The 144,179-nt window shown below is 43.7% G+C and overlaps 2 protein-coding genes across 2 annotated transcripts; both read right to left on the bottom strand.

The window, feature by feature from the left end:
- Positions 1–14,711: 14,711 nt before the first annotated feature.
- LOC308526074 (semaphorin-4F-like) lies at positions 14,712–53,504 on the bottom strand (the record flags this gene model as incomplete). Its single annotated transcript, XM_081101044.1, is given in 16 exon segments — positions 14,712–14,830; positions 14,833–14,867; positions 14,869–15,319; positions 15,582–15,640; positions 25,371–25,531; positions 25,639–25,748; positions 25,888–26,110; positions 26,238–26,385; positions 26,596–26,774; positions 27,354–27,505; positions 27,607–27,732; positions 41,717–41,810; positions 49,422–49,520; positions 49,751–49,810; positions 50,404–50,555; positions 53,345–53,504. Coding segments are annotated over 16 exon segments (2,313 nt in total). The 5' UTR covers positions 53,490–53,504.
- A 25,235-nt stretch (positions 53,505–78,739) lies between these two features.
- Positions 78,740–129,814, bottom strand: LOC308526430 (semaphorin-4F-like; the record flags this gene model as incomplete). The annotated part of the gene is given in 15 exon segments (XM_081101540.1): positions 78,740–78,887; positions 78,889–79,423; positions 79,686–79,744; positions 93,423–93,583; positions 93,691–93,800; positions 93,940–94,162; positions 94,289–94,436; positions 94,648–94,826; positions 95,437–95,588; positions 95,690–95,809; positions 121,270–121,363; positions 125,942–126,040; positions 126,271–126,330; positions 126,937–127,088; positions 129,670–129,814. Coding segments are annotated over 15 exon segments (2,385 nt in total).
- Between the last annotated feature and the right edge of the window lie 14,365 nt (positions 129,815–144,179).

The following is a 144,179-nucleotide window of genomic DNA, read 5'->3' on the forward strand; positions in this document are numbered from 1 at the left end:
TGTGTACTCTTTTTTATCCAAATTCTTAGTGTTTTGAAATTCATCCTAGTTGCTGCATGTATCAATACTACATTCCTTTTCATGGCTGAGTAGTGTCCCAATGTGTAAATATTCCACGACTGGTTTATCCATTCACCTGTCGATGGACATTTGGGTTGTTTCAAGTTTTTTATTATTACAAATAAGGCTTCTATAAACATTCATCTAAACTCTTTGTATAGACATATGTTTTCATTTCCTCTTGGGCAAATATCTAGAATTGAATGATTAAATCACATGGTAGGTATATTTTAAGTTTTTAAGATACTGTCAAACTGCTTTCCAAATAGCTATACCACCTTACATTCCCGCCAGTGTGTACGAAAGTTTCAAGCACTCCTTGTCAGCACTTGGTATGGTCAGTGTTTTTAATTTTAGCTTTTCCAATATGTCAGAGGCACTCTCTCATTGTGGTTTAATTTGCAGTTCTCCAATGACCAATGATGTTGAGCACCTTTGCTTGCACTTATTTGCCATCTATATATCTTCTTTGATAAAATGGCTTTTCAAAATTTGGTCCATTTGGTGAAGGATGTTATTTTTTTATTTATGGACTTTTTAATCATGGTTAAATCAAGAGTAGTGTGTTAAATCATTGTATTGTGAAAATATTCCATACATTATGTCCTTTATTAACCCAAAAGCACAAATAGATTTCTTAAAAATATGAGCAAATGAAAAACTAAGTGTTCCCTATAGAGTAGCATAAAATGTTTATAAAATCATTAAACAGCTCAAAGGTAAAATTAAATGCTTATCTAGATCCAAGAATTGCCTGGGTCTGTTTCTAAAAGCTTTGTAACTTAAAAAGAAATTAAATATAGGAAAAGAAAGAGCAATTTTAAAGCTTCCAATTTATAAAATAAAGAAAGCTCTTGAAAAAGATTCGAGGAGGAAAAAACACACACACACAGAAGCCAATGTTCTCACACTAGCCAGTTTGGTTCAGTGGATACAGTGTCCGCCTGCGGACTCAGGGTCCCAGGTTTGATTCCGTTCAAGGCCACATACCTCAGTTGCAGGCTCAATCACTGGCCCTGGTTGGGGAACACATGTGCAGGCAACCAATGGATGTGTCACTCTCACATCGATGTTCCTCTGTGTGTGTGTGTGTATCTCCCTCTCCTTTCCACTCTCTAAAAATCACTGGAAAAATATTCTTGGGTGAGGAATAACAAACACACAAAAAAGTCAGTTTTCTCAAGAGCCAAATACTGAACCAACAATTCAAAAACTACGGATTACGCAGTGTAATTAATTGTTGCAATGAAATGCTTTAAAGCAGGGGTCCTCAAACTTTTTAAACAGGGGGCCAGTTCACTGTCCCTCAGACCATTGGAGGGCCAGACAATAGTTTAAAAAAAAACTATGAACAAATTCCTATGCACATTGCACATATCTTATTTTGAAGTAAAAAAACAAAACGGAAACAAATACAAAATTTGTATTTGCATGTGGCCCGCAGGCCGTAGTTTGAGGACCCCAGCTTTAAAGTGTGCAATCTGCCCTAACCGGTTAGGCGCAATGGATAGAGCGTCAGCCTGAGGACTGAAAGGTCCCAGGTTTGATTCCGGTCAAGGGCATGTACCTTGATTGCGGGAACATCCCCAGTAGGGGGTGTGCAGGAGGACGCTGATCGATGTTTCTCTCTCATCGATGTTTCTAACTCTCTATCCCTTTCCCTTCCTCCCTGTAAAAAAAAATCAATAAAATATATATTTTAAAAAAATAAAGTGTGCAATCTATGTATGTAAAATTTGCTGAGTTTACACACTAGCATCTCCATTATTTTGTATTCAGGTTGCTTATAAAATAGCTTTTCTATCTGAAACATCAGAAAGCAAAAAATCTGGCTAAAAATGCCTGAAAATTGCATTTAGCTAAATTGTAATACTTTAATATGGTTAGACGATGATGCAATCAACAAAGAGATCACAGCAGGCCACAAAGTCCCTATTCCAGTCAGTGAGCAATGGCAATGGATCATACACACTATTTGATCCCAGTGGGACCCCAAAGAGAAGGGAAATAGGGCAAACTTGAGCTTTGGGATGCAGCAGCTGCAGCAATGCAGGGAACAATGAAACCTAAACATGGCACTCATGGACCTTTCGAAAACATTTGGCAGTTTCAGGGCTGGGCCTCTGACAGCTAAGAAGAAAGCTTGGCAGCCTGGGGGGCATCTGCTTTGACAAGTTTCCATGATGTTGTCAACTCCCAAATTTTACCCTTAGCCCTCTTGCCTAAACTTCAAATTCCCATATCCAACTGTTTTTGCAACATCTGCCCTCATTGAACAGCTCTCTCAAGCTCAAGGTGACCCAAACTCAACTCTTCACTCTGCCTGAAATGTGCCTTATTTACAGTCATCTCCATCACAGTTAATGTTTATGCTGTACCTTAAATGGCTCTTCAGCATCTAATGAAGATAACTCAGGTATCAGGAACTTTTTATTTTATTTTTTTCAGTTGATTCCACTTCCATAAACTTACTCTACTTTAGTTCTCTGAGTGGTAGCAGGCTTTCAGTCCTTCCTGGGCATTCCCAGAATCCAGTCCCTCATCCTGAGAAGGCTGAGCTGGGCTGTCCAGGATCTTAGGGAAGGAAGATCTTAGGGAAGGAAGCTCAAGGATCATCCCCACCAGCTAGAGGAGCTACCACAGCTGTGAACAGCACCCACCAGAGGAGCTGCTGCCAACTGAGGAGCAGCTGCTACCACAACCACCCGAGGAGCAACCACAGCCCAAGAAGCCACTGCCATCCAAGGAGCACCCCCTGAACGACTCAACATCTAGATATATTGGTGAGATCAAACATGGGTAAACAAAGAAACCCCCAAAGGAAAGAAAAGGAGGACTTGCCAGAAAAGCAGCTAAGTGAAACAGAGGCATTCAGCATGACAGAAAAAGAATTCAGATTAAGGGTCCTAAAATGCATAAACTGGATGAAGGAAAAAATCAACAACTTATGCAAGAATCAAGAAGAAACGGATGAAAAAATCAACAACTTATGTAAGAATCAAAAAGAAACGGATGAAAAAATCAATAAATTATGTAAGAACCAAGAAGAAATAAAGAGTGATATAGCTGCAATAAAAAACACCATTGAAAGTTTCACCAGTAGACTAGAAGAAGCGATGGACTGAATTAGCGAATTAGAAGACAGGGAAGCAAAACGCACCCAAACTGAACTAAAATTGGAGAAAAAAATTAAAAGACAGGAGGAGAGCCTAAGGGTGCTATGGGACAACATGAAATGAAACAACATACAAATAATAGGGGTGCCAGAACAACAGAAAGAGGAACAAGGGTTAGAAAACCTATTTGAAGAAATAAAATCAAAAAACTTCCCTGAGGTGGGGAAGAAAAAAGTCACACAAGCACAGAGAGTTCCAAACAAGGTGAACCTGAAAAGACCCACATGAAGACACATCATAATTACCATAGCAAATGTTCAGGACAAAGAGAGAATCTTAAGGGCTGCAAGAGAGAGACAGTAAGTTACATACAAGGGATCTCCCATTAGATTATCAAATGATTTCTCAACAGAAACACATCAGGCCAGAAAAGAATGGACGGAAATTTACAAAGAGATGCAAAGCAAAGGACTGAATCCAAGAATACTCTACCCAGCAAGGCTATCATTCAAAATTGAAGGGGAAATAAGAAGCTTCACAGACAAAAATGGCTAAGGGAGTTGATCACCACCAAGCCAGCAATGCAAGAAATGCTAAAGGGACTGGTGTAAAAAGAAGAAATAAAAAGCTCAGAAAGAAAACAGCCACAAAAAATAGAAATGGCTACAAACAAGTACCTTTCAATAAGAACTTCAAAAGTAAATGTACTAAATGCTCCAATCAAAAGACATCAAGTGGCTGAATGGATAAAAAAAACATGACCCATATATTTGCTGTCTACAAGAGACCCACCTCAGAAGAAGGGACTCACACAGACTGAAAGTGAAGGATGGAAAAATACCTTTCAGGCAAACGGAAATGAAAAAAAAGCTGGTTTAGCAATACTTATATCGGACAAAATAGACCTCAAAGTGAAGGCCATAACAAGAGATAAGGAAGGCCACTTCATAATACCAAAGGGATCAATACAACAAGAGGATATAACCCTGATAAACATATATGCACCCAATGCAAGAGCACCCAAATACATAAAAAAAAATTCCTGGAAGATATCAAGGGAGAGATCGACAACAATACAATCATAGCGGGGACTTTAATACACCACTGACATCACTGGATAAATCCTCTAGACAAAAAATTGGCAAAGAAACAGCAATCCTAAATGACTAGCTAGATCAGATGGACTTAATTGACATCTTCAGAACATTTCACCCCAAAGCCATAACATATACATTCTTCTCAAGTGCTCACGGGACATTTTCAAAAATAGACCACATATTGGGTCACAAAAAAAGTCTCCCCAAATTCAAGAATATTGAAATCATACCAAGCATCTTCTCAGACCACAAGGCCATAATATTAGAAATAAACTACAATAAAAACAACCCAAAATACTCAAACACTTGGAAGCTGAATAGCATGTTATTAAATATTGATTGGGTTACTAATGAGATCAAAGAAGAAATTAAAAACATCCTGGAAACTAATGACAATGAAAACACAACAATCCAAAACCTATGGGACACAATGAAAGCAGTCCTGAGAGGAAAGTTTATAGCTCTACAGGCCTATCTCAAAAAACAAGAAAAAATGGTAGTAAATCATCTAACTCTACATCTCAAAGAACTGGAAAGAGAGCAACAAGAAAAGCCCAGAGTGAGCAGAAGGAAGGAGATAATAAAGATTAGAGCAGTAATAAATGACATAGAGACCAAAAAAACCATACATAAAATCAATGAAACCAAGAGCTGGTTCTTTGAAAGGATAAACAAGATTGATGAACCTCTAGCCAGGCTCACCAAGAAGCAAAGAGAGAGGACCCAAATAAACAAAATCAGAAATGATAGAGGCAAAATAACAGACCCCACAGAAATACAAATGATTGTTAAAAAATACTATGGGCAACTCTACTCCAACAAACTACACAACCTGGAGGAAATGTACATATTTCTAGAAAAATACAACATTCCAAAACTCAATCAGGAAGAATCTACAAATCTCAACAGGCCAAAAACTATGGAAGAAATTGAATAAGTCATCAAAAAGCTTCCAGCAAACAAAAGCCCAGGACCGGACAGCTTCACAGGGGAGTTTTACCAAACATTCAAGGAAGAACTAAAACCTATCCTCCTCAGACTACTACAAAAAATTCAAGAGGAAGGAACACTTCCAAGATCATTCTTTGAAGCCAGCATCACCCTCATACCAAAACCAGATAAAGACAACACAATGAAAGAGAATTACAGGCCAATATCCCTCATGAACATAGATGCCATAATCCTCAACAAAATCTTAGCAAATCGGATCCAGCAGTACATCAGAAAGATCATACATCATGACCAAGTTGGATTTATCCCAGGGATGCAAGGATGGTACAATATCTGCAAATCAATAAACGTGATACATCACATAAACAAATTGAAAGAAAAAAAACACATAGTCATATCAATTAATGCAGAAAAAGCTTTTGATAAAATCCAACACCATTTTTGATAAAAACTCTCAGCAAGGTGGGAATAGAAGGATCATACCTCAACATAATAAAAGGCATATATGACAAACCCACAGCCAACATCATACTCAATGGACAAAAACTAACACCATTTCCCTTAAGAACAGGAACAAGACAGGGATGCCCACTCTCACCACTCCTCTTCGACATAGTACTGAAAGTATTAGCCATTGCAGTTAGACAAGAAGAAGAAATAAAAGGTATCCAAATTGGAAAAGAAGAAGTAAAACTGTCCTTATTTGCAGATGACATGATGCTATTTAATAATAGACAAACATGGTAATTAACCATACCTCTGACACACTTCCCATTGGCTAATCAGGGTGATATGCAAATTAACTGCCACCAAGATGGCAGCTGGCTGCCTGGCAGCTGAAGTGAATAGGAGGCTTGGTTGCCCTGTCGATGGAGGAAGCCAAGGTTCCCCGCCTGCCGCTGCCTGGCTCTGAGCTCCTGAAGCAACAGCTCCAAAAGATACAATGTTTCAATTATAGAAGCTAAAAGATGGCGGTTAATTTGTATACGCAGGCTCCAAGCAGTGGAGCGAAGCCAAACAGCCCCGAAGCTGCAGAGCAGTGAGGCCTCACCGCCCAGGGATCAGCAGAGCCACAAGGCGTCCCACCCAGGGTCAGTGGAGGGGAGAGGCCTCCTGGCACTAGGATCAGCAGAGCCGCGAAGCCTCCCGGCACCAGGATCAACAGAGCGGAGAGGCCTCCTGGCACCGGGATCAGCAGAGCCACAAAGCCTCCTGGCACCGGGATCAGCAGAGCGGAGAGGCCTCCAGGCACCAGGATCAGCAGAGCAGAGAGGTCTCCTGGCACCAGGATCAGCGGAGCCATGAAGCCTCCTGGCACCGGGATCAGCGGAGTGGAGAGGCCACCTAGCACCAGGATCAGCAGAGCAGAGAGGTCTCCTGGCACCGGGATCAGCGGAGTGGAGAGGCCACCCGGCACCAGGATCAACGGAGCAGGGAGGCCTCCCGGTACCGGGATCAGTGGAGCCGCGAGGCCTCCCGGCACCGGGATCAGCAAAGTGGAGAGGCCTCCCGGCACCGGGATCAGCGGAGCGAAGAGGCCTCCTGGCCCCTGGAGCAGTGTCATGGTGGCGGTGCCGCAACCCCCAGATAGACCCTTCTCTGTGGGTGACAGGGTCGGCACCCCAACCCCCTGATCGGCCCTGCTCTGTGGGTGACAGGGGGCAGCACACCAACCCCCTGATCGGCCCTGCTATGTGCATGTCAGGGTGGGGGCGCCACAACCTCCTAATCAGCCCTGCCCTGAGCGTGACAGGGGGCTGCGCCCCAACACCCCCCATTGGTCTTGCTCTGTTCCTGACAGGGGGCAGCACCCCAACACCCTGATCGGCTGGCTCTGTGTGTGACAGGGTGGCGCCACAACTTCCCAATCTGCCCTGCTCTGTGCGTGACAGGGGGTGGCGCCACAACCTCCCCGTTGGCCTGCCTTGAGTGTGACAGGGGGCAGTGCCCCAACCCCCCAATCGGTCCTACCCTGAGCGTGACTGGGGGTGGCATCGCAACCTCCCAATCCGCCCTGCTCTGTGCATGACAGGGGGCAGTTCCCCAACTCCCCAATAGGCCCTGCTCTAAGCCCGACCAGGGGCTGCGGGGCAGGCACCTAGGGATTGGGCCTGCCCTCTGCCACCTGGAAGCGGACCTAAACAAGCAGGTCATTATCTCCCGAGGGGTCCCAAGTGGAGCTATGAGAGGGCACAAGTGGAGCTGAGGGACACTCCCCTGTCAGTGCACAAATTTTTGTGCACTGGGCCTCTAGTATTATACAAAAATACCCTAAAGACTCCATCAAAAAACTATTAGACTTAATAAATGAATTTGGCAATATAGCAGGATACGAAACGCCAAAAAATCTATGGAATTTCTATACACCAATAGTGAACTTACAGAAAGGGAGACTAAAAGAACAATCCCATTTACCATCGCACCAAAAAAATTAAGATACCTAGGAATAAACTTAACTAAAGAGGTAAAAGACCTCTACTCAGAAAATTACAGGACGTTGAAAAAAGAGATAGAGAAAGACATAAACAGATGGAAAAACATACCATGTTCTTGGATTGGTAGAATCAACATCATTAAAATGTCCATACTACCCAAAGCAATCTATAAATTCAACACACTTCCCATTAAAATACCAACGCCATATTTCACAGACCTAGAACGAACTCTCTAAAAATTCATCTGGAATAACAAAAGACCCCAAATAGCTGCAGCGATCCTGAGAAAGAAGAACAAAGTAGGTGGGTTCTCAATACCAGATATCAAGCTGTATTACAAAGCCACTGTTCTCAAAACTGCCTGCTACTGGCACAAGAACAGACATATAGATCAATGGAATAAAATAGAGAGCCCAGAAATCGACCTGAACCAATATGCTCAATTAATATTTGACAGGAGGCAAGAACATACAATGGAGTTAAGATAGTCTCTTCAATAAATGGTGTTGGAAAAATTGGACAGATACATGCAAAAAAATGAAACTAGACCACCATACACAAAAATAAACTCAAAATGGATAAAGGACTTAAATGTGCGATGGGAAACCATAAAAATACTAGAGGAATCCAAAGGCAACAAAATCTCAGACATATACCGAAGCAATTTCTTCACTGATACAGCTCCTAGGGCAGGGATCCTCAAAGTTTTTAAACAGGGGCCAGTTCACTGTCCCTCAGACTGTTGGAGGGCCGGACTATAGTTTAAAAAAAAAAAAAAACTATGAACAAATTCCTATGCACATTGCACATATCTTCTTTTGAAGTAAAAAAACAAAACGGGAACAAATACAATATTTGTATTTGCATGTGGCACCCGGGCCGTAGTTTGAGGACCCCTGTCCTAGGGCATTGGAAACTAAAGAGAAAATAAACAAATAGGACTACATCAAAATAAAAAGCTTCTGCACAGCAAAAGAAACCATCAACAAAACAACAAGAAAGCCCACTGCATGGGAGAACATATTTGCCAATGTTATCACCGAAAAGGGTTTAATCTCCAACATTTATAGGGAACTCATACAACTTAACAAAAGGAAGATAAACAATCCAATAAAAAAATGGGCAAAGGACCTAAATAGACACCTTTCAAAAGAGGATATTCAAAAAAGCAAGAGACATATGAAAACATGCTCAAAGTCACTAATCATCTGAGAGATGCAAATCAAAACAACAATGAGGTACCATCTCACACCTGTCAGAATGGCTATCATCAACAAATCCACAAATGACAAGTGCTAGAGAGGATGTGGAGAAAAAGGAACACTCGTGCACTGCTGGTGGGAATGCAGACTGGTGCAGCCACTATGGAAGACAGTATGGAGTTTCCTCAAAAAACTGAAAATGGAACTCCCATTTGACCCTGTGATCCCACTCCTAGGAATATATCCCAAGAAGCCAGAAACACTAATCAGAAAGGATATATGCACCCCTATGTTCACAGCAGCACAATTCACCATAGCTAAGATCTGGAAACAGCCTAAGTGCCCATCAGTAGATGAATGGAAAAGAAAACTGTGGTACATCTACACGATGGAATACTATGCTGCTGTAAAAAAGAAGGAATTCTTACCATTTGCAATGGCATGGATGGAACTGGAGAGCATTATGCTAAGTGAAATAAGCCAGTCAATGAAGGAAAAATACCACATGATCTCACTCATTTATGGATAATAAAGACCATTATAAACTGATGAACAACAATAGATACAAAGGCAGAGCAGCCTCGAACAGATTGTCAAACTACAGTGGGAAGGCCGGGGAGGGTTGGGGGCGGGAGGGGAGGGTAAGAGATCAACTGAAGGACTTGTATGCATGCATATAAGCATAACCAATGGACATAAGACACTGGGGGGGGGGGGTCGTTAGGGGAGGCCAGGGGATTGTCAAAGGCGGGGGGAAAAGGAGACATATGTAATACTCTTTGTAATACTTTAAGCAATAAAACAATAAAAAAGTCATTTTCCTTTAAAAAATCATGATTTCCACACATTTAAAAATAACTTTTTCTTCATATTCAAATGTAATGCAAATTAATTGTAGAAAGTAAAGATCGTCCAATAAAGTCACTATCAACACTTAGTTTAGAGCCACTACCCCTGAAAATGTCATCATCACTCAGTTCATTCTTCTCCTTTGTTTTCTTTTCATTTCTTCTCCTCTCTCACTCTCTCTCCATGCATATTGTTTTTTTAAAAAAGGTAAAAATTGCCCAGCTGATGCAGCTCAGTTGTTTAGCGTCTACCTATGAACCAGGAGATCCCCAGTTCAATTCCCAGTCAGGGCACATGCCCAGGTTGCAGGCTCGATCCAGGTGTGGGGTCTGCAAGACGCAGCCAATCAATGATTCTCTCTCATCATCAATGTTTCTTTTTCTCTCTCCTTCTCCATTCCTCTCTGAAATGAATAGAAATATATTTTTTTAAAAGGTAAAAATTATTCATCCGGGATAACCATGGCTAACAGTTCTGTGTGTATTGCCATACATTTTATGACTATGGAAATATATATTACAAACTCATGGGGAAGTGTGGGACATTTCAGGATAGGTTATTAGAAGGAACTTAGGGCTTGCACTAGGTGTTTGCAGGAGGCTTTAAGGAAGCAGGGCTTTGCTCTGGGTGGGGTTTTGCCAGGAAGTGGGGTAATTCTATGACTGGGTGTCTTACTAAGTCTCATCAAGACAGAGGGACAACTAACATGATGCTGGAGCAGGTGAAGGATTGGTAAAGCAGCAGCAGCCACTCCTCCAGCCGGAACAGGTGGATGCCTGGTCATTCTCGTGGTTTGGACAATGTTCCTATTTTGTCTGTGTACAGACATGATTATAGAGTGATCTTGTTTTTTCTCAGTCTGTCACATCACAGCGTAGACTTAGCAGATGCTGGTGTCCTGTGAGGTGGGAGAACGCAAGGGCTACAGATACCTTGGTTTGCAACTAGGACACCTGGGAATTGCAAGGTGATCACAATCTATGATGAGTTATAGTGTTACTAGAGGCCTGGTGCACAAATTCCTGTACAGGTGAGGTCCCTCTGCCTGGCCTGCAGGATCGGGCCAAACCACCTCTCTGACATCCCCAAGGGGTCCTGGATTGCGAGAGGGTGCAGGCCAGGATGAGGGACCCCACTGGTGCACAATCGGGGAAGCGGGAGGTTGGCCAGCAAGGGAGGGACAGCAGGAGGGCTCCAGGGTATGTCCAGGCCATCTCGCTAAATCCTGACCGGCTGGACCCCAGCAACAAGCTCAACTACCGGTCAGAGAATCTTCCCCATGGTGGTCAGTGCACATGATAACGAGTGGTTGAGTGGCCTCAGCATATCATTAGCATATTACACTTTGATTGGTTGAACGGCCAATGAATGACTGAAAAATTAGCATATTAGGCTTTTATTATATAGGATGATGAAATCATGGGCAAACTGCCTAAATCCAGTAAATCTGAGAGGCTATAGGTTTTAAGTGTGATAAAAGATTAATTTGGTGGCTATGTGTTGGGAGAAGCTACCTTAGGAGAAATGGCTTCTTCACTTTAGAAGTAGCCATTCAACTCTACCCTTCTACAGCTAGTTCTGTTCCCTCAGTCTATAGGCCAGTTCATAATGCATACATCCCAACTCAGCTAATTTTAGAAATTAGTTACATTAGAAATTAGTTACATTAGACATGAATGTTTCTCTACAAACTCACAGAGGCCAAAAAAACATTGCTTTATTTCTGTGAATCAATTTGACCTGAACTCCCAGTCACTTCAGAAGGAAATATTTTATCTCAGGCATCTTGATGGTGGCCATATTTCTCCCTAGAATTGAATATGAATTCATGGGACTCATGTGGCTCCCACAAAGGACAGAAGAGTCTGGTTCCCCAGACTGCTGCTGCTGAAAAGTTCATTCCCCAACCACTCAGCCAATGGGCAGGCAGCTCCATCCTTTCACACTAAAGACTCTTCCCCCTCATCCTCAAGGCCCTGTCTCTAGCATCCACCCCTCCATCCAAAGAGCTTGTGTCACTTCTGTGTGACAGCATGGAAAGAGCATAGGTCTACATCACTCAAAGACTAAAACAGCCATCCCCACTCTCACCTCAGGCAAGGGCCACTTCCGCCTCCTCGCTTCTTATAGAGGAAGGAATAGGAGCTTACCTATCATATGCGAGTAAGAATGTCTTGAAAGGAGAATACTAAAAATGTGTGTTGACTGTTTGCATTCCTGGGCTTGCAGGGGCGAATTCTAGGAACTCCTCCTGTTGGGTTAAGCCAGTGCTGTGCTAGAGCTCCCTTGGCTCATACGAGCCAATAATGAGCATCTCTTTCTGGCTCTATTTTCAGTAAGGCAACGTGAGTAACAGCAGGCAATGATAGGAGTGACAAGCTGAAGGTAACAGTTTAGGGATCAGGGAACAGAGCCAAAAACAGAGGGGTATTTAAGAGTGAGGGCCAGGAAGTGAGGTACAAGTCCTGTCTTCAACCTCCTTTACTGTGTGAAGCCAGCCAGGTCTCTGGCTGCCAGAATCCTCACAATTGTCCCTGTAGGAATCCTGCACCCTCCTTCAGCTCTCTTCCCTTCCCTCACCCCAAAGATAATGTTATTGTTCACACGATTTCTCTAGGGGCTGGCTTCACATTCCTGAGCTCTCACTCATTCGTGGAGCTTGAACTTTCCAAATAAGAGGTGATTTTCCTCACTTCACGTCTATTCCCATCATTCCTCATTTTTCCTACATTCCTCATCCCATTTTCCTCAAACCAGAACCACTGTTCAAGAACCGAATGCTCAAATCCACCAGGATCTAATCCAAGGATGTCAAACTCATGGCCAGTGGGCTGCATCATGAGTTTGATATGTTTGAATTCCTCCCCTCCCCACCCTTGGAAAACTCTTCTCTTCACCTCATCAGAGACCCCAGACCCCTCTGATATCTCCCCATCTCCTTTCCTCCCTCAAATGGAATTAACACATAACCTTGAGAGTAAAGTGAGGAAAACCGAAGAACACACACCTTCCTTCATTCCCACCGAGAAGGACTAATAAGGTCACTAAGGTCAGACATCTGAGGATTACAATAAACCACAGGCTCTGTCTCCCATGGGCCTTATACACTGGCTGCTAAGATCTGGCCAGAGATGACGTCTGTGTGAGGCGTCTTCCACCAAATGAAACTTAAAGTGATACATGTGTCATGGTTACCATTTGGTTAAGCTATAAGATTATGGCGGAAGAGTACAATTTTTAGACAACCACCTCTACTGGTATACATAGTGCTTTATTGTTTACATGTTCTCATTTAATCCTTGTAGCAACCTTGAGGTAGGTATTATTATCCCCACTTTACAGATGAATAAGCCAATGTTCCTAGGTTAGATTACTTGCTGAAGATCATACACTTATTAGGGCATAGTCACTGATAAGTCCAAACCCAAGGGGACTCTTTTGGGTAATTCACAGGCTGCCGCCAAGGAAAGTAGAGCTGAAAACTTCAACTGGGAAGGGCTGGATCATTCACTGGAGATCTAAGGGGGTGAGGGGAGTTCTCCCACCAGGGATGAATGAGGCACATTTACAGGCCAAGACCCGAACCGAGCAGGAGAAGCCTAAAGCAAGTGCGAGCCATGAAGCTGGAAGAAGTCTTTAAGTTTAGTGAGAGTTGATAGTGTCTTCAAATATGCACAGAGCTCAGCTTCCAGGGTCTGGAGAAATGAGACAGCATCCAGGAGCTGCAAGTCCATGGGCTGGCCACAAAGCTGGTGAGCCGAGGCAGAGAGCTGCTGCTGAGTGGCACCATCTCAGCTTGGGCAACGGAGTCATGACTTGGGGGCAGTGGTCCTTTAACTGTGTTAAGGCCTTGAGAATCTGATGAAAGCCATAAAATATCCACCCCCCGCCACCCCCCTCAAAATAAAAACAGACACACATATACAGACAACATTTTGCATATGATTTCAGGGAGTCCATGGACCCCCACTGGAGAACTAACTGCTTTAGGGCAAGGGTGTCAACCTGAGTAAAGTCACTGATACAAACTTATCTTTACACTGCTTGTATTTCCTGACTGTTCCCCTTCTGTTGTTCCCTAATATTTAGAATGTTGTGAAATTTATTTTTAATGGGAGCCAAGGAAAGGGGGTCCAGCCTGCACTCCAGCCAGAGAAAGAGAGCAGCTGTGCATGGCAGTGGTAGCAGCCAGGAGGCAAAAACAAACAGAAATATGGGGTCACATGTACTGCTACCCTTCCCACCCAGAAGGCCTCTTTGGGAGTGTTTCTCAACTCAAGAGAAGGGTGGTGAGAAGTTATTGGTGGAGTGGGGCAGTTGTTTATTTCCTTTTAGAAAGCCATTCCTTCACTGGCTATAGGGTCTAAAGTTCTGCAATCAATTCCCCACCCAACCTTACCCCTCCTTACCCCAATGAATACACCTGAGCAACGGCCCCATCATTCATGCACATTTGGCAGGTGTCCTATGAACACTCATATATACACACATGCTCTTTCATGGAAGAAGGAAAAGTGAGGTGGAGGGGGTCATGCAAACACCACAGAGAATTAGACTAACTGGAAGAATCAGCAAAACCACTCCAAGGACTCAGTGCACATTAGCTTCCAAGCACCTCCATAGCTCCCCCTTCTGGCCAGTGTCAAACCAGAAGGCAAAATCACAGCTATGTTCTATGCCCCTCCCCAAATTCATGGGCCCAAAATAATGGGACAAGACTGAAGGGGTTACTGGGGTTCAGAGAGCAGGGGTGGGAAAAGCCCTGATTCACTGCAGAGAGAAGTTCTGATCTCTCATGGGAATCAGGAATCAGGACACAGACAAAGGCCTGGCCTGGAACCCATCTAGGGCCAGAGAGGGCTGACACTGAAGTCAAGTGATCACTCAAAGGCCAAAGAGAACTCAGAGGCCATGATGGTTTTCCAGGCCCAGTGACTCCAACATCTCAATGGTCACTCCATTCCAGTGGCCAGTCATGCACTAGTGGTCATTTGCCCAGCCCTAGATGGGTGTTTCATCACATGTGGCCAGAGGAGCGCCAGATAACTGAATATGGGCTGGGCTCGGGCAAGGATCAAGCAGAAAATGTGGAGGGAAGCCACCAAAGCCACTGCCCCTCTAGCTAGAGCCAGAGGCAGCCGCTCATCTTCAGGAGAGAGAGGGAGGATCCTGGCTGGGGCTTGGAGTCCCAGATGGTGGCGCCTCCGGGTCCAAGCCCACCTTGTCGCTAGCCAGAAATTCCCTCTGTCGCTGTCGCTGCTGACATAGACCAATCAGGAAGAGAGTCAGGGAAGCTGCAAGAATCCCCAGAAAAAAGACAGCCAGTCCAGTCCCCACAGTCCGGGCCCGTCTTGCGGGGCCCAATTGGCTGCCCCATACCAAGGTATAAGCCGCTACCACGCGGGCTGCCCCACCCTCCTGACATTCACAAGCATAAGCACCCATGGCCCCTGGGGTTACCACCACCTCTAGCCCATCCCTCCGGGGGGTAAAAGCAGTCACTCCACTGGGCTGGTGCCACACACAGGATGCCCAGGCTGAGCTTGGGGAACATGGCAAGACCACATGCACAGCTGTCGCCACAAGAACTTCAAACACTACTGGGTGTTCTGCAGAGAAACAGCAAAGGCATAAAAGATAGTGAGGCTATATGCTGGGAGGTGGAGGGCTGATGAAGAGAAACATTGAGGGATATCAGATTTGAGAAGGAACCAAGGGGGCAAAGCTAAAAGGAGATTCTCAAAAAGGGTAAGGCCCAGGTCACTGGCTACCATAGCTTCCAGGATCCAACTTTCAAAGTGGGTCCAAAATGGACAACTTTCTAGCCTCTTTCCACCCAACTCCACCCACATTTCTTTAAGCCAGACAGACCTCCAGGCTCTTTAGGACACAAAGAAGAGACATCCGCTGACTCTATGTCTTGGACCAGCCTAAAAAGAAGAGAATATTTGATAAATCCAGTGTCAATATTCCTTCTATACTCCTCAGTGCCACAGAAAATTCACTTACTCATTATATCTCCCATCATCTCACTAATCACTCCTGGAATTATCAGTCAACATTCTCATCATTAAAATTTCCCCCAATACGCCTCATGACGATTAACATGTCAAATTCTACATACGTTCTAGCAGACAACAGAAAATTAAATCTGCACTAGGTCTGTTGGAAGGATGTTTGGTGGTGTGCTTTAAAAAAACATTGGAACCTTCCAAGAAATATAGCTGACTGTCCAACCATAAGATTTCTCTGGAAAAAAAATATTAAAACTACAGGGTCTGGGGGGGTTTTTTTCTGTTAAAAGAAAGGGAGAACTTCTCTATAAAAGTTAATCAAAATTCTGTGAGGGTCAGTGAGATGACGTTGTTTCAGAATGCTGCTCATCTCTATATAGGAACTCTTTCTTCAACAACTGTTGGTACCTATTGGCCTCTAACAGATCTGTTACAAATCATACAATCTTGGTACTTTCAGGATTTCAATGGGCTGTGTCTGACAGAAGGACAGCAAGACAGGCTGCTCACTCTGAACTTCCTGGCACCACTACCAGAGGGAGGGAGGGAGGCCAGGGAGACCTCTAGTGGGCTGTCAGTGAAGACCAGGTGGAACACACAAAAGCTTCAACCAAAAGTAGATTCCCTTTGACTGTGAATTCCTTCAACATGAATTGGAGCCCCTGAAATAAGCTCTGAGACTAGTATGAATATGTCAAAGTCTCTGGGTAAAACCAAGTTTGCTTAGTCTAGCTGACAGTGGGGAACATGGGAAGGCCATAGGTGTGGCAATAGCCACAGGAACTTCATGGTCTATGTTTTCTCCCTTATATGAATTGAGGTATGAAAGGTAGAGTGCACAGAAGTACCAGCTTGGTCATTTCTCATATTACTAATAAGTATACTGGCATGTATACACACCCCACATCCTATGCACATATACATATATATGTGGAGGGGACCCCAAGGCTCCAGAACACAAGCTATCCAACACCAATTAAATTTTTATTTTAATGAATATTAAAACAATAAAGGAAAGAATAAAGCACTTGTTTTCATGTGAGATGTGTCAAAGTTCTCCCAAGAGAAACTAATATACCAGATCAAATTTCTTAACCAAAATCAATAAACAAAAACAAGTATATTTGTAAGATAGGGGTTTAGTAATATGCACAAATATACAGTAAATTAACTGGGCTTCAAAATAGGAATTCATGAAATCAGTCTGAAAAAATACCTTTCAAGCATTCAATTAAAAATTACTCATTTGAGATCTTGATTGGCTGTTCCTGGAAGCGTATACACCCAAAGACCCAGCATCCAGAGATCGGCTGCTAACCCAGAAACACTGGATCTGGGGCAGCCCAACTATGTGGAGCCCTGCTTCTTCTCATGAAAAGCAGAGAGAGAACTATATAACCAAACACCTGGAGAAGAGAGATCATGGGGAGACCAAGAACCAGCCCGCATATGAAAGAAAAACAGGCATCACCAGAAAAGGAAGTAAATGAAATGGAGGCAACGGAGGCAAGCAACTTGTCAGAGAAAGAATTCAGAGAAATGGTTATAAGGTGGATGAAAAGAATGGAAGACAAATTCAACAATATGTGTAAGAACCAAGAGGAAATGAAAAATGACATCACTGCTATAAAGAACACAATAGAAAGCATCAACAGTAGACTAGAAGAAGCAGAGGACCACATCAGTGAGCTAGAAGACAAGGTAGAAAAAATACCCAAGCAGAGCAGCTTCTAGAAAAAAAAATTAAAAAGCAGGAAGAGAGCCTGAGAGAACTCTGGGACAACACGAAATGAAACAACATCCACATAATAGGGGTGCCAGAAGGAGAGGAAACTGAGCAAGGAATAGAAAACCTATTTGAAAAAATGACAGAAAACTTCCCTGATATAGGGAAGAAAAAACTCACACAAATCCAAGAAGCTCACAGAGTCCCAAACAAAATGAACCCCAAAAGACCAATGCCAAGGCACATTATAATTAAATTGGCAAACACCAACGACAAAGCAAGAATATTAAAAGCAGCCAGAGAGAGACAGAAAGTCACCTACAAAGGAGCCCCCATCAGACTAGCAACTGATTTCTCAACAGAAACACATCAGGAAAGAAGGGAATGGAATGAAATATATAAAGTCATGCAAAGGAAGGGTCTGAATCCAAGAATACTGTACACATTAAGGCTATCAATCAAAATTGAGGGTGAAATCAGGTGCTTCTCCGGCCAAAAAGGTCTTCGGGAGTTTATTACCACCAAACCTGCAATGCAAGAAATGCTAAAGGGTTGGCTCTAAAAAGAAAAAATAGGAAACAAAGAAGGAACACAGGGGTAAAGAATAAAAATGGAGAAACCAAGATGGAGGCATAGGTAAACACCGGAGATTGCTGCCTCGCACAACCACTTCAAAAATACAACTAAAAGACGAAATGGACATCATCCAGAATCATAGGAAGGCTGGCTGAGTGGAAATTCTACAACTAGAAGGAAAGAGAAAAGCATACCAAGACTCAGAGGAGGTGCGGTGCGGAAGTAAAATACAAAGGTGTGGAGGTACATGCGGGGAGAGCTGGCGGCTGAGGTCACGATTGTCTTTTTCAATCAGGAGGGAGTCTCAGGCTCTGAGGTCCAGTTCCAGGCAAGTCTCTGGGGACCCAGACTCATACGGGAGAAACGGGACTGTCTGGCATCGGTCGGAACTCGAGGGCAGCTTTCTCTCAGAGGCACACGCAGCGATTGCCGGGGCCTCTGAGGACAGGACTGAGAGCAGCCATACTGCTCGCTCTACCCGCCCAGTTGATCCCCTGGGGCTCCGCCCCACCCAAGCAGTCCAGGGAGGCTTTTGCATATGAAAGGCCTGGCCCTTTGTAATCTGAAAATTACTTAACAAACTGCAGCTGCCCAAGGTCCCAGGGCAACTTGCATTGCTTTACAGCTGGCTTCTGCTGGGTAGCCTCAGGAAGAGGCTAGATTAGCACCTCCTTAGATCCAAGAGCCAGTGTACCCAGTGGTCTGAGTGGGACCGTCCAATTACAACTCCGCAGATCCATAAGGGACACACTCAAGGGGCACACTCAGTGAGTACCAAGGCCCCATGGATGCAAGTCTTGCCCCAGAAGGGTGTCTTCAGCACAGAAGTTCTCCCACCGTAGACACAGCTGATTCTCACAGCCAATTGGCCTGGAGGTCAATTCCTCTCAGTGTTACCTACTGTGCACAAAGCCCACAAGGGGGTGTACCAAGAGTGTCTACCTCAGGTAATTTGGGAGGCTGAGCCATTGGGCCCTATAGGACACTTAGCACAGAAAGCCACTCTATCGACACACTAAAGCATAAAAAATGCTGAGACAAAGAAACAGGACACAAATGACAGAAATGGAGGAAAGCAAACTACTGGATATAGAGTTCAAAACCACACTTTTAAGGTTTTTCAAGAACTTTCTAGAAACCGCCAATAAACTTAATGAGACCCTCAAGAAATCTAGTGAGACCCTTGATGTTGTGATAAAGGACCAACTAGAAATTAAGCATACACTGATTGAAATAAAGAATATTATACAGACTCCCAACAGCAGACCAGAGGATTGCAAGAATCAAGTCAAAGATTTGAAATGTGAAGAAGCAAAAACACCAACCGGAAAAACAAAATAAAAAAAAAATCCAAAAATACAAAGATAGTGTAAGGAGTCTCTGGGACAGCTTCAAGCGTACCAACATCAGAATTATAGGGGTGCCAGAAGATGAGAGAGAGCAAGATACTGAAAGCCTGTTTGAAGAAATAATGACAGAAAACTTCCCCTACCTGGTGAAAGAAATAGACTTACAGGTCCAGGAAGCGCAGAGAACCGCAAACAAAAGGAATCCAAAGAGGAACACACCAAGACACATCATAATTAAAATGCCAAGAGCAAAAGACAAAGAGAGAATCTTAAAAGCAGCAAGAGAAAGAAACTCAGTTACCTACAAGGGAATACCCTACGACTGTCAGCTGATTTATCAACAGAAACTTTGCAGGCCAGAAGAGAGTGGCAGGAAATATTCAAAGTGATGAATACCAAGAACCTACAACCAAGATTACTTTACCCAGCAAAGCTATCATTCAGAATTGAAGGTCAGATAAAGAGCTTCACAGATAAGGAAAAGCTAAAGGAGTTCATCACCACCAAACCAGTATTATATGAAATGCTGAAAAGTATCCTTTAAGAAGAGAAAGAAGAAGAAAAAGGGAAAGATAAAAATTATGAACAACAAATACACATCTATCAACAAGTGAATCTAAAAATCAAGTGAATAAATAATCTGATGAACAGAATGAACTAGTGATTATAATAGAATCAGGGACATAGAAAGGGAATGGACTATTCTTGGGGGGAAAGGGGTGTGGGGGATGCGGGAAGAGACTGGACAAAAATTGTGCACCTATGGATGAGGACAGTGGGTGGGGAGTGAGGGCGGAGGGTGGGATGGGAACTGGGAGGAGGGGAGTTTTGGGGAGGTAAAGAGGAATAAATGTAATAATCTGAACAATAAAGATTTAATTTTTTTTAAAAAAATGGCAACTAACAAGTATCTATCAATAATAACTTTAAATGTAAATGGATTAAATTCCCAAATCAAAAGACATAGGGTAACTGAGTGGATAAGAAAACATAACCCATATATCTGCTGTCTACAGGAACCCACCTCAGAAAAAAAGACGCACACTGACTGATGGTGAAGGGATGGAAAAAGGTTTTTCAGGCCAGTGGAACTGAAAAAAAAAGTCGGGGTAGCAATACTTATATCTGACAAATTAGATCTCAAATTGAAGGACATAAAAAGAGATAGAGAAGGCCATTTCATAATACTAAAGGGAGCAATCCAACAACAAGAAATAACTCTGGTAAACATATATGCACCCAATATAGGAGCACCCCAATACATAAGAAATCTTCTGGAGGAGATCAAGGGAGAGATTGACAGCAATACAATGATAGTAGGGGACTTTAACACCCCATTATCACCATTGGACAAATCCTCTAAACAAAAAATCAGCAAAGAAACATCAATCCTAAATGACTCACTAGATCAGATGGAATTAATTGACCTTTTCAGAACATTTCATCCCAAAGCCACAGAATATACATTCTTCTCAAGTGCACATGGGTCATTTTCAAAGATAAACCATATATTGGGTCACAGACAAAGTCTCTTCAAATTCAAGAAAATTGAAATCCTATCAAGCATCTTCTCAGATCACAATGGCATAAAACTGGAAATCAACTACAATAAAAACAATCCAAAAAAATCAAACACATGGAGACTAAATTGCACGCTATTAAACAATTACTGGGTTACCAAAGAGATCAAAGAAGAAATTAAAAACATCATGGCAACAAACGACAATGAAAACACAACAATCCAAAACTTATGTGACACAGCGAAAGCAGTCTTGAGAGGGAAGTTCATAGCTCTATAAGCCTACTACAAGAAACAAGAAACAATGAGAATAAATCACCTAACCCTACAACTCAAAGAGTTAGAAAGAGAGCAACAAGAAAAACCCAGTGTAAGCAGAAGGAAGGAAATAATAGAGATCAGAGCAGAGATAACCGACATAGAGACCAAAAAAACAATACAGAAGATCAAAAAACCAAGAGCTGGTTCTTTGAAAGGACAAACAAGATTGATGAACCTCTAGCCAAGCTCACCAAGAAACAAAGAGAGAGGACCCAAATAAACAAAATCAGAAATGATAGAGGCAAAATAACAGACCCCACAGAAATACAAAGGATTGTTAGAAATTACTATGAACAACTCTACTCCAACAAACGAGAAAACCTGGAGGAAATGGACATATTCCTAGAAAAATATAACCTTAATGAGTAAGAATCTGAAAATCTCAACAGGCCAAAAACTATGGAAGAAATTGAAGCAGTCATCAAAAAACTTTCAGCAAACAAAAGCCCAGGTCCAGACGGCTTCACAGGGGAGTTTTACCAAACATTCAAGGAAGAACTAAAACTTATCCTCCTCAGACTATTCCAAAAAATTCAAGAGGAAGGAACACTTCCAAGCTCGTTCTATGAAGCCAGCATCACCCTAATACCAAAACTAGACAAAGACAACACAATGAAAGAGAATTACAGGCCAATATCCCTCATGAACATAGATGCCAAAATCCTCAACAAAATCTTAGCAAATCGGATCCAGCAGTACATCAGAAAGATCATACACCATGACCAAGTAGGATTTATCCCTGGGATACCTAAGATACCTAGGAATAAACTTAACTATGGAGGTAATAGACTTATATGCGAAAAACTACAGGACACTGAAAAAAGAGACAGAGGAAGACTTAAACAGATGGAACAACATACCATGTTCATGGATTGGTAGAATCAACATCATCAAACTGTCCATACTACCCAAAGCAATCTATAGATTCAATGCAATCCCCATTAAACTACCAATGGCATATTTCACAGATCTAGAACGAACGTTCCGAAAATTCATCTGGAATAAAAAAAGACCTCGAATAGCTGCAGCAATCCTGAGAAAGAAGAACAAAGTAAGTGGGATCGCAATACCAGATATCAAACTGTATTACAAAGCCACTGTTCTTAAAATAGCTTGGTACTGGCACAAGAACAGACATATAGATCAATGGAATAGAATAGAGAACCCAGAAATCGACCCAAACCACTATGCCCAATTAATATTCAACAAAGGAGGCAAGAGCATACAATGGAGTCATGACAGTCGCTTCAATAAATGGTGTTGGGAAAATTGGACAGATACATGCAAAAGGATGAAACTAGACCACCAACTCACACCATACACAAAAATAAACTCAAAATGGATAAAAGACTTAAATGTAAGACGGGAAACCATAAAAATACTAGAGGAATCCACAGGCAGCGAAATCGCAAACATATGCCGAAGGAATTTCATCTCTGATACTGCTCCAAGGGCAATGGAAACTAAAGAGAAAATAAACAAATGGGACTACATCAAAATAAAAAGCTTTTGCACAGCAAAGGAAACCATTAACAAAACAACAAGAAGACCCACTGGATGGGAGAACATATTTGCCAATGATATCACCTATAAGGGTTTAATCTCCAACATTTACAGGGAACTCATGCATCTTAACAATAGAATGATAAACAATCCAATCAAAAAATGGGCAACGGACCTTGATAGACACCTTTCGAAAGAGGACATACAGAAGGCCGAAAGTCATATGAAAACATGCTCAAAGTCACTAATTATACAAGAGATGCAAATCAAAATGACAATGCGGTATCATCTCACACCTGTCAGAATGGCTATCATAAACAAATCAACAAACGACAAATGCTAGAGGGGATGTGGAGAAAAAGGAACCCTTCTGCACTGCTGGTGGAAATGCAGACTGGTGCAGCCACTGTGGAGAACAGTATGGAGCTTCCTCAAAAAACTAAAAATGGAACTCCCATTTGACCCAGTGATCCCACTTCTAGGAATATATCCCAAGAAGCCAGAAACACCAATCAGAAAGGATATATGCACTCGTATGTTCATAGTAGCACAATTCACCATAGCTAAGATTTGGAAACAGCCTAAGTGCCCATCAACAAATGAATGGATTAAAAAACTGTGGTACATCTACACAATGGAATTCTACCCTTCGGTAAAAAAGAAGGCACTCTTGCCTTTTGCAACAGCATGGATGGAACTGGAGAGCATTATGCTAAGTGAAATAAGCCAGTCAGAGAAAGATAAATACCTCATGATTTCACACATTTGTGGAACATAGAGAACAACATAGACTGATGAACAGGGACAGATCCAAAGACAGAGAAACAGCAATCAGACTATTAATCCCCAGAGGGAAAGTAGGGGAGGGAGGGGGCAAGGGGAAGAGATCAACCAAAGGACTTGTATGCATGCATATAAGCCAAACCAATGGACATGGACAACAGGGCGATGAGAGGATGGGGGGATGGGGGGGAAGGAGGATGGGGATTTAATGGGGGGGGGGGGAGATGAGGACACATTTGTAATACATTAACTAATAAAGAATTTTTAAAAATTACTCATTTGAAAGGAATCTCAATTAAAGATTAAAAGACTTATCATATCAACCAATTATAACTGATGGACATTACTTTGATTCTGACTTAAGCAAACTATCTGTAAGTATATGCAAATGGGAAAATCAGACATTGATTAGATCAGCCGTGGGCAAACTACGGCCCATGGGCCGGATCCGGCCCGTTTGAAATGAATAAAACTAAAAAAAAAAAAAAGACCGTACCCTTTTATGTAATGATGTTTACTTTGAATTTATATTAGTTCACACAAACACTCCATCCATGCTTTTGTTCCGGCCCTCCGGTCCAGTTTAAGAACCCATTGTGGCCCTCGAGTCAAAAAGTTTGCCCACCCCTGGATTAGATAGTTGATGACATTAAGAAAGTGAGTTTGCAGTATGATAATGATAACATGTTTACATTTTTTAAAGCCTTTCTGTGTTAGAGATACCCACAGATTTATAGATGAAGTGATGTGATGTCTAAGATTTGTTTTAAAATAATTGGGAGTAAAGTAAAGTAAGACTGGTCTGTAGATGGTTGTTGAAGCTGAGTGATAGATACATGAAAATTCATTATACAATCTAGTTTTTGAATATTTGAAATTTCCTATAATAAAATGATTTTAAGAGATTTCTTATCTGATACAGATATATAATGAAATATTGTAGATGAATATAAAGTCAGGGAAATGCTTCAATGTGGCACATGATTTTAAGTTAACTGCTGAGTGTAAAATGGATGATGGGATTCCCAAATGGACAAAACAAGACCATTTGGGAGGTTATTGGAGTAATCCAATTAAGAAATGATGATGGCTAGGACAAGAGTGATAGCAGTAGAGAAGGAAAGAAGTTGCTGTGGACAGAGGATATAACAGATGGAGCTAGAGTCAGGACCAACTGCAATATAGTGCAGGCAATTTCCGGCTTGAGCAACTGGATTCACAGAGGTCCCTTCAGAGAACCATGTGAAAGAACGAGAAAACAACAGTGCATGCTAAGACCTGCTAAATTTGCGCAGTTTATAAACCACCCAAGTAGGCAGTTGAATAAGGAATTGTGTAGCTCAACTACAGATACATCTGTAGTTGTCAACAACACTCAGTTGGTGTTGAAAGTAAAGGGAATAATATCACCTAGAGCGCATAGACATGTAAAAAGAAGGACTGAACCGTGAGAAACATCAAATTTCAGAAAATGCATGGAAAGGAATGAGTAAAGGGAGACGGCTGGTGAGACACGGAGGAAAACTGGGAGAATGCAGAGTCCTAGAAGGCAACAGGAAAGAGTATTTCAAAGCAGGAAAGAGGGAGTTGGCAGCTGTGGAAACACTTCTAGAAGCTCTTATAACATGGACACTGAGCAGTGTATGGCAACATGAAAGTCAGTCACATGGTCTTGGGCAGGTCCAGCAAAGTGACAGGAACATGGATAAGGCCGCATGATGGACAAACAGATGAGTTAGTAGGAACTGACAAACACAGTGACACTAAAAGAAACACACATGGCTGCATGAACAGATCAGAAACAGGCAGATATATGGAGAGGTCAGAGCTCTGTGACAGCAGGCAAGAGGCCAGGGCAGCCACACTCACCCTCCATGCTCGTCAGCATGGGCCACACAAGCATCTAGCTGGAAGCTCCAGGCACAGACAGGGTCCTGGGCCAGGATGCACTCTGAGCAGCTCTGGAGACGTCCACAGTTGGTTGTGTTCACTTGTGTTACCTCAGTATGGGAGCCAACCAGTAGCCAGCTCTAGAGAAAATTAGTAAAAAAGAGGACTATGCTGCATCTCCCAGACTTCTGGGTCAGAAGCTAGCTCAGATGTCTCCCCACCAGACTCCCCGAAATCTATTACTCACTTGACACAATTTCAAATTCTCAACTGGCTGTGGCTCTGGGAATAAGGCCAGATCCTCAAGGACGCTGAGCGCAGATCCAATACGCACAGCTCTGTGGAGGTGTCCATCCTCTAGGAAGCAGGCAGAGGGCATGACATAATGACACACTGTACCTGTGCCTGGGAGTCTGATACTTCTAAATATACAACCCTCTCTTTGACAAACGCATGTGTGCACAGAATGGGCAATATACTTGGCTACTAAACATACCTGTCCCCAGGTAGAGCACATCATACTCTTTCCCTGAGAGGCTGGCCACCCTGTGGGCCACAACTCTGAGATAGACTGTATCTGTAGTGACCAGCAGGGAGTGGCCATCAGCTGGAAGCACTGGCCTGTACATGAGGGGGTGATCCCGGATGAAGGTGAGCACACGGTCAGGCAGGAAGATTGATGAGTTGAACTGCTGGTATTTCGGGTTATTAGCAATGCACTAGGGAAAAAACAGTACAGGTGACAATGCTTCCCAGGGGCCCGGAAGTATCCGCAATGCTTACTTGGGCTCTTGCTCTAATGAGGCGATTCTGGCATGGGGTGAAGAGCTTCCCCAGACCTCTTACCTCTCCAGGTCTGGGCTGGGGTACCTCACTCTCCATGACAGGCTGTCCCCTGTTGCAGTCATCTCTCAGCTCTCTGAAGGGTCCATTAAGCACTGTCCGAATGTCTTGTGGTTGGAAGGCACAGACAGCTGAGATGTCAGCCCCCTCCCTGGAAGAGACACAGGTTGGAACCAGATATCTGAAGAACACTAGGTAACAACTCACGCCCTGGCAAATGAGATGACCCATAAGAAATGCATAGGAGCCATGCATCCGGTTTCTGGGAGAAGCCACCCCCTCTAGAAGAGACAGCACTGAAAGGTGCCAGCCCCATGTGTCTCCCACCCTGTAATTCTCCTCCACACCAGGACCTCCTCACCACTGAAAGAAAAAGATGCCATAAAACATGGGGGCCAATACTCCAGTCTCAGGTCGAAGAATAGCCATGTCCTGCAGGACACTAGAGGCCCGGCCATCTTCGGGCCCTGGACACCGCAGGTCAGCCTTCAGAAAGGTCGTCCACTTCTTCTGGAGGACCCTACGGCCCCCATTGTCCCCCTGGGGTGACAAACATTGTAGGGAGAATGTGGAGACCAATACAAGTTTCCCCAGACAAGGACAGATGGAGAGACAGATGCATAAAAATGCAATGTAGAGATACAGACAGAGTTAGCAGTAGGGAATGATACAGGGGTAGACAGGGTCACAATGATGGGGACTAAGTTCATTGTTGCACTTACAAAGTACTATGTTATGTGCTTTCCATACCTTATCCTAGTTAGGCCTCAAAACAATCCTTATAGCTAGGCATCATCAATATCCTCATCTATAAGGATGCTAAAGAACCTGACCCAAGTCACAGAGGCAGGAAGTAGTGGAGAAGGGTCTGGAGCCCAGGCCTGTCAACAATTCCCACCTTTAACCTCTACAGCTCCTAGGGACACTGTGTCAGAAGGGTAGTTATGGAGTTAAAGGGGCTAGAGCCCTTTCCCCATACTCTTTAAACTCCCAGAAATTAAGTCAAGACAGGGAAAATGGAGACAGAGGAGAAATGTAAAGACGGAGACCCAGAGAAGAAAAGACAGATGCCAGGCAGAGCAGGAGACAACAGACAGACAGCTGGGATCGGAGTCTCACCGCACACACACGGGCCACCCGAGGAACTTTAAGGCGCTCGTATGAGTCAAAGGCTCGAGAAGTCTCCGTAAAGAAGAAGTAGATTTCCTTGTCTCCGTCTTCATCTCCCCATTCAGCTGGCCTCAAGGCCACAGCTGCGACAAAGGCCGAAGCTGGGGAGACCTGTGGCCTCAGATACCACAGCCTCAGTGAGGGGCCACCCAGCCTCCACCCACCCTCTCTGTCCCCACAGTAACCCTCTTCCTCTCCCCACCGTCAAGCCAGTATGCCTCTGTCCGAATCCAATCCTCAGCCTGTCCCTCAGCACTGTGCATGGCCCTGGAGATAATTGGCTCCGTCCCCAGGTAGTTTCTCACAGTGGCAGCATAGAGAGCCCCCCCTGCAGGGAGACAGGGAGGAGATGAGCTGTGAGATCTGCTGAAGGAAGCAAAAGGGGTCAAAGGCAGAGCAGGGATAAAGCAGAGGTAGGAACTCTCAGGGGCTGAGGGCCCATTAAGTACAGGGAACTGCTAAGCACAGGAGAGGATTCCCTCATTTAAAATCATCCTGGATATAAAGTGCTCCAGGGCAGAGTGGGGAACCAGTGTTTAGAGGAAAGTGACAGAATGTTAATGTATATGAAGGGAGAATGACAGCTTCCCTAGTATCCTGAACAGTGTGGCTCAATGGGTGAGCATCGACCCATGAACCAGGAGGTCACAGTTCAATTCCTGAGGGCACTTGCCTGGCTTGTGGGCTTGATCCCCAATAGGGCACATGCAGGAGGCAGCCAATCAGTGTTTCTCCCTCATCATTGATGCTTCCAGCTCTCTCTCCCTCTCTCCCTTCCTCTCTCTGAAACCCATTTATAAAGAAGAAAGCTACCCTTGTGGAAATCAGGCTGTTTGGTTGGTTTGCTTGTGTTGTCTTTGTTTTAGTGATTTTTCTACCCTGTAATATACTAATTATACTGCTACTCTCCAGGAAGGAGGTTTGCTTTGCAGCAAGTCCCAGTCTTACTTAGGTTCTCCCCCTGTGGTAAATGTCTGAAGGAACTAGCATTCTTTCTGAACGTTAGTGGGTGTACACTGCTCTGGAACTAGTCACAACTTTAGGGAATACTACATCATTTGGGGAGTTGAACAAGATGCAGATTCCTGGGAGAGAAGGGAGTGGTGCAGCTCTGGGCTGAATGTGAGAGCATTATAGCCACTCGGAGTACCACTGCCAAGGGCTCAGACATGAGCCAGAGAAAATGATTTGGGGGAATAAATGCTCACAATCGCCTCCTCCTCAGAGTTTTGTGTATCACAGGGGACGGCAGTTCTGGGGAGAACAGAGTGGCATTACTTTATCACTTACTACATACAAGGCACTGTGCCAGGTGTTAAGCACATCACTGCCCCCAGGAACCCTCATCTGAGTCTGTTTAATCAGGTGGAAACCAAGAGGTGGGGATGCCCAGACGTGTGCAGGAGCACAGAGGACAGCCCAGCCACCTCTGACTGGGTAGCAGCATCTCAGAGGTGACATTGAGCCAGGTCTGAAGAATGAGCATTTGCCAGGCAGAAGGGCTTCAGGGAGGACCACAAACATGTGGGAAGGAGGATGCCATGCTTAGGTATGTGGGCTACTCCCCAGGCTGAAGTGCCGATGGGATACAGGAGCTGACAGGCAAGTGAGCAGAGGTGCAGTTGGAGGTGCAGAGATGGGCACCCAATCATGATGACTCTGCCAAAACAAGGAACATGGACTTGATCTTACAGGTAACAGCAAAACTGCAGAGATTTTCTTGAAGACAGGTGACATAATCAGTTTCGGTTTTTAAGAAGATAATGCTACTTAAGAGGCCATTCACACAGTGCAGGCAAGAGTGGAGTGCCTGAATTAAGGTAGGGGCAGAGGGAATAAAGGAACTGGACTTGGGAGATACTTCTGAGGTAGAGTCCATTAACAAGGTTTGAAAATCAATGGAGTATGAGGTGTGAAAGAATGGAATAAAGTCTATCTCTAAGGTTTTCTTCTTACAACAGTGATGGCGAACCTATGACAGACGTGTCAGAGGTGACACGTGAACTCATTATTTTGTTTGATTTTTCATTGTTAAATGGCATTTAAATATATAAAATAAATATCAAAAATATAAGTTTTTGTTTTACTATGGTTGCAAATATCAAAAAATTTCTATATGTGACACAGCACCAGAGTTAATTTGGGGTTTTTCAAAATGCTAACACGCCGAGCTCAAAAGGTTCGCCATCACTGGTTTAGAAGATGGATGATAGTACATGGTGATATTATGAACCAGGAAATGACAAAAGAAGGCCCATAAATGAGGTGGCAGGAAGAGAAGTGAGCTTAGTTGTTGGACATGCTAAGGTTGAAGAACCTTCAGAACATCTGGTCAGAGATATTGGAAGGCAATTAAAACAGGAGTCAGACAGCAGGGCCAGGTCAGGCTAACTGGGAGTCATGCTTAAGTCATGATGTAAAGGTCATAGACAGGAAAAGCAAGAAGAGAGCCCTAGGACATCACCCGTTAAGAGAAGCTACTGAAGGCAACTCAGAAGATCAAGTCATGAAAGCAAGATGGCGGCATAGGTTAACACCGGAGATTGCTGCCTCGAACAACCACTTCAAAAACAACTAAAAGACGGAACGGACATCATCCCGAACCACAGGAAGGTTGGCTGAGTGAAAATTCTACAACTAGGAGGAAAGAGAATATCATACCCAGACTCAGAGGAGGCGCAGTGCTGAAGTGAAATATTCAGGTGCGGAGTGCGCGCGGAGCAGGCTGGCGGCGGAGGGCGTGGTTGTTGTTTTTAATCGGGAGGGAATTTCAGACTCTGAGCTCCAGATCCAGGCGAGTCCCTAGGGACCCAGACTCAAACGGGAGAAGCAGGACTGTCTGGCTTCGGTCGGAACTCGAAGGCAGCTTTCTCTCCGAGGTTTGCAGCGGTTGCTGGGACTCTGTGAGGCAGAGCCCCTAGGGACGGAACTGAGAGCAGCCATAACTGCTCGCTCCAGCCAGCCCTGTAGATCCCCGGGGACCCGCCCCACCCAAGCCCTGGGCAGAGCCATTTGCCAGATAGCCTCAGGCAAACGCTAGATTAGCACCGCCCTAGAGATCCAGCACAGAAGCTCTCCCACTGCAGACACAGCGGACTCTCATAGCCAGTTAGCCTGGAGGTCAAATCACCCCTGGTATTGCCTACAACAATCAAGGCTTAACAACAAAAAGACTGCGCACAAAGACCACTAGGGGGTGCACCAAGAAATCATAAAAAATGCGGAGACAAAGAAACAGGACAAAACTATCAATGGAGGATACTGAGTTCAGAACCACACTTTTAAGGTCTCTTAAGAACAGTCTAGAAGCCGCCGATAAATGTAGTGAGATCCTCAAGAAATCTAATGAGACCCTCGATGTTATGATAAAGAACCAACTAGAAATTAAGCATACACGGACTGAAATAATGAATACTATACAGACTCCCAACAGCAGACCAGAGGAGCGCAAGAATCAAGGCAAAGATTTGAAATGCGAAGAAGCAAAAAACACCCAACCAGAAAAGCAAAATGGGGCCTAGGAAGAGCAGGAGGGAGCCACCCCACCGGAGTCTGGAGAGGTGCCCAAGACCGAAGGACAGAGAAGCTCAGGGTTAAAAAACAAAATAAAATTAGAGCCAATTGGCCTGGAGGTCAAATCCCCCCAGTATCAACGACAACAATCAAGGCCTAACTACAACAAGACTGCGCACAAAGACCACTAGGGGGTGCACCAAGAAAGCATAAAAAATGCGGAGACAAAGAAACAGGACAAAATTGTCCATGGAGGATATAGAGTTCAGAACCACACTTTTAAGGGCTCTCAAGAACTGTCTAGAAGCCGCCGATAAACTTAATGAGATCTACAAGAAATCTAATGAGACCCTCAATGCTATGATAAAGAACCAACTAGAAACTAAGCATACACCGACTGAAATAAAGAATATTATACAGACACCCAACAGCAGACCAGAGGAGCACAAGAATCAAGTCAAAGATTTGAAATGCGAAGAAGCAAAAAACACCCAACCGGAAAAGCAAAATGAAAAAAGAATCCAAAAATACGAAGATAGAGTAAGGAGCCTCTGGGACAGCTTCAAGCATACCAACATCTGAATTATAGGGGTGCCAGAAGAAGAGAGAGAGCAAGATATTGAAAACCTATTTGAAGAAATAATGACAGAAAACTTCCCCTACCTGGTGAAAGAAATAGACTTACAGGTCCAGGAAGCGCAGAGAACTGCAAACAAAAGGAATCCAAAGAGGAACACACCAAGACACATCATAATTAAAATGCCAAGAGCAAAAGACAAAGAGAGAATCTTAAAAGCAGCAAGAGAAAGAAACTCAGTTACCTACAAGGGAATACCCATACGACTGTCAGCTGATTTATCAACAGAAACTTTGCAGGCCAGAAGGGAATGGCAAGAAATATTCAAAGTGATGAATACCAAGAACCTACAACCAAGATTACTTTATCCAGCAAAGCTATCATTCAGAATTGAAGGTCAGATAAAGAGCTTCACAGATAAGGAAAAGCTAAAGGAGTTCATCACCACCAAACCAGTTTTATATGAAATGCTGAAAGGTATCCTTTAAGAAGAGGAAGAAGAAGAAAAAGGTAAAGATACAAATTATGAACAACAAACATGCATCTATCAACAATAGAATCTAAGACTCAAGTGAATAAATAATCTGGTGATCATAATAGAATCAGGGACATAGAAAGGGATTTGACTGACTATTCTTGGGGGGGAAACGGGTGTGGGAGATGCGGGAAGAGACTGGACAAAAATCGCGCACCTATGGATGAAGACAGTGGGTGGGGAGTGAGGGCGGAGGGTGGGGTGGGAACTGGGAGGAGGGGAGTTATGGGGGGGGAAAGAGGAACAAATGTAATAATCTGAACAATAAAGATTTAATTAATAAAAAAAATAAAAATTAAAAAAAAAGAAGATCAAGTCAGAGAGGATGAAGAAGCAAGAGAGGCTGGTGTGCCAGAGTCGCTGCACAGAAACCCCAGCAGGAGCATAGGTCTCACCAACTTAGAGTAGCTGTAGAGTACGGTCACTACAGGGAAAACAGTCATGGTGGAGCAAAGCTGCATTCCTCCGGCACCAGAAAGATAACCACTATTTTAAAAACGTTATGCAGAGCAAAATAGAGTAAGGAGTCCTCAGAGGGCAACAGTCGAGGGTTAGAAACAGTGGAGGAAAAGTAGGAGAGACTATACTCTCGCTTGTGATTTGTGTTTGTGATAAGAATCCAAGCATGTTGGAGCCAGGGAGTTTTAGGTTTGAACCCCGAATAATTACTGGTAGTATGATCTTGGGAAAATTAACCTTCCTAAACCTCAGGTTCCTCAGAGCAGTGCTAAGACTTAAATTAGATAAATACAGAGCCCAGATAGGGCCTGACCCAAGGCTGGCATTCAATACATGTTGGGGATAGCTCCTTATGAACTCTCAAGGGGCCATGTGCTTCAATTGTTGCTTGAGGTGGAAGGATTATGAAATGGATTTATTTCCTTGCAGTGGTTTCAGGAGAGAGAAACCAGGTTTGGGGCACAAGTCCTGGCACCAAATGGAGCACAAATAAGCCAGTCCTCTGTATTTCCAAGGGGAAATAAGAGTTGATTTATACAAAAAAAAGATTGAAAGAAGTCAAAGTTGGAATGAAAATTTCCCTAGGAGTGTTGTAAATAAAACACTCTAAAACCAAAAGTCTGGTAGAAGTTGTGTCATGGATAACCTGAGAATGGAGGGAGATGTTGTGGAGACAGTTATAAATATGTTGGCAGCATGGTTTGGGGTACGTGTGTGTGTAGACAATCATGAGTATTCTGCAAACAGTAAAGGACCTCTGTTAACCATGCAAGGACCCAATGATAGATAAAGGTAAAGGGTCCAAAACTTTCTAACAGATCATCAAGGGTACTCAGCAACTCTGGAGCCTAGATTGCTGAGGAGCACACTGAGGATGGAGTAGCAGAGGATCGCTGACACTAAGGGACTACAAAAGGGATCAGACACTTTGGGAGGAAATAGCAGGGTTTCAAGTGTACCAAGGAACTTGCAACAGTCTTACAAACACAGAGAAAGAACAGCGACCATCAGTTAATGAGGGCAAGAATCTTATCCTAGATTCTCCGGGACAGTCTCACTTCCAAGTATTTTGTGGTACTGTCCATATAATACAATATTCCTGAATGTGCAGTTTTTGGTGGATTAGTACTGAATAAATCAAGTCAGTAGGCATTAAAATATACATTTGCTACTGGCAAAAGATGATGTGAAAAAGAGAAAGATGCCCACAGTGTTCAGTTTAGGGAACAAACTGGTTAGAACAAAACACTGGGTACAATTCAACCCGACGTTTAAAGATATGTATACATGTCTGCTGATGTAGAAAAGATTGTTGAAGGAGCTATAGCTCTACAGTGTTAATGAAGTTTGGTTCTTTTTTAAAAAATATATATTTTATTGATTTCTACAGAGAGGAAGGGAGAGGGACAGAGAGTCAGAAACATCCACGAGAGAGAAACATCGACCAGCTGCCTCCTGCACACCCCCCCACTGGGGATGTGCCCGCCACCAAGGTACATGCTTTTGCCCGGAATCGAACCTGGGACCCTTCAGTCTGCAGGCCGACGCTCCATCCACTGAGCCAAACTGGTTTGGCGAAGTTTGTTTCTGACTAATGAAATTATAAGTGATTTTCATTTTCTCTTGTATACTTCTTGTGTTCATTGAATGGTTTTTATAGTTAGCATCATTTAATTTTATAATCCAAAAAATGGAGATATTTTCATTATGGTAATACAAAAAAAAGATTGAAAGTTGCAAAAGATGAAGAATCATGCCCTGGCCGGTTTGGCTCAGTGGATAAGAGCCTCGGCCTGCAGACTGAAGGGTTCCAGGTTCGATTCCGGTCAAGGGCATGTACCTTGGTTATGGGCACATCCCCAGTAGGGGGCGTGCAGGAGGCAGCTGATCAATGTTTCTCCCTCATTGATGTTTCTAACTCTCTATCCCTCTCCCTTTCTCTCTGTGAAAAATCAATAAAATATATTTAAAAAAAAAAAAGATGAAGAATCACAATTATTTGTGGAAGTCAATCCACATCTCTACCTGCCCAGATGTAAGCCTGTGAGCACAGGCTTCCCAGATGTGTTAGAACATAACACTGATACACTAGGGTAAGTGTCATGGCAATGAATATTTCACTCCCCTGGGGTTTCAAGTTTTCCCTTTCTTATCAAAATGCTCACCTTTAGAGATTTACAATAGGAATTATCATTCATTAGCTCTAAAACAATTTTAAACAGCCCTAGTTGGCTCAGCTCAGTGGATAGAACATCGGCTTGCGAACTGAAGAGTACCAGGTTTGATCACAGTCAAGGGCACATGCCCTGGTTGCAGGCTTGAAACCCAGTGGGGGACTTGCAGGAAGCAGCCAGTCGATGATTCTCTCTCATCGTTGATGTTTCTATCCCCCTCTCCCTCTCCCTTCCTCTCTGAAATCAACAAAGATATATTTTTTAAAAAACAAAAGGATTTTAAACATAACCTGGCTTTCCTTCTTCCACTTCCTTCACTTCTCATGATCAGAGCTTTGCAGGTTTAACAGCTGCTACCGTAATAATCTACATTTCCTTATCTAAGGACTGGGGCAGCTAGATAATTTTTTTAAAAAACACAGTCTATTATCAGGCCATAATTAGGTAGTTGGAGATGTGGCATTTACCTTTTCCTCTGTTGACCTGACCCTATAGCTGTCCTGTTTCAGTGTGTGAATGCTAGTCTTGGGGCAGATACACCTGGATTTAAGAAGGGGGCTGGCAGCACCCAGTGCATCTGGAACATTGGCAGTATTCCTTGGCAGATACAATAACACAAGACGCAATGAGACCAAAATAAAATGATACAAACCAGGACAGGTTCCTAAAGATTAAGAGCAAAGCTCCCTCCCTCTGCTCTTCTTGATAAAACCCCCTCTTTTTTTTTTTTAATAGGATGTGATAGGAAGACCAGAGATGATTGCTATCTCTAGCTTAGGTACCTGAGTGGGTAAACACTCAGCAGAGGGGAAACCGATGAAGGAGCTGGTTTGGGGAGGTTGAGTGAAGATGATGAGCTTTGGGACATGCTGAGTTTGAGACTCCTATGGGACATTCAAATGGAGATGTTTGGAAGGCATTTGGATGTGTGGTCTGTAGCTCCAGATAAGGTCTGGGAGGCATCAGGAGGCAGTGAAAACAGAATCCACAGGGCTGGTTGAGATCATAACCACACAGAATGAAAAAAGAAGAGGATCCTGCATGGAAATCTAATGAGCCCCAACATTGATGAGCGGAAGACAAAGACCCTACAAAGGAGATTGGGAAGGAACTGCTGATGTTTTAGGACAGGGGTGGGCAACCTTTTTGTGAGTGCGTGTCAAAACCAGCAAAATCTCTGACTCAGAATTCTTCCGCGTGCCAACCTAATTTTTTGAGAACATGTTACGCCTACTTGAAATCTCTTAAGGTGTACGTATGTGAAGAACCTTGAAGAAATAAAAATTAATTCGAGTGACAAAAACACAGTATATGATGATGAAAAATACATTTACTTTTTAATGTATACATGTACACTGATCATCTGACAGAAAACTTTATGACTCCATTTGATATTATCAGTGGGACTTTTGCTGCTGCATCACTGATGACAGAGATTTTACATCAGGTTTATATTTCATGAGCTTCAGAGATATGCACGAGCTACTACTTTCATCCGTCAGGCTACTCCTATTATGACAAATAACAAAATTCATCACTGAGAACAAAGATTCACAAGCGTATGTGGATGAAAACATGGGGAGTAACACTGATGCAAAGTTTTGTAAACAGAAAAAGTTTTCTGGAATGGCATTCCAAGTCCTCAATAGTTCGTTTTCGACACTTCTCTCTGGTACTCCTGTCTAATCACTTTTTTTCAATGCTTTCCAAGACAACTCTTAGGTCAACAAATTTCTGCTTCCAAATTGAGCTACTCTGAAATTCAATCAACTGCATTTCAAAGTCAGCCATATCTATCCATGAAAACATTTGTAAGTTTAGTTCCTCCAGTTTCATGCTGTCTGGAAACCTCATGAATTTTGCTGTCTCTTCCAGTTCTCTGAATTTCACAAATCTGGAGAAGAACTGCTCAACAGTTGACTCGATGATGTTTAAAAAAAGATTTTGAAGGCTTTGACAGTCTGTTCTGACATCTTTTGGGAGGTCTTTGATGTGCCTCTTGAGGTTTGGGAAATATCTGAATCTCTCACCATCCACATCACTCTTGAAGACTTCCAGTTTCTTTTCAAAAGCCTTTATGTAACCAAACATCACATCAAGTGTTTTGCCAGTTCCTTGTAATTTAACTATTAAGTCATTCAACTGTTCACAAAAATTGTAAATGGAAGGTTATAAGAGAGGGTTTCGCATGCCAGCAAAAGTTACTGGTGTGCCATCATTAGCACACGTGCCAGGGGTTGCCCACCCCTGTTTTAGGCTAATGTGAATGTTACTGTCAAAATATTTTACAATATTTCCCAATCTGAACAGTGCAAATAGAGACACTGAGATCATTTTGTTAATTTTATCTAACTGCAGTATACATAAATGTCATATTTGAAGAAATGATTTTAAAGGCTTTTCCCAAAATAAATACAAGTACTAATAAACAAATGAAAAGTTGTTCAGTCTCACTAACAGAGATGTAAGTAAAAAATACATCAAATTAGCCTTTGGAGGAAGTCACTGTTTGTATGGTTTATTACGTATATCACGTGGGACTGAAAAGGATGCAGTGAGACAGGCCCTCTCACCACAGTTGGTTGAACTAAATAGAAAGGAATTTAGATAAACCTATTGAACACCATAAAAATCTTTACACCCTTTGGCCCTGCAAGTTTACTTTTTGGATTTACTCAAATGCAATTAATGACATTTATGTGAAGAATTTATGTAAAAAGATGTATTCTACAGTATTATTCATAAATACAATAGTTTTTAAATCTGAATGTATAATTTTATAGGAATAATTAAATTGTGCTATGCAATATTTATATGATGGAATAAATGTTATGTAGTCTCTAGAAATCATGTTTTGAATAATTAATTTCTAGAACAAGAAAATGTTTAGTATAGAATACTAAGTGAAATATCCATAATAATTCCAATTTATTATAAATACACACACAGACAGACACTAAAAAAGTAGTCTTAAGATAATAGTAGTTACCTGGTTATCACTGAATTGCAAATAAACCTTCCACTTTCTTCTTTAATATTTTTACATTTTCTGAACTTTTTACAATGCACATTGTAAGTTTTATAATTTAAAATGTTATTTTATTATATTCTATTAATAAATATGATAGTCTAATAATATTTTAATTACTAAAACTTTTTATTTAAAAATACCTCTATTATCTTTAAGGACATTTTTATATCTCATAACTAGGAATTTTGGTACTAGTTCCTACCTAAGGTTGGCACTATTTCTATTTCACTGTTTTCAAAACAGAGGATAGCAGGGCATAATGGATCAACATTGAAAGTTACGACTAAATACTGGCACCTATTCAGATCAAGAAAAATTTTAAATTGTAACCCTATAAAGTTTAGAACTTGACAGAAAAATTTATATTGGTATTGACTATGACATGGAAATGAGGCATAAAGAGACATGGAGGTTGTATGTTACCTGTCTAAAGCTAGTCATTCTAAACTCTTAGAAAGTGATTTCTAATCACTTCCATCAATTATCAGATGAAAGCCAACATCATTATCTGGAAAAAAAGACAACTTCATTATTTGGAAAAAAACTTGAAACCTTTTTGAAAATGTTACTCCTTTTTTGAAATTTTTCTTTATCATGCGATGATCTCCTTTAAGAAATCTGTGCCCTTGAACCACATGCTAATGCAAATTCACTTGCTCACTGTAACACTGAGAAACTACAAGCAGAAGGTTGAATGTACTTGAAAAGAAGAAAGTATGTAAAATGATTATCTTAGATTGTTGCAACAGAGACATCATGTTGTTGATAAGCAATTATGTAGAATCAAGACACATTCACAGGCCTGGCTGGTGTAGCTCAGTTGATTGAGCACCATCCCATGTACCAAATGGACTCTGGTTTGATTCCCAGTCAGGGCACATGCCTGGGGTTGCAGGCTTAATCTCCAGCAGGTGATTGTTTTGCTCTCACATTGATGTTTCTCTCCCTCTCCCTTTCTTTCTCCCAAAATATCAATCTAAAATATTTTAAGAAATTTACAAATGGGAAATATCTGTAATTCTCTCAACAATAAAATAAATTGTTTTTCAAAAAAGAGACATTCACAACCACTATCTTTCTTAATGTTCCCAATGACTGGCTCAGAATTTTGCCACACATGCTTGATAAAAAGTCAAGAAAAATAAACCATTGGTTAAATATTTCATTCAAATATGTTTGAGTATAAAAAAAGGTCTCATCAATATCAACTATAGATGAATGATAGAAATGGCAACCCAAATATTGTATTTAATATATATATATATATATATATATATATATATATATATATATTTATGTTAACTTTCAAAACATTTGTTATTTCTTTTCAGAAAAATAAGTCCTTAATTATCTCACTAAAATTTGTTTAATTTGTATCATTTTTATGACTTTTCCTATGAAGTCCTAAATAAGAAAAAATTTATTGTTAGATATTACTTTAAAATTTTTTCATAAAATATTATGCAAAAGTATAGATAAAAATTAACTTTAGCCATAACCAGTTTGGCTCAGTGGATAGAGTGTCAGCCTGCGGAATAAAGGGTCCCAGGATAGATTCCGGTCAAGGGCATGTAACGTGATTGCGGGCACATCCCCAGTAGGGGGTGTGCAGGAAGCAGCTGACCAATGTCTCTCTCTCATCAAAGTTTCTGGCTCTCTAACCCTCTCCCTTCCTTTCTGTAAAAAAATAAATAAAATATATTTTTTTAAAAAAGAATTAACTTTATAACAAAGTTCACAGCTAAAGTCAGTGGAGAAAGAATATGATGAATGAGTCAACTGACTAGCTAGTTGGGAAAAATTAATTTAGGTCTCCATCTCATGTCATTCATTAAAATAAGTTTTAAAAAAATCAAAATGTTAAGTGCTTGGGGAAAAATTTTAAGAAAAAAGTTTTTATCTTCTATTTAACTGAAGAAGGACTTTGTTAAAAAATGTAATAAGAAAGGAAAATATGTAGATTGAAACCTTAATATCCTACCTGGTAATTGACCCAAGAAAGTAAGCAGAGGATTTCTAAGAGAAGAAATAAAAATGGTACTAAAACATGAAAAAAGTTCAACTTCACTAATATTCAAAAAAATACAAATTAAAACAAGGTACTATTTTTAGTCTCAACAATCTCTTTTTCCTTTTTTAGACTAGTTTATTGGTTTTGAGAGAGAGAGACAGAGAGAGAGAGAGAGAGAGAGAGAGAGAGAGAGAGAGAGAGAGAAACATCAGTGTGAGAGCACATTGATTGCCTCCAGCACAACCCCACCTGGTATCCAGCCTGCAACCGAGGCATGTGCCCTTCACCACGAATCCAATCCATAACCTCCTGATGCACAGGATAACACCCAACCAACTGAGCCACATCAGTCAGGACTCTAAGATCTTTTATTTTTTTTCAATATATTTTATTGATTTTTTACAGAGAGGAGGGGAGAGCGATAGAGAGTTAGGAACAACGATGAGAGAGAAACATCAATTCAGTTGCCTCCTGCACACCCCCCATTGGGTATGTGTCCGCAACCAAGGTACATGCCCTTGACCGGAATCAAACCTGGGACCCTTGAGTCTGCAGGCCAACGCTCTATCCACTGAGCCAAACTGGTTAGGGCTCAAAGATCTTTTAAAGTGACAATATATTTTGGTGAAATTTATGTGAGAAAAAAAGCACTCTCATTTACTGCTGATTTAGGGTGTAAATTGGTACACTCTTTCTAAAAACCCAATTAGCAACAGATACTGAGCCATAAAATGCTCACACCCTTTGATATAGTAATTTCTTCCCAGAAATCTTAACAAGACAATCTAAAATAAGGACAAATATTTGTACACAAAAATGTTCATTACAGAATTAATGGATAATAGCAAAAACTTAAACTAAATAAAAGTAATTTAAGGAAATTATTTGGAGTTGCTTCATTAAATTACTGTATGCTTACAGGATGAGTAATAGCATGATGTCATTAAAAATTCTCTTTACAAAGAATTTTTAAATTATACAAAAATGCCTATGATATAAAGTTACATAATAGAATTCAAAAATTATACCCCGATAGCATGACATTTAAAATTTTATAATATACACACATAAAATTTCTACTAACCCGCTTGTTTCACACTATCATGAGAAAATGGCTGGATCCTCACTGAATTTGGAGGGTGCATGTGGAGTCCTCTAATCTAAAATACATGCTGTGTGGGCACAAACAATTCACTTTGTGGCTACCGAAGAATTAAGCAGTCACTCTCCAGCAAAGATTTATATATAAACTGTGAAAGAACCACTCAACACTGGAGCAACTTATATGGCTTGTTCAAAGGAAGTTAACAGCAGGAACTTACTGAATAGTCATTACTGACTCCTCTGAGATACAAAGGACTGTCCAGTAAAATATGCGCTTGCATACACATTACAACAGGATAAAAGGAAATATCTTAAAATATTACCAGTGGTTTTCTGAGTAGATACCCTAGACCTTTGCTAATATAGTAGCCACTATACACATGTGACTACTTACATTTAAACTGAAATTAAACACAACCAAAAACCCTTTCCTTTAGTGGTACCAGTCATATCTCAAGAGCTCACTAGCCACATGTAGCTAGTGACTACTTTAGGACAGCAAAGATACAGAGCATTCCTATCCTCACAAAACTTCGTTTGAACAGTTCTGTTCTAGAAGACTTCATATGTTCTTTATACTTTTTCCAAGTGTATTACAATATGCATTGTAGCAGAGTCCTCTTATGAACAGAAATAAAATGGTGGGGGGCGGGGAGGAGGAATGAGGTTAGCAGAGGAAACACATTAGAGGTGCAGAGAACACATTCTTTAGGGAGAACCCAGGGAAATAGTACTCTGGAGGAAAGCAGGACACAGGCACACTGGGGAGAATAGGAAAGGCTAGAAAGAGACATGGGAATAATAGACATTCCTAGGAAACGAAAGAAACACACAGAAATTCCAACAGCAGGGGTGGAGAAGGCAGCAATTCTAGCAAGAAGTCACAGGTTCTTATCTCTCCCACTCACCAGCCATTACAGCTGCTGACTGCTGAGCTGGTCCAAAAGGACATTTCCCCCGGCCACTCTCAATTCTTTCAACCTGCTGGAAACTGGACACGGCCTACAGACCAGAGGGGGCAATTGGTTTAGGGTCATAGAGTTCCTGATGAAAATCACAAAGATGTTCAGATGAAGGAAAAGCCCAATTCCCATTCCTCTGCTACCATCCCCATATTCCCAGTCTGTTACTCCTGTTCCCCTGCCCAATCCTGCATTTCCTATCTCTGCATTCCCTTTTTCATCAGTTTATCCTTCTTCCTTCAATCCCCTAATACCCAACCACCACATGCTCTAATGAAGGAGCAGCTATAATGGCCCTAGATGACATGGAGAGGCTGAACAGGAGATCTTTCCTCAGAAATGCTGAATGGTAGGGTTTGCAACTGCCTGGAGAATGTGCTACAGAACAAGGAGGATGAGAGCAGGTCTGCTGAAGTCTGAAGCCCTTCAGAAGATTAAAGAAGAGACTGATATAGGACCATCTGAAGCCCACGAATCTAAAGAGAAGGGCCATCCTTTACCCACACCCACCCCAAGGATAAAAGATAGCACCAGAGCCAAGGATACAGAGAAGGGGGAAGAGAATCTCCTTCAGCTCAGGTCAGAATTTGAGGATTTGCTAATTTAATGCCTTCCTCATCCAGAGACTCCAAGAGGAATGACCTGGGTGTGGGCGAAGGTTGTAAGAGCCAGCCAGAAGTTACCTTAGCTAGGCATCATATACTAGGAGAGGCTTCAAGATAACTAAAAATAGAAATCAAGGATGATTTCAACCTAGGACTAATAGAAAATGTTAACTGTGGCTGGTTGGGAATCAAAGTTATGGCATGGAAGTGTCAGGATATCTCTGGCTCACAAACAACTATGGACAGATGATGTTGCTGGAGCCTAATAACCTGGACGGTAATTGGAGCTGCAATGCAGATATATGTCCCCCGAGTATAAGTACACTACTGGCCCATTCTGACTGCTTGTGAATTTGTTGAAATTGGCAAACACTATTTTATTTTATGGAGAGAGTCTTGGACAAGGCCTGTTAAAATCAGATGTCATGTGAGATTCCCAAAAGTGTATACTTGGTCAAAGAGTTTTCTGGAATGGAGGACTAAGCACCTTACCTGTGTGGCAGTGGGAGGTTCCTAGCCCGAGGAGAAAGATGACAGTTCAGTAAGAGATTACCAAGTTGTGTGAGCACTTTAGGGACATAGTTAAAACCTGCTATGTCCCTTCTAACCCTAACTATGGCAGTAACCCCTTTTCTGCCACAGTGCCTACCATCATCCTCAATTTACTCTACATATCCACCCCAGAATAATATTCCTACTCTATCAGTCACTGATTTGACTAATTTTTGAGCAAGAGAATGACAAAATGGCTCACCATTCCCTGGAGTACAAACTCTTTAGCCCAAATTACTTATTCTCTAATACTTCTTAAAAGGAACTCTTTCTGCTAACCAAACCTGGATCACCTGTTATTCCTAGAAAACAAATTATTTTTTCCCGTCTCTATGCCTGAAACTACTCCCTTACATTTCACCAAAGACAGAAAAGATGAGCCTTTTCTCAATTCTCATTCTCTTTAATATATAGTTACTTTGTGCTACTTTTGACTCACTCCCCTCCTTGAAATATTTTATTTCTTGACTTTCTTCAAATTATACCTTCCTAGAGTCCCTCCTCCTATATAATTGTTGTTTCTCTATCTCCTCTGGTTGTTTCTCTTCTTCTTTCTAGCCCAGTGATGGCAAACCTATGACACGCGTGTCAGAGGTGACACGCGAACTGATTATTTTCGTTGATTTTTCTTTGTTAAATGGCATTTAAATATATAAAATAAATATCAAAAATATAAATCTTTGTTTACTATGATTGCAAATATCAAAAAATTTCTATATGTGACACAGCACCAGAGTTAAGTTAGGGCTTTTCAAAATGCTGACATGCCAAGCTCAAAAGGTTCGCCATCACTGTTCTAGCCCCTAACTATGAATCCTAAAAAACATATCCTTAGTCCTTTTCACATATACTTTAATTATGATGTCAGCCAGACCTATGCAAATCATTCCCCAAACTCTCCAAGTCTCAGGTCTTCCAACTCTAGTCCATGTTTGCACTTGACTGCTGGACTTCCTCACAGAGATGGCTCATCAGGCTCTTCACACTCATCAAAACTAGTCCTCTTCCAGTTTCCCCAAATAGAATCATTACGTTATCTAGGTTTATAGCCCTTGAGCAAGTGAGCCTCCTATTAATTAAACAGGTTATGATTACTGTATGGTCAAAATTGCATTTAGTAGGGTCTGAAAGGGGCCAGACCACTCTATTACATTCTATCTCTGAATGCTGACCTTCTTCATTGTATCATCATTGTGTGAATGAGCATATCAGTTGTGGTGAAGGCAAGTCCCTTGGCTGAAAGCCAGAACTAGGTAGGAAGGCTATCACTGAGCTGTGGGGCTGGAATCCATCCTTCTGTCTTGGCAAGGGACCTTTCCTAGGTGGTTGGGGTGGGAGTTGGGGTGGGGAGAGATGGTCCCTGTTACATGAAACAGGTCAAATATCAAACGAAATTTAAGCCAGGTCAGGTCTTCTGTACTGCAGGTTGGATTAAAGTGTGGGAGTAGTGAAGCAAAGCCAGACAAACCTAGGTTTGAATCTTGGCTCTGCCTCTGCTAGATATATAATATTAGACATGGTACCTAACTTTTCTGAACTTATGTTTCACTGACTGTAAAATGGAAGGAAATAACACCGTAATATTATAATGGGGTGATGAGATTTAAACTCAATCATGAATGTCAAATACCCAGTACCGAGACACCAAGAAGGCGGCATAGGTAAACACCTGAAATTGCTGCCTCCCACAACAACTTCAAAAATACAAAGAAAAGACAAAACGGACATCATTCAGAGCTACAGTAAGGCTGGCTGGGTAGAAATTCTACAACTAGAAGGAAAGAGAAAAGCACACTGAGACTCAGAGGAGGTGCAGAAGTTAAGTGCAGAGATATGGAGGCTCGAGTGCACGCGGAAAGGGGCTGGCACCTGAGGACTCGGCTGTCTTTTTGAATTGGGAGGGAGTCACAAGCTCCGAACTGCTCTGAACTCCAGTTCCCGGAAGTCTCTGGGGACCCAGGACTCATATGGAGAGAAACTGGACTGTCTGGCAGTGGGCAGAACTCAGAACTTGAGGGCGGCTTTCCCTCAGAGGTGCTTGCAGCAATTACCGGGACACTGAGACTCCAGCCCCTTAGGACAGGGCTGAGGATCAGCCATAGCTGATTGCTCCGCCCTGTTGATTCCCTGAGAACCCGCTCCACCCAGGCTGCCGCAGAGGCTTTTGCATATGAATGCCCTGGCACTTTGCAATCTGAAAATTACCTAACAAACTGCAGCTGGGCCAGACAGACCCAGAACTTCCAAGAGAAGGCCTAAGGACACACAGCAGCTTGCATTGCTTCACAGCTGGGCCTCATCTGGGCATCTCCAAACCCGAAAAAAGGAAGGGGAATCTGCAGAACTCTTCGTAGCTCCTGCTGGGCAGCCTCAGGAAGAGGCTAAATTAGCAACTCCTTACATCCAAGAGCCAGTGTACCCAGTGGTCAGAGTGGGACCATCCAGATTACAACTTCTCAGATCCATAAGGGACACACTCAGGAGGCAGACTCAGTGAGCACCAAAGCCCCACTGAAGCAAGTCTTGCCTCAGAAAGGTGTCCTTAGCACAGAAGTTCTTCCACTGCAGACAAAGCTGATTCTCACAGCCAATTGGCCTGGAGGTCAATTCCTCCCAGTGATAACTACAACAATCAAGGCTTAAATACAACAAGACTACAACAAGACTGTGCACAGAGCCCACAAAGGAGTGCGCCAAGAGTGTCCACCTCAGGTAATTGGGGAGGCTGAGCCACTGGGCATAATAGGACACCTAGCACACAAAGCCACTCTACCAACACAGGGAAGCATAAAAAATGCGGAGACAAAGGAACAGGAAAACAAATGACAGAAATGGAGGAAAGCAAACAACTCGATATAGAGTTCAAAACCACGGTTATAAGGTTTTTCAAGAATTTTCTGGAAACCGCCGATAAATTCAGTGAGACCCTGGAGGATATGAAAAAAGACCAACTAGAAATTAAGCATACACTGACTGAAATAAAGAATAATATACAGAGATCCAACAGCAGACAAGAAAATCACAAGAATCAAGTCAAAGATCTGAAATACAAAGATACAAAAAATAGCCAACCTGAAAAGAAAAAAGAATCCAAAAATATGAAGATAGTGTAAGGAGCCTCTGGGACAACTTCAAGCATACCAACATCTGAATTATAGGGGTGCCAGAAGAAAAGAGAGGGCAAGATATTGAAAACCTATTTGAAGAAATAATGACAGAAAACGTCCCCTACCTGGTGAAAGACATAGACTTACAAGTCCAGAAAGCGCAGAGAACCCCAAACAAAAGGAATCCAAAGAGGACCACACCAAGACACATCATAATTAAAATGCCAAGAGCAAAAGACAAAGAGAAAATCCTAAAAGCAGCAAGAGAAAGAAACTCAGTTACCTACAAGGGAATACCCATACGACTGTCAGCTGATTTCTCAAAAGAAACTTGGCAGGCCAGAAGGGAATGGCAAGAAATATTCAAAGTGATGAATACCAAGAACCTACAACCAAGATTACTTTATCCAGCAAAGCTATCATTCAGAATTGAAGGTCAGATAAAGAGCTTCACAGATAAGAAAAAACTAAGGAGTTCATCACCACCAAACCAGCATTATATGAAATGCTGAAAGGTATTCTTTAAGAAGAGGAAGAAGAAAAAGGTAAAGATAAAAATTATGAACAGCAAATACGTATCTATCAACAAGTGAATCTAAAAATCAAGTGAATAAAAAATCTGATGAACAGAGTAAACTGGTGAATATAATAGAACCAGAGGCATGGAAAGGGAGTGGACTGACAATTCCTGGGTGGAAAGGGGTGTAGGGGTTCAGGAAGAGACTGGACAAAAATCATACACCTATGGATGAGGACAGTGGGAAGGGTAAGGGAAGAGGGTGGGGTGGGAACTGGGTGGAGGAGAGCTATAGGGGAAAAAAAAGAGGAACAACTGGAATAATCTGAACAATAAAGATTTAATTTAAAAAAACACATACACCAAAAAAACAAATACCCAGTACCAAGTCTGGGATAAAGAAGATACTCAATTCAATGTGAAGTCTTGTTGTAATGTAAGTCTAACATTTTTCTCTGTTAAATGCTGGAGTTCCCTCAACAAAACAAATTAAAACATTGACCTCCAAAAGCTAATGAGCTATCACTGAAGGACAGCACTGCACGTTGCTGGAGCTGATCGGTCCAGTGCTTGAACTTCCTTTGGTAAGAACCTTCATTTCTCTGAGCAAGCTGTTGTGTCTGGAGCAGCTAGCTAGTCAAAGCTCTCAGAAAATAGTTATGAATAGTCTCAAAGTCATCAGTCTGGATCATGGGAGCCTCAGAATTAAGAATAAGGCAAGAACTTGCTCAAGCAGATGGGCATGGGCAGATAGGCTAAGACAGGCAGGTAAAAGCAGAAGAGAGCAACCAGAAAGTCTAGAGGGCAATCTTTTTATGTGGCTTGAAGGGTTAACACAGCTGATCTTTCTGTGCCCTATATTCTCCTAAAACAAGCCTTGACAAAACGACAGTCCTTCATTTCATGAGCCTGCTAGATAGAAGGTACAGAAGAAGAGCTGAAAGTCATGGGGCTGCAGAACACAGACCCCTGATATTACTCTGGGTGCTGATGTTCCTTGAGAGTGGCCAGGGTTCCAAGACACGCCAATCCTGACAGGTATGTCCAGAGCATTTTCTGCCTGGATACCTAACAGCCATTGGGGTCCCACCTCAGAGAGCCAAGGAAGAATAGAAGACCCTGGGAGATTAGCTGGGAGTAAGTCTATTTTCTGTAAGCCATGGTTGATATTCATACCTATGGGCTCCCTGAGCCTGCACAGACTCAAAAAGGACAAATATGGCAATGACAATTCTACTGCTACTTTGTGAGTTTTGTGAGGACTATAGGAAAACTAGGGACTCAATATTACCTGATAAAATATAGAGATTTTCAATACCACTTGCTCTAGGAAACTTTCCCAGGATGACAAGATGAGGGAGCTATCCACACCCAACAGGGAGTCTATCATTTGCTTATGAAAAGGACAGGGTGTATGTCCAAGGACAGCCCACAGGGACTGGCTATATATCAAGTATATAAAATTATAATGGTGTCTCAAAATTCACGCAAAAAGTAATTTTGATAGGAAACACAGGTTTGTAATTAAAAATTGTAAATGTTTTATTGATTCATAAGGTATACACTGTAGGTTTATGTATGGAATAGGACATCGGGTAAATGGCCTCCACGGCTTTGCCGGCACATACGCAAAGCCATGGTCTTCTTTGGTCTTCATTGTCCCTGCTCCTGGGCCATATTTGGTACTTAGTCATGCTTATCAAATTGAAAGGATTTAAATCAATGGGCAACAGATATTAGAATCTAACTCAATAAACCAGGTAAAATAAGGCTTTTATTTTTTGTTGTTATTGTTGTTAATGCTCACCCAAAATTCAAATCATGCGTGAATTTGGGGACACCAGTTAGCATTCTAAGCCAGAGATATGAGGATGGCCTTTAACAAAGAGAGGTCTGGAGATACACACTGACTAGATCGAGGTGGCAAGGATTACTGAAGATTGCAGAAGGTGAAGTCAAGATTGAAGTTAAAGATCAAGGTCAGGAAAAGGAGTCATTGCACTCCCGCCTATTGCTTCATGGAGTAGGAAGGGAAGTCACCGGATGCAAAGGATGTGTGAGGCTTTCAACTCATCCTCGGGCCTTGTCACAAAGGTGAGCTACCAAAGGACCAATGACTGACTACTGGATAACTGATGGGAAAAGATGATTCAAAAACATCAAAACCCTTCCTGAGATATCACAGTCCCAGGGACTTTTGTAGCCAGGACCAGCCTAGAGGTGATTAAGGTAAATATGTCCCAAGTCTGCCAGGGTGTGAGGGTGAAAATGCCAGGGCTTCAGCAGCAATGAACAGGACCTGGAAGAAAACATGGCTGACAGAGCAGCCACCTTGAAGGCAAGATCGATCCAGAGTATGGTGCCAGCAGATGCTACTTAGTGGGCAGTGACCTCAGAAGCTCATGAGAGGAGAGGGTCAGCCCACATACAGTGAAGTTAGCAGTGGATATGGGAGAAGGTGGTGAGAGTTACATGCGATGGACATAGGCATGGACAGTGCTGATTAACAATGGACTCAGGAAAAAGAATAAAGAAATGGACCCAGGCTCCTGGACAAAGCATACAAAGGACAAGGGAAACATGAGTTACTAGCTCTGAAGTTTCTCTTGGATTTTTCCTCTCCCCAGCTCAGCTAGAATCCATAACTTCCTTCACTGTCCCTCTACATCTCCCTTTAGACTTTATATAACTTACCTTCTACAGACAACCTCGCTCCCCAACCTTTCATACCTCTCCACTGGCGAAGGCTCCACCAGTGAGGACATCCCTCACCCCCAGTGCTTATCATGCACATTGGTTGCCTTAAGCATTCCCCCCCATCACGGTCACTCACAGATGACCCTTCCCATCCTCCCACCCCTGTCACTCACAATAACCCCGCACTTCGGATCAAAGGCGAAGGTGCCACAAGTAAGGAGGTGAGAGTCATTGGCAATGGCGAGAATCTGGACAAAATTGTGACATTCGTCCTGGGGGTCAAAGATGGTTAGAGAGAATCAGAAGCAGCAGGTACAAGGAAAGGTAGGGTAGTGTCATGCCAGTTAGATGCAGCTCTGGGGTCAGTAATTATGGGTAATGGTATGGTGTTAGAGTTCCTGCCAGGGGCCATAGGGATGGCAGCACTGCAGGGGACTGACAGAGTCAGGGCTGGGCCAACGTTTCAATTGACACTCAGGACAGGACCCAGATTTACACCTACCTCCTCCTTGCCTTTTGCCATACAGTTCTGTCTGTGGGCCTCAGGCACCATCCAGTCAATCTGAGAAAGGAGGAATGACCATTTCCTCCTGATTATTCCCGAACTCATCCAGAGTAGGGTAGATAACACAGTTCCACAACCTCCATCAATTTGGGAACTGTAGAGACACCCCTCACCCCCAGAGCACTGTTTTTAAAACTGGAGGTCCCCAACTATTAAAGAGTAATGAAATCAATTGTGAAATCACAGTCAACATTACTTTTATCAAAATATATCTGAATGTATCTCATATAGGAGAGTAGATATTGGTTCAAGTACACACTTTGTGTACGGAGTCAATATATACCATATATTTCTTATTAAGGGCTGATCAAAAAAGATTGAAAGCTACTGTCCTAGATTAATGTGATTCTAATGATTCTCCTGCCCACTATCACCTAAAACCTGGTCCTCCCCTCATCGTGAATCTCTTTCACACCCTACCCAATCAACATGACCCCCGAAACACCCTCAGCTGAGATAATGTACTTGATGGCCTCCCCTATTCATTTTCACTAACATTTCACCTCCTACCACAACACCCCTTCCTGACCTCCCATAAAACCATAGATCTAGTCACATGCTCTGGGGTCTTCCCCATTCTCATCTCTCACCCTTCGAGGTCTCTCCCCTGAGAAGGGCAGAGATAAAGCGAAGATGGCGTCCCGGGCGCCGACATAAAGTGTATGGGAAGCAGGATCCACAAGGAGAACAGAGTAATTGTATATCTGGGGGACGGTGAACCGGGTAACATAAGTGTCAGCCTCTGGCAGAAAGAGAGGGAAGAGTGATATCAGCCATCGCTTCAGAGGGTTAGGTCCACACGGCCAGAAGGGCCAATTTTTGTGTTCTTCCATTTATTTATCAACCATCAGGGGAAAAAGACAGAGCCTGACAGGCCATGTAACTTTCCCGGAGATAGATAACCGATGAAGCCAGAATATTTAGCACATAATGCAGTCAAGTATGTTTTCTCTATAAAAATAGAACACTTTATTAAAATAACAACATAAATATTAAGTCTATAAAATCTATTCATAGCAACACGACACACAATTTGAAAATATAAAAGCTTCAAGTACTCTCTAAATTTCCCTTTAAAAAAAAAACACTATTTAATAATAACTTCCTTTTATTAGAAGGGAAATGCTACACTCTTTTCACTAACACATTAGGAGACTACCTCCTCTCTCTCACACAACCCATGATCTCTCCCACCTCCATTCTACCCAAAAAGTAAAAAGGTATAAGCAGCGGTTCTCAATCTGTGAGTCGCGACCCCTTTGGCAGTCAAATGACCCTTTCACAGGGGTCGCCTAAGACCATCCTGCATATCAGATATTTACATAGCGATTCATAACAGTAGCAACATTACAGTTATGAAGTAAAACGAAAATAATTTTATGGTTCGGTCACAACATGAGGAACTGTATTAAAGGGCCACAAGGTTGAGAACCAATGGTATAGAGACTAGTGGGCAAGAGTATATGCTTTAGAAATGAACCAGCCCAAGGTTAAATCTAGCTCTTTCATTTACCAGCTGTATCATCTTAAGTTACTAGCCCTCTCTGAGTATTACTTTCCTCTGTAAATACCACCATCCAGGGTCATGGAGAGAATTAAATGAAATAACATGTGGGAGCATCTGATACATAGTACAAATCGTTCCTTTCTTCCTTCCTTAAGTATGAGCTCTGTTTTGACCAAATCTAAATCTCACATCAGCATTCAAAATTCTTATCTATTTACCTCACTCTCACATCAATGTTTCCCTCGCTTCTGTCTTGCTATCTCCCTCTCCCTCCTTTCCACTTTCTCTGAAAAAAAAGAAAAAGAAAGAAAGCAAGGAGGAGGGGATATACTCTTATCTATTTAAAGATTATAACAAATAAGTTAGCATACCTTCTTAGCTCAATGTCTGGCTCCGGGGTTCCTATGCTCCCACTAATACAACTCTATTCTACCTGTTTCATCTGCTCAGCTACCCTCAAGACTGATAGAATGCCCAGCAGCCATTCATTCCTAGATATGCTGATATACGGAGCCCCACCCATCTCCCTACATTCATATTCATGACTGTGCTGTCTCTCTCATGCTTAGAATAAGCCCTGGTTCCCTCAACCTCCTTTTGTATCCCCAGCTCTGCTCCACCTTGCCATCTGGACCTCTCTGGGTCCCTGGACATCAACCCAGCCTGGTAATCACAACTCTACGTAGTGGCTATTGCTCCAGCACAACCTGAAAGCCCACACTCCAATCATTTGTCCTTTCAACTCAAAACATCCTGTATGTCACTGATCTGTAGTTAAGACTAAATCAAAATCAATTAGTTGAGAGTTTTTGCCAACAGGTTGTACTCTCAGCTTCACTGGTTCTGTCTGCCCAAAGTGCTAACACTCAATGCCCACTGAGAAGAAAACAAGACCCACAGCCACACTCATGCCCACCTCAGCTGAAAGCCTCTAAAGCAGTGGTTCTCAACCTTCCCAATACCTCGACCCTTTAATATAGTTCCTCATGTTGTGGTGACCCCCCAACCATAAAATTATTTTTCTTGCTACTTCATAACTGTAATTTTGCTACTGTTATGAATCGTAATGTAAATAACTGATGTGCAGGATGTATTTAGGCGACCCCTGAGAAAGGGTCGTTCAACGTCCAAAGGGGTCGCGACCCACAGGTTGAGAACCGCTGAAAGTGTGAATCACTCCAATGACCACTTTTAACCTTGTGGCATCCCCTGGCTTCTTGCCCAGCTTTTGAAAGGACCATATCTCCCTCTTCTTTTTTTCTTTCTGGAGACTTTAAAAATCATTTAAACAGAATTTTAAGTCAACTCACTGAGTGGGTCCCCACATTCAGTGGAGGGAATGGGTAGGGAGAGCAGGCAACGTTAGGAAATTAGGGTTGTGATAGATCAGATTGTGGGGGGATGGGAGCTGGTGTCAGAGATGGAAGGGAACTGGGAAGTGGGTAGGGGAATATTAGGGCTGTGGGCAGGACAGACGGGGGTGGGGGTAGAACTAATGAATGATGTGCGAATGAATTTGAGAAGTGGGCAGTTGGAAATGCTGAGCTGGTCACCAAAAGAATGGGTGGGTGGAATAGAATGGAATGGAAGATCTCCGGGTTTGGAAGCCAGGATGGGTACCAAACTGGCGTGACCGACACAGGTGCATGTCTGGTAGGAGGATAATAAGGGAGAGAGAACTGCGAACAGATAGATGGCCTCCCGCAACTCCCAAACCCGCCCTGGGCCTCAGTGCCCAAGTCTGCACCGCGACGGACTTAACCCTCCCGCGGTTCTGCGAATAAGGGGCCGCGGGAGCCGCCTGGGCGTGTCGCGGGGGCCGAGGCGCGAGGCCCGGCCCGGGATGCGATGGAGCAGCACCGCGTGGGAGTCCCGCCTGGTCTCGGGCGCGGATGGCCGTTATGGCCGGCGCGGAGGGGCCCAGGATGCGGCTGCCTGGGTCCGGGGAGCAGGAGGTGTAGGCACCCGCGGGCGGCGCCTGGGTGCGGCGCAAAGGGCTGAGGGCGAGGGCGCCCGCGCCTTACCGGAGACGGGAAGCGAGGTCCTGGGCACCCAGCGGGGAACCAGACCGCACACCGGGCCGCTCAGCACCGCCAACAGCAGCAGCGGGAAATGCGAGCCCGGAGGCGGCCAGGGACCCGGGCGGGGCGGCGCGGCCGAGGCCGGCATCTGTGGCTCCGCCTGGCCGCCGGGTGGGCGCGCCCTACCGTTTCTGCTCAGGGCCGCGGCGCCGCGGGCCTGAGTCCCACTGGTTTCTCCTCAGCCAGGTTTGGCCTCCGGCAGGCGGACCGCATGCCACCCGGCCCCGCCCCTCCAGGAGGAGACCAATGGCGGTACTGGTTTTCTCCGCCAGCCAATCGGGGTTGAGTGCAGCGCGGGCGGAGCGGAGGTGCCCCACCCTGTAGGGGCGGAGCCAGGCCCAGGTGTGGGCGGGCGTTCTTTCCCCACCTCTGGCTGGAGGTGTCCTCTCCTGCGTGAGCGCCAGCGCTGAGCAGAGGAAAATTCCCTGCCAACCAGGGAGAGTAGGAGACCCAGGTGTCCCGCTGATTGGACCGGGCATTCCTGTCCCAACTGGGTTTTGTCAAGGGGACTATCGGAATCTACAGCAAGTGAATGAAAATGGGAATGAGGAGCTAGGGGCAGAGCCGCCTGCAATGGTGGAGGTTTGAAAAGACTTCCCAGAGCTTCCCAAGGGAAGGCTAAACTCTGACTTCCATGAGGGCAGGCGCCATTGTGTGTGTGTCCACTGTACCCCAGTCCTAGCACAGCGCCTGGCACAGAGTACGCCCTCAGCAAATACTTATTGAATAAAAGAGTGACTGACTCAGTGAATGGATGAGTGAGTGAGTGAGTGAGTGAGTGAGTGGATGATGGAGAAGAGAAAGGTTAAAGCCAAGAGCACAATGCAAGTACCACTGGAATGTTCCATGGGGGTAGCTGACAGGAAGTGTCAGGGGTAACACTATTCTCCACAGACATCCAAACCTCTACCCACACACCTCACCCACCACCCTGCGGCCTTGGAGACCGAGCTCCTGGGGTGCAGCCTGAGCTGGACCCGGAGGCGACTCCCGCCTCCAGCCGCCGGCCTGAGGGGGGCGCCTTCCACTGCGCAGGTGCGTGCGGGGAGCCCAAGGGTGGCTGATGGGTCTTGGCCCTTCCCCAAAAGTAGGGACCCCAGCGCTTCTCCACTCCTCAGGGCAGGAGAAGGGCTAAGGAGACCCGAGGGAGGAAACGAGGGAAACAAGAAGCCACCTGGGCTTTGGCAGGCTCACGCCCCAGGAGGTGTTTGAAAGGGCGAGGACTTCGCCCTCCACCTTGCCCCAGGGTAAGGGCTATGCCCTTCATCGTAACTTGGCCATGTGCTCAGCATGCTTCTTCCCGGAAGATAGTCAAGGGAAGTGCACGCCATCACTATGACCACATCCTGTGTACTCGCGCCTGGCCAATCGGCAGGGCCCACAGTCCTTTCTCCTCCCCTTACCCCAAACCCCTATAAAACCTCTCTCCACACAGAGTTCTCTCTCTCTCGGCCACTGGAGCTTACCGTTGCATCGGTGAGGGTGGCAGGGGAGCCAAACCTAGGTTTGAAATGAATGACTCTTTGCTTTTGCATCGGACTCGCTGGCTCCCTGTGGGTTCTTGGGAATCATGAAATCTGGGCACAACAGTGTTAGCATCTCGGGATGGGGCAAGAGGGTGCCCAGGGGCCCAAACCCAATGGGTGCGGGCCAGGCTCAGCCTGGCAGGCTCAGCCCTGGCAGGGGGTTCTGACCAGAAGACGGCAGACACCTTGTCTACCGACGGCTCTCTCAAGCCTGGGCCCTGGGCCACCCATGTGTCAGGCAGCTGAGGGCAGCTCCACCTGTGACCCACGACTCTTTGAGGGGCCCAGGGAAATGTTCTGACTTCTTGTAAAGTCAGGGGGGGGGGGGTGGGGAATGAAAGAATCAAAGAAAATGTTTTGATTTTTTTTCTTACATCAGAAAGCAAAATGAAATTTTTAGGGCCCGCAAAAAAATCTATTCATTTTTATTATTTTTTTTAATGAGGAGAGTGTCTGGGGAGACAAAAGTGTTCATGATCGCCCCTCCCTCATGGCTCTATGGTTGAGTTCCTTTGTTTTTTCCTTTTTTTAAAATATATTTTTATTTCACAGAGGAAGGGAGGAGAGAAACATCAATGATGAGAGAGAATTATTGATAAGCTGCCTCTTGCACGCTCCCTACTAGGGATTAAGCCCGCAACCTGGGCAGGAATCGAACCTGGGACCCTTCAGTCCACAGGCCAATGCTCTATCCACTGGGCAAAACCATGAACCAGGAGGTCACAGTTCAAATCCCACTCAGGTCACATTCCCAGCTTGTGGGCTTGATCCCCAGTATGGGCCATGCAGGCAACAGCCAATCAATGATTCTCTCTCACTCCCTCTTCCTTCCTCTCTGAAACCAATTAAAAAAAAGAGAGAGAGTAGCCCGAGCCAGTTTGGCTCAGTGGATAGAGTGTCAGCCTGCAGACAGAAGGGTCCCAGGTTAGATTTTGGCCAAGGCACATGCCCGGGGATCTGGGCTTAATCCCCAGTAGGGGGCATGCAGAAGGCAGCTGATCAATGATTCTCTCTCATCATTGATTTTTCTATCTCTCTCTCGCTCTCCCAAATCAATATATATATATATATTTAAGAGTAAATTAGACAGGAGATCGCTGTTTTTCCTTTTGAGCCTTTTGGCATTGTTTAACTTTTAAGCAATGCAAAAGTTACATAAGTAAAAATTAATAGATAAAAGTAAATACCTTAAATGTGCTTCTTGGATAAAAGTAAAACTTAATTTTGAGAAATTATTATGGCTGTGGTAGAAGTGGTCTGGGAACTTTCTCGAGAGCAGGACCATCTGCATTCTGACCCAAAATTAAAATAAATCATTGAGCTATACTCTTTGTCTTGTGACAGGCAAAATAGACCAGCCCCTTTGAAAAGGGAAACCAGTGACTCCTCTGGCTGGAAGGGACCACAGAGAAGGCCGGGGAAGGACCCTGCTGTGCACGCCTACTATGGTCTCTCTCTCTCTCTCTCTCTCTCTCTCTCTCTCTCTCTCTCTCTCTCTCCCTCTCTCATTCAGCGTGTTTGTCAAGTCCAGGGACAGGAGGCTACTTTCTCTATTACACGGAGCAACAAAGGGGGAATGAGTGGTTCGATAAAGAGGCCTGATATCTGTCTCACACAGAGAAAGCCTGGGCCTCCCAAAGGTTTTGGTTACAACCTAGATAGCACTTATCAGGGTTCCTAAAGTTGCAACTGGGACATGAAGAAGCCACAGAAGATGCAGAGTGAGTATTCTTTTATGGATTTCAGAGAGGAAGGGAGAGGGAGAGAGAGATAAAAATATCAATGATGACAGAGAATAATTGATCAGCTGCCTCCTGCACGCCCCCCATTGGGGATGGAGCCCACAACCCAGGCATGTGCCCTTCACCAGAATGGAACTCAGGACCCTTCAGTCCACAAGCCAACTCTCCATCCACTGGTCCAAACTGGCTAGGGCGAGATGTGTGTCTCTTTAAATATTGCTCTAAATTTCAGGTTGCCTTATATGTAGAGTGAAGATTAAAAATTGTTTAATTGCTGTTGGGCTTTAATGAAGAGTTTTATTTTAGTGGGGTTGGGGGGGAATATGGGCTGGGTGGGGTGCTATAGTTTGTGACTGCTATGCATACTTAGGAAATGCCTGTCTGCTTGGATCACAAGCCCGCAATTCACATGGGTGGCAGCTTTACCCAGGTTGGCAACTTTACTTGCACTACAGACCTAGTGCCCAGGAAGAGAAACCCCTTTGGCCTCGCCAGCCTCAACCTGGGAATTGATGAAAACAGCATGTCCCTTTTGAGCCTGTATTTTCAAGTGAGGTCATCTCGAGCCAGATCTGATTATCTGCATGTTAGTTCGTCACAAATTCTGATGGAGACATTGACATTTACTTGTCTCTAGAACAGAGTACATTACATCTTGGATATGTTTTGATAACTATCACATTAAGAACCTTTGAATAATTAGTAGGAATAGTTGAAGATCTACAACTAGAGATTAAGGTAGTCCTTTCTGAAGAGGTTTTCCAGACTTTGGTCGGTTTGTCATTACACATTTTATTAACCAGACCCTAAATCCTCTCTCCCCCCACCCTCAAAGAAAGAATTTGATTTGATCCAAAAGACAAAAATATAGATACAGGACATAAACACAATGTTTGAGTGAACGCATGCTATAAGGAGCACCCCTAAACTTTCAGATGTGTCCCACATAATTTTCTGGGTTCCAGCAGGTCTAAAACCCCCACCTCAAACGACAGAGCTCTCAGCTCCCCAGATAATCTGTGGCAAAACCTCTCTTTATGAGTTCACCCAGTCTCTGGCTACAGGCCTGGCCTGTTAGTCAAGAAATAGTCAGGGCTGCCCAGACAGTGTAGCTCAGTGGTTGAGCATCGACCTATGGACCAGGAGGTCACTGTTCGATTCCTGGACAGGGCATATGCCCAGGTTTCCGGCTTTATCCTCAGTAAAGGGCATGTAGGAGGCAGCTGATCAATGATTCTCTCTCATCATTGATGTTTCTATCTCTCTCTCCCTTTCCCTCTGAAATCAATAAAAACATATTAATAAAAAATAAAAATAAAAAGAAATAGGGCACTGTGGGTGCTTCCTGGGCAGCTCACGGTGAAGGAGGAGGTCAGCAACATGGCCGTCCACACCAGCAATCCTTGCTGCGTGTGAGAATAAAAGCTCCTGCCTCACTCCCCCTTGTTTCCTGCCTTCCAACTTCCTCTAGTAACAACATGCTAGCAACACAACTGTCCCACTCCTAAGGAGACAAATACTACTCAATTCCAGCTGATTCCAACTACCATCTATGGAGGGGTTACCACGCACCAGGCACATTACTTATGTCTTTCAATCTCTGTGATAACCTCAAGAGAAGATGGTACCATTTTCCAATGAGGAAACAGAGGCTTTAAGAGGTATTCCCACATTGAGCTGGTATTAAACTTACACGATGTGAGCAAATATCTTGTTTCTATTCATTTTTGAATATGTGAGTTGGGTTTCTACCTAATACAAAGACCAGTCAGACCGTGATGATCATCCAGGGAAAACGGAAACCACCAAGCTGCAAGAGCAGTCTGTGCGTCTCAGGGGCTCCGGGAGGGGAGGTGCACAGGCTCCAGTGCTTCCTCGGTGCTGTGTTGCTGTCTCACATCGAGCGGTCAGTGGTGTGTTGGATTACCAGCGATTTTCAGCCGGTGTGTGCCACAAGAGAGTTAAAACATGCAATGCCTGACTGTTTAGACAGGGGCATCGACCTCTTTTACCTTAGATCAGCGGTTCTCAACCTGTGGGTCGCCAACCTGTGGGTTGCGACCCCTTTGGGGCTGGAACGACCCTTTCACAGGGGTCTCCTAAGACCACCAGAAAACTCACATATAATTACATATTGTTTTTGTGATTAATCACTATGCTTTAATTATGTTCAATTTGTAACAATGAAATTGGGGTTCACCACAACGTGAGGAACTGTATTTGAGGGTTGCGGCATTAGGAAGGTTGAGAGCCACTGCTCTAGAAGGTCAGAGAAGTCGGAGAGCAGGGGAGGGCTGTGGCCCAAGGATTCATTGGCAGAAGCGATTTGGAAAAGTCTCACAAAGGAAGTGGCATTTAGCTGGAAATAGTGAAGCAGGATTCCCCCCTGCTCTCCCTCCCTCCCATTAGCTGCCAGGAAGCAGTTTGTGTTGCAATGGGCTGAAATGAAACATTAATCACGGACTTTCCCAGGAAGATGCTGTGATAAGAAGACACTAACAGGAACAGAAAACCATCACAGTGGCTTTAGAGGGCCCAGACATGGCCAGTCAGACGGGGCTGGAGGGAGAACACAGCTTTCACAAGGCCAGGCTTTGAGGTCAGTAGAAACCAAACCGCTGGAGACTCAGTAACCTCTGTATCCAGACTTCTGTAGCATGAAAGTGTGAGTGGGCCACAGGGGGCCCTGTCAACCAGCAGGAGCTGCCAGCAGGAGGTCCTCCTGTGTCTCTTTCCTAGGTCTTTGAGTTTGCACCTTTTCTCTATAGATGTGGCCAGTTCCCACGATGGGTCTGTGTTAGAGGAGCCCCAATGAACACACACAAGATGGTAGCCAGGTGCAAATGGGGCCTGAAAAGTGTGAGTTCCTGGTACCCCTCTGAGGTTGGATTGCAAGGAGAGAAAGAGGTCAGGATGTGTGAATCGGTAAACAGATTGGTTCTTTGGACCTAAATGAGTGTCAAATCTCCGAGGAGTCAAGCACATTAAATTCACTCCTGCTAAACGAGGCAGGCATGGAATTGCTCTAATAAACTAGATGGGAGCAAAAACAAGTGACATGTTTAGATAACTGGGGCCTAAGGTGAGCCACCAGAGTGGACTGAAGATGGAGGAAGAAAGAATTCTTGATTTTTCTCTCCATTCTCCATGGGGAATTGCTATTGGAGTCTTACCTTTCTTTTCTCATGTGCTGGGTAAAGATGGTGGCTCTTGTAAATGTTGTGGTTAAAACCTTAGGTGTGAAGAAAGATGGGCCTGGGTTCTCATCCTGGCTCCCTTGATTAGCAGCTCTGTGGCCTTGAGCCAGTTGCTTTGCCTCTCTGAGCCTGTATCCTCCTCTAAAAAATGGACATAATAATGTGATAGGGGCATGATGTCTGCAACCTAGTCTTAAATGATCCAGCAAAAACTATAATGACCTGTGCATCACGTATATCTGTATCTACCTATCTACAGAGAAATAAAACAAATTAGGCAAAACATTAGCCGTTGCTGAATCTAGGTAAAGGGTATATAACCAACCATTCATTATACTATTCTCACAATTTCTTTGGAAGTTTGAATTTTTTATAAAGAAAAGTTAAAAACTTCTCTAGGAGACTTCTGATCAGGCCCAAATGGAACAACGTCTGGACTTATCCTTCTGCCTGAAACAACGATTGAAAAACACACACAAAGAAATAGCCACATAAATACATAAAACAATGGTTTTCAGGACATGGACATTGGACAGGGAAGCAGTGTCTCCTAAGAGGCGAGAAACAAACGAGGCGAGTCCTACAATTGCTCCAGCGTTTGCGCTAGGACACAGCACGGGGGGTGGAGGGAGAGAGTGGGATGGGTGGCGGGGAGAGCGTGGCAAACCCTCTGAGTTGAGAACACGGAGAAGGATGTCCGTGGAGACCAAAGCAGCTGGAGTTTGCAGGACAGCTTTTGAAGGACAGCATGCTGGGGAGGGGACAGCTGTGCAGAGGAACCCTGGAGATGTGCAGAGGGTTCTTGTCAAGAACTCAGCTGAGGACTGAACAGCCCGAGTGTGAGGAACCTGCCTGGGAGGATTAGAAGTAACAATACAAGGCTGGGAACAGTGCCCATTCACGGAGCCCTGGGTCATGCGCACAGAAGGGCCTGGCTTCAGTAGTGAGGAGTAAGGAGCCATAGACGGAGCACTGCTCAGGACCCTCCCAGAATATCATAAAAGCAGCACCTAAAAGGATCAAACTGTTTCCAAATAGTTTAATGGTGCCCCAGAACTCAGCTTAAAAAATACAAAAATATCTAATATCCAACAAGGTGAAGACTACAATGTCTAACGTCCATGAAACATTTACCAGTGTCCAAAGAAGCAGAAAATATGACCCATGTAAAACACCGTGGCCTCATTCCTGCCAGCAAAGGCCACGTGAGGAGACTCAACCTGGTGTCTGGGGTAGACGCCAGCCATCCAGTGATCCTTAGAGCAGTGACCTGATCATCAAATCCTTAGAAATCAAGTTTCACAATTGTGCTTCAGCAAAGGAAATGAAAGCTGCAAGAATGCACCTCACTCTTTCCCTGCAAGGGTGGTGTTCCCTGGAACACTGGTGCGATGATGTCAGTGAAGACCATATGGGAAGCTGGAGCTCTCACCCACACCCAGCAATAAAGATACCTCTCCTGTACTCGAGTGTCTATTGGAGGCCAAATGGGGAACATGGACTCCCCTCCTCCACCCCCCCCCAACCCCCACCCGCCGCAGTAATGAGTCAGCAACAACCTTTTTCTTTCTTCTTTTTCTTTTATTATTTTGATTTTCTCCCCCTAGTATATGTTTTCCTTTGACTTTTTTAGAGAAAGTGGAAGGGAGGGAGGAGAGAGAGAGAGAGAGAGAGAGAGAAAGAGAGAGAGAGAGAGAGAGAAATATTGATGTGAGAGAGACACATTGATTGTTTGCCTTTCCAACAAGCCCTGACCAGGAGTGCTTGAACCTCAAACCCAGGTATGTGCCCTTAACTGGGAATTGAACTCTTGATCCTTAGGTGTGTGGGCCAATGCTCCACCACTGAGCTACACTGGCCAGGGCACAACAACCTTTTTTTAATGACATGGGTCAGAAGTAGCTTGTGGGGAATGCAGGAGGCAGCCAATCAATGATTCTTTTTCATTATTAATGTTTCTCTTCTCCCCCCCCCTTACTGAAATCAATAAAAATATTTTAAAAAATAAATAAAAAGACCAGTACCCATGCTCAAAGGTAATGAGTTCAGGCAGAAATCCAACTGAGTTCTCCATGTCAATCCACTCATCCAGGATTTAATATAAACCATTTTTATGATGCTGAAGTCAACTTTTTGCAGGTACATGTCTTAATCATCATGAATGCCATTTTTATTGCTACTTTTGGTAAACAGAATGAATATTTTTACATGATATGAAAATGCTAGATTGTCAATAGCTTCCCATTATCTGGGCTTTCATGGCTGACCAAGGTACTTATAAAAAGGATGCATTCTTCTCAGGTATGTTAAAACCATAATCGAGGCCTGGGATCAAATTGCCTCTTTTCAGTGACTTTGCATATCTCAGATCTGAAGCCAATTTCATACTGTGATATGAGATCCCTCTTATTGTCTCTTTTCATATTCTGGGCATAGCATGCACCACCTTCATTAATCACTCAACCAATGTGCAGCCCATCCCTGCCCCTCGCTGTGAAGGTGACCATTGTGGAACATGAGGGGGGAGGGGGTTCAAGGAGCTGGCTAGAGTTTGGAGCTCTTAGCACAGGGTGCCTGAAAAGTATGGACTGAGAGAGGGGGGACAAGGATTTTTTTTAGCAGCATTGAGAAGCAGCATTGAGGTTTTGGAAATCATAAATTCATTCCAGAACCAGTCACCTGGCTGTGGAATTTTCTCTAGCTGAACTCCAGCAGAGAAAACAAATAGGAGGGCCACTTCACGGTTGGGAAATGGCCTGGCAAGAGCATGGGGAGAGCTAGGGGTGGGTCCTTGATGAGAATGTGGCTGAAACAATTGCTAGTAGGCCCCAGGCTGGAGAAGGGAGAGAGGTAAACCAGAAGGAACTGATACTCAGAGTGTCCCACCTCAGGCAGGCAGTGGGTGAACCCACAAGGACTCAGGGGAAGGAGCATGGGGGGAGGCCCAGAAAAGCAAGTTCAAAAGAGACTACTGCAGCTGGTAGCCCATGCTCTGTCTGCCTCAGGAACCTCACAGCCACAGCCCCTCTCACAAGCAAGGCAGCAGGAATCCTACACAATCCCCTTGGCCAGGCCATACCCTACCCATCAGAGGTCCCAAGACATCAGGGCTCAGTGAAGCCTCAGTTTCCCAGGAACAACTCAGCCCCTCCAGCTGGATCTCTCCAGTTTCACTTTCTATTGGAATGACCCTGGGGTACCCCACAGCATTAAAGGCAGAGCTGAAGCATTAAGTCTCAAGAATGCAGGCACCAGGAAAGCTCAGACGTCAAGGACGAGAACAGTGATGGTGAACGTATGACATGCGTGTCAGAGATGACACGGGAACTCATTATTTTGGTTGAGTTTTTGTTAAATGGCATTTAAATATATAAAATAAATATCAAAAGTATAAGTCTTTGTTTTACTATGGTTGCAAATATCAAAAAATTTCTCTATGTGACACGGCACCAGAGTTAAGTTAGGGTTTTTCAAAATGCTGACACGCCGAGCTCAAAAGGTTCGCCATGACTGGAATAGAACCAGGGACTCAAACACTATTAGGACTCTCTTTAGCTTCCTTCTTTCCTTTGCTCTGCACGTTCTCTTCATTCTCTCTTACTGAAGAAACTTACGAGCTTGGACTCTGGAAACTGCTGCTTGAGATTCTAATCCCAACTCTGCTCTTTCATTTACCAGCTGAAAACCTTGAGCAAGTGACTGACCTTCTCGGTGCCGCAGTTTTCTCATAAATATAATAATAGTGCCTCCCTCCTAGGGTTTCTTGAGGAAGGAATAATTGAGTGCTTTTAAAGCACTTGGAAGAGTCCCTGGCCCCCACCCACGCTCTCTCTCATCTAAGAAAAGAGTTTGGACACCAAAGATGTTAATCAGCAATTTGCCCTGAAGGTTAAGGGTAATAAACTGGGGTGGCAGAAGGCTGGCATTTTAATTTGTACTCTTGCTCTAGGCCCTGCAAATTTCTAGAAATACCAGGTATGAAAATGAAAAAGGGCCAGTCCATGGCCTCAGGAAACATAAAAGACACAGCAAACCAGGTTTTAAGGTGAACTTGAACTAAAGATTGTTTCTGTCTTCTTGCTTAAACCCAGACCCTAGAGCCAGCCTTTAATATACTATTCTCACTACATGACCTGCATCTCCCCAGCTCAAAATTCTCCCCTCTTAAAATGTTCTCAGTGGAATGTAAAATCCATTCTTAAAAGTTTTGTTCTGAATAAATATTTATCTTTTGTATTGCTAAGAAATAAATAGAAATGCTCTCCAGTTCATCAAGACATCAATCTTACATCTGAGTTACACTCCAGAACAGGAGAGGGCAGTAAGAGAGTGCTGTCTCACCCCTCTGTGCCTCGGTTTCTTCATCTGTCAAGTGGAAATCATGGTAACTACTTCTCATCCCAAAGAATCACTTTGAGGATAAAATTAGAACTGACCACCTGATAACCCACATCCAAGGCCATTTCAAGCATCGGTGTCTCAAGAAGGGCAGGGAAGAGCTAATTCGGGGTGAGAGACACTGATACTCTAGACTGTATATCATGCACTAGCTATGCCAAGGTTTTAAGTCCCCATGTTACCCAGCATGTTAGCCTCAGGACTAATGGCCCTCAGTTGATGCCTTCTGGTATTTACTCAAATGATGAAAGAAAATTTAAGATCAATCCAAGCAGAACCTAGTCTGGGAACAGCTCTGCAACAAAGACTAACTCTTCTACTCTGTTTATGTGGAAGGCAATTTGCAATATCTAACAACTCATGTGATGACCACACAAACCCATTTCTGGCTATTTATCCCACACGGAGGGAACACGTACATTCCTATGAGATGACCTATATACCAGATTATAGGGTAAACACAAGGATTAGAGATAACCCAAGCATTTATAAATAGGGACTAGTGAAATATACTTTGGTACATCCTTACAACTCAGTATCTTAAAATGGAACAAGGAAATTTTCTATGCATTGATGTGGGAAGATCTCCTTGACACACCTTGTTAGAGTGGGAAATAAGAATGCACTTTTTAATATTTTTTTATTTGCTTGTATTTTCACAAAGAATCACTAGAAAGATACATAAGAAATTTCATAAGAGAGGTGGGAGGGGGGCTTTTCAATTGCACCTTTTTATATTTTTACTTTTAAGTCATGTGAATGTTTTAACTTAGCAAAAAATAAATTAATAAAGGGGGGAAACCCCTCTAGAATGCATTCCAGAGGGGCAAAGAGTGCTCACTGGGTGACTATGATCCTGACTGGGCCTCTGACCGCCCTGAATTTCCTCAACTGAAAGACAGGAGACAGTAGCCCTGTCTGCTCTCAGTTCCTTCCAGCCCCACTCTTCTATAAATAAGATTCTTTCCTGGATCACTCCCTGTTTTATATCATCGCTACCTTCTGTGCCCTTTTGCTTATACAAATGATTGCAAGTTGACTGAGCACCATTGTCCAGAGAATTCCCAGAATCTTACAACCCATATTTGGTTACTCCTCATTCTTGGATTACATTTGGCAATTGTCCATGACCCTGTGCTTCTCTCTTAGGCTTTGTTCAGAAGCTTTTAAATTTGTACTTTAACTTGGATTACTCACTTTAGAAAGCAATTTGGTCATATAAAGAGTAAATGCAGCATCCTGTTTCTTGGGTAATCACTTTCTATACGACAAAGTCTGGTACTGCTCGATTGATTCATCTGGCAGTACTTCTGTTAAGGGCAATGGGAATGCAATAAAAACCCATGAGTACGGCATATGGAAACTGCATGAGCTGGGTTGCCCTGCTTTGTCATGAGAGACAAGGGCAAGTCTGGGGATTGAAGAGGAGCCAAGAGGGCAGTGCACTGTGCCTGTGGCTTTTTGGTGCTGCTGTCCCCTAAAGGGTGCATATTGTAGGAGAGAGTGGAGAGAAGGCTAGGCTAAAGGCTAAAGGAAGAGGGAGGAGTTTTATGAATGTAAGACACCAGCTCCAAGATTGGGTCTGTGCCCAGCTATAAGAGGAGATGGCTCTGCTGTCCCATCTGGCCAGTGCCTGATGCTGGTGTGGACAGTGTTGGCATAACCCACTGAGACACCCAGATATCCCAAGAACTCAATTTTCTTTAAAAATTATTTTTGTCCAAAAACTTCACATTTTTAAATTTTAAAAAAATTCTAATTACTCTCCTCCAAACACAACTAATTTCATTTATCCATGTTTATTTCCAGGCCCTGAAGATAAGAACTTTCTTTTCCAGAAGTGGAATACTTGTGTGTGTCAATTTCTGCTATTGTTATGTAACATGGCTTTCTAAGCCTGTGGCCTTAAAGTCTTTTAATGATTATTTTGATGACTGAATACTATTTCATTGCATGTATCCCCTATGGGTTAGTTGACCACTTCCCTATTATGTTGGAGCTCCTCAGACACTTAGCTTCTCTAGCCTTAAGAAGATTTTCTTTCAAATAAATTCTTAGGAGGGAGATAACTAGGCTGAAGGATATGAACATGATAGACATTTTCATTACTTTCCTACTTTTTTTTCTTTCTTCACCTTCTCCTATCTCCAGACATGGAGTTTACTATACCATCAGGCAGATTAGCGGTTTATATTGGTGACCAGTATTTAGACTCAAGGTATTGTTTTCTTATTATTTAAATAAGATTTTTTTAACTTGAGTTTATATTACTGTAACCATTATTTTTTATCATAAAAGTAATGCTTGCTCATAGTAAAACTTTAAATGTTTTTATAATGTTTTATATAATCAATTACATCTACACATATAATTTTATTGTATTCTTATTGAAGTTCATTCTATTTGAAATTTTCCAATATTATCTACCAATCTTTTTCTTTATCGTTTTTGCTATAGCTTCAATTCTTACAGTTATTTCTCCACAATAGAAACAAATACTCTCATGTTGCTAGTGTTCCCATGACTTGATTTAGATGTTTAATGAGCTATAGACTTGACATTTACTTTAGTGTGTGGTGTAGGAGTGGCAGGAAGGAGTAGAACCCAGACTTGATTGATTGTATTGATGTTGTAAGGTATTTAGTCCCACTCTTGGGACGCCAGTTTGGCAAAATTATCAGGTTGCAGTACTTATTTTTAAGGTTTACCAGTCAACTAACACATTGTTTTGCAAGCAGAGACTTCAATTTGCCCAGATATGAGCCTTGCTTTACACTTCTATATTTCCTACATGAGGCTAGCAAGCAACTAGCCTCATGCCTTCCACATGGCAGATGTTCCAGAAGCATTTGTTAAAATGGAACTAGCAGCACAGAGCTGTTATTTAAAACAATAGTCCAGAAGCTGAGGGTACTGTCGTTAACCATCAGGACATATCCCCACGGGTCAGCCTTTCCCAAGTCATTGTTCGCTGCAGAATGGGAATACAGATTTATCATTATATCCAGATGATGTGATGTCAAGCAATAGAGGATTCATTAAAATAAGAAATATCAGTCCGACTGGTGTGGCTCAGTGATTGAGTGTCGACCTAGCAACCAGGGGATCATGGTTCGATTCCCAGTCAGGTTACATGCCCCAATTACAGACTTTATCCCTGGTAGGGGTCAAGCAGGAGGCAGCTGATCAATGATTCTCTCTCATCATTGATGTTTCTATCTCTCTCTCTCCCTCTCCCTTTCTCTCTGAAATCAATAAAAACATATTTTTTAAAAAAAGAAAATAAGATCAACAAACGACAAGTGCTGGAGAGGATGTGGAGAAAAAGGAACACTCGTGCACTGCTGGTGGGAATGCAGACTGGTGCAGCCACTATGGAAGACAGTATGGAGTTTCCTCAAAAAACTGAAAATGGAACTCCCATTTGAAGCCATGATCCCACTTCTAGGAATATATCCCAAGAAACCAGAAACACCAATCAGAAAGGATATATGCACCCCTATGTTCATAGCAGCACAATTCACCATAGCTAAGATCTGGAAGCAGCCTAAGTGCCCATCAGTAGATGAATGGATTAGAAAACTGTGGTACATCTACACGATGGAATACTATGCTGCTCTAAAAAGGAAGGAACTCTTACCATTTGCAACGGCATGGATGGAACTAGAGAGCATTATGCTAAGTGAAATAAGCCAGTCAATGAAGGAAAAATACCATATGATCTCACTCATTCATGGATAATAGAGACCATTATAAACTTTTGAACAATAATAGATACAGAGGCAGAGCAGCCTCAGATTGTCAAACTGCAGCGGGAAGGCCAGGGAGGATTGGGGGGCAGGAGGGAGGGGGGTAAGAGATCAACCTAAGGACTTGTATGCATGCATATAAGCATAACCAATGGACATAAGACACTGGGGGATAGGGGAGGCTAGGGGATTGTCAAGGGCGGGGGGAAGAAAAGGACACATATGTAATACCCTTTGTAACACTTTAAGCAATAAAGAAAAAAAAAGAAAAAAAAGAATGTAAAAAAAAAAAGAAAATAAGAAATATCAGGCAATAGGATTCTGTACAGCTACCAAAGATGATGGTGTAGAACCACATGAATTGTTGTGGGAAAGTGTCCAAGATAGAGTACCAAAGGGAAGAAGCAGGTTACAGCCAGTTTTATACCATGATTTAATTTGAAATATACATGTGTATACTATGTTGAATATATACATAGAGAGAAATCAGGAAGGAAATTACCAAAATATTTTTAGAGATTATATCTCTGGCATATGGAGTTCCAGGTGGTTCTTATTTTTCTATACTTTTCAGGATTTTCTGAATGCTTCATAATAAGCATATTTATATAATTGAAAAAGCAATAAATCTGTTTTACTCACAAACAAAACCACATGGATGTGCATGCAAAACTCATTTCAAGATCATTAGGAACTGTGTTTCTCCCAAAGTGGTTAGTGTTTGTGACATAAGGCCACTTCCCAACTCATCCCCACCTCCCTGAAAAACCAGACTGGTCTGTTCTACCTAGTTCCTTCCTCTAGAAGGGGAGCCCTAGATCTGTGGATTCCAGAAAGGCCTAGTCTGGGCCTGATTCCCCAGGGCCCTGGCATCAGCACCCACACCTAGTCCTAGCTTCATCCTCTAAGGCTGCCCCCTTCTCCAAAGTTAACAGGGCTCTTCCTTGTGGTCACACAGAAGAAGCTTTTGCCCCCCCTGTGGGTGGATTTGGAAATCACTCTGGCAGCCTCAAGCCTCCATATGCCAGGCTGCTCTGCCCCACTACTGGGCTGAAGGTCATGAGCACAGCATGCCAGGTCCAGTAACCTGATCCCAGGTCTCTTGGCGGTCTTAAATATCCTTCATCTGTGCCCATCCTGAGGGTCTCACACTGTACCTCAAATGGCTGGTTGAGCTCATTCTGCTACCTCATTCCTGTTGGCCACAATTTTGTGTCTGAACCTACATCTGCCGTTGCCCATCTCATTGTAGAAACATTGCCTGGCTATATGTGGTGCATTCAGTCCTCTTAATAATTGTCCATTCTGCACCCGAGAGGTTGTAAGAAGGTCCTTATTTGGTCTCAATGTCTGCTGGAAAGAGGACTGGATTTGCCATCTCCCTCTTTCAACTTGAGTCATAATCTAGCAGCCGCTCCCTGGAGCCTCTTCTTCTTATCTCTCCTGGGCCAGAGACCACCACTCTGTGAGAGGATGGTCAGGTCAGCTCCATAAGGCTGGACTCCCTCGTTCCAGCCTGGAGCATTCTCTCCAAATTGCCACAGCATTGGAGTGAGCAACCAAGTCTCAGAGTAACTCAGTAAGTAGACTGAGATCAAGGCTGGCCTTGATTATCTTGAGACTTTCAAAATATTGGTATAGTCATTCCTCATCTCTCCAAAACCAGCTCCCTGTCAGGCTCATCTTGGTCATTTGCTTTCTAACTCCATCACATTTGAGGAAGAGCAAACAAGAAAAAAGGAAAGCAGCATCTACAAGGCAAGCATCAGGAAGTGAGATTCTGAGAATGACCACATGTAGGAACTGGAAAAGTGTGAGACCTCAGAGGGGAGAAGCAAACAGCCCTGTGTGTCTGATATACCTCAGAGTACAATAACTGATGCTTTTAATGTAAACCCACCTCACATATAAACATGGGTCCCTTTCAGCATGCTCCCCAAGAGTGCCAGGTGTTTTCAAAGAAGTCCCAGACATCTGAAGACTGCCTACCCTGTCCCGGTGAGGAGGGCTCCTTTTTGCCATGCATCCATCAGAAGCTTTCGCACAACCACACTGCACAAGCAGCACGGGTCAGCTCTCATCATTTGAATGGCATTTCTCAGAAAATAGTCCAAATGTATTTTTACTGTTGATACATTTATATACCAATATATTTAAAGCACAAGTAGTATTCTTTTACTGCATAGAACTAACCAATGAAGGGAAAAGAAAACTGGACCAAGAAACTATTAATAACTTAAGTGTTCTGTTTAAATTCATTTTTCTCCTCTGTAAAATGAAGTACATATACCTGCCTGAAGTACTTCAAAAGACTACTTACTTTGAAGATAGGGTGGCTATGTGAAAGCTCTGCCTATAAAAGGAATGTGTGTTTTACTGTAGTGATAATTCTTCTTATCTAAATTGGGTTAAAATTACAAGAGGAAGGAAAGTTACAAGTACATAGTACTTATAATTACAAGTACTATGTAAAATTACAAGTACAAGTGCATAACTCGAAGATTAGACATTAGGTATATCTTGCAGACAGGTAATTGATCTAGAATTGGGCATAGCTCAGAGAGGGCTTCCAGCCAGCAGTAGCAATATGCCATTCTCAGGGAATGAGTGACACCTATTACACTGGACTGCAACTGACCTGGAAAATCAGAAGTCTTCAAACCAGCCATGACTTATATACAATTTTAGTCAGGCACAAGATGCCATTGCAAAAGTTAAAATTAAAAACAGAGTATTTTCCTTGGAAAAATCATGATTTTCACACATTTAAAAATAACTTTTTCTTCATGTTCAATTGTAATGAAAATTAATTGTAGCCCTGACCAGTTTGGCTCAGTGGATAGAGCGTCGGCCTGCGGAAACAAGGGTCCTGGGTTCTATTCCGATCAGGAACATGTACGTTGGTTGCGGGCACATCCCCAGTGGAGGGCGTGCAGGAGGCAGCTGATCAATGTTTCTCTCTCATCGGTGTTTCTAACTCTCTCTCCCTCTCCATTCCTCTCTGTAAAAAATCAATAAAATATATCTAAAAAATTAATTGTAGAAAATAAAGATCGTCCAATAAAATCACTATCAACACTTAGTTTAGAGCCACTACCCCAGAGAATGTCATCATCACTCACAGTTCATTCTTCTCCTTTGTTTTCTTTTCATTTCTTCTCCTCTCTCTCTCTCCATGCATATTTTTTTTTTTTAAAAAAAAAAAAGGTAAAAATTGCCCAGCTGATGCAGCTCAGTGGTTGAGCGTCTACCTATGAACCAGGAGGTCCCCAGTTCAATTCCCAGTCAGGGCACATGCCCAGGTTGCAGGCTTGATGCAGGTGTGAGGTTGCAAGAGGCAGCCAATCAATGATTCTCTCTCATCATCAATGTTTCTATTTTTCTCCTTCTCCCTTCCTCTCTGAAATGAATAAAAATATATTTTTTTAAAAGGTGAAAATTTGCCCTAACTGGTTTGGCTCAGTGGATAGAGTGTCGGCCTGAGGACTCAAGGGTCCAAGGTTCGATTCTGGTCAAGGACTTGTACCCTGGTTGCGGGCACATACCCAGTAGGGAGTATGCAGGAGGCAGCTGATCAATGTTTCTCTCTCATTGATGTTTCTAACTCTCTATACCTCTCCCTTCTTCTCTGTAAAAAATCAATAAAATATTTTTTTAAAATGTGAAAATTTTTCATCTTGGATAACCATTGCTAACAATTCTGTGTGTATTATTCCATACATTTTATGACTATGGAAATATATATTACAAACTCATGGGGAAGTGTGGGATGTTTCAGGAAGAGGCTATTCAAGAAGGAACTTAGGGCTTGCACTAGGGTTTGCAGGAGGCTTTAAGGAAGCAGAGATTTGCTCTGGGTGGGGTTTTGCCAGGAAGTGGGGTAATTCTCTGACTGGGTGTCTTACTAAGTCTCATTCAGACAGAGGGACGACTGGAGCAGGTGAAGGATTGGTAAAGCAGCAGCAGCCACTCCTCCAGCCAGAACAGGTAGATGCCTGGTCATTTTCATGGTTTTGTCTGTGTGCAGACATGATTATGGAGTGATCTTGTTTTTCTCAGTCCATCACATCCCAGCATGGCCTGAGCAGATGCTGGTGTCTTGTGAGGTGGGAGAATGCCAGGGATGCAGACACTTTGGTTTGTTATCTAGGACACCTGGGAATTGCAAGGTGATCACAATCTATGATGAGTTATAGTATTACTAGAGGCCTGGTGCACAAATTCATGCACCAGTGGGGTCCCTGAGCCTGGCCTGCGGGATCGGGATAAAAACAGCTCTTCAACATCTCCCAAGGTATCCCAGATTGCCACAGGGTGCAGGCCAGGCCGAGGGACCCCACCGGTGCACAATCGGGGAAGAGGGAGGTGGGCCAGCCAGGGAGGGACCGCAGGAGGGCTCCAGGGCATGTCTGGCCCATCTCACTCAGTCCTGACTGGCTGGACCCCAGAAGCAAGCTCACCTACCAGTCAGAGCATCTTCCACCTGGTGGTAAATGCACATCATAGCAAGTGGTTGAGTGGCCTTAGCATATCTTTAGCATATTATGCCTTGATTAGTTGAACAGCCAACCGGATGACCAGACACTTAGCATATTAGGCTGTTATTATATAGGATGATGAAATCATAGGCAAATTGCCTAAATCCAGTAAATCTGAGAGGCTATAGGTTTTAAGTGTTGATAAAAGGTTAATTTCATGGCTATGTGTTGGGAGAAGCTACCTTAGGAGAAATGGCTTCTTCACTTTAGAAGTAGCCATTCAACTCTACCCTTCTATAGCTAGTTCTGTTCCCTCAGTCTATAGGCCAGTTCATAATCCAGACTCAGCTAATTTTAGAAATGCTGATGTTACAGTAGACATGAATGTTTCTCTACAAACTCACAGGGGACAAATAAACATTATTTCTGTGAATCAATTTAACCTGAACTCCTAGTCACTTCTGAAGAAAAATATTTTATCTCAGGCATCTTGAGGGTGGCCATCTTTCTCCCTAGAATTGAATATGAATTCATGGGACTTGTGTGGCTCCCAGCAAAGGACAGAAGAGTCTGGTTCCCCTGACTGCTGCTGCTGAGAAGCTCATTCTCCGAACCACTCAGCCAATGGGCAGGCAGCTCCATCCTTTCACACTAAAGTATGGCATTCTTCGCCCTCATCCTCAAGGCCCTGACTGTCTCCAGCATCCACCCCTCCATTCCACAGAGCTTGTGCCACTTCTGGAGAAACAGCGTGAAAACAGAGCACAGGTCTATGTCACTCAAAGACTAAAACAGCCATCCCCACTCTCACCTCAGGCAAGGGCCACTTCCGCCTCCTCGTTTCTTAAGAGGAAGGAATAGGAGCTTACCTATCATACGTGAGTAAGCATGTCTTGAAAGGAGACTACTAAAAGTGTGTGTTGACTGTTTGCATTCCTGAGATTGCAGGCGAGAATTCTAGGAACTCCATCTGAGGCTAATTGGAGCCCCTCACTTGACAGATAGAACGTATGCCTATGCAGCCCAGGAAGCTCTCTGCCTCAGCCTCTCACCAGAGAGATCTAACCAGCTTCCTCAACACTTACCCCTCAGAGAGTGCCAGTGTGATCCTCAGTCCTGGAAGAACTTTATTGCCAGCCTCAACTCAAAGGACTTGCTTGAACCTGAGGGTGAGATGTTGGTCTTTGGATCCAGCATCAGTTGCTGACCCTTCCTGCCCCAATCATGGTTCCAGCTGCAGGTGGTGAAAACCTTTAGCTTCTGGTCCAGCACTGCCAAGTCTCGGAGTGCGAACTCTGTCATAAATGAGGAGTGCCACACCCACCAGTGGGCAGGGCCAAGATGCATCTGTAGCCCTAAACACCAGTCCCATGGGCTGGGAACCAAGGGGAAAGAAAAGAGAGGAAAAGTTCTTGGCTTGCACTTATTTCTCCACAGGGCCTGAAGCAGCCCTCTTAACCTGACCCCTGGCCCCATCTAACATCCTCAGGAAACTAGACCCTTCCCTATTGCTTGCCGTTCCTCACCTCAACCAGGACCTGGTTTTTCACATCAGTCGAGATGGACCTGTCTGGAACCACACCTGTTGTCTACTGGTCACACAAGTTGCCATGTCACAGAGAGGCCTGTCCTGGGGCCTACCAGAGAAAATTTAAAAACTGCAGAAAGATTTCTTATACTATTACTAGAGGCCCGGTGCACAAAAATTTGTGCACTCTGGGGGAAGGGGGGGTCCCTCAGCCCGGCCTGTGCCCTCTCATAGTCTGGGACCCCTCAGGAGATAACGCCCTGCTGGCTTAGGCCTGCTCCCGGGTGGCAGAGGGCAGGCCCAATCCCTAGGTGCAGCGCCTGGTCTGGCTCAGAGCAGGGCCGATTGGGGGCTTGGGGCACCGCCCCCTGTCACGCTCAAGGCAGGGTCAATGGGGAGGTTGCGGCACCACCCCGTCACCCACAGAGCAGGGCCAATCAGGGGGTTGGGGTGCTGCTCCCTGTCACGCACAGAGCAGGGCCCATCAGGGGGGTTGGGGCTCCTTACCCTGTCACGCACAGAGCAGGGCCGATCAGGGGGTTGGGAGCTCCCCCCTGTCACGCACAGAGCAGGGCCCATCAGGGGGTTGAGGAGCTCCCCCCTGTCACACACAGAGCAGGGCAGATCAGGGGGTTGGGGTGCCGCCACTGTCACACTCAGGGCAGGGCTGATGGAGAGGTTATGGCTCTACCCCATCACACACAGAGCAGGGCCCGTGGGGGGAGGTGGGGGGGAGTTGGGCACCACTCCCTGTCACGCACAGAGCAGGGCCTATCAGGGGGTTGGGGCGCCGCACTCTGTCACACACAGAGCTGCAGGGCGATCAGCGGGTTGGGGAGTTCCCCCGTATCAGGCACAGAGCAGGGCTGATCAGGAGGTTGGGGCGCCTTCCCCTGTCACGAACAGGGCAGGGTGGATAGGGAGGTTGTGGCCCCGCCCCCTGTCACACACAGAGCCGCAGGGCAACCAGGGGGTTTGGGCGCTGCCCCCTGTCACGCTGATCCCGGTGCCAGGAGGCCTCACGGCTCCGCTGATCCCAGTGCTGGGAGGCATATTACCCTTTTACTATATAGGATAGAGGCCTGGTGCATGGGTGGGGCTGGCTGGTTTGCCCTGAAGGGTGTCCTGGATCAGGGTGGGGGTCCCCACTGGGGTGCCTGGCCAGCCTGGGTGAGGGGATGATGGCTGTTTGCAGCTGGTCACACACCTTCAGGGTGGGGGTCCCCACTGGGGTGCCTGGCCAGCCTGGGTGAGGGGATGATGGCTGTTTGCAGCTGGTCACAAACCCTTCAGGGTGGGGGTCCCCACTGGGGTGCCTGGCCAGTCTGGGTGAGGGGCTGAGGGCTGAAGCTCCCAACTGCTCCTTTTTTTCTTTTTCTTTTTTATTCATGGCCAGCTTTAGCTCTGGCTCCAGCTCTGAGGCCTCTGCTGCTGCTGAAAGCAGGTATCTGGTTTGTTTAGGGTCTATAATTGAAACAATGTATAACTCCAGCTCTGAGATCCCTGCTCACTGAAAGCAGGTTTCTGGGGTTTTGTTTAGCTTCTATATTTGTTACTATGTTTCAAATGGCAGGCTCAGAGGCCGGCAAGGCAGGCTGGGGAACGTTGGTTTCCTCCATCACTGAAGCAAGCAAGCCTCATGTTAGTTTCAAGCTGCCTGGCTGCCGGCCGCCATCTTGGGTGGCAGTTAATTTGCATATTGCCCTGATTAGCCTATGGGAAGGGTAGCAGTAGTACACTAATTACCATGTTTCTCTTTTATTAGATAAGATTGCTAGTTTTTCCTCTAGTTGGTAAAAATAATCTTTCAAAATTCCAACTTTGCCTCTGCTACAACCAAAAAAGGCAAGTCTTATCACTACACCCTTGAGACAGGCAGGACCTGTGTATGGTTTGTTGCGGCCATGACTGCCCCGCTCTGACAGAAGCTGAGTAGCCAGGACTGACAGGACCCAGCAAATACCAAAAGGACATTTCCCGCCATCACTGAGGCCACCAGTGAAGTTTGGGCTGCTGGGGAAAGGGAGGGACTGGAGGTCTCCAGGGAAAAGATGTGAGTTCGCCTCCTGTTGGGTTAGCCCAGTGCTGTGCTAGAGCTCCCTTGGCTCATACGAGCCAATAATGAGCATCTCTTTCTGGCTTTATTTTCAGTGGGTAGCAGCAGACAATGATAGGAGTGACACGCTGAGGGTAACGGTTTAGGGATCAGGGACCAGAGCCAAAAACAGAGGGGTATTTAAGAGTGAAGGCCAGGAAGTGAGGCACAAGTCCCGTCTTCACCTTTCTTTACCGTGTGAAGCCAGCCAGGTCTCTGGTTGCCAGAATCCTCACAGTTGTCCCTGTAGGAATCCTGCACCCTCCTTCAGCTCTCTTCCCTTCCCACACCACAAGGATAATGCTATTGTTCACACTATTTCTCTAGGGGCTGGCTTCACATTCCTGAGCTCTCACTCACTCTTGGGGCTTGAACTTTCCAACTAAGAGGTGATTTTCCTCACTTCACGTCTATTCCCATCATTCCTCATTTTTCCTACATTCCTCATCCCGTTTTCCTCAAACCAGAACCACTGTTCAAGAAGCGAATGCTCAAATCCACCATGATTTAATCCAAGCTGTCAAACTCGTGGCCAGCGGGGATGCATAATAAGTTTGATATGCTTGAATTCCTCCCCTCCCCACACCCCTCACTTGGAAAACTCTCCTCCTCCCCTCCTCAGAGGCCGCAGGCCCCTTTGACATCTCCCCATCTCCTTTCCTCCCTCAAATGGAAGTAACAAATAACCTTGAGAGTAAAGTGAGGACAAACCCAAGAACACACACCTTCCTCCATTCCCACAGAGAAGGACTAATAAGGTCATTAAGGTCAGACATCTGAGGATTACAATAAACCACAGGACCTGCCTCCCACAGGCTTTATATACTGGCTGCTATCTGGCCAGAGATGACATCTGTGTGAGGCTCCTTCCACCAAATGAAGCTTAAAGTGATACATGTGTCATGGTTACCATTTGGTTAAGCTATATGATTATGACGGAATAGTACAATTTTTATACAACCACCTCTACTGGTATAGATAGTGCTTTATAGTTTACATGTTCTCATTTAATCCTTGTAGCAACCTTGAGGTAGGTATTATTATCCCCACTTTACAGATGAGTAAACCAATGTTCCAAGGTTAGATTACTTGCTGAAGATCATACACTTATTAGGGCATAGCCACTGATAAGTCCAAACCCAAGGGGACACTTTTGGGTAATTCACAGGTGACCACCAAGGAAAGTAGAGCTGAAAACTTCAACTGGAGCTCAAGGGGGTTAGGGGAGGGTTCCCTCATCAGGGATTAATGAGGCACATTTATAGGCCAAGACCAGAACCGAGCAGGAGAAGCCTAAAGCAAGTGCGCGCCGTGAAGCTGGAAGAAGTCTTTAAGTATAGTGAGAGTTGATAGTGTCTTCAAATATGCACAGAGCTCAGCTTCCAAAGTCTGAAGAAATGAGACAGCATCCAGGAGCTGCAAGTCCAGGGGCTGGCCACAGAGCTGGTGAGCCGAGGCAGAGAGCTGCTGCTGAGTGGCACCATCTCAGCTTGGCCAACGGTGTCATGACTTGGGGGCAGTGGTCCTTTAACTGTGTTAAGGCCTTGAGGATCTGATGAAAGCCATAAAACATCCCCCCCCAGAAAAACACAGACACACATATACAGACAACATTTTGCATATGATTTCAGGGAGTCCATGGACCCCCACTGGAGAACTAACTGCTTTAGGGCAAGGGTGTCAACCTGAGTAAAGTCACTGATACAAACTTATCTTTACACTGCTTGTATTTCCTGACTGTTCCCCTTCTGTTGTTCCCTAATATTTAGAATGTTGTGAAATTTATTTTTAATGGGAGCCAAAAAGAAAGGGGGTCCAGCCTGCACTCCAGCCAGAGAAAGAGAGCAGCTGTGCATGGCAGTGGTAGCAGCCAGGAGGCAAAAACAAACAGAAATATGGGGTCACCGGTCCTGCTACACAAGTGATTGGGGGAGTGGGGGCAGTTGTTCATTTCCTTTTAGAAAGCCATTCCTTCACTGGCTATAGGGTCTAAAGTTCTGCAATCCATCCCCCACCCAACCTTACCCCTCCTTACCCTGATGAATACACCTGAGCAATGGCCCCGTCATTCGTGCACATTTGGCAGGTGTCCTATAAACACTCATATGTACACATGCTCTTTCATGGAAGAAGGAAAAGTGGGGTGGAGAGGGGTCATGCACTCTCCACAGAGAATTAGACTAACTGGAAGAATCAGCAAAACCACTCAAAGGACTCAGTTCACAGTAGCTTCCAAGCACCTCCATAGCTCCTCCTTCTGGCCAGGTTCCAACCAGAAGCAAAGTCAGAGCTATGTCCTATGCCCCTCCCCAAATTTATGGGCCCAAAATAATGGGCCAGGACTGAAGGGGTCACCAGGGTTCAGAGAGCAGGGTTGGGAAAAGCCCTGATTCATTGCAGAGAGAAGTTCTGATCTCTCATGGGAATCAGGAATCAGGACACAGACAAAGGGCTGGCCTGGAACCCACCTAAGGCCAGAGAGGGCTGACACTGAAGTCAAGTGATCACTCAAAGGACAAAGAAAACTCAGAGGCCATGATGGTTTTCCAGGCCCAGTGACCCCAACATCTCAATGGTCACTCCATTCCAGTGGCCACTCATGCAGTAGTGGTCACTTGCCCAGCCCTAGATGGGTGTTTCATCACATGTGGCCAGAGGAGCTCCAGTTAACCAAATATGGGCTGGGCTCAGGCAAGGATCAAGCAGAAAAGGTGGAGAGAAGCCACCAAAGCCACTGCCCCTCTTGCCTAGAGCCAGGGGCAGCCGCTCATCTTAAGGAGAGAGAGGGAGGATCCTGGCTGTAGCTTTTGGTGCCAGATGGCGGCGCCCCCGGGTCAAAGCCCACCTTGTCTCTAGCCAGAATTTCCCTCTGTCGCCTTCGCTGCTGACTTTGACGAATCAGGAAAAGAATCAGGGATGCTGCAAGAACCCCCAGAAAGAAGCCAGCCAGTCCAGAACCCACAGCATGAGCCTGGCTTGAGGAGGGGCTTGAGGAGGGGGGCGAGAGAGGGTCTGTGGGGGTGTGCGGGGGGAGGATTGTGGGGAAGGGGTAGGGAGGAACCTGATGGCTGCCCCATACCAAGGTATAAGCCGCTACCACGCGGGCTGCCCCACCCTCCTGACATTCACAAGCATAAGCACCCATGGCCCCTGGGGTTACCACCACCTCTAGCCCATCCCTCCGGGGGGTAAAAGCAGTCGCTCCACTGGGCTGGTGCCACACACAGGATGCCCAGGCTGAGCTTGGGGAACATGGCAAGACCACATGCACAGCTGTCGCCACAAGAACTTCAAACACTACTGGGTGTTCTGCAGAGAAACAGCAAAGGCATAAAAGATAGTGAGGCTATAGGCTGGGAGGTGGAGGGCTGATGAAGAGAAACATCGAGGGATATCAGATTTGAGAAGGAACCATGGGGGCAAAGCTAAAAGGAGATTCCCAAAAAGGGTAAGGCCCAGGTCACTGGCTACCATAGCTTCCAGGATCCAACTTTCAAAGTGGGTCCAAAATGGACAACTTTCTAGCCTCTTTCCACCCAACTCCACCCACATTTCCCTAAGCCAGACAGACCTCCAGGCTCTTTAGGACACAAAGAAGAGACATCCGCTGACTCTATGTCTTGGACCAGCCTACAAAGAAGAGAATATTTGATAAATCCAGTGTCAATATTCCCTTCTATATTCCTCAGTACCACAGAATATTCACTCACTTGTTATATCTTCCATCATCTCATTAATCACTTCTGGAATTATCAGTCAACATTCTCATCATTAAAATTTTCCCCAATACTCCTCATGACAATTAATATGTCAAATTCTACATACGTTCTAGCAGACCATAGAAAATTAAATCTGCACTAGGTCTGTTGGTAGGATGTTTGGTGGTGTGCTTTAAAAAAAAAATTGGAAACTTCCAAGAAATACAGCTGACTCTCCACACCATAAGATTTCTCTGAAAAAAGTATTAAAACTACAGGGTGGTCTGGGTTTGGTTTTTTCTTCTTCTTCTTTTTTCTGTTAAAAGAAAGTGAGGACTTCTCTATAAAAGTTAATCAAAATTCTGTGAGGGTCAGTCAGTGAGATGACTTTGTTTCAGAATGCTACTCATCTCTATATAGGAACTCTTTCTTCAACAACTCTTGGTACCTACTGGCCTCTAACAGATCTGTTTCAAATCATATAATCTTGGTATTTTCAGGATTTCAATGGACTGTGTCTGACAGAAGGACAGCAAGACAGGCTGCTCACTCTGAACTTCCTGGCACCACTACCAGAGGGAGGGAGGGAGGCCAGGGAGACCTCTAGTGGGCTGTCAGTGAAGACCAGGTGGAACAGACAAAAGCTTCAACCAAAAGTAGATTCCGCTTGAGTGTGAATTCCTTCAACATGAATTGGAGCCCCTGAAATAAGCTCTGAGACTAGTATGAATATGTCAAAGTCTCTGGGTAAAACCAAGTTTGCTTAGTCTAGCTGACAGTGGGGAACATGGGAAGGCCATAGGTGTGGCTATAGCCACAGGAACTTCATGGTCTATGTTTTCTCCCTTATATGAATTGAGGTATGAAGGGTAGAGTGCACAGAAGTACCAGCTTGGTCATTTCTCATATTACTAATAAGTATACTGGCATGTATGCACACCCCATATACTATGCACACATACATATATATGTGGAGGGGACCCCAAGGCTCAAGTACGCAGGCTATCCAACACCAATTAAATTCTTATTTTAATGAATATTAAAACAATAAAGGAAAGAATAAAGCACTTGTTTTCATGTGCGATGTGTCAAAGTTCTCCCAAAAGAAACTAAAATACCAGATCAAAGTTCTTAACCAAAATCAATTCCCAAAAACAAGTACTTTTACTTCTAAAATATTTGTAAGGAGACAAGATGGCGGCAGAATAGGCAGACCTGTCCCAAGGCTTGTCCTGGAGCCAATAGAATGAGCAGCTGAAACAAATAACATCTTCCCCAAATTGGTCAAGGAGACTCAGCTAGTGAGACAGTTTGCAGCTGGGAAGGGGAGAGTTCCCCTGGAAAGGTAAAAACCAGGGGTCTGGGCAGGAAAGTTTTCCAGATCTCTGAGCCCAGAGGGTCAGAGAGAAACCATGCGGCGGCAACCAGCCACGTCCCTTGGGACAGGCACAGTCTCTGACGGGGAAAAGGAAAGCCTCAGGACTGTTGGCGCCAGGGGATTTGAGATCTGGGTTCCATAATTATGGAGGACTGAGCCCAAAGGGGGCAGCCTGAAGACCTGACCAGACCACGCAGTGCCGGTAAGAGAGGAGCTCACAGAGACTCCGTCTTCCCCGTTTCTGCAGCCGGCATTTGTTTGTTTGTTTTCACTGACCCCTGTTCCTAGGACATTTCGGATACAGACACTCACCGGTGCTGAGGAGGAGGAGGTGTGGACGAGTGGAATCTGGGAGAGGCTGGGGAGAGAAGGGGGTCCAGGAGAGGTAGCAGCAAGTTGAGTGCTGAGTCACGCCTGACACCAGGACCTGGGCAGCCATTTTCTCCTGAAGCTATAACCCCTCCCTCCAGGCCCCAGGCAAGGAATACAGCCACACCCAGATTCTACCCTTATTGGGATGAAGGATTAAACAAATCTGATTAGTCACTGGGAGTTAACAGGGTCTGGCCTATAGAGAGGTATTCAGTCACAGCAACAACAAAAAACAAACAAACAAAAAAATCATAGGCATTCCAGAAAACTGGGGTCTTAAGCCAGCCAAAGGAATGACATTTTAATTTCTCATTTTTATTTTTTTACTATTATTTTTTTAGCTCTTTATTTCTTTTTCTTTTTCTTTATTTTTTTTGCTTTTTTCTTTGTTTTCCTTTATTTGTTTAGTGCTTTATTTTCTTCTACTTTTCACATTATTTTTTCATCATTCAATTTGATTTGATTTTTACTTGTTATTTTCTATTTTTATACCATTTTTAAATCAATTTCTTTGTATACATATATATTATTTTGTTCCCCTTCTTTCTCTTCTTATTCACTCATCCCTTTTCTACTTCCTCTATACTGAATTGAGGTCCTCCCCATATTTATCCAATTCTTAACCTTATTTCCTATATATCAGCTCAGTCTCTACAGATTCAGCCCCCACCCTTTACTGGGTGTTTGGTGTTTGTATTTGTTTGGTTTATCTATTGGTTCTGTGGTGTTTTCTATATATATAGAAAAGGAACAGACTCTCCCTATTCCTTCCTCTTTCCTCAAGTAAATCCCCACATGAATAGAGTCCAAAACAAAGTCCTCCTCCCCACCGGAGCCAGGACCTCCGCCGCAGCAGAATTAAACTTTTTTCTGTGTCTGAGGGCGCTCTAATGACCTCTGTGTGTGCCCCTGTGTTTTGTGTGTGTGTGTGTGTCCTAGATTACAGCATAAGGGTTAAGTGAGACTGAAGGAAAGATGGCTAACTGGGACCAGGGAGACTTGCAGACAATTTCCTATCCTCTGAGAGATTTAAAGGTGGGAAATAATAATAAAATGATAATAGCTTAAAAAAATGGGTAGATGAAAAAATGGGTAGACAAAGAATAAACCTAAGAAAGAAAAGGATAAATCGCCAGAAAAGTGGCTAAGGGAAACAGAGGCATGCAATATGTCAGAAAAAGAATTCAGAATAAGGGTCCTAAGGTGCATAAACCAGATGGAGGAAAAAATCAACAACTTAAGCAAGAATCAAGAAGAAATGAAGAGTGATATAGCTGTGGTAAAAAAATAAAAAAATAAAAAATAAAAAAAACACCATGGAAAGTTTCAAAAGTAGACTAGGAGAGGTGGAGGACCGAATTAGTGAATTAGAAGACAAGGAAGCAAAACACACCCAAACTAAACTATAATTGGAGAAAAAAATTAAAAGACAGGAGGAGAGTCTAAGGGAGCTATGGGACAACATGAAACGAAGCAACATACGAATAATAGGGGTGCCAGAACAACAGGAAGAGGAACAAGGTTTAGAAAACCTATTCGAAGAAATATTGTCCGAAAACTTCCCTGATGTGGGGAAGAAAAAAGTCACACAAGCACAGAGAGTCCCAAACAAGATGAACCCAAAAAGACCCACAAGAAGACACATCATAATTACGATGGCAAATATTCAGGACAAAGAGAGATCTTAAAGGCTGCAAGAGAGAGACCGAATGTTACATACAAGGCATTTCCCATTAGATTATCAAATGATTTCTCAACAGAAACACATCAGGCCAGAAAAAAAATGAAAGGAAATTTACAAAGTGATGCAAAGCAAGGGACTGAATCCAAAAATACTCTATCCAGCAAGACTATCATTCAAAATTGAAGGGGAAATAAGGAGCTTCACAGACAAAAAAGGCTAAGGGAGTTTATCACTACCAAACTAGTAATGCAAGAAATGCTAAAGGGACTGGTGTAAAAAGAAGAAATAAAAAGGTAAGAGAGAACGCAGGCACAAAAAATAAAGATGGCTACAAGCAAGTACTTTTAAATAATAACTTTAAACATAAATGAACTAAATGCCCCAATCAAAAGACATTGAGTGCCTGAATGGATAAAAAACGTGACCCAGCCTGACCGGTTTGGCTCAGTGCATGGAGCGTCGGCCTGCGGACAGAAGGGTCCCGGGTTCGATTCTGGTAAGGGGCATGTGCCTAGGTTGCAGGCACATTCCCAGTGGGGAGTGTGCGGGAGGCGGCTGATCAATGTTTCTCTCTCATCGATGTTTCTGGCTCTCTGTTCCTCTCCCTTCCTCTCTGTGAAAAATCAATGAAATATACTTAAAAACAAAAACAAAACAAAAAAGAACATGACCCATACATTTGCAGTCTACAAGAGACCCACCTCAGAAGAAGGGAATCACACAGACTGAAAGTGAAGGATGGAAAAATACCTTTCAGGCAAATGGAAATGAAAAAAAGGCTGGGGTAGAAGTACTTATATCGGACAAAATAGACCTCAAAGTGAAGGCCATAACAAGAGATAAGGAAGGCCACTTCATAACACTAAAGGGATCGATACAACAAGAGGATATAACCCTGATAAACATATATGCACCCAATGTAGGAGCATCCAAATACATAAAAAAAACACTCCTGGAAGATATCAAGGGAGAGATCGACAATAATACAGTCATAGGAGGGGACTTTACTACACCACTGACATCACTGGATAAATCCTCTAAACAAAAAATCAGCAAATAAAACAGCAATCCTAAATGATTCACTAGATCAGATGGACTTAATTGACATCTTTAGAACATTTCACCCCAAAGCCGCAGAATACACATTCTTCTCAAGTGCACCTGGGATATTTTCAAAAATAGACCACATATTGGGTCACAAGCAAAGTTTCCCCAAATTCAAGAAGATTGAAATCTTACCAAGCATCTTCTCAGACCACAATGGCATAATATTAGAAATAAACTACAATAAAAACAATCTAAAACACTCAAACACTTGGAAGCTGAATAGCATGTTATTAAATATTTATTGGGTTACCACAGAGATCAAAGAAGAAATTAAAAACATCCTGGAAACTAATGACAATGAAAATACAACAATCCAAAACCTATGGGACACAATGAAAGCAGTCCTGAGAGGGAAGTTTATAGCTCTACAGGCCAACCTCAAAAAACAAGAAAAAATGGTAGTAAATCATCTAACTCTACAACTCAAAGAATTAGAGAACAACAAGAAAAGCCCAGAGTGAGCAGAAGGAAGGAGATAATAAAGCTCAAAGCAGAAATAAATGACATAGAGACCAAAAAAACAATACAGAAAATCAATGAAACCAAGAGCTGGTTCCTTGAAGGGATTAACAAGATTGATGAACTCCTAGCCAGGCTCACCAAGAAGCAAAGAGAGAGGACCCAAATAAACAAAATCAGAAATGATAGAGGCGAAATAACAGACCCCACAGAAATACAAAGGATTGTTAAAAAATACTATGAGCAACTCTACTCCAACAAACTAGACAACCTGGAGGAAATGTACATATTCCTAGAAAAATTCAACCTTCCAAAACTCAATCAGGAAGAATCTACAAATCTCAATAGGCCAATAACCATGGAAGAAATTGAAGCAGTCATCAAAAAACTTCCAGCCGAAACCGGTTTGGCTCAGTGGATAGAGTGTCGGCCTGCAGACTGAAAGGTCCCAGGTTTGATTCCGGTCAAGGGCATGTACCTGGGTTTCGGGCACATCCCCAGTAGGAGGTGTGCAGGAGGCAGCTGATCGATGTTTCTAACTCTCTATCTCTCTCCCTTCCTCTCTGTAAAAAATCAATAAAATATATATATATATAAAAAAAATTATTGATAAAAACAAAACAAAACAAAAAACTTCCAGCAAACAAAAGCCCAGGTCCAGACGGCTTCACAGGGGAGTTTTACCAAACATTCAAGGAAGAACTAAAACCTATCCTCCTCAGACTATTCCAAAAAATTCAAGAGAAAGGAACACTTCCAAGCTCATTCTATGAAGCCAGCATCACCTTCAAACCAAAACCAGATAAAGACAACACAATGAAAGAGAATTACAGGCCAATATCCCTCATGAACATAGATGCCAAAATCCTCAACAAAATCTTAGCAAATCGGATCCAGCAGTAAATCAGAAAGATCATACACCATGACCAAGTAGGATTTATCCCAGGGATGCCAGGATAGTACAATATCCAAATCAATAAAAGTGATACATCACATAAACAAATTGAGAGAAAAAAACCACATAGTCATATCAATTGATGCAGAAAAAGCATTTGACAAAATCCAACACCCATTTTTGATAAAAACTATCAGCAAGGTGGGAATAGAAGGATCATACCTCAACATAATAAAAGCCATATATGACAAACCCACAGCCAACATTATACTCAATGGGCAAAAACTAAAACCATTTCCCTTAAGAACAGGAACAAGACAGGGATGCTCACTCTCACCACTCCTGTTCAACATAGTACTGGAAGTATTAGCCATTGCGATTAGAAAAGAGGAAATAAAAGGCATCCAAGGAACCAAGATGGTGGCGTAGGGAGTAGACCTGTGCATGCTGCCTCCCACAACATCATTGAAACTACCAAGTATAAGACAAACAACCACCATTCAGAACCATGGGGAAGTTGGCCCAGTGGAAGCTCTACAACTGGAAGGAAAGAAAGAAGCGCAGTGAGACTGAGTAGGAGCTACAGAGGTGCCAAAAACAGAGGTACACACTCACGCACCAGGTGTGCTGCAACTGGATGCGCGGTTTTTTTTTCATTCGGAAGTGGTTACGAACCCTCGAATCCTCTGGGCATGCTCGGGGCAGGTCCCTAAGGCCCCAGGCCCCATGGGGAGAGGCGGCACAGCTCTGCAGTGGTCGTAGAGCGGGGGAGGCTCTGGCACGAGGCTCCTCACCAACACTGGGGGACGCGAAGTCCCGGTGTCCCAGAGAGGTGAGGAGCCACCTCGGAAATGCCGCCATTGCTGTTTGACCGTCTCTGGCGGCTTCCTGAGACCCCGCCCTACTCAATTTACATCCCCATCCAGGCTGTGCCAGAGGTACAAGAGAAAACGCCTCTGCTTTTACAAACTCTAGAATCCACTGAACTGGTTCGAGTGGGATCATGAGCCACCAGACCCTACGGGGAGAGGCGGCACAGCCTTGCAGCGGTCAGAAAGCGAGGGAGGCTCTGTCGCGCAGCTGCTTGCCGGCACTGGGGGACGTGAAGCCCTGGTGTCCCGGAGAGGCGAGGGGCCGCAGAGACGCCGCCACTGCTATTTGCTCTGCCCTGGCAACTCCCTGAGGCCCAGCCCTAAACAATTTACATCCCCATCCAAGCTGTGCCAGGTGCACAAGAAGACCCACCTGCATTTTTGCAGCCTAACCCAACAAATTGCAGACTTCAACTCCTCACACCCATGGGAGACACGCTCAAGAAGCAGACCCAGGAGAACCAGGATGGCGGCATAAGGAAGAGACCTGTGCGTGCTGCTTCCCACAACAACATTGAGACTACCAACTGTGGGACAAACAGCTATCATACGGAACCATGGGAAAGCTGGCCCAGTGGAGGCTCTACAACTGGAAGGAAAGAAAGAAGAGCATTGAGACTGAGTAGGATGTGCAAAGGCACCAAGTACAGAGCCCAACCCAGCAGGCTGCAGGTTTTGGCTCCTCGCATCTGGGAGGGATGCACTCGGGGGGCAGAGTCGGGTTCGGAGCAGGCCTGGGCCAGGCCCGGCCGGGCTGGCGATGTGGAACTGCTGTACCAGCAGGCATACAAGCACACCCACCAGTTTCAGCCTCGTGTGGGACGCTGGAGGACGGCAGATGGGCAGTCTGTGCACTTGGTGGAGGGCGAAGTCCGAGCAGGCGTACTGAATGTTCAGCCACCAGGAAAGCCTGGAGATTTTGTCTGATGGGGAGCCGCCCGGCAGGGGACAGAGTGCCAAACTTCGTGTTTCCCTGGAGAGGCTGGGACGGCCCCAGTGAGGCCAATACAGCCCCGGTGAGGTTGGGACGGCCCTAGTGAGGTTGAAACAGCCCCAGTGAGGTTTGGATGGCCCTGGTGAGGTTGGGATGGCCCCGGTGAGGTTGAAACGGCCCCAGTGAGGTTGGGACAGCCCCGGTGAGGTTGAAACGGCCCCGGTGAGGTCGGGACAGCCCCAGTGAGGCTGGGACGGCCCTAGTGAGGCCGAAATGGCCCCGCTGAAGTTGGAATGGCCCCGGGGAGGTGGAGACAGCCCCGGTGAGGTCAAGACAGCCCCGGTGAGGTCAGGGCAGCTCTGGTGAGGTTGAAACGACCCTGGTAAGGCCGAAACGGCCCTGGTGAAGTCGGGACAGCCCCGGTGAGGTTGGGACGGCCCCAGTGAGGCCGAAACGACCCTGGCGATGTACGACACCGGTAGGGTCAAGACGGCCCCAGTGAGGTTGAGATGGCCCCAGTGGGGTAGGGATAGCCCCGGTGAGGTAGGGATGGCCCCAGTGAGGTTGGGACGGCCCTGATGAGGTCAGGACGGCCCCAGTGAGGTCAAGATGGCCCTGGTGAGGAAGAAACGGCCCCGGTGAGGCTGGGACAGCTCCAGTGAGGTTGGGACAGATAATGGGGACCAGTATAGACTGATGAACAGGGGTAAATGTAGAGGCAGAGCAGCATTTAACAGAATGTCAAACTACAGTGGGAAGCCTGGTGAGGGTTTGGGGGCGGGGGCGTTAAGAGATCAACCGAAGGACTTATATGCATGCATATAAGAATAACCAATGGATACAAGACACTAGGGGGTAGGAGCCGGGGGAATGCCGGGGGGGGGGGGGGGGAGAGACATATGCAATACTCTTTGTAATACTTCAAGCAATACAAATTATTTTTTTAAAAAAGGGCATCCAAATTGGAAAAGAAGAAGTAAAACTGTCCTTATTCACAGATGACATGATAGTGTTCATAGAAAACACTAAAGACTCCATCAAAAAAATATTAGACTTAATAAATGATTTTGGCAATGTAGCAGAATACAAAACCAATGCCAAGAAATCTATGGCATTTCTATACACCAATAGTGAACTTACAAAAACAGATACTAAAAAGGCAATCCCACCAAAACCGGTTTGGCTCAGTGGATAGAGCATCGGCCTCTGGACTGAAGGGTCCCGGGTTCGATTCCGGTCAAGGGCATGTACCTGGGTTGCGGGCACATCCCCAGTGGGAGATGTGCAGGAGGCAGCTGATCGATGTTTCTCTCTCATCGATGTTTCTAACTTTCTATCTCTCTCCCTTCCTCTCTGTGAAAAATCAATAAAATATATTTAAAAAAAAAAAAAGAAATGCCATAGATTTCTTGTCATTAATTTTAAAAAAAATAAAAAAATAAAAATAAAAAGGCAATCCCATCTACCATTACACCAAAAAAATTAAGATACCTAGGAATAAATTTAACTAAAGAGGTAAAAGACCTCTACTCAGAAAACTACAGGATGTTGAAAAAAGAGATAGAAGACATAAACAGATGGAAGAACATACCATGTTCTTGGATTGGTAGAATCAACATCATTAAAATGTCCATACTACCCAAAGCAATCTATAAATTCAACACACTTCCCATTAAAATACCAACAGCATATTTCACAGACCTAGAATGAACTTTCCAAAAATTCATCTGGAATAAAAAAAAGACCCCGAATAGCTGCAGCAATCCTGAGAAAGAAGAACAAAGTAGGTGGGATCTCAATACCAGATATCAAGCTGTATTACAAAGCCACAGTTCTCAAAACTGCCTGGTACTGGCACAAAAACAGACATATAGATCAATGGGATAGAATAGAGAGCACAGAAATTGACCTGAACCAATATGCTCAATTAATATTTGACAAAGAAGGCAAGAACATACAATGGATTCAAGACAGTCTCTTCAATAAATGGTGTTGGGAAAATTGAACAGATACATGCAAAAAAATGAAACTAGACCACCAACTTACACCATACACAAAAATAAACTCAAAATGGATAAAGGACTTAAATGTACGGTGGGAAACTATAAAAATACTAGAAGAATCCAAAGGCAACAAAATCTCAGACATATGCCGAAGCAATTTCTTCACTGATACAGCTCCTAGGGCATTGGAAATTAAAGAGAAAATAAACAAATGGGACTACATCAAAATAAAAAGCTTCTGCACAGCAAAAGAAACCATCAACAAAACAACAAGAAAGCCCACTGCATGGGAGAACATATTCACCAATGTTATCACCAATAAGGGTTTAATCTCCAACATTTATAGGGAACTCTTACAACTTAACAAAAGGAAGATAAACAATCCAATCAAAAAATGGGCAAAGGACCTAAATAGACACTTTTCAAAAGAGGACATTCAGAAAGCCAAGAGACATATGAAAACATGCTCAAAGTCACTAATCACCCGAGCGATGCAAATCAAAACAACAATGATGTATCATCTCACACCTGTCAGAATAGCTATCATAAACAAATCAACAAACGACAAGTGCTGGAGGGGATGTGGAGAAAAGGGAACACTCGTGCGCTGCTGGTGGAAATGCAGACTGGTGCAGCCACTATGGTAGACAGTTTGGAGTTTCCTCAAAAAGTTAAAAATGGAACTCCCATTTGACCCAGTGATCCCACTTCTAGGAATATATCCCAAGAAATGAGAAACACCAATCAGAAAGGATATATGCATCCCTATGTTCATAGTGGCACAATTTACCATAGCTAAGATCTGGAAACAGCCTAAGTGCCCATCAGCAGATGAATGGATTAGAAAACTGTGATACATCTACACAATGGAATACTATGCTGCTGTAAAAAAAATGAAGAATAAAAGAAGGAGGAGGAGGAGGAGGAGGAGGAGGAATTCTTACCATTTGCAACAGCATGGATGGAACTGGAGAGCATTATGCTAAGTGAAATAAGCCAGTCAATGCAGGAAAAATACTACATGATCTCACTCATTTATGGATAATAAAGACCATTATACACTGATGAACAAAAATAGATACAGAGGCAGAGCAGCATCGAACAGACTGTCAAACTATAGTGGGTGGGCTGGGGAGGGTTGGGAAGCGGGAGGGGAGGATAAGAGATCAACTGAAGGACTTATATGCATACATATAAGCATAACCAATAAACATAAGACACTGGGGGGTAGGGGAGGCCAAGGAAATGTCAATGGGGGTGGGGGGAGAGGGAGACATATGTAATACTCCTTGTAATCCTTTAAGCAATAAAACAAAATTAAAAATAAAATATTTGTAAGATTGGGATTTAGTAATATGCACAAATAAACAGTAAATTAACTGGGCTTCAAAATAGAAAGTCATGAAGTCAGTCTGAAAAAATACCTTCCAAGCAATCAATGAAAAATTACTCATTTGAAAGGAATCTCAATTAAAGATTAAAAGACTTAAGAAACATATCAACCGTCGGGATGGCCCCAGCAAGGTTGGGACAGCCCCGGTGAGGTTGGGACACCCCCGGAGATACGAGACCACCCCAGTGAGGTCAACACTTCCCCAGTGAGGTCGGGACGGCCCCAGTGAGGTCGAGATGGCCCCGGTGAGATCAAGATGGCCCCGGTGAGGCCGAAACAGCCCCGGTGAGGTCGGGATGGCCCCGGTGAGTTTGAAACAGCCCCGGTGAAGTTGAGACGGCTCTGGTGAGGCCAAAATGGCCCCGGTAAGGTCGGGACGGCCCCGGTGAGGGTGAAACGTCCCCGGTGAGGCCGCGACAGCCCCAGTGAGGTCAGGACGGCCCTGGTGAGGTTGGGACAGCCCAGGTGATGCCAAAACAGCCCTGGTGAGGTCAGAATGGCCCCAGTGAGGTCAAGACAGCACCAGTGAGGTCGAGACGGCCCCCGGTGAGGTCAGGACGGCCCCGGTGAGGTTGAAACAACCCCTGTGAGGTAGGGACAGCCCCAGTGAGGTCGGGACGGCCCCGGTGAGGTCGAAATGGCCCCGGTGAGATAGGGACAGCCCCAATGAGGTTGAAACGGCCCCGGTGAGGCCAAAATACCCCGTTGAGGTCGGGATGGCCCCGGTGAGGTTGAAACGGCCCCGATGAGGTCTAAACGGCCCTGGTGAGGTCAGGACAGCTCCAGTGAGGTCGGAACGGCCCGGTGAGGCTGAAACAGCTCCAGTGAGGTCAAAATGGCCCCGGTGAGGTGGGGAAGGCCCCGGTGAGGTTGAAACGGATGATAAAGACCAATATAAATTGATGAACAAAAATAGATGCAGAGGCAGAGCAGCATTGACCAGACTGTCAAACTACAGTGGGAAGCTTGGGGAGGGTTTGGGGGGGCGTTAAGAGATCAACCGAAGGACTTATATGCATGCATATAAGAATAACAAATGGACACAAAAAACTGGGGGGTAGGGGAGGCCGGGGGAAAGTCAAGGGAGGGGGGGGAGGAGACATATGTAATACTGTTTGTAATACATTAAGAAATAAAAATTGTTTTATAAATAAATAAAATAAAAAAGAAACATATCAACCAATTACAACTGATGGACATTATTTTGATCTTGACTTAAGCAAACTATCTTTAAGTATATGCAATTGGGAAAATCAAACATTGATTAGATAATTGATGACATTAAGAAAGTGAGTTTGCACTATGATAATAATATGGTTACATTTTTTAAAGCCTTTCTATGTTAGAGATACACATGGAAAGATTTAAGAGTGAACTGATATGATGTCTAATATTTGCTTTAAAACAATTGGGAGTGAGTGAAGATAGTGATCAAGTAAGACTGGTCAGTTGATGGTTATTGAAGCTGAATGATAGATACATGGAAATTCATTATATTATTTAATTTTTGAATGTTTGAAATTACTTATAATAAAATGTTTTTAAGAGAGTTCTTATCTGATACAGATATATAATGAAATATTGTAGATGAATATAATGTCAGGGATATGCTTCAATGTGGCACATGATTTTAAGTTAACTGCTGAGTGGAAAATGGATGATGGGATCCCCAAATGGACAAAACAAGACCAATTTGGAGGTTATTGGAGTAATCCAATTAAGAAATGATGATATCAGGATAAGAGTGATATCAGTAGAGAAAAAGAGAAGTTGCTGTGGACAGAGGATATAAGAGATGGAGCTAGAGTCAGGACCAACTGCAATATAGTATAGGCAATTTCCGGCTTGAGCAACTGGACTCACAGAGGTCCCTTCAGAGAATCATGTGAAAGAACGAGAAAACAACAGTGCATGCTAAGACCTGCTAAATTTGAGCAGTTAATAAAGCATCCAAGTAGGCCGTTGGATAAGGAATTGTGTAGCTCAACTACAGATACATCTGTAGTTGTCAACAACACTCAGTTGGTGTTGAAAATAATGGGAATACTATCACCTAGAGGGTGCATAGACATGCAAAAGGAAGGACTCAACCGTGAGAAACATCAAATTTCAGAAAATGCATGGAAAGGAATGAGTAAAGGGAGACGGCTGGTGAGACACGGAGGGAAACTGGGAGAATGCAGAGTCCTAGAAGGCAACAGGAAAGAGTATTTCAAGGCAGGAAGGAGGGAGTGGGCAGCTGTGGAAACCATTCTAGGAGCTCTTATAACATGGACACTGAGCAGTGTATGGCAACATGAAAGTCAGTCACATGGTCTGGGGCAGGGCCAGCAAAGTGGCAGGAACATGGATAAGGCCGCATGATGGACAAACAGATGAGTTAGTAGGGACTGACAACACAGTGACAGTAAAAGAAACACACATGGCAGCATGAACAGATCAAAAATAGGCAGATATGTGGAGAGGTCAGAGCTCTGTGACAGCAGGCAAGAGGCCAGGGCAGCCACACTCACCCTCCATGCTTGCCAGCATGGGCCACACACGCATCTAGCTGGGAGCTCCAGGCACAGACAGGGTCTTGGGCCAGGATGCACTCTGAGCAGCTCTGGAGGCGTCCACAGTTGGTTGTGTTCACTTGTGTTACCTCAGTACGGGAGCCAACCAGGAGCCAGCTCTAGAGAAAATTAGTAAAAAAGAGGACTATGCTGCATCTCCCAGACTTCTGGGTCACAAGCTAGCTCAGATGTCTCCCCACCAGACTCCCCGAAATCTATGACTCACTTGACACAATTTCATATTCTCAACTGGCTGTGGCTCTTGGAATAAGGCCAGATCCTCAAGGACGCTGAGATTGGCTCCAATCCGCACAGCTCTGTGGAGGTGTCCATCCTCTAGGAAGCAGGCAGAGGGCACGACATAATGACACACTGTACCTGTGCCTGGGACTCTCATACTTGTAAGTATACAACCCTCTCTTTGAAAAGAACATGTGTGAACAGGATGGGCAATGTACTTCGCTCCTAAACATACCTGTCCCCAGGTAGAGCACATCATACTCTTTCCCTGACAGGCTGGCCACCCTGTGGGCCACAACTCTGAGATAGACTGTATCTGTAGTGATCAGCAGGGAGTGGCCATCAGCTGGAAGCACTGGCCTGTACATGAGGGGGTGATCCCGGATGAAGGTGAGCACACGGTCTGGCAGGGAGAGTGATGAGTTAAACTGCTGGTATTTCGGGTTATTAGCGATGCACTAGGGAAAAAAAGGATAGGTGACAGTGTTTCCCAGGGGCCCGGAAGTATCCGCGATGCTTACTTGGGCTCTTGCTCTAATGAGGCGATTCTGGCATGGGGTGAAGAGCTGCCCCAGACCTCTTACCTCTCCAGGTCTGGGCTGGGGTACATCACTGTCTATGACAGCCTGTCCCCTTTTGCAGTCATTTTTCAGCTCTCTGAAGGGACCATTCAGCACTGTCCGAATGTCTTGTGGTCGGAAGGAACAGACAGCCGACATGGCAGCCCCCTCCCTGGAAGAGACACAGGTTGGAACCAGATATCTGAAGAGCACTATTTGAAAACTCACCCCCTGTCAAATGAGATGACCCATAAGAAATGCATAGGAGCCATGCATCCGGCTCCTGGGAGAAGCCACCCCCTCTGGAAGAGACAGCACTGAAAGGTGCCAGCCCCATGTTATCGCCCACCCTGTAATTCTCCTCCACACCAGTACGCCCTCACCACTGGGAGAAAAAGATGCCATAAAAGATGGGGGTCCCCACTCCAGTCTCAGGTCGAAGAATAGACATGTCCTGCAGGACACTAGAGGCCCGACCATCTACAGGCCCTGGACACCGCAGGTCAGCCTTCAGAAAGGTCGTCCACCTCTTCTGGAGCGTCCTCCGGCCCCCAAGGTCCCCCTGGGGTGACAAGAGCATGGGCATTTCTCTTTAGAAGACAAACATTGTAGTGAGAATATGGAGACCAATACAAGTTTCCCCCAAACAAGGACAGATGAAAAGACAAGACGCATAAAAATGCAATGTAGAAATACAGACAGAGTTAGCAGTAGGGAATGATACGGGTGTAGACATGGTCACAATGATGGGGACTAAGTTCATTGTTGCAATTACAAAGTACCATACTATGTGCTTTCCATACCTTATCTCAGTTAGGCCTCAAAACAACCCTTATAGCTAGGCCTCATCAATATCATCATCTATAAGGATGCTAAAGAACCTGACCCAAGTCACAGAGGCAGGAAGTAGTGGAGCAGGGTCTGGAGCCCAGGTCTGTCAACAATTCCCACCTTTAACCTCTACAGCTCCTAGGGACACTGTGTCACAAGGGTAGTTATGGAGTTAAAGGGGCTAGAGCCCTTTCCCCATACTCTTTAAGCTCCCAGAAATTAAGTCAAGACAGGGAAAATGGAGACAGAGGAGAAATGTAAAGACGGAGACCCAGAGAAGAAAAGACAGATGCCAGGCAGAGCAGGAAACAACAGACAGACAGCTGGGATCGGAGTCTCACCGCACACACACGGGCCACCCGAGGAACTTTAAGGTGCTCGTCTGAGTCAAAGGCTTGAGATGTCTCCATAAAGAAGAAGTAGATTTCCTTGTCTCCATCTTTATCCCCCCACTCAGCTGGCCTCAAGTCCACGGCTGCGACAAAGGCTGGAGCTGGGGAGACCTGTGGCCTCAGATCCCACAGAGTCAGTGAGGGGCCACCCAGCTTCCACCCACCCTCTCTGTCCCCACAGTACCCCTCTTCCTCTCCCCACCGTTAAGCCAGAATGGCAAGGTCTCTGTCCGAATCCAATCCTCAGCACGGCCCTCAGCCCGGGAGATAATCGGCTCCGTCCCCAGGAAGTTTCTCACAGTGGCAGCATAGAGAGCCCCCCCTGCAGGGAGACAGGGAGGAGATGAGCTGTGAGACCTGCTGAAGGATGCAAAAGGGGCCACAGGCAGAGCAGGGATAAAGCAGAGGCAGAAACTCTCAGGGGCTTTGTGCCCATTAAGTACAGGGAACTGTTAAGCACAGGAGAGGATTCCGTCATTTAAAATCATCCTGGATATAAAGTGCTCCAGAGCAGAGTGGGCGACCAGAGTTTAGAGGAAAGTGCCAGAATGTTAATGTATATGAAGGGAGAATGAAAGCTGCCCTTCTATCCTGAACAGTGTGGCTCAATGGGTGAGCATCGACCCATGAACCCGGAGGTCATAGTTCAATTCCTGATGAGGGCACTTGCCTGGCTTGTGGGCCTGATCCCCAATAGGGCACATGCAGGAGGCAGCCAATCAGTGTTTCTCTCTCATCACTGATGCTTCTAGCTTTCTCTCCCTGTCTCCCTTCCTCTCTCTGAAACCAATATATAAAGAAGAAAGCTACCCTTGTGGAAATCAGGCTTTTGGTTGGTTTGCTTGTGTTGTCTTTGTTTTAGGGATTTCTCTACCCTGTAATATACTAATTATACTGCTACTCTCCAGGAAGGAGGTTTGCTTTGCAGCAAGTCCCAGTCTTACTTAAGTTCTCCCCCTGTGGTAAATGTCTGAAGGAACTAGCATTCTTTCTGAACATTAATGGATGTACACTGCTCTGGAACTAGTCACAACTTTAGGGAATACTACATCATTTGGGGAGTTGATCAAGATGCAGATTCCTGGGAGAGAAGGGAGTGGTGCAGCTCTGGGCTGAATGTGAGAGCATTATAGCCACTCGGAGTACCACTGCCAAGGGCTCAGACATGAGCCAGAGAAAATGATTTGGGGGCGTAAAAGGTCACAACCCCCTCCTCAGAGTTTTGTGTGTCACGGGGGACAGCAGTTCTGGAGAGAACAGAGTTCCATTACTTTATCACTTACTACATACAAGGCACTGTGCCAGGTGTTAAGCACATCACTGCCCCCAGGAACCCTCATCTGAGTGTTTAATCAGGTGGATGCCAAGAGGTGGGGATGCCCAGACGTGTGCAGGAGCACAGAGGACAGCCCAGCCACCTCTGACTGGGTAGCAGCATCTCAGAGGTGACATTGAGCCAGGTCTGAAGAATGAGCATTTGCCAGGCAGAAGGGCTTCAGGGAGGACCACAAACATGTGGGAAGGAGGATGCCATGCTTAGGGATGTGGGCTACTCCCCAGGCTGAAGTGCCGATGGGATACAGGAGCTGACAGGCAAGCGAGCAGAGGTGCAGTTGGAGGTGCAGAGATGGGCACCCAATTATGGTGACTCTGCCAAAACCAGGAACATGGACTTGATCTTACAGGTAACAGCAAAACTGCAGAGATTTTCCTGAAGACAGGTGACATAATCAGTTTCGGTTTTTAAGAAGATAATGCTACTTAAGAGGCCATTCACACAGTGCAGGCAAGAGTAGAGTGCCTGAGTTAAGGCAGGGGCAGAGAAAATAAAGGGACTGGATTTGGGAGATACTTCTGAGGTAGAGTCCATTAACAAGGTTTGAAAATCAATGGAATATGAGGTGTGAAAGAATGGAATAAAGTGTATCGCTAAGGTTTCCTGTTTAGAAGATGGCTGGTAGTAGATGGTGATATTATCAATCAGGAAATGATAGGAGAAGGCCCATAAAGGAGGTGACTGAAGAAGAAGTGAGCTGTCATGACTTAAGCATGACTCCCAGTTAGCCTGATGTGGCCCTGCTGTCTGACTCCTTCTATTTAATTGCCTTCCAATATCTCTGACCAGATGTCCTGAAGGTTCTTCAACCTTAGCATGTCCACAAAATACCATGTGCAAGCACACACGGACAGTGAAATTGAAACTTCATGGCCCATGCCCAGATGTCGGTATTTTGTGGAAGAGCCACACTCAAGGGGACAAAGAGCCGCATGTGGCTTGGGAGCTGCAGTTTGCCATCCACTGCTAAAGGGAGAAGCTACTGAAGGCAACTCAGAAGATCAAGTCAGAGAGGATGGAGAAGCAAGAGAGGCTGGTGTGCCAGAAGCTGGTGCACAGAAACTCCAGCAGGAACCATGGGGCTCACCCACTTAGAGTAGCTGTAGAGTAGAGCCACTACAGGGAAAACAGTCATGGTGGAGCAAAGCTGCATTCCTCCAGCACCAGAAAGATAACCACTATTTTAAAAACGTTATATAGAGCAAAACAGAGTAAGGAGTCCTAAGAGGGCAACAGTGGAGGGTTAGAAACAGTGGAGGAAAAGGAGAGGAAACTATACTCTCTCTTGTGATTTGTGTTTAGGATAAGAATCCAAGAATGTTGGAGCCAGGGAGTTTGGGGTTTGAACCCTGAATACACACTGGTAGTATGATCTTGAGCAAATTAACCTTCCTAAGCCTCAGGTTCCTCAGAGCAGCGCTGAGGCTTAAATGAGATAAACACAGAGCCCAGGTAGGGCCTGGCCCAAGGCTGGCATTCAATACTTGTTGGGGATAGCTCCTTATGAACTCTCAAGGAGCCATGTGCTTCAATTGTTGCCCGAGGTGAAGGGATTTAAAAAATGGCATTTATTTCCTTGCAGTGGTTTCAGGAGAGAGAAACCAGGTTTGGGGCACAAGTCCTGGTACCAAATGGAGCAGCAAATTAGCCAGTCCTCTGTATTTCCAAGGGGAAATAAAAGTTGATAAAGAAGCCAAAGTTGGAATGAAAATTTCCCTAAGAGTGTTGTAAATAAAACACTCTAAAACCAAAAGTCTGGTAGAAGTTGTGTCATGGATAACCTGAGAATGGAGGGAGATGTTGTGGAGACAGTTATAAATACGTTGGCAGCATGGTTTGGGGTACATGTGTGTAGACAATCATAAGTATTCTGCAAACAGTAAAGGACCTCTGTTAACCATGCAAGGACCCAACGATAGATAGAGGTAACGGGTCCCAAACTTTCTAAGAGATCATCAAGGGTACTCAGCAACTCTGGAGCCTAGATTGCTGAGGAGCACACTCAGGATGGAATAGCAGAGGATCACTGACACTAAGGGACTACAAAAGGGATCAGACACTTTAGGAGGAAATAGCAGGGTTTCAGGTGAACCAAGGAACTTGCAGCAGTCTTACAAACACAGAGAAAAAACAGCGACCATCAGTTGATGAGGGCAAGAATCTACAAAGGACACAGGATCACCCCACGTCCTAAATTCTCCGGGACAGTCTCACTTCCAAGTATTTTGTTGTACTGTCCATATAATACAATATTCCTGAATGTGCATTTGGTGGATTATTACTGAAAGGATCAATTCAGTAGACATTAAAATATACATCTGATACTGGCAAAAGATGATGTGCAAAACAGAAAGATGCCCACAGTGTTGAGTTTAGGGAACAAGCTGGTTAGAACAAAACACTGGGTACAATTCAACCTGACATTTAAAGATATGTATAGATGTCTGCAGATGTAGAAAAGATTGTTGAAGGAGTTATAGCGCTACAGTGTTAATGAAGTTTGTTTCTGACTAATGAAATTATAAGTGATTTTCATTTTCTCCTGTGTACGTCTTGTGTTCATTGAATGGTTTTTATAGTTAGCATCATTTAATTTTCTAATGAAAAAAATGGAGATATGTTCATTTTGGTAATACAAAAAAAAAAGATTGAATGTTGTAAAAGATGAAGAATCACAATTATTGTGGAGGTCAATCCACATCTCTACCTGCCCAGATGTAAGCCTGTGAGTACAGGCTTCCCAGATGTGTTAGAACATAACACTGATACACTAGGGTGTCATGGCAATGAATATTTCACTCCCCTGGGGTTCCAAGTTTTCCCTTTCTTATCAAAATGCTCACCTTTAGAGATTTACAATAGGAATTATCATTCATTAGCTTTAAAACAATTTTAAACAGCCCTATCTGGCTTAGCTCAGTGGATAGAACATCGGCTTGCGAACTGAAGAGTACCGGGTTAGATTCTGGTCAAGGGCACATGCCCTGGTTGCGGGCTTGATCCCCAGTGGGGGACATGCTGGAAGCAACCAGTCCATGATTCTCTCTCATGATTGATGTTTCTATACCTCTCTCACTCTCCCTTCCTCTCTGAAATCAATAAAAATATATTTAAAAAAACAAAACGATTTTAAACATATCCTGGCTTTCCTTCCTCCACTTCTTTTTCTTCTCATGATCAGAGCTTTGCAGGTTAAACAGCTGCTACACTAATAATCTACATTTCCTTATCTAAGGATTGGGGCACTTAGATAATTTTCTTTAAAAACACAGTCTATTATCAGGCCATAATTAGGTAGTTGGAGATGTGGCATTTACCTTTTCCTCTGTTGACCTGACCCTATAGCTGTCTTGTTTCAGTGTGTGAATGCTAGTCTTGGGGCAGATACACCTGGATTTAAGAGGTGGGCTGGCAGCACCCAGTGCATCTGGAACGTTTGCAGTATTCCTTGGAAGATGCAGTAACACAAGATGCAATGAGACCAAAAGGAAATGATATAAACTCAGGACAGGTTTCTAAAGAGAAAGAGCAAAGCTCTCTCCCACTACTCGTCTTGATAAAACCCCCTCTTCTTTTTTTTAATAGGATGTGATAGGAAGACCAGCGATGACTGCTATCTCTAGCTTAGGGACCTGGGTGGGTAAGCACTCAGCAGAGGGGACACTGATTAAGGAGCAGGTTTGGGGAGGTGAGTGAAGATGATGAGCTTTGGGACATGCTGAGTTTGAGACTCCTATGGGACATTCAAATGGAGATGTCTGGAAGGCTGTTGCATGTGTGGTCTGTAGCTCCAGATAAGTTCTGGGAGGCATCAGAAGGCAGTGAAAGCAGAATCCACAGGGCTGGTTGAGATCATAACCACACAGAATGAGAACAGAAGAGGATCCTGCATGGAAATCTAATGAGCCCCAACACTGATGAGCAGAAGACAAAGACCCTACAAAGGAGATTGGGAAGGAACTGCTGATGTTTTAGGCCAGGGGTGGGCAACCTTTTTGTGAGTGCGTGTCAAAACCAGCAAAATCTCTGACTCAGAATTCTTCTGCATGCCAACCCTAATTTTTTGAGAACATGTTAAGCCTACTTGATATCTCTTAAGGTGTACGTATGTGAAGAACCTCGAAGAAATAATAAAATTCATTCGAGCGACAAAAACACAGTATATGATGATGAAAAATACATTTCTTTTTAATGTATACATGAACACTGATAGTCCAACAGAAAACTTTATGACTCCGTTTGATATTATCAGTGGGACTTTTGCTGCTGCATCACTGATGACAGAGATTTTACATCAAGTTTATATTTTGTGACCTTCAGAGATATGCACGAGCTACTGCTTTCATCCGTCAGGCAACTCCTATTAAGAGACTTAACAAAATTCATCACTGAGAACAAAGATTCACAAGTGTATGTGGATGAAAACATGGAGAGTAATGCTGTTGCAAAGGTTTTTAAACAGAAAACATTTTCTGGACTGGCATTCCAAGTCCCCAACAGTTTGTTTTCGACACTTCTCTCTGATACTCCTAATTGCTTTTTTCAATGTTTTCCAAGTCAACTCTTAGGTCAATAAATTTCTGCTTCCAAATTGAACTACTCTGAAATTCAATCAACTGGATTTCAAAGTCAGCCATGTCTATCCATGAAAACATTTGTAAGTTTAGTTCCTCCAGTTTCATGCTGTCTGGAAACCTCATGAATTTTGCTGTCTCTTCCAGTTCTCTGAATTTCACAAATCTTGAGAAGAACTGCTCAATAGTTGACTTTATGATGTTTAAAAACAGCTTTTGAAGGCTTTCACAGTCTGTTCTGTCATCTTGTGGGATGTCTTTGATGTGCCTCTTGAGGTGGGAAATATCTAAATCTCTCACCATCCACATCCCTCTTAAAGACTTCCAGTTTTTTTAAAAAACCTTTATGTAACCAAGTATCACATCAAGTGTCTTGCCAGTTCCTTGTAACTTAACATTTATGTCATTCAAATGTTCACAAAAATTGTAAATGGAAGGTTATAAGAGAGTGTTTCGGGTGACAGCAAAAGTTACTGGCGTGCCATCTTTGGAACGTGTGCCAGGGGTTGCCCACCCCTGATTTAGGCTAATGTGAATGTTACTGTCAAAATATCTTACAATATTTCCAAATCTGAACAGTGCAAATAGAGACACTGAGATCATTTTGTTAATTTTATCTAACTGCAGTATACATAAATGTCATATTTGAAGAAATGATTTTTGGAGGCTTTTCACAAAAGAAATAGAAGTACTAATAAACAAATGAAAAGTTATTCAGTCTCACTAACAGACATGAAAGTAAAAAATACATCAAATTAGCCTTTGGAGGAAGTCACTGTTTGTATGGTTTATTACGTATATCACTTGGGACTGACAAGGATGCAGTGAGACAGGCCCTCTCACCACAGCTGGTTGAACTAAATAGAAAGGAATTTAGATAAACCTATTGAGCACCATAAAAATCTTTACACCCTTTGGCCGTGCAAGTCTACTTTTTGGATTTACTCATATGCAATTAATGACATTTATGTGAAGAACTTATGTAAAAAGATTTCTTCTACAGTAGCATTCATAAAAACAAGAGTTTTTAAATCTGAATGTATAGTTTTATAGAAATAATTAAATTGTGCTATGCAATATTTATATGGTGGAATAAATGTTATGCAGTCTCTAGAAATCATGTTTTGAATAATTAATTTCTAGAACAAGAAAATGTTTAGTATACAATACTACGTAAAATATGCATAATAATTCCAATTTATTATAAATACACACACAGACACTGAAAAAGTAGTCTAAGGTAATAGTAGTTACCTGGTAATCATTAAATTGCAAATAAACCTATACTTTCTTCTTTAACATTTCTACATTTTCTCAACTTTCTACAATGCACATTGTAATTTTTATAATTTAAAATGTTATTTTATTATATTCTATTAATAAATATTATAGTCTAATAATATTTTCATTACTAAAACTTTTTATTTCAAAATACCTCTATTATCTTTAAGGACATTTTTATATATCATAACTAGGAATTTTGGTTCTAGTTCCTACCTAATGTTGGCACTATTTCTATTTCACTGTTTTCAAAACAGAGGATAGCAGGGCAAAATGGATCAACATTGAAAGTTCCGACTAAATACTGGCGCCTATTCAGATCAAGGAAAATTTTAAATTATAACCCTATAAAGTTTACAGCTTGACAGAAAAATTTATATTGGTTTTGACTATGACATGAAAATCAGGCATAAAGAGACATGGAGGTTGTATGTTAACCGTCTAAAGCTAGTCATTCTAAACTGTTAGAAAGTGATTTCTGATCACTTCCATCAATTATCAGATGAAAGCCACATCATTATCTGGGAAAAAAGACAACTTCATTATTTGGGAAAAAAACTTGAAACCTTTTTGAAAATGTTACTCTTTTTTGTTTGTTTGTTTTATTGCTTAAAGTATTACAAAGGGTATTACATATGTGTCCTTTTTGTCCCCGCCCTTAACAATCCCCTGGCCTCCCTTACCCCCCAGTGTCTTATGTCCATTGGTTATGCTTATATGCATGCATACAAGTCCTTCGGTTGATCTCTTACCCCCTCCCTCCTGCCCCCAACCCTCCCTGGCCTTCCTGCTGCAGTTTGACAATCAGGTTGAGGCAGCTCTGCCTCTGTATCTATTATTGTTCATAAGTTTATAATGGTCTTTATTATCCCTGAATGAGTGAAATCATGTGGTATTTTTCCTTCATTGACTGGCTTATTTAACTTAGCATAATGCTCTCCAGTTCCATCCATGCCGTTGCAAATGGTAACAGTTCCTTATTTTTTACAGCAGCATAGTATTCCATCGTGTAGATGTACCACAGTTTTCTTATCCATTCATCTACTGATGGGCACTTAGGCTGTTTCCAGATCTTAGCTATGGTGAATTGTGCTGCTATGAACATATGGGTGCACATATCCGTTCTGAACTCTCATTTTTGAAATTTTTCTTTATCATGCAATGATCTCCTTTAAGAAATCTGTGCCCTTGAACCTCATGCTAATGCAAATTCACTGGCTGATTGGAACACTGAGAAATTACAAGCAGAAGATTGAATGTACTTAAAGTTTACTGCTTGAAAAAAAAGAAAGTATGTTAAATGATTATCTTAGATTGCTGCAATTGAGAAATCATGTTTTTGATAAGCAATTATGTAGAATCAAGACACATTCACAGCCCTGGCTGGTGTAGCTCAGTTGATTGAGCACCATTCCATGTACCAAATGGTCTCGGTTTGATTCCCAGTCAGGGCACATGCCTGAGGTTGCAGGCTTAATCCCAAGCAGCTGATTGTTTTGCTCTCACATTGATGTTTCTCTCTCTCTAAAAATCAATTTAAAATCTTATTTTTAAAAAAGAGATTCACAAATGGGAAATATCGGTAATACTCGCTACAACAAAATGAATTTTTTTAAAAAAGAGAGAAATTCACAACCACTGTCTTTCTTAATGTTCCCAATGACTGGCTCAGAATTTTACCACACATGCTTGATAAAAAGTCAAGAAAAATAAACCATTGGTTAAATATTTCATTCAAATATATTTGAGTATCAAAAAGGTCTCATCAGAGACTCAGAACTAAGAAGACAGAACCAGGAGGCACAGAACCTACACAGAACGTTCTCTAGAGACAGAAGAACTTCGCTGGAGAAAACATGGCAAAAGATCCTGGACAGAAACTGGCCTCAGAACCTAGAGACAGAACCTAGCGAGAGAACATGGCAAAAGATCCTGGACTGAACCTGACTACAGAAATTGGCAAGAGAACCTGACTAGAACCTGGTGACTGAACCTGGCTTGAGAACCTGGACAGAACCTGGCTGGAGAACCTAGCGAGGGAACTTGGCTACAGAACCTGGCTGGAGAACCTGGAGAACGTAGCAAGAGAACATGGACACAGAACCTGGCTGGAGATCCTAAGCAGAACCTCTCTGGAGATCCAGACCAGAACTTGGCTGGAGATCCTGGCTAGGCTGCTGATCAACTGAACACTGTCTCCGTGACATTCCTTCTTTGCCGACTCCGTCCACACCTTTGGGGACCCCTGGACCTGCTGGGGTTGGATCCCAGCATATGGCGCCCGAACAGGGACCCCTAGTAAATAAAATAAAATAGGGAGAAACCAAGATGGCCGCATAGGTTAACGCCGGAGATTGCTGCCTCGAACAACCACTTCAAAAAACAACTAAAAGATGGAACAGACATCAACCAGAACCACAGGAAGGCTAGCTGAGTGAAAATTCTACAACTAGGAGGAAAGAGAATATCATACCCAGACTCAGAGGAGGCACAGTGCTGAAGTGAAATACTAAGGTGCGGAGTGCACGCGGAGCGGGCTGGAGGCGGAGGGCGCGGTTGTTGTTTTCAATCGGGAGGGAGTTTCAGACTCTGAGCTCCAGATCCGGGCGAGTCTCTAAGGACCCAGACTCAAATGGGAGAAGCGGGACTGTCTGCCTTCAGTTGGAACTCGAAGGGAGCTTTCTCTCCAAGGTTTGCAGCGGTTGCTGGGACTCTGTGGGGCAGAGCCCCTAGGGACAGGACTGAGAGCAGCCATAACTGCTCGCTCGGGCCCGCCCTGTAGATCCTCGGGGACCTGCCCCACCCAAGCCCTGCACAGAGCCATTTTACGGATAGCCTCAGGAAAACGCTAGATTAGCACCACCCTAGAGATCCAGCACAGAAGCTCTCCCACTGCAGACACAGCGGACTCTCATAGCCAGTTAGCCTGGAGGTCAAATCACCCCGGTTTTGCCGACAACAATCAAGGCTTAACTACAACAAGACTGCGCACAAAGACCACTAGGGGGTGCACCAAGAAAGCATAAAAAATGCGGAGACAAAGAAACAGGACAAAACTGTCAATGGAGGATATTGAGTTCAGAACCACACTTTTAAGGTCTCTTAAGAACTGTCTAGAAGCCGCCGATAAATGTAGTGAGAGCCTCAAGAAATCTAATGAGACCCTCGATGTTATGATAAAGAACCAACTAGAAATTAAGCATACACGGACTGAAATAACGAATACTATACAGACTCCCAACAGCAGACCAGAGGAGCGCAAGAATCAAGGCAAAGATTTGAAATGCGAAGAAGCAAAAAACACCCAACCAGAAAAGCAAAATGAAAAAAGAATCCGAAAATACGAAGATAGTGTAAGGAGCCTCTGGGACAGCTACAAGCGTACCAACATCAGAATTATAGGGGTGCCAGAAGATGAGAGAGACCAAGATATTGAAAACCTATTTGAAGAAATAATGACAGAAAACTTCCCCTACCTGGTGAAAGAAATAGACTTACAGGTCCAGGAAGCACAGAGAACCCCAAACAAAAGGAATCCAAAGAGGACCACACCAAGACACATCATAATTAAAATGCCAAGAGCAAAAGACAAAGAGAAAATCCTAAAAGCAGCAAGAGAAAGAAACTCAGTTACCTACAAGGGAATACCCATACGACTGTCAGCTGATTTCTCAAAAGAAACTTTGCAGGCCAGAAGGGAATGGCAAGAAATATTCAAAGTGATGAATACCAAGAACCTACAACCAAGATTACTTTATCCAGCAAAGCTATCATTCAGAACTGAAGGTCAGATAAAGAGCTTCACAGATAAGGAAAAGCTAAAGGAGTTCATCACCACCAAACCAGGATTATATGAAATGCTGAAAGGTATCCTTTAAGAAGAGGAAGAAGAAGAAAAAGGTAAAGATACAAATTATGAACAACAAACATGCATCTATCAACAATAGAATCTAAGAATCAAGTGAATAAATAATCTGGTGATCATAATAGAATCAGGGACATAGAAAGGGAATGGACTGACTATTCTTGGGGGGGAAAGGGGTGTGGGAGATGCGGGAAGAGACTGAACAAAAATCGTGCACCTATGGATGAGGACAGTGGGTGGGGAGTGAGGGCAGAGGGTGGGTCAGGAACTGGGAAGAGGGGAGTTATGGGGGGAAAAAAGAGGAACAAATGTAATAATCTGAACAATAAAGATTTAATTAAAATAAATAAATAAAAAAAGGTCTCATCAATATCAACTATACATGAATGATAGAAATGGCAACTCAAATATTGTATTTATTATATATATATATATATATATATATATATATATATATATACTTATGTTCACTTTCAAAACATTTCTTATTTCTTTTCAGAAAATGTAAGTCCTTAAATATCTCACTAAAATTTATTTAATTTATATAGCTTTTATGACTTTTCCTATGAAGTCCTAAATAAGAAAAATTTTATTGTTAGATCCTACATTCCAATTTTTTTCATAAAATATTACACAAAAGTATAGATAAAAATTAACTTTATAACAAAGTTCACAGCTAAAGTCAGTGAAGAACGAAAAAACAGTATGATGAATGAGTCAACTGATTAGCTAGTTGGGAAAAATTAATTTAGGTCTCCATCTCATGTCATTCAGCAAAATAAGTATTAAAAAGCCGATAAGGGTGAGCAGCTGAAACGGGTAACATACAGCCTGAATAGGCAGAGGATTTTCAGCTGAGAGACTGTCTGCAGCTGGGAATGACCGAAAACCCCCAGAAAAAAAAAGGACGGTTGGAGACTGCGGCTGAAACCTCTCTCGGTGTGACAGCTAAGCAGTGGAGACTACACCATCTTGGGTGGCTGTTGCCGGCATCCAGAGACCAGCCACTAACCTGGAAACAAGGGATCTCAAGCAGCGTGACTGCATGAACTCAGACGAGCACTGCTTCTTCTCACTTCCCCTAAAGGTGCGGTTTGCAATTCAGGTTGAAGAGAGGACCGCGTGCGTGGGGCGAAATCTGCACCCCACAGAGTCCACAGCCGTTGGGACCAGCGTGACCCGCGAGTGGGGAAGGGGCCCCACAGGGCTGCTGGCAGAAGGGAACGCTAAAAATAAGCCCATAGCTGGACTGTATGTAAAAAAAAGTAGCCTTGGACTTTGCCAGTGTTCCAGCTGCTTGGTGCCAGGGGTGAGTGGGCGCGCACGGAGACTGTGCGCAGACCTGGAAGGTGGAGGCTTGCAAATTCGCACAACGTATCAGGCTCTTGTTACAGTTCCCCTTAGATCCGTGCGTTTGATTATTAAACCCAGTGCATGGGATTCCCCAGTTGGGGTCATTCGCAGAGCCTGTAGGAGAAGGTTCTTTTTGGGGAGTCTGGGAAACAGAGCGGGCAGTAATGATTGAAGAACCAGCTCTGGGCAGTGGACTTTCCCAAATCAGTTTCAAGTACCATAGAGGAAAAAAAAAACCTACTGATAGAGAGGACGTATAGCCTCGGAGGTCAGTCCAGACACACTGCCACCCAGAGGCAGAGCCACGAACTGTCTCTTCTGTGATCAAAAATAAAGGCAGTCTGGTAAACAAATACAACCTGCCTTAAAATCAGGACTGTGGTTCACAGCACGGAGGGACAGTGTATCGCAGGGAAGTTCAACACTCCCCTGAATGCCTGGCAGGACTAAGGCATGCCAAAAAGAAGAGTAGAAGATCTGAAGCACCTTCACTACTGCATATTTTTATATTTTTTTAAATTCTTTTTTCACCATTTTATTAAGAACCTATTTTATTATTATTTTATTTTTTTATCACTTGATTTTACCTTTTTATTTACTACATTTTTTAACCAGTATTATTGCTATCATTTTACCATTTTTTCAAGTGTCATTTTATTTATTTATTTTTTATTTTTCTTTATTTTATTTTGGGATTAGTGTTCTACACTCCATTTTCATCATTCCTTTAGCATCATTTCTCTCTATCTCACCTTTACCCTTAAGCCAAAACTCTCTTTCTCACTTTTTCCCTTTTGTTGTCCTGTTTCTCTTACCCTATTCCTGCTTAAGATTTTCCCTATTCCTTCTTTTACCCACTGTCTAAATTTCACCCTACTCATATATCTAATTTCCAATCCCTTGCTCTAAATCCATATACACCTCTCTCTTATCTTTCTTCACTATCCAATTTTTTTTCTCTCTCTCTCTCTGTCGTTTTGCTAGTGTTTGCTTGATTTTGAGTATATTGGGTTTTTTTATGCTTGTTTGGGAGATTGTTTTGTTTTTCATTTTCATTTTTCTGTTTTGCTTATTTTTTCTTTCTCTGGTTATTTTTGTGCTTCTGTTTTCCCTTGCCTTGCTTGATATTAGTGGGGGTTTGTAGTTTGCATTAATCTCCAGGGATCTGCTGCTGGAATTCATTGAGATTAGTTGCGATTCTCTTAGAGTTTTCTCCCCATACAAATAGCCTCTTCCCCACCTCTATTTCATTCTTTCTCTTACTTTTTTGTTTTTGATTTGTCCGTTTGTTTTTTTCTTCTCTCCCTTTTCCCAATCTCATTTCAGCACTCCTTTTTGTTTTTTCTTTTTCTCTTTTTTCTTCTTTATCCCCTAAGAATCTTCGCTCGGGTGGTCACCTTTATTTGGGGTTATTAATATCGTGAATACATTTTGTTCAGTACCTTGTACGTTGTGCCTTGTTGTGTTGTATTTTGTGCCTTTAAATCAACGCAGCAGAGAGAGAACTACATAACCAAACACCTGGAGAAGAGAGATCATGGTGAAACAAAGAACCAACCCACATATGAAAGAAAAACAGGCATCATCAGAAAAGGAAATAAACGAAATGGAGGCAATGGAGGCAAGCAACCTGTCAGAGAAAGAATTCAGAGAAATGGTCATAAGGTGGATGAAAAGAATGGAAGACAAATTCAACAATATGTGTAGGAACCAAGAGGAAATGAAGAAAAACCAGGAAGAAATGAAAAATGACATCACTGCTATAAAGAACTCAATAGAAAGCATCAACAGTAGACTAGAAGAAGCAGAGGACCGCATTAGCGAGCTAGAAGACAAGGTAGGAAAAAATACCCAAACAGAACATCTTCTAGAAAAAAATAAAATAAAAAGCAAGAGAGACTAAGAGAACTCTGGGACAACGCTAAACGAAACAACATCCGAATAATGGGGGTGTCAGAAGGAGAGGAAACTGAGCAAGGAATAGAAAACCTATTTGAAAAAATAGTAACAGAAAATTTCCCTGATATAGGGAAGAAAAAACTCACACAAATCCAAGAAGCTCACAGAGTCCCAAACAAAATGAACCCGAAAAGACCGACCCCAAGGCACATAATAATAAAATTGGCAAACACCAACGACAAAGCAAGACTATTAAAAGCAGCCAGAGAGAGACAGAAAGTTACCTACAAAGGATCCCCCATCAGACTAGCGACCGATTTCTCAACAGAAACACATCAGGCAAGAAGGGAATGGAATGAAATATACAAAGTCATGCAAAGGAAGGGTCTGAATCCAAGAATACTGTACCCAGCGAGGCTATCAATCAAAATTGAGGGTCAAATCAGGAGCTTCACAGACAAAAAAGGTCTACGGGAGTTTATTACAACCAAGCCAGCAATGCAAGAAATGCTAAAGGGTCTGCTGTAAATAGAAAAAATAGGAAACAAAGAAGGAATGCAGCGGTAAAGAACAAAAAAGCGCCTAACAAGTTTCTATCAATAATAACTTTAAATGTAAATGGATTAAATTCCCCAGTCAAAAGGCATAGGGTAAATGAGTGGATAAGAAAACATGACCCATATATCTGCTGTCTAAAGGAAACCCACCTCAGAAAAAAAGACGCACACAGACTGATGGTGAAGGGATGGAAAAAGGTTTTTCAGGCCAATGGAAGTGAAAAAAAAGCCAGGGTAGCAATACTTATATCTGACAAATTAGATCTCAAAGTGAAGGACATAAAAAGAGATCAAGAAGGCCACTTCATAATACTAAAGGGAGCAATCCAACAAGAAGAAATAACTCTGTAAATATATATGCACCCAATATGGGAGCACCCAAATATGTAAGAAATCTTCTGGAGGAGATCAAGGGAGAGATTGACAGCAATACAATCATAGTAGGGGACCTTAACACCCCATTATCACCACTGGACAAATCCTCTAAACAGAAACTCAGCAAAGAAACATCAATCCTAAATGACTCACTAGATCAGATGGAATTAATTGACATCTTCAGAACATTTCACCCCAAAGCCACAGAATATACATGCTCCTCAAGTGCACATTTGTCATCTTCAAAGACAGACCATATATTGGGTCACAGACAAAGTCTCTTCAAATTCAAGAAAATTGAAATCATATCAAGCATCTTCTCAGACCACAAAGGCATAAAACTGGAAATCAACTACAACAAAAACAATCCAGAAAAATCAAACACATGGAGACTAAATAGCATGCTATTAAACAACAACTGGGTTACCAGTGAGATCAAAGAAGAAATAAAAGACATCATGGCAACAAATGACAATGAAAACACAACAATCCAAAACCTATGGGACACAGCAAAAGCAGTCTTGAGAGGGAAGTTCATAGCTCTACACGCCTACTGCAAGAAACAAGAAACAATGAGAATAAATGACCTAACTCTACAACTCGAAGAGTTAGAAAGAGAGCAACAAAAAAGCCCACTGTAAGCAGAAGGAAGGAAATAACGAAGATCAGAGCGGAGATAAACTACATAGAGACCTAAATAAACAATACAAAAGATCAACAAAACCAAGAGCGGGTTCTTTGAAAGGATAAACAAGATTGATACACCTCTAGCCAGACTCAACAAGAAACAAAGAGAGAGGACCCAAATAAACAAAATCAGAAATGAAAGAGGAGAAATAACAACAGACCCCATAGAAATATAAAGGATTGTTAGAAAATACTATGAACAACTCTACTCCAACACACTAGACAACCTGGAGGAAATGGACATATTCCTAGAAAAATACAACCTTCCAAAACTTAACCAGGAAGAATCTAAAAATCTCAATAGGCCAATAACTATGGAGGAAATCGAAGCAGTAATCAAAAAGCTTCCAGCAAACAAAAGCCCGGGGCCAGATGGCTTCACAGGGGAGTTTTACCAAACATTCAAGGAAGACCTAAAACCTATTCTCCTCAGACTATGTCAAAAGATCCAAGAGGAAGGAACACTTCCCAGCTCATTCTATGAAGCCAACATCACCCTAATCCCAAAACCAGATAAAGACAATACAATGAAAGAGAATTATAGGCCAATATCCCTCATGAACATAGATGCCAAAATCCTCAACAAAATCCTAGCAAGTCGGATCCAGCAGTACATCAAAAAGATCATACACCATGACCAAGTAGGATTTATCCCAGGGATGCAAGGATGGTACAATATCCGCAAATCAATAAATGTGATACATCACATAAACAAATTGAGAGAGAAAAACCACATAGTCATATCAATTGATGCGGAAAAAGCATTTGACAAAATCCAACACCCTTTCTTGATAAAAACTCTCAGCAAGATAGGAATTGAGGGATCATACCTCAACATAATAAAAGCCATATATGACAAACCCACAGCCAACATCATAATCAATGGGCAAAAACTAAAACCATTCCCCCTAAAAACAGGAACAAGACAGGGATGCCCCCTCTCACCACTCCTGTTCAACATAGTACTGGAAGTACTAGCCATTGTGATCAGACACGAAGAAGAAATAAAAGGCATCCAGATTGGAAAAGAAGAAGTAAAACTGTCCTTATTTGCAGATGACATGATACTGTACATACAGAACCCTAAAGACTCCATCAAAAAATTATTAGACGGAGAACCAAGATGGCGGCATAGGTTAACGCCGGAGTTTGCTGCTTTGAACAACTACTTCAAAAGTGAAACTAAAAGACGGAACGGACATCACCCAAAACCACTGGAACGCTGGCTGAATGGAAGTCCAACAACTAGGAGGAAAGAGAAACGCATACGGACACTCAGAGGAGGCGCAGTGCTGAAGTCAAATTCTGAGGTGTGGAGTGCGCGGAGCGGGCTGGCGGCGGAGGGCGCGGTTGGCGTTTTCAATCGGGAGGGAGTCGCAGACTCTGAGCTCCAGATCCGGCCGAGTCTTTAGGGACCCAGACTCAAACGGGAGAAGCGGGTCTGTCTGGCTTCGGTCAGAGCGAGTGCAGCTTTCTCTCCGAGCTTTGCAGCGGGTGCTGGGACTCAGAGAGGCAGAGCCCCTGGGGACAGGACTGAGAGCCGCCATAACTGCTCTCTCAGGCCCACCCTGTTGATCCTGTGCGACCCGCCCCGCCCAAGCCCTGCACAGAGGCATTTGCCGGATAGCCTCAGGCAAACGCCAGATTAGCACCTCCCTAGAGGACAGAAGTTCTCTCACTGCTGACACAGCTGATTCTCATAGCCACTTGGCCTGGAGGTCAAACCCTCCCTGGAATTAGCTACAACAATCAAGATTTAACTATAAAACCACAAACAAAGACCACTAGGGGGTGCACCAAGGAAGCATAACAAAATGCGGAGACAAAGAAACAGGACAAAATTGTCAATGGAAGATCTAGAGTTCAGAACCACAATTTTAAGGTCTCTCAAGAACTGTTTAGAAGCCGCCGATAAACTTAATGAGATCTACAAGAAAACTAATGAGACCCTCGATGTTATATTGGGGAACCAACTAGAAATTAAGCATACACTGACTGAAATAAAGAATATTATACAGACTCCCAACAGCAGACTAGATGATCGCAAGAATCAAGTCAATGATTTGAAATGCGAGGAAGCAAAAAACACCCAACCGGAAAAGCAAAATGAAAAAAGAATCCAAAAATGCGAGGATAGTGTAAGGAGCCTCTGGGACAGCTTCAGGCGTACCAACATCAGAATTATAGGGGTGCCAGAAGATGAGAGAGAGCAAGATATTGAAAACCTATTTGAAGAAATAATGACAGAAAACTTCCCTCACCTGGTGAAAGAAATGGACTTACAGGTCCAAGAAGCGCGGAGAACCCCAAACAAAAGGAATCCAAAGAGGACCACACCAAGACACATCATAATTAAAATGCCAAGAGCAAAAGATAAAGAGAGAATCTTAAAAGCAGCAAGAGAAAGAAACTCAGTTACCTACAAGGGAATACCCATACGACTGTCAGCTGATTTCTCAACAGAAACTTTGCAGGCCAGAAGGGAGTGGCAAGAAATATTCAAAGTGATGAATACCAAGAACCTACAACCAAGATTACTTTATCCAGCAAAGCTATCATTCAGAATTGAAGGTCAGATAAAGAGCTTCACAGATAAGGAAAAGCTAAAGGAGTTCATCACCACCAAACCAGGATTATATGAAATGCTGAAAGGTATCCTTTAAGAAGAGGAAGAGGAAGAAAAAGGTAAAGATACAAATTATGAACAACAAATATGCATCTATCAACAAGTGAATCTAAGAATCAAGTGAATAAATAATCCGATGAACAGAATGAACTGGTGATTATAATAGAATCAGGGACATAGAAAGGGAATGGACTGACTATTCTTGGGGGGGAAAGGGGTGTGGGAGATGCGGGAAGAGACTGGACAAAAATCGTGCACCTATGGATGAGGACAGTGGGTGGGGAGTGAGGGCGGATGGTGGGGCGGGAACTGGGAGGAGGGGAGTTATGGGGGGAAAAAAGAGGAACAAATGTAATAATCTGAACAATAAAGATTTAATTAAAAAAATTAAAAAAAAAAATTATTAGACTTAATAAATGAATTCGGCAATGTAGCAGGATACAAAATTAATGCTAAGAAATCCATGGCATTTCTTTACACCAATAGTGAACTTACAGAAAGTGAAACTACAGAAGCAATCCCATTTACCATTGCACCAAAAAAATTAAAATACCTAGGAATAAACTTAACTAAGTAGGTAAAAGACTTATATGCCAAAAACTACAGGACACTGAAAAAAGAGATAGAGGAAGACATAAACAGATGGAAGAACATACCGTGTTCATGGACTGGTAGAATCAACATCATCAAAATGTTCATTCTACCCAAAGCAATTTATAGATTCAATGCAATCCCCATTAAATTACCAACAGCATATTTCACAAATCTAGAACGAACGTTCCAAAAATTCATCTAGAATAAAAAACGACCCCGAGCCGAAACCAGTTTGGCTCAGTGGATAGAGCGTCGGCCTGCAGACTGAAAGGTCCCAGGTTCGATTCCAGTCAAGGGCATGTACCTGGGTTGAGGGCACATCCCCAGTGGGAGATGTGCAGGAGGCAGCTGATCGATGTTTCTCGCTCATCGATGTTTCTAACTCTCTATCTCTCTCCCGTCCTCTCTGTAAAAAATCAATAAAATGTATTAAAAAAAAAAAAGTGGGACCTAAATATTAAAAAAAAAAGACCCCGAATAGCTGCAGCAATCCTGAGAAAGAACAAAGTAGGTGGGATCTCAATACCAGATATCAAACTGTATTACAAAGCCACTGTTCTTAAAACAGCTTGGTACTGGCACAAGAACAGACATATAGATCAATGGAATAGAATAGAGACACCAGAAATCAAGCCAAACCACTATGCCCAATTAATATTCGACAAAGGAGGCAAGAGCATACAATGGAGTCAAGACAGTCTCTTCAATAAATGGTGTTGGGAAAATTGGACAGATACATGCAGAAAGATGAAACTAGACCACTAACTCACACCATACACAAAAATAAACTCAAAATGGATAAAAGACTTAAACGTAAGACGGGAAACCATAAAAATACTAGAGGAATCCACAGGCAGCGAAATCGCAAACATATGCCGAAGGAATTTCTTCTCTGATAATGCTCCTAGGGCAATGGAAACTAAAGAGAAAATAAACAAATGGGACTATATCAAAATAAAAAGCTTTTGCACAGCAAAGGAAACCATCAACAAAACAACAAGAAACCCACTACATGGGAGAACATATTTGCCAATGATACCACCGATAAGGGTTTAATTTCCAACATTTACAGGGATCTCATGAAACTTAACAAAAGGAAGATAAACAATCCAATCAAAAAATGGGCAATGGACCTAGATAGACACTTTTCGAAAGAGGACATACAGAAGGCCGAAAGACATATGAAAACATGCTCAAAGCCACTAATTATATGAGAGATGCAAATCAAAACGACAATGTGTTATCATCTCACACCTGTCAGAATGGCTATCATCAACAAATCAACAAACAACAAGTGTTGGAGAGGATGTGGAGAAAAAGGAACCCTTCTGCACTGCTGGTGGGAATGCAGACTGGTGCAGCCACTGTGGAGAACAGTATGGAGCTACCTCAAAAAACTAAAAATGGAACTCCCATTTGACCCAGTGATCCCACTTCTAGGAATATATCCCAAGAAACCAGAAACGCCAGTCAGAAAGGATATATGCACCCCTATGTTCATAGCAGCACAATTCACCATAGCTAAGATTTGGAAACAGCCTAAGTGTCCAACAGCAGATGAGTGGATTAGAAAACTGTGGTACATATACACAATGGAATACTATGCTGCTGTAAAAAAGAAGGAACTCTTGCCTTTTGCAACAGCATGGATGGAACTGGAGAGCATTATGCTAAGTGAAATAAGCCTGTCAGAGAAAGATAAATACCACATGATCTCACTCATTTGTGGATTATAGAGAACAACATAGACTGATGAAAAGGGACAGATCCAAAGACTGAGAAACAGCCATCAGGCTATCAATCCCCAGAAGGAAAGTAGGGGAGGGCGGGAATAAGGGGAAGAGATCAACCGAAGGACTTGTATACATGTATATAAGCCAAACCAATGGACATGGACAACAGGGGGATGGGAGCATGAGTGTGCTGGGCGGGGGGGGGGGGGGTTGGGGGTTAATGGGGGGTATGAGTACACATTTGTAATACCTTAACTAATAATAAAAAAAAAATAAGTATTAAAAAATTCAAAATGTTGGGGACAAGAAACCAAGATGGCAGCATAGGTAAACACCAAAATTGCTGCCTCCTACAACAACTTCAAAAATACAACAAGAAGACAAACAGACATCATCCAGAACTACAGGAAGGCTGGCTGAGTGGAAATTCTACAACTAGAAGGAAAGAGAAAAGCACACTGAGAGTGAGGAGCTGCGGAAGTAAAGTTCAAAGGTACAGAGGCTCGAGCGCGTGAGGAAAGGGACTGGTACCTGAGGACGTGGCTGTCTTTTTGAATCGCGAGGGAGTCACAAGCTCCCGACTGCTCTGAACTCCAGTTCCCAGGTGTCTCTGGGGACCCAGGACTCATACGGGGAGAAACTGGACTATCTGGCAGCGGGCAGAAAACGGAACTCGAGGGCGGCTTTCCCTCAGAGTTGCTTGCAGCAATTAAATTACCAGGACACTGAGACGCGGGGCCCCTTAGGACAAGGCTGAGGATCTGCCATAGCTGCTTGCTCCAACCTGTTGATTCCTTGAGACCCCGCCTCACCCAGGCTGCGGCAGAGGCTTTTTCATATGAATGCCCTGGCCCTTTGCAACCTGAAAATTACCTAACAAATTACAGCTGGGCCAGACAGACCCAGAACTTCCAAGAGAAGGCCCAAGGATACACAGCAGCTTGCATTGCTTCAAAGCTGGGCCTCATCTGGGCACCTCTAAACTCCAAAAAAGGAAGGGGAATCTGCAGATCTTTTCGTAGCTCCTGCTGGGTAACCTCAGTCAGAGACTAAATTAGCACCTCCTTAGATCCAAGAGCCAGTGTACCCAGTGGTCAGAGTGGGACCATCAAATTACAACTCCTCAGATACATAAGGGATACACTCAGGAGGCAGACTCAGTGAGCACCAAAGCCCCACTGAAGCAAGTCTTGCTCCAGAAGGGTGTCTTCAGCACAGAAGTTCTCCCACTGCAGACACAGCTGATTCTCACTGCCAATTGGCCTGAAGGTCAATTCCTCCCAGTGATACCTACAACAATCAAGGCTTAACTACAACAAGACTGTGCACAAAGCCCACAAGGGGGTGCACCAAGAGTGTCCACCTCAGGTAACTGGGGAGGCTGAGCCACTGGGCCCTATAGGACACCTAGCACACAAAACCACTCTACCAACACAGGGAAGCATAAAAAATGCGGAGACAAAGAAACAGGTGACAAATGACAGAAATGGAGGAAAGCAAACGTGTGGATATAGAGTTCAAGGCCACGTTTATAAGGTTTTTCAAGAATTTTCTGGAAACCACTGATAAATTTAGTGAGACCCTGGAGGATATGCAAAAAGACCAACTAGAAATTAAGCATACACTGACTGAAATAAAGAATAATATACAGAGATCCAACAACAGACAAGAGGATCCCAAGAATCATGTCAATGATTTGAAATACAAAGAAACAAAAAATACCCAACCGAAGAAGCAGAAAGAAAAAAGAATCCAAAAATATGAAGATAGTGTAAGGAGCCTCTGGGACAACTTCAAGCATACCAACATCAGAATTATAGGGGTGCCAGAAGAAAAGAGAGGGCAAGATATTGAAAACCTATTTGAAGAAAGAATGACAGAAAACTTCCCCTCCCTGGTGAAAGAAATAGACTTACAACTCCAGGAAGTGCAGAGAACCCCAAACAAAAGGAATCCAAAGAGGACCACACCAAGACACATCATAATTAAAATGCCAAGAGCAAAAGACAAAGAGAGAATCTTAAAAGCAGCAAGAGAAAAAAAGTCAGTTACGCACAAGGGAGTACCCATATGACTGTCAGCTGATTTCTCAACAGAAACCATGCAGGCCAGAAGAGAGTGGCAAGAAATATTCAAAGTAATGAATAGCAAGAACGTACAACCAAGATTACTTTATCCAGCAAAGCTATCATTCAGAATGGAAGGTCAGATAAAGAGCTTCACAGATAAGAAAAAGCTAAAGGAGTTCATCACCACCAAACCAGCATTATATGAAATGCTGAAAGGTATTCTTTAAGAAGAGGAAGAAGAAAAAGGAACTCTTACCATTTGCCACAACATGGATGGAACTGGAGAGCATTATGCTAAGTGAAATAAGCCAATCAGAGAAGGATAAATACCACATGATCTAACTCATTTGTGGAATATAATGAACAACATAAACTGATGAACAAGGACTGATCCAGAGACAGAGAGGCATTGATTGGACTGTCGGGCCTTGGAGGGAGGGGAAGTGAGGGTGGAGGTAGGGGGGAAAGATCAACCAAAGGACTTGTATGCAAGCATATAGGCCTTACCAATGGACACGGACAACGGGGGGGGGGGGGGTGAGGGCATGAGCGGGGGGGTGGGGGGGTGGGGATAAGGACACATGTAATATATATTTTTTAATTAATTAATTTATTTATTTTTTTATTATTGCTTAGAGTATTACATATGTCTCCTTTTTTTCCCCCCTGCCCTTGACAATCCCCTGGCCTCCCATACCCCCCAGTGTCTTATGTCCATTGGTTATGCTTATATGCATGCATACAAGTCCTTTGGTTGATCTCTTACCCACCCCCCTCCTGCCCTCCCACCCTCCCCGGCCTTCCTGCTGTAGTTTGACAGTCTGTTCGAGGCAGCTCTGCCTCTGTATCTATTTTTGTTCATAAGTTTATAATGGTCTTTATTAACCAGAAATGAGTGAGATCATGTGGTATTTTTCCTTCATTGACTGGCTTATTTCACTTAGCATACTGACACATGTAATATCTTAATAAAAAATATATTAAAGAAAATTCAAAATGTTAAGTGCTCAGGGGAAAAAATTTAAGAAAAAAGTTTTTATCTGCTCTTTAACTTCGCTTAAAAAATGTAATTAGAAGGAAAATATGTAGATTGAAACCTTAATATCCTACCTGGTAATTGACCTAAGAAAGTAATCAGAGGACTTATGAGAGAAGAAAAAAAAATAGTACTAAAACATGAAAAATGTTCAACTTCACTAATATTCAAAGAAATACAAATTAAAACAAGGTACTATTTTAGTCTCAACAATCTTTTTTACCTTTTTTTAGACTAGTTTATTGGTCTTGAGGGAGAGAGAGAGACAGGGAGAGAGAGAGAAAAAAAAACATCGAAGTGAGAGCACATTCATTGCCTCCGGAAAACTCCACCGGGTATCCAGCCTGCAACCAAGGCCTGTGCCCTTCACCAGGAATCCAATCCATATGATCTTCGTGCACTGGATGACACCCAACCAACTGAGCCACATCAGTCAGGACCCAAAGATCTTTTAAAGTGACAAAAATATATTTTGGTGAAATTTATGTGAAAAAAAGCACCCTCATTTACTGCTGATTTAGGCTGTAAATTGGTACACTCATTCTAAAAACCCAATTAGCAACAGAAAATGAGCCATAAAATGCTCACGCCCTTTGGTATAGTAATCTCTTTCCAGAAATCTTAAGGAGACAATCTAAAATAAGGACAAATATTTATACACAAAAATGTTCAATACAGTATTAATGGATAATAGCAAAAACTTAAAATGAAATTAATTTATAGAAATTATTTGGAGTTGCTTCATTAAATTACTGTATGTTCACAGGATGAGTAATAGCATGATGTCATTAAAAATTCTCTTTACAAAGAATTTTTAAATTATACAAAAATGCTTATGATATAAAGTTACATAACAAAATTCAAAATTATACCCCTGTAGCATGACATTTAAAAGTTTTATAATATGCAAAAACATAAAATTTCTACTAACCCGCTTGTTTTACACTATCATGAGAAAATGGCTAGATACTCACTGAATTTGGAGGGTGCATGTGGAGTCCTCTAATCTAAAATACACGCTGTGTGGGGTGCAAAGAATTAAGCAGTCACTCTCCAGAAAGAACCACTCAACACTTGAGCAACTGTATATGGCTTGTTCAAAGGAAGTAACAGCAGGAACTTACTGAATAGTCATTACTGACTCCTCTGAGATACAAAGGACTGTCCAGTAAAATATGCACTTGCATACACATTACAACAGACTAAAAGGAAATATCTTAAAATATTAACAATGGTTTTCTGAGTAGATACTCTAGGCCTTTGCTAATATATTAGCCACTATACACATGTGACTACTTACATTTAAACTGAAATTAAGCACAACCAAAAACCCTTTCCTTTAGTCGCACTAGAAGCTCAATAGCCACATGTAGCTAGTGGCTACTTTGGACAGCAAAGATACAGAGCATTCCTATCATCACAAAAGTTCTTTTGAACAGTTCTATTCTAGAAGACTTCATATGTTCTTTATACTTTTTCCAAGTGTATTACAATATGCATTGTAGCAGAGTCCTCTTATGAACAGAAATAAAATGTGGGGGAGTGGGGGAATGAGGTTAGCAGAGGAAACACATTAGAGGTGCAGAGAACATATTCTCTAGGGAGAACCCAGGGATATAGTACTCTGGAGAAAAGCAGGACACAGGCATGCTGGGGAAGCATAGGAAAGGCTAGAAAGAGACATGGGAATAATAGACATTCCGAGGAAACGAAAAAAGGACACAAAAATTCCAACAGCAGGGGTGGGGAAGGCAGCAATTATAGCAAGAAGTCACAGGTTTTTATCTCTCCACTCACCAGCCATTATAGTTGCTGACCGCTGAGCTGGTCCAAAAGGACATTTTCCCCGGCCACTCTCAATTCCTTCAACCTGCTGGAAATTGAACACGGCCTAGAGACCAGAAGAGGGCAATTGGTTTAGGGGTCATAGGGTTCCTGATGAAAATCACACAGATTTTCAGATGAAGGAAAAGCCCAGTTCCCATTCCTGTGCTACCATCCCCATATTCCCAGTCTGTTACTCCTGTTCCCCTGCACATTCCTGCATTTCCCATCTCTGCCATCCCTTCTTCATCAGTTTATTCTTCTTCCTTCAATCCCCTAATACCCAACCACCACATGCTCTAATGAAGGAGCACCTAAGATGGCCCTAGATGACACGGAGAGGTTGAACGGGAGGTCTTTCCTCTGAAATGCTGACTTGTAGGTTTTGCAACTGGATGGAGAATGTGCTACAGAGCAGGCCTGCTGAAGTCTGAAGCCCTTCAGAAGATTAAAGAAGAGACTGATACAGGTCCATCTGAAGCCCAGGAATCTAAAAGAAGGGCCATCCTTTACCCACACCCACCCCAAGGATAAAAGATAGCACCAGAGCCAAGGATACAGAGAATGGGGAAGAGAATCTGCTTCAGCTCAAGTCAGAATTTGAGGATTTGCGAATTTGATGCCTTCCTCATCGAGAGACTCCAAGAGGAATGACCTGGGTGTGGGCAAAGGGTGTAAGAGTCAGCCAGAGTTACCTTAGCTAGGCATCATACACTAAGAGAGGCTTCAAGATAACTAAAAATAGAAATCAAGGATGATTTCAACCTAGGACTAATAGGAAATGTTAACCGTGATGGGTTAGGAATCAAAGTTATGGCATGGAAGTGTCAGGATATCTCTGGCTCACAAACTAGTGTGGACAGATGATGTTGCTGGAGCCTAATAACCTGGATGGTATTTGGAGCTGCAATGCAGATATATGTCCCCTGAGTATAAGTACACTACTGGTATATTCTGACTGCTTGTGTATTTGCTATAATTGGCAAACGCTATTTTATTTTATGGAGAGAGTCTTGGACAAGGCCTGTTAAAATCAGATGTCATATGAGATTCCCAAAAGTGAATACTGGATCAAAGAGTTTTCTGGAATGGAGGACTAAGCACCTTACCTGTGTGGCAGTGGGAGCATCCTACCCTGAGGAGAAAGATGACAGTTCAGTAAGAGACTACCAAGTTGTGTGGGCACTTCAGGGACATCGTTAAAACCTGCTATGTCCCCTCTTACCTCAAGTATGGCAATAACCCCCTTTCTTCCACACTGTCTACCATCATCCTCAATTTACTCTACATATCCACCCCAGAATAATATTCCTAATCTATCAGTCACTGATTTGACTAATTTTTGAGCAAGAGAATGACAAAATGGCTCACCATTCCCTGGAGTACAAACTCTTTAGCCCAAATTACTTATTCTCTAATACTTCTTAAAAGGAACTCTTTCTTCTAACCAAACCTGGATCACCTGTTATTCCTAGAAAACAAATTATGTTTTCCCATCTCTATGCCTGAAACTACTCCCTTACATTTCACCAAGGACAGAAAAGATGAGCCTTTTTTCAATTCTCATTCTCTTTAATCTTTAGTAATTTTGCTACTTTTGACTCCCTCCCCCCTTGAAATATTTTATTTCTTGACTTTCTTCAAATTATACCTTCCTAGAGTCCCTCCTCCTATATAATAGTTGTCTCTCTATCTCCTCTAGTTGTTTCTCTTCTTCTTTCTAGCCCCTAACTATGAACCCTAAAAAACATATCTTTAGTCCTTTTCACATATACTTTAATTATGTTGTCAGCCAGACCTATGCAAATCATTCCCAAACTCTCCAAGTCTCAGGTCTTCCAACTCTAGTCCACGTTTGCACTTGACTGCTGGACTTCCTCATAGAGATGGCTTATCAGGCCCTTCAAACTCATCAAAACTAGTCCTCTTCCAGTTTCCCCAAATAGAATCATTACGTTATCTAGGTTTATAGCCTTTGAGCAAATGAGCCTCCTATTAACTAAACAGGTTATGATTACTGTATGGTCAAAATTGCATTTAATAGGGTCTCAAAGGGGCCAGACCACTCTATTACATTCTATCTCTGAATGCTGAGCTTCTTCATTGTATCATCATTGTAAAAATGAGCATATCAGTTGCGGTGTAGGCAAGTCCCTTGGCTGAAAGCCAGAGCTAGGTAGGAAGGCTCTCACTGAACTGTGGGGCTGGAATCCATCCTTCTGTCTTGGCAAAAGGCCTTTCGCAGGTGGTTGGGATGGGAATGGGGGTGGAGAGAGGTGGTCCCTGTTACATGAAACAGGTCAAAGGTCACAAGAAATTGAAGCCAGGTCAGGACTTCTGTACTGCAGGTTGGACTAAAGGGTGGGAGTAGTGGAGCAGAGCCAAACCTGGGTTTGAATCTTGGCTCTGCCTCTGCTAGATATATATTAGACATGGTACCTAAATTTTCAAAACTTATGTTTCATTGACTATTAATGGAAGGAAATAATACCTAAATATTATAATGGGGTAATGAGAATTAAACTCAATCATGAATGTCAATACCCAATACCAAGTCTGGGATAAAGCAGTACTCAATTGAATGGGAAGTCTTGTTGTAATGTAAGTCTAACATTTTTCTCTGTTAAATGCTGGAGTTCCCTCAACAAAACAAATTAAAACATTGACCTCCAAAAGCTAATGAGCTATCTCTGAAAAGCAGCACTCCACATTGCTGGAACTGATAGGTCCAGTCCTTGAACTCCTTTTGTAAGAACCTTCATTTCTCTGAGCAAGCTGTTGTGTCTGGAGCAGCTAGCTAGTCAAAGCTCTCAGAAAATAGTTATGAATACTCTCAAAGACATCAGTCTGGAACATGAGAGTCTCAGAATTAAGAATAAGGCAAGAACTTGCTCAAGCAGCTGGGCATGGGCAGATAGGATAAGACAGGCAGGTAAAAGCAGAAGAAAGAATCCAGAAAGTCTAGAGGGCAATCTTGGTATGTGGCATGAAGGGTTAACACAGCTGATCTTTCTGTGCCCTATATTCTCCTAAAACAAGCCTCAACAAAACGACAGTCCTTCATTTCATGAGCCTGCTAGATAGAAGGTACAGAAAAAGAGCTGAAAGTCATGGGGCTGCAGATCACAGACCCCTGGTATTACTCTGGGTGCTGATGTTCCTTGAGAGTGGCCAGGGGTCCAAGTCACACGAATCCTGACAGGTATGTCCAGAGCATTTTCTGTCTGGATACCTAACAGCCATTAGGGTCCCACCTCCGAGAGCCAAGGAAGAATAGAAAAACCTGGGAGATTAGCTGGAAGTAAGTCTATTTTCTGTAAGCCATGGTTGATATTCATACCCATTGGCTCCCTAAGCCTGCACAGACTCAAAAAGTACAAAAATGGCAATGACAATTCTACAGCAACTTTGTGAGCTTTGTGATAACTATTGGAAAACTAGAGACTCAATATTACCTGATAAAATATAGAGATTTTCAATACCACCTGCCCTAGGAAACCTTCCCAGGATGACAAGATGAGGGAGCTATCCACACCCACCAGGGAGCCTATCATTTGCATTATGAGAAGTACTTGGCATAAGCCCAAGGACAGCCCACAGGGACTGGCTATATATTGAGTATATACAATTATAGCATTCTAAGCCAGAGATATGAGGATGGCCTTTAACAGAGAGAGGTTTGGAGATAAGCACTGACTAGACCCAGGTGGCAAGGATTACTGAAGATTTCACAAGGGTGAAGTCAAGATTGAAGTTAAAGATCAGGGTGAGGAAAAGGAGTCATTGCACTCCCCCCTATTGCTTCATGGAGTAGGAAGGGAAGCCGCCGGATGCAAAGGATGTGTGAGGCTTTCAACTCATCCTACGGCCTTGTCACAAAGGTGTGCTACCAGAGGACCAATGACTGACTACTGGATAACTGATGGGAAAAGATGAGGATTCAAAAACATCAAGACCCTTCCTGAGATATCACAGTCCCAGGGACTTTTGGCGCCAAGACCAGACTAGAGGTGATTAAGGGTAAATATGTCCCAAGCCTGCCAGGGTGTAAGGGTGGAAATACCAGGGCTTCAGTAGCAATGAACAGGACCTGGAAGAAAACATGGCTGACAGAGCAGCCACCTTGAAGGCAAGATCGATCCAGAGTATGGTGCCAGCAGATGCTACTTAGTGGGCAGTGACCTCAGAAGCTCATGAGAGGAGAGGGTCACAGCCCATGTACAGTGAAGTTGGCAGTGGATATGGGAGAAGGTGGTGAGAGTTACATGCCATGGGAGGAAGAAACAGGCACAGACAGTGCTGATTAAGAAATGGACCCAGGCTCCTGGACAAAGCATACATAGGACAAGGGAAACGTGAGTTACTAGCTCTGAAGTTTCTCCTGGATTTCTCCTCTCCCCAGCTCAGCTAGCATCCCTATCTTCCTTCACTGTCCCACTACAACTCCCTTTACACTTTGGATAACTTACCTTCTACAGACAACCTCCCTCCCCACCCTTTCTAACTCCCCCAGTGGCAAAGGCTCCACCCAGTAAGGACTTCCCTCACCCCCAATGCTTATCATGCACATCAGTTGTCTTAAGCATGACCCCCATCATGGTCACTCACAGATGACCCTTCCCATCCTCCCACCCCTGTCACTCACAATAACCCCGCACTTCGGATCAAAAGCGAAGGTGCCACAAGTGAGGAGGTGAGAGGCATTGGCAATGGCGAGAATCTGGACAAAATTGTGACATTCATCCTGGGGGTCAAAGATGGTTAGAGAGAATCAGAAGCAGCAGGTACAAGGAAAGGTAGGGTAGTGGCAGGCCAGTTAGATGCAGCTCTGAGGTCAGTAATGATGGGTAATGGTATGGTGTTAGAGTTCCTGCCTGGGCCCATTGGGATGGCAGCACTGCAGGGGACTGACAGAGTCAGGGCTGGGCCAACGTTTCAATTGACACTCAGGACAGGGCCCAGATTTACACCTACCTCCTTCTTCCCTTTCTTCTTACAATTCTCTCTGACGGCCTCAGGCACCATCCAGTCAATCTGAGAAAGGAGGAATGAACATTTCCCCCTGATTCTCCATGAATTCCTCCCAAATCAGGGAAGATGACACAGTTCCACAACCTCCATCAATTTGGGAACTGCAGAGACACCCCTCACCCCCAGAGCACTGTTTTTAAAACTGGAGGTCCCCAGCTATTCATGAGTAATAAAATCAATTGTGAAATCACCGCCAACATTACTTTTATCAAAATATATCTGAATGTATCTCATATAGGAGAGTAGATATTGGTTCAAGTACACACTTTGTGTACGGAGTCAATATATACCATATATATCTTATGAAGGGCTGATCAAAAAAGTTTGAAAGTTATTGTCCTAGATGAATGTGATTCTAATGATTCCTCTGCCCACTATCACCTAAAACCTGGTCACTATGGCCTCCTCCCCTCATCATGAACCTCCTTCACACACTCCCCCCATCACCATGACCCCCCAAATACCCTCAGCTGAGATAATGTACTTGATGGCCTGCCCTATTCATTTTCACTAACATTTCACTTCCTACCACAACATCCCTCCCTGACCCCCCATAAAACCATGGATCTAATCACATGCTCTGGGGTCTTCCCCACTCTCATCTCTCACCCTTCGAGGTCTCTCCCCTGAGAAGGGCAGAGATAAAGCGAAGATGGTGTCCCGGGCGCCGACATAAAGTGTATGGGAAGCAGGATCCACAAGGAGAATAGAGTAATTGTATGTCTGAGGGAAGGTGAACCGGGTAAGATAAGTGTCAGCCTCTGGCAAAAAGAGAGGGAAGAGTGGTATCAGCCATGGCTTCTGAAGGGTTAATTCCACACAGTCAGAAAAGCCAATATTTGTTTTCTTCCATTTATTTATCAGCCATCAGGGGAAAAATACAGAGCCTGACAGGCCATGTAACTTTCCCGGAGATAAATAACTGACGAGGCCAGAATATTTAGCACGCAATGCAGTCAAATATGCTTTCTCTATAAAAATAGAACACTTTATTAAAATAACAACATAAATATTAAGTCTGTTAAATCTATTCATAGCACCATGACACACGATGTGAAAATATCTATTAAAGCTTCAAGTACTCTCCTCTTTAAATTTCCCTTTAAAAAAAAAAACACTATTTAATAATAACTTCCTTTTATTTAGAAGAGAAATGCTACACTTTTTTCACTAACACATTAGGAGACTACCTCCTCTCTCTCCCACAACCCTTGATCCCTCCCACCTCCATTACCCAAAATGCAAAAAGGTATAGAGCAGCAGTTCTCAATCTGTAAGTCGCGACCTCTTTGGTGGTTGAACGACTCTTTCACAGGGGTCGCCTAAGACCATCCTGCATATCAGATATTTACATTACGATTCATAGCAGTAGCAACATTACAGTTATGAAGTAGCAACAGAAATAATTTTATGGTTGCGTCACAACATTAATAATTGTATTTAAAGGGCCAGAAGTTTGAGAACCAATGGTATAGAGACTAGTGGGCAAGAGTATACGATTTAGAAATGGATCAGCCCAAGGTTAAATCTAGCTCTTTCACTTACCAGCTGTATGATCTTATGTTACTTGCCCTTTCTGAGTATGACTTTCCTCTGTAAATACCACCATCCAGGGTCATTGAGAGAATTAAATGAAATAACATGTGGGAGCATCTGATACATAGTACAAATCGTTCCTTTCTTCCTTCCTTAAGTATGAGCTCTTTTTTGACCAAATCTAAATCTCACATCAGCATTCAAAATTCTTATCTATTTATGTCACTCCCACATAGATGTTTCCCTCGCTTCCTTCTTGCTCTCTCCCCCTTCGTCCCTTCCACTCTCTCTGAAAAAAAAAAGAAAGAAAGAAGGAAAAAAAGCAATGGGAGGAAAAATATACTCTAATCTATTTAAAGCTTATAACAAATAAGTTAGCATACCTTCTTAGCTCAATATCTGGCTCCGGGGTTCCTATGCCCCCACTAATACAACTCTATTCTACCTGTTTCATCTGCTCAGCGACCCTCAAGACTGACAGAATGCCCAGCAGCCATTCATTCCTAGATATGCTGATATACGGAGCCCCACCCATCTCCCTACAATCATATTCATGACTGTGCTGTCTCTCATGCTTAGAATAAGCCCTGGTTCCCTCAACCTCCTTTGTATCCACAGCTCTGCTCCACCTTGCCATCTGGACCTCTCTGGGTCCCTGGACATCAACCCAGCCTGGTAATCACAACTCTACGTAGTGGCTATTGCTCCAGCACAACCTGAAAGCCCACACTCCAATCATTTGTCCTCTCAACTCAAAACATCCTAAATGTCACTGGTCTGAAGTTAAGGCTAAATTAATATCAACTAGTTGAGAGCTTTTGCCAACAGGTTGTACTCTCAGCTTAACTGGTTCTGTCTGCCCAAAGTGCTAACACTCAATGCCCACTGAGAAGAAAACAAGACCCACAGCCACACTCATGCCCACCTCAGCAGAAAGCCTCTAAAGTGTGAATCACTCCAATGACCACTTTTATTTAACCTTGTGGCATCCCCTGGCTTCTTGACCAGCTTTTAAAAGGTCCATATCTCCCTCCTCCTTTTTTCTTTCTGGAGACTTTAAAAATCATTTAAACAGAATTTTAAGTCAACTCACTGAGCAGGTTTCCCAACATTCAATGGAGGGAACAGGTAGGGAGAGCAGGCAACGTTAGGAAATTGGGGTTGTGATAGATCGGATCCTGGGGGGATGGGAGCTGGTGTCAGAGATGGAAGGGAACTGGGAAGTGGGTAGGGGAATATTAGGGCTGTGGGCAGGACAAACTGGGGTAGGGATAGAACTAATGAATGATGTGCGAATGAATTTGAGAAGTGGGCAGTTGGAAATGCTGAGCTGGTCACCAAAAGAATGGGTGGGTGGAATAGAATGGAATGGAAGATCTCCGGGTTTGGAAGCCAGGATGGGTACCAAACTGGCGTGACCGACACAGGGTGCATGTCTGGTAGGAGGATAATAAGGGAGAGAGAACTGCGAACAGATGGCCTCCTGCAACTCCCAAACCCGCCCTGGGCCTCAGTGCCCATGTCTGCACCGCGACGGACTTAACCCTCCCGCGGTTCTGCGAATAAGGGGCCGCGGGAGCCGCCTGGGCGTGTCGCGGGGGCCGAGGCGCGAGGCCCGGCCCGGGATGCGATGGAGCAGCACCGCGAGGGAGTCCCGCCTGGTCTCGGGAGCGGTTGGCCGTTATGGCCGGCGCGGAGGGGCCCAGGATGCGGCTGCCTGGGTCCGGGGAGCAGGAGGTGTAGACACCCGCGGGCGGCGCCTGGGTGCGGCGCAAAGGGCTGAGGACGAGGGCGCCCGCGCCTAACCTGAGAAGGGAAGCGAGGTCCTGGGCACCCAGCGGGGAAACAGACCGCACACCGGGCCGCTCAGCACCACCAACAGCAGCAGCGGGAAATGCGAGCCCGGAGGCGGCCAGGGACCCGGGCGGGGCGGCGCGGCCAAGGCCGGCATCTGTGGGTCCGCCTGGCCGCCGGGTGGGCGCGCCCTACCGTTTCTGCTCAGGGCCGCGGCGCCGCGGGCCTGGCTCCCACTGGTTTCTCCTCAGCCAGGTTCGGCCTCCGGCGGGCGGACCGCACGACACCCGGCCCCGCCCCTCCAGGAGTAGACCAATGGCGGTGCTGGTTTTCTCCTCCAGCCAATCGGGGTTGAGTGCATCGCGGGAGGAGCGTAGGTGCCCCGCCCTGTGGGGGCGGAGCCAGGCCCAGGTGTGGGCGGGCATTCTTTCCCCACCTCGGGCTGGAGGCTTCCTCTCCTGTGTGAGCGCCAGCGCTGAGCAGAGGAAAATTCCAGACCAACCAGGTAGAGTTGGAGACCCAGGAGTCCCGCTGATTGGACCGGGCATTCCTGTCCCAACTGGGTTTTGTCAAGGGGACTATCGGAATCTACAGCAAGTGAATGAAAATGGGAATGAGGAGCTAGGGGCAGAGCCGCCTGCAATGGTGGAGGTTTGAAAAGACTTCCGAGAGCTTCCCAAGGGAAGGCTAAACTCTGACTTCCATGAGGGCAGGCGCCATTGTGTGTGTGTCCACAGTACTCCAGTCCTAGCACAGCGCCTGGCACAGAGTACGCCCTCAGCAAATATTTATTGAATAAAAGAGTGACTGACTCAGTGAATGGATGAGTGAGTGAGTGAGTGAGTGAGTGAGTGAGTGAGTGGATGATGGAGAAGAGAAAGGTTAAAGCCAAGAGCACAATGCAAGTACCACTGGAATGTTCCATGGGGGTAGCTGACAGGAAGTGTCAGGGGTAACACTATTCTCCACGGAGATCCAAACCTCTACCCACACACCTCACCCGCCACCCTGCGGCCTTGGAGACCGAGCTCCTGGGGTGCAGCCTGAGCTGGACCCGGAGGCGACTCCCGCCTCCAGCCGCCGGCCTGAGGGGGGCGCCTTCCACTGCGCAGGTGCGTGCAGGGAGCCCAAGGGCAGGGTGATGGGTCTTGGCCTTCCCCCAGCAAGTGGGGACCCCAGCACTTCTCCACTCCTCAGGGCAGGAAAAGGGCTAAGGAGACCCAAGAGAGGAAACGAGGGAAACAAGAAGGCACCTGGTCTTTGGCCGGCTTGAGCCCCAGGCGGTGTTATCAGCTCGGGCTGGGGCAAGAGGGCGCCCAGGGGCCCAAACCCACCAGGTGCGTGTCCGGCTCAGCCTGGCAGGCTCAGCCCTGCAAGGGTTCCGACCAGAGGACGGCAGACGCCTTGTGACCCACGACTCTTTGAGGGGCCCACGGAAATGTTCTGGCTTCTTTTAAAGTCAGGAAAAAAATGAAAAAATCAAAGAAAATGTTTTGATTTTTTTTCTTACATAGAAAACAAAGTGAAATTTTTAGGGCCCGCAAAAAAATCTATTCATTAATTTTTTTTTTTTAATGATGTGAGAGTCTAGGGAGAAAAAAGTGCTCAGGATTGCCCCTACTGCATGGCTCTGTGGTTGAGTTCCTTTTTTTTTTCTTTTTTTAAATTTTTTTTTTTTTTCAGAGAGGAAGAGAGAGAAAGAAACATCAATAATGAGAATCATTCATAAGCTGCCTCTTGCACGCCCCCTACTGGCGATCAAGCCCGCAACCCGGGCAGGAATGGAACCTGGGACCCTTCAGTCCATAGGCCGATGCTCTATCCAGTGAGCCAAGCCATGAACCAGGAGTTCACGATTCAATTCCCACTAAGGGCACATTCCCAGGTTGCAGGCTTGATCCCCAGTATGGGCCATGCAGGCAACAGCCAACCAATGATTCTCCCCCCCCCCCCCCCCCCCACTTCTCTCTTCCTCTCTGAGATCAATTTAAAAAAAAAAAAAAAGATTAAATTAGACAGGAGATCGCTGTTTTTCCTTATGAGCCTTTTGGCATTGTTTAACTTTTAAACAATGTAAAAGTTCCATAAGTAAAAATTAATAGATAAAAGTAAATATCTTAAATGTGCTTCTTGGATAAAAGTAAAACTTAATTTTGAGAAATTATTGTGGCTGTGGTAGAAGTGGTCTGGGAACTTTCTCGAGAGCAGGAACATCTGCATTCTGACCCTAAATTAAAATAAATCATTGAGCTATACTCTTTGTCTTGTGACAGGCAAAATAGACCAGCCCCTTTGAAAAGGGAAACCAATGACTCCTCTGGCGGGAAAGCACCACAGAGAAGGCCGGAGAAGGACCCTGCTGTGCACGCCTACTATGGTCTCTCTTTCTCTCTCTCTCTCTCTCTCTCTCTCTCTCTCTCTCTCTCTCTCTCCCTCTCTCATTCAGCGTGTTGGTCAAGTCCAGGGACAGGAGGCTACTTTCTCTATTACACGGAGCAACAAAGGGGGAATGAGTGGTTCGAAAATGAGGCCTGATCATCTGTCTCACACAGAGAAAGCCTCGGCCTCCCAAAGGTTTTGGTTACAACCTAGATAGCACTTATCAGGGTTCCTAAAATTGCAACTGGGACATGAAGAAGCCACAGAAGATGCGAGGTGAGTATTCTTTTATGGATTTCAGAGAGGAAGGGAGAGGGAGAGAGAGATAGAAACATCAGTGATGAGAGAGAATAATTGATCAGCTGCCTCCTGGACGCCCCCCACTGGGGATGGAGCCCACAACCCAGGCATGTGCCCTTGACCAGAATGGAACCCAGGACCCTTAAGTCCACAAGCCAATGCTCCACCCACTGATCCAAACTGGCTAGAGCGAGATGTGTCTCTCTTTAAATCTTGCTCTAAATTTCAGGTTGCCTTGTATGTAGAGTGAAGATTAAAAATTGTTTAATTGCTGTTGGGCTTTAATGAGGAGTTTTATTTTAGTGAGGTGGAGGGGGGGTGGGATATGGGCTGGGTGGGGTGCTATAGTTTGTGACTGCTATGCATACTTAGGAAATGCCTGTCTGCTTGGATCACAAGCCCGCAATTCACATGGGCGGCAGCTTTACCCAGGTTGGCAACTTTACTTGCGCTACAGACCTAGTGCCCAGGAAGAGAAATCCCCTTTGGCCTCGCCAGCCTCAACCTGGGAATTGATGAAAACAGCATGTCCCTTTTGAGCCTGTATTTTCAAGTGAGGTCATCTCGAGCCAGATCTGATTATCTGTATGTTAGTTCGTCACAAATTCTGATGGAGACATTGACATTTACTTGACTCTAGAACAGAGTGCATTACATCTCGGGTGTGTTTTGATAACTCTCTCATTAAGAACCTTTGAATATTTAGTAGGAATAGTTGAAGATCTACAACTAGAGATTAAGGTAGTCCTTTCTGAAGAGGTTTTCCAGACTTTGGTCGGTTTGTCATTACACATTTTATTAACCAGACCCTAAATCCTCTCTCCCCCCACCCTCAAAGAAAAAATTTGATTTGAGGAGCACAAAGGGGCTGGACTAGAGACTTTCAGTCATAGTAATTGGATCCTGAGAAGCACTACAGTACAGAAGACTAGGATCTTAAGTCAGCCAAAGGAACACTTCACTTTTTCATTTTTATTTTATTTTATTTCTTTTTTATTACTTTGTTATCTCTTTTTTCTTTTTTTCTTTGTTTTCTTGTTTTTGTTTGTTGCTTTATTTTCTATTTCTTTTCACATTATTTTTCATCACTCTATTTTATTTTATTTTTATTTGCTATTTTTATACCATTTTTGAAATCAATTTTTTTGTAAAATTATTATTATTATTATTTTCTCATTCTCTTTCCTCTTATCCACCCATCCCCTTTCTACTTCCTCTATACTAAACTGAAATCCTCCCCATATTCATTCAACTCTTAACCTTATCTTCTATATATAAGCTCAGCATCTACAGATTCTGCTCCCACCCTCTTTGCTGGGGGTTTGGTGTTTGTATATTTTTTAATTTTATTATTTTTTTCTTTGTTTGTTTGTTTGTTTGTTTATGTATTGGTTCTGTGGTGTTTTCCCCATATATATATAATTTCCTCTTCTCCCTTCTTCTTTTCTCTCTTATCTTTTTTGCTCTCTTAGATAGATATCATTTATGCTCTCTTTTCTCACCCCTAATTCTCTTTTCTCAGGTGGTCATTTATAGTAGTGTTATTGTTGTTGTGAGTACATTCGTGCTTTGGTCCCTTTGTGTTGTCTCTTGTCAAGCTGAATTATATCCTGTCTGGCCAGGTGCTAGAGAGTGAGCCTCATAACCGGACACCTGGAGAGGAAACTCCATCCACAAATGGGTCAATAACACCCTAGACCCAAATACAGGGGCAGGAAGAAGGCAGCAGTGAGGGAGAGAGCATGAGTCAGTGAGGGACCAAAAGAGGAGTGTGTGGTCATGTGGGATGTGTGTGTGTGTGTGTATGTGAGTGAGGCACAGATAGATTCCTCACGGCTTTCGGGGTCAGGCTAAATGGGCATGCCTAACTAGGCAGCCTCTGCTACCGTGTAAGCAGTTCCAGGAGGCCGGCTTGTCCCCAGAAGCCTAGCATTTATAAGGGAAGAGCTGCTGTAACTGGGAGCCAGGCCTCACCCCCACCCAGGGTGCCCTCAGATAACACCTAGGACTCTACAGACACCCCTGCTAGGGACCTGCTACTTTGGCTGTGGTCCAATGGTCAACAAGTCTTCAGCCACCCTGAGTGCAGGCTTCTGTGAGTTCGGAAGCCTGCTCCCCTCTGACCAGCCCAATGCCTTAGCCCAGGGCACTGCAACCACACAAGCAGCAGACACGTGAGCAGCCCACTCCTGTCCAAGGAGCAGCAGCCCCACGAGCAGCCTGCCCCAGGCCTAAGAGCAGAAACCTGATATGGCCTGCCCCTGCCCAAGGAGTAGCATCTGTCAGTTGTGTGAGTGGCCCGCTCCCTCATCCGAGGAGCAGCAGCCACATGAGCAGCCTGCCCATGATTGAGGAGCAGCAGCCCCACGCAGCCGACCTTCATCCGAGGAGCAGCAGCTGTGCAGCCCACACCCTCCTCCTGTCTGAGGAGCAGTAGGTGTGTGAGAAACCTGCCCCCATCCAAGGAGCACCAGCTGCACGAGCAGCCTGCCCCCATACGAGGAGCAGCAGCGGTGTGAGCAGCCCATACCCATACAAGGAACAGCATCGCTGCAATCAGCCTGTTCCCATTCAAGGAGCAGTAGCCGCCCCAGAAGCCTCCCCCAGTCCAAGGAGCAGCAGCCACACGAGCAGACCACCCACGTCTGAAGAGCAGTACCCTGCACACTCCACACTGGTCCAAGGAGCAGCAGACACATGCAGCCTGCACCTGTCCGACGAGCAGCAGCTGGGTGAGCGGCCTGCCCTCATCCGAGGAGCAGCAGACACACGTGCAGCTCACTCCGGCCCAAGGCACTGCAGCCACCCGAGCAGCTCACCCCTGTCTGAGGAGTAGCAGCCACACGAACAGATAGACCGACCACATCTGAGGAGCGGCAGCCCTGTGCAGCCCACACTGGTCCAAGGAGCAGAAGCCACACGCAGTCTGCACCTGTCCAACAAGCAGCAGCTGGGTGAGCATCCCGCCACCATCTGAGGAGCAGCAGCCGCACGTGCAGTTCACTCCCGCCTGAAGAGCAGCAGCCACACAAGCAGCCCATCTTCCTTCTGAGGAGCAGCAGCTGCGCAAGCAGCCCACACCTGCATGAGGAGCAGTAGCCCTGTAAGCAACCTGCCCCTGTCCAAAGAGCGGCCACCTCACGAGCAGCCTGCCCCATTGGAGGAGCAGCAGGAGTGTGCAGCCAGCCCCGATCCAAGGAGCAGCAGCCACGTGAGCAGTCCACAACCATATGAGGAGCAGAAGCCACGTGAAAAGCCCGCTCTTGTCCAAGGAGCAGCAGCCACGCTCAGCCCACCCCACCTGAAGAGCAGCAGCCTCGTGATCAGCCCACCCCTTTCCAAGGAACAGCAGCTGGGCGAGCAGCCTCACCTAGCCAGCCAGAGGAGACACCACTTCTGCGAACAGCACCCACCAGAGGACCCGCTGCCAACTGAGGAGCAGCCACTACTGCGACCACTTGAGGGGCAACTGCAGCCCAAGGAACCACTGCCGCCCAAGGAGCAGGCCCTGCACAACTCCACATCTAGATCAGTTGGTGAGACCAAAAAATGGGTAGACAAAAAAAAAAAACCCTAAGGAAAGAAAAGGATGAATCCCAGGAAAAACAGCTTGGTGAAACAGAGGCATGCAATATGTCAGAAAAAGAATTCAGAATAAGGGTCCTAGAGTGCATAAACTGGGTGTAGGAAAAAATCAACAACTTATGCAAGAATCAAGAAGAAATGAAGAGTGATATAGCTGCAATAAAAAACACCATTGAAAGTTTCAAAAGTAGACTAGGAGAGGTGGAGGACCGAATTAGCGAATTAGAAGACAAGGAAGCAAACACACCCAAACTAAAATGCAATTGGAGAAAAAAATTAAAAGTCAGGAGGAGAGCCTAAGGGAGCTATGGGACAACATGAAACGAAGCAACATATGAATAATAGGAGTGCCAGAACAACAGGAAGAGGAACAAGGTTTAGAAAACCTATTCGAAGAAATATTGTCCGAAAACTTCCCTGATGTGGGGAAGAAAAAAGTCACACAAGCACAGAGAGTCCCAAACAAGATGAACCCAAAAAGACCCACACCAAGCCACATCATAATTACGATGGCAAATATTCAGGACAAAGAGAGAATCTTAAAGGCTGAGGGTGACAGAAAGTTATGTACAGGGGATCTCCCATTAGATTACCAAAGGATTTCTCTACAGAAACTCATCAGGCCAGAAAAGAATGGAAGGAAATTTACAAAGTGATGCAAAGCAAGGGACTGAATCCAAGAATACATTATCCATCGAGGCTATCATTAAAAATTGAAGGAGAAATAAGGAGTCTCACAGTCAAAAAAAGGCTAAGGGAGTTTATCACCACCAAGCCAGCAATGCAAAAATGCTAAAGGGAATACTGTAAAAAGAAGAAATAAAAAATTAAGAAAAAAACACAGGCACAAAAAATAAAAATGGCTAGAAACAAGTACTTTTCAGTTATAACTTTATTTTTTTTAATTAAATCTTTATTGTTCAGATTATTACATTTGTTCCTCTTTTTCCCCCCACATAACCCCCCTCCTCCCAGTTCCCGCCCCACCCTCCACCCTCACTCCCCACCCACTGTCCTCATCCATAGGTGCACGATTTTTGTCCAGTCTCTTCTCGCATCTCCCACACCCCTTTCCCCCCAAAAAATAGTCAGTCCATTCCCTTTCTATGTCCCTGATTCTATTATAATCAACAGTTCATTCTGTTCATCAGATTATTTATTCACTTGATTCTTAGATTCACTTGTTGATAGATGCATATTTGTTGTTCATAATTTGTATCTTTACCTTTTTCTTCCTCTTCCTCTTCTTAAAGGATACCTTTCAGCATTTCATATAATCCTGGTTTGGTGGTGATGAACTCCTTTAGCTTTTCCTTATCTGTGAAGCTCTTTATCTGACCTTCCATTCTGAATGATAGCTTTGCTGGATAAAGTAATCTTGGTTGTACGTTCTTGCTATTCATCACTTTGAATATTTCTTGCCACTCCCTTCTGGCCTGCAAAGTTTCTGTTGAGAAATCAGCTGACAGTCGTATGGGTATTCCCTTGTAGGTAACTGAGTTTCTTTCTCTTGCTGTTTTTAAGATTCTCTCTTTATCTTTTGCTCTTGGCATTTTAATTATGATGTGTCTTGGTGTGGTCCTCTTTGGATTCCTTTTGTTTGGGGTTCTCCGCGCTTCTTGGACCTGTAAGTCCATTTCTTTCACCAGGTGGGGGAAGTTTTCTGTCATTATTTCTTCAAATAGGTTTTCAATATCTTGCTCTCTCTCATCTTCTGGCACCCCTATAATTCTGATGTTGGTACGCTTGAAGCTATCCCAGAGGCTCCTTACACTATCCTGGCATTTTTGGATTCTTTTTTAATTTTGCTTTTCCGGTTGGGTGTTTTTTGCTTCCTCGCATTTCAAATCATTGACTTGATTCTTGCGCTCCTCTGGTCTGCTGTCGGGAGTCTGTATATTATCCTTTATTTCAGTCAGTGTTTGCTTAATTTCTAGTTGGTTCCCCAATACAAGATCGAGGGTCTCATTAGTTTTCTTGTAGATCTCATTAAGTTTATCGGTGGCTTCTAAACAGTTCTTGAGAGACCTTAAAAGTGTGGTTCTGAACTCTAGATCTTCCATTGACAATTTTGTCCTGTTTCTTTGTCTCCGCATTTTGTTATGCTTCCTTGGTGCACCCCCTAGTGGTCTTTGTTTGTGGTTTTATAGTTAAATCTTGATTGTTGTAGCTAATTCCAGGGAGGGTTTGACCTCCAGGCCAAGTGGCTATGAGAATCAGCTGTGTCAGCAGTGAGAGAACTTGTGTCCTCTAGGGAGGTGCTAATCTAGCCTTTGCCTGAGGCTACCCGGCAATTGCCTCTGTGCAGGGCTTGGGCGGGGCGGGTCGCACAGGATCAACAGGGTGGGCCGGAGAGAGCAGTTGTGGTGGCTCTCAGTCCTGTCCCCAGGGGCTCTGCCTCTCTGAGTCCCAGCAACGGCTGCAAACCTCGGAGAGAAAGCTGCACTCGCTCTGACTGAAGCCAGACAGTCCCGCTTCTCCCGTTTGAGTCTGGGTCCCTAAAGACTCGCCCGGATCTGGAGCTCAGAGTCCGCGACTCCCTCCCGATTGAAAACGCCAACCACGCCCTCCGCCGCCAGCCCGCATCGCGCACTCCGCACCTCAGAATTTGACTTCAGCACTGCGCCTCCTCTGAGTGTCCGTATGCATTTCTCATTCCTCCTAGTTGTAGGACTTCCACTCAGCCAGAGTTCCTGTGGTTCTGGGTGATATCCCTTCCGTTTTTTGGTTTCACTTTTGAAGTAGTTGTTCAAAGCAGCAAACTCCAGCGTTAACCGATGCCGCCATCTTGGTTCTCCAAAAAATCCAGTTATAACTTTAAACGTAAGTGTACTAAATGCTCCAATCAAAAGACATCGAGTGGCTGAAAAGATAAAAAAAAAATGACACATACATTTGCTGTCTACAAGAGACCCACCTCAGAAGAAGGGACTCACACAGACTGAAAGTGAAGGGATGGAAAAAGATCTTTCAGGCAAATGGAAATGAAAAAAAAAGCTGGGGTAACAATACTTATATCGGACAAAATAGACCTCAAAGTGAAGGCCATAACAAGAGATAAGGAAGGCCACTTCATAACACTAAAGGGATCGATACAACAAGAGGATATAACCCTGATAAACATATATGCACCCAATGTAGAAGCACCCAAATACATAAAAGAAAAACTCCTGGAAGATACCAAGGGAGAGATCGACAACAACACAATCATAGCAGGGCACTTTAATACACCATTGACATCACTGGATAAATCCTCTAAACAAAACATCAGCAAAGAAACAGCAATCCTAAATGACTCACTAGATCAGATGGACTTAATTGCTATCTTTAGAACATTTCACCCCAAAGCCACAGAATATACGTTCTTCTCAAGTGCACCTGGGATATTTTCAAAAATAGACCACATATTGGGTCACAAGCAAAGTTTCCCCAAATTCAAGAAGACTTAAATCTTACCAAGCATCTTCTCATACCACAATGGCATAATATTAGAAATAAACAACAATAAAAACAATCCAAAACACTCAAACACTTGGAAGCTGAATAGCATTTTATTAAATATTGATTTGGTTACCAACGAGATCAAAGAAGAAATTAAAAACATCATGGCAACAAACGACAATGAAAACACAACAATCCAAAACCTATGGGACACAATGAAAGCAGTCCTGAGAGGGAAGATTATAGCTCTACAGGCCTACCTCAAAAAGCAAGGAAAAAATGGTAGTAAATCATCTAACTCTACAACTCAAAGAATTAGAAAGAGAACAACAAGAAAAGCCCAGAGTGAGCAAAAGGAAGGAGATAATAAAGATCAAAGCAGAAGTAAATGACATAGAAACCAAAAGAACAATACATAAAATCAATGAAACCAAGAGCTGGTTCTTTGAAAGGATAAACAAGATTGATACACCTCTAGCCAGGCTCACCAAGAAGCAAAGAGAGAGGACCCAAATAAACAAAATCAGAAATGAAAGAAGTGAAATAACAACAGACCCCACAGAAATACAAAGGATTGTTAAAAAATACTATGAGCAACTCTACTCCAACAAACTAGACAACCTGGAGGAAATGGACATATTCCTAGAAAAATACAACCTTCCAAAACTCAATCAGAAAGAATCTAAAAATCTCAATAGGCCAATAACTATGTAAGAAATTGAAACAGTAATCAAAAAGCTTACAGCAAACAAAAGCCCAGGGCTGGATGGCTTCACAGGGGAGTTTTGCCAAACATTCAATGAAGAACTAAAACCTATCCTCCTCAGACTACTACAAAAAATTCAAGAGGAAGGAACGCTTCCAAGCTCATTCTATGAAGCCAGCATCACCCTCATACCAAAACCAGATAAAGACAAGAGAATTACAGGCCAATATCCCTCATGAACATAGATGACAAAATCCTCAACAAAATCTTAGCAAATCGGATCCAGCAGTACATCAGAAAAATCATATACCATGACCAAGTTGGATTTATCGCAGGGATGCAAGGATGGTACAATATCCACAAATCAATAAACATGATACATCACATAAACAAACTGAGAGAGAGAAAACACATAGTCATATCAATTGATGCAGAAAAAGCATTTGACAAAATCCAACACCCATTTTTGATAAAAAAAAACTCTCAGCAAGGTGGGAATAGAAGGGTTATACCTCAACATAATAAAAGCTATATGTGACAAACCCACAGCGAACATCATACTCAATGGGCAAAAACTAAAACCATTTCCCTTAAGAACAGGAACAAGACAGGGATGCCCACTCTCACCACTGCTGTTCAACATAGTACTGGAAGTATTAACTGTTGTGATTAGACAAGAAGAAGAAATAAAAGGCATCCAAATTGGAAAAGAAGAAGTAAAACTGTCTTATTTGCAGATGACATGATATTGTACATAAAAAACCTTAAAGACTCCATCAAAAAATTATTAGACTTGGAGAACCAAGATGGTGGCATAAGGTATAGACTGTGCATGCTGCCTCCCACAACAACATTGAAACTACCAACTATAAGACAAAACAGCTTTTATTCAGAACCATGGGAAAGCTGGCCCAGTGGAAGTTCTACAACTGGAAGGAAAGAAAGAGCGCATTGAGATAGAGTAGGAGGTGCAGACGCACCAAGAGCAGAGGGGCACATTCAAGAAGCAGAATCAGGTTCGGAGGAAGCTGGAGCCGGAGTTGGACCTGGCTGGGCCGGCGACATAGAACCGCTGTACCAGCAAACGCACAAGCAGATCCACCAGACCCAGTCTCACATGGGATGCCAGGAGATGGCAGACAAGCAGTCTGTGCACTTAGTAGAAAACAAAATCCAAGCAAGCCTACCAGATATTCAGCCAGCTAGAATGCCTGGAGATTTTATCCAGCAAGGAGCCTCCCAACAAAAGACAGAATGCCAAACTTCATGTTGACCAGTTAAAGTACGATGTCCAGCACCTGCAGACTGCTCTCAGAAACTTACAGCATCAGCGATACGCAAGGGAGCAGGAGGAGAGACAGAGAGAGGAGCTTCTGTCTCACACCTTTACCCCCAACATGGGGTGCGGCACCCCCTGCAAGGCTGCGTGAGGCTGCAACAGCTCCTGCGAGGCTCCAACACCCCCTGAGAGGCTGCATGAGGCTGCGACGGCCCCTGCGAGGCTGCGACACCCCCTGTGAGGCTGCAATGGCCCCTGTGAGGCTGCGACGGCCCCTGGGAAGCCGGTGCAACCGTGTGAGCCACCCAGACGGCTTCATCGATGGCCCGCAAAAAAGCTCGCAGCCCCACGCACAACTATCACCTGAAGGGCGAGAGGGGCGAGAGCAGCTGTAGTGTTGCTTTCTCCTCACTTTTGGTAATGAAATCCTCATTTTAAACATAAGAGGACACATTATTTTAAAAAGCCATTACGTGGCTCCATACCCTTTCTGAGTAGAGTGAGAAGAAGTCATGAGAGACCTTTCTGAACACAGGGACATGTTGCAGATGGAAATAGCTACATTTTCCATGTGTGTGACCTTTGACCTGGTGACAAAAAGCGTACACCTATGGATGAGGACAGTGGGGGGTAAGGGCAGAAGGTGGGGTGGGAACTTGGTGGAGGGGAGCTATGGGGGGAAAAAGAGGGAACAACTGTAATAATCTGAACAATAAAGATTTATTTTTAAAAAAATTATTAGACTTAATAAATGAATTCAGCAATTTAGCAGAATACAAAATCAATGCCAAGAAATGTATGGCATTTCTATACACCAATAGTGAGCTTACAGAAAGAGAGACTAAAAAAGCAATCGAATCCCATTACCATCACACCAAAAAAATTAAGATACCTAGGAATAAACTTAACTAAAGAGGTAAAAAACCTCTACTCAGAAAACTACAGGACTTTGAAAAAAGAGATAGAAGAAGACATAAACAGATGGAAGAACATACCATGTTCATGGATTGGTAGAATCAACATCATTAAAATGTCCATACTACCCAAAGCAATCTGTAAATTCAACGCACTTCCCATTAAAATACCAACAGCATATTTCACAGACCTAGAAAAAACTCTCCAAAAATTCATCTGGAATAAAAAAAAGACCCAAATAGCTGCAGCGATCCTGAGAAAGAAGAACAAAGTAGGTGGGATCTCAATATCTGATATCAAGATGTATTACAAAGCCACGGTTCTCAAAACTGCCTAGTATTGGCACAAAAACAGACATATAGATCAATGGAATAGAATAGAGAGCCCAGAAATCGACCTGAACAAATATGCTCAATCAATATTTGACAGGAGGCAAGAACATACAATGGAGTCAAGACAGTCTCTTCAATAAATGGTGTTGGGAAAATTGGACAGATACATGCAAAAAAATGAAACTAGACCACCAACTTACACCATACACAAAAATAAACTCAAAATGGATAAAGGACTTAAATGTACGATGGGAAACCATAAAAATACTAGAGGAATCCAAAGGCAACAAAATCTCAGACATATGCCGAAGCAATTTCTTCACTGATACAGCTCCTAGGGCATCAGAAACTAAAGAGAAAATAAACAAATGGGACTACATCAAATTAAAAAGCTTCTGCACAGCAAAAGAAACCAGCAACAAAACAACAAGAAAGCCCACTGCATGGGAGAACATATTTGCCAATGTTATCACCGATTAGGGTTTAATCTCCAACATTTATAGGGAACTCTTACAAGTTAACAAAAGGAAGATAAACAATCCAATCAAAAATGGGCAAAGGACCTAAATAGACACTTTTCAAAAGAGGACATTCAGAAAGCCAGGAGACATATGAAAACATGCTCAAAGTCACTAATCATCTGAGCGATGCAAATCACAACAACTATGATGTATCATCTCACACCTGTCAGAATGGCTATCATCAACAAACGACAAGCGCTGGAGAGGATGCGGAGAAAAGGGAATACTCATGCACTGCTGGTGGGAATGCAGACTGGTGGAGCCACTATGGAAGACAGTATGGAGTTTCCTCAAAAAGTTAAAAATGAAACTCTCATTTGACCCAGTGATCACACATCTAGGAATATAACCCAAGAAATGAGAAACACCAACCAGAAAGGATATATGCATCCCTATGTTCATAGTGGCACAATTTACCATAGCTAAGATCTGGAAACAGCCTAAGTGCCCATCAGCAGATGAATGGATTAGAAAACTGTGGTACAGCTACACGATGGAATACTATGCTGCTGTGAAAAAGAAGGAATTCTTACCATTTGCAACAGCATGGATGGAACTGGAGAGCATTATGCTAAGTGAAATAAGCCAGTCAATGAAAGAAAAGTACCACATGATCTCACTCATTTATGGATAATAAAGACCATTATAAACTGATGAACAAAAATAGATACAGCGGCAGCCCAGCATCGAACAGACTGTCAAACTACAGCGGGAAGGGTGAGGAGGGTTGGGGGGCACGGGGGGTGGGGGGGGGGGTAAGAGATCAACTGAAGGACTTGTATGCATGCATATAAGCATAACCAATGGACATAAGCCCCTGGGGGGTAGGTGAGGCCGCAGGAATGTCAAAGGGGGTGGGGAAGGAGACACATGTAATACTCTTTGTAATACTTTAAGCAATAAAACAAAATATTTTTTAAAATGACCACAAACAAGTACTTTTCAATAATACATTAAATGTAAATGGATTAAATGCTCCAATCAAAAGACACAGGATAGCTGAATGGATAAGAAAACATGAGCCATATCAAGAGACCCACCTCAGAACAAAGGATTCACACAGA

This window comes from Myotis nattereri, assembly GCF_964212035.1.
Source record: "Myotis nattereri genome assembly, chromosome: 10".
NCBI classification, from domain to species: Eukaryota; Metazoa; Chordata; class Mammalia; order Chiroptera; family Vespertilionidae; genus Myotis; species Myotis nattereri.